At 39.5% G+C, this 121,896-nt stretch overlaps 1 protein-coding gene across 1 annotated transcript; it reads right to left on the bottom strand.

Annotated features, from left to right (window-relative positions):
• Positions 1 to 16,159: 16,159 nt before the first annotated feature.
• Positions 16,160 to 118,338, bottom strand: MRPS28 (mitochondrial ribosomal protein S28). The gene is made up of 3 exons (XM_027561251.1): positions 118,087 to 118,338; positions 102,550 to 102,731; positions 16,160 to 16,580 (listed from the first exon to the last, which is right to left on the bottom strand). The coding sequence occupies exons 1-3, from the start codon at positions 118,300 to 118,302 to the stop codon at positions 16,409 to 16,411; spliced, it is 570 nt and encodes a 189-aa protein (XP_027417052.1). The 5' UTR covers positions 118,303 to 118,338; the 3' UTR covers positions 16,160 to 16,408.
• Between the last annotated feature and the right edge of the window lie 3,558 nt (positions 118,339 to 121,896).

Consider the following 121,896-nt stretch of genomic DNA (forward strand, 5'->3'; position numbering starts at 1 on the left):
TGGCAGCTAGCTTGTCCCAGTATGAAAGTTCCAGGACAGCAAGGCAGAAGCTATGATGTCTTCTATGACCTAGCCAGGCAGCTAGCTTGTCCTAGTATGAAAGTTCCAGGACAGCAAGGCAGAAGCTATGATGTCTTCTATGACCTAGCCAGTAGAATCTGTGCTGTTGGCCACACCGACCAATCCTGATACAGCATGGGGAAGGACTGTGCAAGAGTGGGAATACCAGAAGGTGGAGATAATCAAGGGTCATCCCTTAGGCTGGTTACCACATGTGATTATGTGCTGAGGGGCACTGGCAGCACAAGATATACCAAAACCTACACAGAACTATCTACCCCAACCGTGGCTGAAAAACAACATGAGACCATGAAGATAAAAGTCGCGGTGTCCAGACACCTTTTGGAACCTTCCATCACTCAGATCGGATCATTTCTTGGGCTCCTCCAGTTCAGCCCAGAAGGGTGTTCAAATTAAACAAAGATTTCAGAAAATAATGATGGGCAGAGCTAAGCTATAGAGTTCTAAAATACAAATGCAACAGATGATCTGGAAATGGCATGCATCTTGGATTGATTAAACCACCTCAGAAAGTTTATTTCTTGGTTTTCATTCACTCCGAACCTACAGCAAACAGACTACAGAAGCCCACGCGAGACTGTCTGCTTATAGCAGGGAGCAAAGCTGATCTGATGCTTGAGTTTTAGGAACAGGGCAAAACACAACCCTAAGGGGAAGCAAATTTGTGTTAAAACACTAATGTTAATTGAATGGTTCATCAAAGAAGATTCATTTTGGTTGAAGTCCAGTCAATGCTGCAACAGACTCTTTCAGATTGTTAGGAGTCATCAAAATACATGTGACAAATTTTTCATGGGTGTAGAAAAAAGCATTTTCACCTGCAGAGTAGGCTTAAAAACTACAAGTTGCAAATACAACTAATTGTCCGTCCAACACCCATCTTTCCCCTTTTCCTAATTACAGAACCTAAACCTGACTTTCATACTTAGCTTTAGAAAGTGTCCCATCTTCTCTGGCAAAGTGGAGTGGTCACATGCCACTGTTCTGACCAATAAAATTTATGTGAAGTCTGCTGATGAACTCTGAAGTTTTGTTTTCCTGATACACAAGTCACTGTTACTGCCTGGAAAATTGAGATAGTGACTCGAGCTGGAGCGTAAGCAGCTACCTTGTAGCCATGAGGAAAAGACCAAGAATCACAGATACCTTGAACCACCAAACAACCAGTCACTGAGAACAAGAAACCTCTCTATAGCTTTAGCCACTATCGTTGGCTTTTCTCTTACATATGGTTGAACCTAATCCTTGATAAATATAGCTCACACAAATATTTTTGGATCACCCCTAACCAAGTGGGCTTCCCTGGTGGCTCAGTAGTAAAGAATACACCTGCCAATGCAGAAGACATCCCCTGAAGAAAGAAATTGCAATCTACTCTAGTATTCTTGCCTGGGAAATCCCATGGACAGAGGAGCCTGGTGGGCTATAGTCCATGGGGTTGCAAAAGAGTCAGACACAACTTAGCAACTAAACAACTTCAACAACCAAGTCATAATTTTACTGCATTAGTTAAAATTTCACATTTTTATTCATCTTCAAAGAAACAGTTTCAAAATTGTCAGTTTTGTAAAACCATCATTATTGGTTTTCTCCTGGAAAAATACTCTGCCCATGATAATCCTGACACTTCTGCCCATTGATGTTTCTTCAGTCTTTGCATCTGGCCAAGCTCTTCCACAATTCCAGGTCTTCATACTTGTGCCTGCCCCCAGCTTCCCCCATATTTCCTTGCTGAGGTTCTTCAATCTAAACCAAGTCATCAGTTCAGTCGCTCAGTTGTGTCCGACTCTTTGCGACCCCATAAATCGCAGCACACCAGGCCTCCCTGTCCATCACCAACTCCCCGAGTTCACTCAGACTCACGTCCATCGAGTCAGTGATGCCATCCAGCCATCTCATCCTCTGTCGTCCCCTTCTCCTCCTGCCCCCAATCCCTCCCAGCATCACAGTCTTTTCCAATGAGTCAACTCTTTGCATGAGGTGGCCAAAGTCCTGGAGTTTCAGCTTTAGCATCATTCCTTCCAAAGAAATCCCAGGGCTGATCTCCTTCAGAATGGACTGGTTGGATCTCCTTGCAGTCCAAGGGACTCTCAAGAGTCTTCTCCAACACCACAGTTCAAAAGCATCAATTCTTTGGTGCTCAGCCTTCCTCACAGTTCAACTCTCACATCCATACATGACCACAGGAAAAACCATAGCCTTAACTAGACGGACCTTCATAGTTTCATGTAAACAACTTTTTGTTTATGGAACTTATCAAATTTCTGCTCATGTATTTATTTTTGAGAGTATGTGTACCCTGTCGGTTTCCTCACTGAAATGAAGCTCAGGGAGGCCAGGGCTGTACCAGCTTGGCTCACCCTTGTAGCCCAGTCTCCACAGTAGTGCCAGGGGGACTATGATGGCCACACTATCTTTCAGGGAAGCCCTGGAAAGTTCAAGTGTCGTGCTCTTGTTCTGAGGATGTAGAAAACTCAGACACTGTCAGAGGTGTTCCTCATACTGGATTCTGCTCATTGAGATGTTTAAGCTTTTCCACTTGTTTCTCTTTGTTGAGTATTCCTCACTGAAACCCTCTAGAGAGCAGGAGTACTCCCAGGAATAGGGACCTTCACCACACAGTCCAGGTGGGTTTCCATGAAGTCCAGACAACTGATCAAGCTTCCAGGGGGACAGGCCAGGTTCTTACCCCTCAGTCTCCCTAAACAGGGGGAAAAATACTACTAATTGTCCAAAGTTAAAGATGAGAATCTCTTAAGGCTTTTTTAAGTGTGTGTGCCCATGAGTGTGTTTTAAAGGGCTGCATTTTGAAGAGGTAAATACAGACTGGAAAATATCTGTTTACACTCTGGTGGCAGAGCAAGCATCTGGAGAGCATTTAACTATGGTGATACTTTGCTCCCAAGTAAAGGTTCTGTTTGTTACAATATGACAGAGTTATTTGGCTTTTCAGAAAGACGCCATTCTCCTTCTGGGTTCTCTACAAAATCAAAGACAAGATAAGCTATTTTGAGAATATTAAAACATGTGCAAACCAAAGTGAAAAGACCAGGAAAAACTGGAAAGGAATCCAACAAGCCATGAGAAAATTTGAAAATATATTACCTACTTGGAAAATATGTTATCGTTTTCTGCTGCTTCTGTTTCTTTTAAGCACCTACTATCACAGAAATGCCCTAGGTGAGTCTTGCCTACCCAGAAGGCTAATTAAGCCAGACCATCTGAAGCTTGAATGATGAGGAGGCAGGAAGTGATATAAGAGACGTGAGGAGGAAGAGGTTGGTTGGATGCTGCATCTCCAGGCAGAGATTATACAATGTGAGGCTGAGAGGTCTTAGTTACAGTGGGTCAGCTTGGAGACAAGTGTTCTGAGATATTTGGGTGCTTGTATATTCAGATCAAGGAGATCAAACTAGTCAATCCCAAAGGAAATCAACCCTGAATACTCACTGGAAGGACTGATGCTGAAGCTGAAGCTTCAACACTTTGGCCATCTGTTGCAAAGAGCCACCTCATTGGAAAAAAACCTGATGCTGGGAAAGATTGAGGGCAGAAGGAGAAGGGGAAAACAGAGGATGAGATGGATAGATGGTATCATCAATTCAATGGACATGAGTTTGAGTAAACTCCGGGAGAGAGTGAAGGACAGGGAAGCCTGGTGTGCTGCAGTCTTGAGGTCACAAAGAGTAGGATATGACTGAGCAACTGAACAACAAAAACAAATATCCAGATAACTCAGGTCCCAAAGGAGCCAAGGAGAAGAATTTCTATTGAATAAATTAAATCTTAGCAGTGACCGAATTCAAGGTAGTAATTTTTATAAATTGCTCATTTTCTCCTGGAATTTTAGGATATAAATCCTAAAAAATTAACATTTAAATGACTAAAAGTGAACATAAAAGTAGGCTATATGAGGAGGGACACAAATCAACTTACGAATCCTTTTGTATTTGAGAGATAACTACTTGAAGAGGGAATATATACTATTATTGAGGTTTTTAGTGTAACCTCGATACACTAAAAATACAGTGACAAAATAACAATTTTTAACTGATAATACTTTTCAATGCCTTTTAGCCAAGAACTTATCGAAGGTTACTGGTAAGTTATCTACCACAGAGGTGACATATCATAAAGAATTGACCAGAAAATATCAGAAATATGGAGATAATAAATCTAAGATAGAGAATTGTATACTTTTGTACTTTCTATATCTCTATAACAAGGGTAATAGGTTTAAATTCAAAGAGGAGGTGTTGTCTTTGCCAGAGACAGAAATATTAAGTTTGGATGTTTTTCCACTGGAGAAAATGTTTTAATTTTTTAAAAAAAATTTAATATACTTTTAAAGGTTACTCTCCATTTACAGTTATTACAAAACATTGGCCATATCCCCCACATTATCTAATACATCCTTGAGTCTATTTATACCCAGTAGAGTCTGCCTCCCACTCCCCCACCTTTGTATTGCCCCTGCCTGCTCCTCACTGGTAACCACTAGTTCTCTGTATCTTTGAGTCTGCTCCTTTCTTCTTATATCCACTAGTTTGCTGTATTTTTTAGATTCTGCATATAAGAGATATCATATAACCTTTGTCTTTTCTGACTTCTTTCACTTAATGTCCTCCATGTCCATCATGTTGCTGCAAATGGCAAAATTCCATTCTTGTAATGGCTGAGTAGTATTCCATTGTAGACATATATAACCACATTTTTATCCATTCATCTGTTGTTGGACAATTAGGTGGCTTCCATATCTTGACTATTGTAAATAATGCTGCTATAAACTTTGAGGTGCATGGATCTTCTTGAATTAATTTTTTTTTTTTTTTTTTGGATGTCTACACCAGAGTGGGATTGCTGGGTCATATGGTAGTTCTATTTCTAGCTTTTTGAGAAACCTCCAAACTGTTTTCCACAGTGGCTGCACCAATGTACATCTCCACCACCAGCGTATGAGGGCTCCCTTTTCTCCACATCCTCGCTAACACTTGCTATACGTGTGCTTTTTGATGATCGCCATTCTGACAGGTGTAAGGTGATACCTCACTGTGGTTATGATCTGCATTTCCCTGATGATTGCTGAGGTTGAGCATCTTTTCACATGCCTGTTGGCTACCTGAATTTCCTCTTCAGAAAAATGTCTATTGAGGTCTTCTGCCCATGTTTTAGTTTCCTTGTGAGTATCTAACATATGTATATATATATGTAAATAACTCATACAATTCATTATCAAAGCAATTTTTTTAAGCCAAATGGGCCAGAATATCCATCTAGAAGTTCTGTACTTATAATTAAAGTCACTTTCAAGTCCACAAAAACAGGGTGCCCTCTCTTTATCTAATCCCCGGGGGATCAGATACATAGAGCTGAACTTTCAGCATATAAATTATATTACTGCCAAAAAAGTTTAGATAATGGCTTTAAAAAAGTTTTTTTAATTGTTGTTGCTGTTTTAACTACAACTTGGGATGAACACAGAAAAAGGACAGTTCTACATATCTGTTCTGAAGTTCTAATAGATAAATAAATGAATAAATTCCTAGACCTTGCCCATGAGGGTATATGTAAGAAGCCTGTCTGATGTCATAAGTGAGTCTAGCCGGGCCTCTTTCATAGCTCCCACTGCTTACATTTTTAGGTAAATAGTAGAAATATTTCACCTACTATGTCACAGCTTAATCCATGGGACTTGGGCTAGAAGAAACACAGATGGAACGGATGGAAGTTTTACTGTATAGACCATGCAGTTACTCACTATGTCTGAGTGACATTGTTTTGTGTATAGACATGGAGAAAAGTTTAACAAGCCATTGTTAATTATGTGAACGGTGGCATAGGAGCGGTTCTCAAACCAAAGAGCAGAGATTATCTCTTCGTGAGGACAAACTTGATTAAGAGGCATTTTTGTTCACTTTGGGGGCCATTGAACAGGGAGTCAAAAGATTAGCTTCAATGGAACCATCTTTCCAGCATCCTTGAGGAAAAAGCTGCTTGTCAACACTTGGGTAAACAACATCTCTGAGTGATGGAGGGAAAAGTACCGAGAGGCAGAAAAGCAGTGGGCAGTGAAGCACCAGACCTGCGGCAGTTCATGAACATACCAGAAAGTTCCCCCCCAAAAAATGGAATTCAGGCCTTGCTCTCTTCTGTCTCCTCAAACTTCCCACATCCTTAGGCTCAAGAACTTCTTCCCTGGTCGCAATGAATATAGTGACTACTCTAATGTTTGTGCCAACAGAGAAGTAAAAGAGCCCAGTTAACATAAAACAATGAGACGTCCTTTCAAGTAACACACACAGTTACTGCCTCTGTCCCTGCTCTGCAGGCCAGCAAAATGCTGAAGTAGGAGACAGGGGCCCAGCAACCAGTTTTTGCTAGAAAATTATTAGGACACATGAATGAGAGTCAGATGGATACATAAAATCTGTTCATGTAGCATCACCTCTCAGAGCTTCTGTTCAAAGTCTCTAAAACAAGTGGTGGCTCAGAAAGCATGGGGTGGCAGTGAGAGGAGGGCTGGGAGTGGGGAAGAGCAACGTGGAAGGGAAGCCAGGAGATTACTGGTACCAATCTCATTGCTAACTGTCTGCTTCCTACCATGGGGGGCAGAGTTTAGAGACCATCTAAACTTTCTCTGTTGATAGAGGTTTTTCTACAGTGACCATTGAGACCATTGGTGGTGACAAAATAAGACCATTTTGTCACAGTTTTTTCTATAGTGACAAAATGAGATCATCCAGTGTACACTGCATCAACTAGATTACATTAAACAGATACAGAGGGATATTTCCTCTGTGTCTGACACTGTTGAACACAGAAGACACGAAAATGTGTAAAACATAATCCCCATCTTAGAGATATTTACAATTTATTGAGAAAGTGTAAATACCTCTCTAAAAGATAAATCTACAAAGTACAGTACTAATAGGCTTCAAAGCAGAAATAATTAATCAAACCATTCATCCATCACTTATTTACTTAGATGCTTCCGGCCTGGAAAATTGTATCAGGATACTCTTAAAATTGATCTAAAATCTTATCAGTTGTTTTCCTGTTTTCTCTTTTTTCTAAAACCTTTCATTTCAGTGATAGACTGATAGCAATTTTTGACATCTAAAACAGAGAGGTGGTCCTGAAAATAATGAGTTAAAAGGCTTCAAATAAAAAAATAGGTATCACAAAAAGTGTGCACATTTCTACAATTCTACAAAATTTCTCTCAACCTTCTTCCAAACTAGTGTAAAACAAGCATTTAAATTAGACACAGAAAAGAACACTGACATCAATAAAAGTGACAGCTGACAGAAGAGGAAAGAAGGCGCAAAATGTTTGAATCAAACAGAAGAGCTGAAGGAGAGTCACTGAGACTCAGTGTACAGCCACAGTCCCCCGAAGTTAGATTAAGGGCAGCACGGGGATTACGAGAAGAAACAGGTACACCAGCATAAGTAAAAAGCATCAGGCAATAGCAAGAGAGGTGACAGGTAACGAGTTTAAAAATTTCAAATATTGCAACGGTCCTGGACCACTCAGTAGGAACTGGCAACTCCACTCACCTTCATAATCCCTGGGAAATCACATCATTATGAAACTGTTTTCCATAATGGTGGCCCTGAGTCATCAAGGGAAACTTTAAATCCTGTTCAGTATTCTCTATTTTGAAAAGCAGGAAATGTCTGGGGGTGGGGGTGGGGCAGAAGACTGAGTAATCCATTTTAGAGGTTTTTAGGCAAGATTTCGGAGAAGGCAATGGCACCCGACTCCAGTACTCTTGCCTGGAAAATCCCATGGATGGAGGAGCCTGGTAGGCTGCAGTCCATGGGGTCGCTAAGAGTCGGACACGACTGAGCTACTTCACTTTCACTTTTCACTTTCATGCATTGGAGAAGGAAATGGCAACCCACTCCAGCGTTCTTGCATGGAGAATCCCAGGGATGGGGGAGCCTGGTGGGCTGCTGTCTATGGGGTGGCACAGAGTCGGATATGACTGAAGCGACTTAGCAGCAGCAGCAGGCAAGATTTGGTTGTGTAGACATCTACATTTTTCCGAGCAACTGACATCTCTCTGATTAAACAGGAATTTACCATATTTTGGATCATAAAAATTTAAAAGAATTTTCTTTAATAAATACCAAACATGTTAACATATAATTAGAAATGGCTAGTCAGAAAAATAATAGATTGTTTTCCATATATCTCTAAAATTATTTTTAGGTATAAATGTGGCAAATGGCAACCCACTCCAGTGTTCTTGCCTGGAGAATCCCAGGGACGGGGGAGCCTGGTGGGCTGCCGTCTATGGGGTCACAGAGAGTCGGACACGACTGAAGTGACTTAGCAGTAGCAGCATACTGGGGAAAGCATTTTATGTTGAATGTATATTGATGAGAGATGACAGGGAGAACACGGAAAGCAGTAAAGCAACTTGAAGAATAGCTGTTGTTTTGGCACCGTTGCTAGAGCTAGTATGAACTCACTGTGCTGCCAGGTCTGTACTGCTCAGCGCATGACAGTCCAATAAGTCAAGAGGTGTTGGGGCAAGAAAGAGTGACTTTATTTAGAAAGCCAGCAGATTGAGATGATGGCGGACGAATGTCCCAAAGAACCATCTTGCCCTGCTTTGCATGCTAGTTTCTTTCATGGAACAAAGAAAGGGTGGTAAGGAGGTAAAGCAAAAAAGGCAGTAAATTGTTGCGAATATTTTCTGGTTCCAGCCAAGACTCTGGAAGGGATGTGTTAATTTCTTGCAGCCATTTACAGGTTGGCCAGGTCAGGATGTTTCCTGTGAGCTAAAAAGAGGTATTTTAACACTCAGGCATGGGAGGCAGAACTCCCAGAGATGGACCATTATGTGTACTTCAAGCTATATATAGGCAACATCCCTGTGGTGATTAACTTGTTTTGTGTGTTAGTCCTCAGTCGTGTCTGACTCTTTGCGACCCCATGAACTGTAGCCTGCCAGGCTCCTCTGTCCATGGGATTCTCCAGGCAAGAATACTGGAGTGGCTTGCCATTTCCTTCTCCAGGGAATCTTCCCAACCCAGGGATTGAACCCAGGTCTCTGGCATTGCAGGCAGATTCTTTACCAGCTGAAGCACCAGGGAAGCCCTTGTAGCAAAAGCAGTAGATACAAAGATTAAAGTAAAATAAAGGGATGCAGTACGGAGTCAGATTTGGTCTTCCCCATCACCACTGCACAGAGACTGTGGTGGAAAGTGGAGGCAGGTCACCACAGGCGAGGCCCTGAGGTTTGGAGAACATGCTTCTATATATCTCGCTGCACCAGATGTGAAGACCACAGTGTTTCACCCCAATATGCAAATCCTGTCCAGGCCCTGCGGAAGCGGGGGTATACTTCTGGGAATGGGAAATTAACCTGACAAGCAGTCCTTACACAGGGGAGAGAAGACACCTAACTTTCTCAGACCCTCATTTTTCTGGGCTTTGACTTGGAGCTGTCTAGATATGCTTGAGGTGCTGTGTGAAGGAACACCTGGATGAAAGCAGAAGCTGCTGTCTTGAGACAGGAAGGTAGGAACAGAAGCCAAAACATACCCTCGGGTCTTATAAGGATAAGCAAGTCTCGTCTAATGAGCTCAAGTTCTTTGTTACAGGTGGGTTCTGAGTCTGTTTGCCTGAATAACTGTGGAAACTTTGTAGAGTCTTCCCTAAACATTACAGCCTCTTCTCAAGTGGTCATCCAATCCACGCCGTAAATAACCATGATGGATGACTTCCTAGGCTTAGAGAAGTATTTAGAAGGTAGTCACTGTGAAGTTAATTCACCTCACATGAGTAAGACCTTAATTTGTGGTTTACCAGAGGATCTCACTTTATAATCACTCTTCTTGCTCTTTATGGAATCATGCCTTTTCTGTTTTTTCTAGTTCTGTTCCATACCAATCAAGGAACATTTAAGTTAGAATATGTGGAGGCTGATTATAATATCCACTTGGTAGATTTTCCAGGACATTTTCTCATCCATTAGTCATTTCAAATTTTAACACCTGCACCAGAGGCTGAGTGGGAAGGGAAAGGTGTTAACAAAGATAGAAATGACTAATGGACCAGAATTTTTAAGAAAACAAAATTATAGGCATGAGATTACCTTAAATTATCACCTATCTTATGTGTTTTTATGGAAATTTACTAGTGTATGGGTCATCACTAAATATATCTAAAAGATAGTTATGCTGGAACATAACTCAGATGTACTACTATTTCCCACCAAGGGGCTTGCAGAGTTTTCCCACAATCCTTGTCTCAGCCGCCTGCCTTAATGGAATTCCCACTCCTTTGGTCTGGTTTTGGGAGTTAGGACATCATTTTTATCTACTGGCTTCTGTGGTATTTACTGCATCTAAAAATGAAAGATGCTGTATTTAAATGTTGCCTGGAAAAAAAACACAGTATCTTGCTTTCTTTTATTCATTTGAAGTAATTATTGCTATCACAGTCTCATGTGCATTTTTCCCAAACCATAATGATTTGAGACTTATATGGTAAAAAAAAAAAGAGTTGGACTGTTTTTTCAAGCAGGCAATTTTGTAAAGCAAATGGTAGTAATCTGAGCCACTTTTTTGGTTTCTAAAGATTTCATCTGTCCACAGGATGATTTCAGGGTCCCATACAATTTCTTACCTGGAGGCTAAGACCCTGTGTTCAAAATCCTGTTTTCCATTTCCTACACATAGAATGCAGGTGTGAGAACATAAAAGCACCCACATTCATCATAAGGGTTTCCTATATCCTTTCGCTTAGAGCATTTCTGAGTTCTTTGTAATTCATTTAAAAGAAACATGGGGGGAAAGTTACAGTCATTTCAAATAAACTACAAGTTTCCCTTAGGAATTTATACTAAAATGAGTATTTATTTTTAAAAACCAAATGATATAAATATAAGACATGCAATACTGGGTCAACCCAATGGTCTAACCAGCCTGTGGTTTCAAAGTCTCGTAGTATTGCATTAATGTTGGCCTCTGAAGTTTTGGGATTCATTTCAAACTCCCTGGTTTCCCTTATTATTCAAATCTGGATTTACCATTCATAGATTCATATAAATGTTTCCTGAACTTACTCATATCTTTAGGTTATATCAATTATGGAAACAATGAGTTCCCCAACAGCAAGGATTCTACACCCCATACATCATGAGACTATAAGCAGGGGTTCTACTACAGAGGAAGGAAGAAATGGGGTGAAAAAATTCAACCTATTTTGGTTGTCCTCTTGGATACAACTGTTCACATCTCGCTCACATGAAAAACGTATTCACTCCCATCCAATGACCACCCTCTCCCCTAAGCCTCACCTAATTATGGTATTTGTCAAAAGTTCAGGATCCTATGATTTGCATCAGTCCAGACTCCGCTACTCTCAACCCAGAGACCTATACACTGAATAGAAAATTATGTCTTCCACATACCTAAGGCAGGAAGCCTCTAGGATGACCCCAACGGCCCCCACCTCTTGGCATTCATGGCCTTGAGCTATCCTCTTCCTTTTAGTAACCTGCTTCTAACCAACAGAATATGGCAATGGTAAGAGGATGCCACATTTGTGACGAGGTCACATAAAATAGTGACTTTCATCTTGCCAGCAGTGTCTTTCTCTTTTTATCTTGATGACTTCGTTGAAGCAAAGTGCCACGTGGAAGATGCCCTGAGGGTGACCTCTACTCAACAGCCACCAGGGAGTTGAAGTCTTCAGTATAGAAACTCCCAGGGAACTGAATCCTGCCAACTCTGTAAGTGAGTTTGGGAGAGGGTCCTTCTCTAGTCACACCCCGAACTCTAGCTGACAACTTGAATGAAGGCTTGTGACAGCTCAGAATCAGAGGACCCAGTTAAGTTGTGCCTGGAGACCTGATCCACAGAAACTGTGAGATAATACACGTGTGTCATTTTAAACTGCTAAATTTGGGGATAATCTGTTACTTAGCAATAGATAATTACTTAACACCTATTGTGCAATGCTGGAACATGATGACAATAATAAATACTACAATTTAAAAAGGTAAAAAAATAGAGGGCACACAGCACTGAACCACAGCAATTCTACAATCCCACTAGGTGTTACAGACTCCCTGTTGTTAACCAGTCAAGGCCCTTTATCTCAAGTCAAGAGGTGTTCCTTGATTAGACCCCTATTCTGCCTCACAGGAGTAGCTCTCAAGTCCATTTTTCTCCGTTGTTTCTGGCTTCTCTGAAGTCCTTTCTGTTCCATCATGCTCCTTGCTATCTTGTGACAAGAACACAAGCGCATAAAAACATACCAGCTAAGCCATTTTTTAAAGACCCCTCTCTTGCTGCAGGAGTCCAGGTCCATGGTCTTTTTATATCTTGAACAGTCGCAGTCTAGACTGGAAGCACTTTTGTCAAAATGCGTCTTCCCAGAACTTTATGGGCTTTCTACTTATTTGATTCCAATAACATCATATGCCAAAAAGCACGTCCACTTTTTTTTTTAGCTAAGCCTTTATGTCTCTAAGCTTAATTACCTCACTTTGGGCACAGTCAGGCTTCTATGACATTTTGTCCTTAAGATTTCTGAGTTCTTCTGTTCATCTGAAAGAACCTACTGGACATATTTTAGTCCTTTCGAAAAGTCCTTTCAAAATGTTTTAGTTACATTCAAGATTTGGTCTTTACCCTGGGATCATGTCAACACTGTGGATTTCACTTTTGTTTGAGCTGTTTTAATGCCTACACCTTTGATAAAATTGTCCCTGAATTCATTATAGTACCTGATTAAGTGCAGCTTATGCTTTCAACATTCTGCTTCATACTTTTTTTTTTTTTTGCCCAAATGTCTCTGTTAATTAGGTAATTTTCCTATCTTCTAAGTTACCTTAGGTGACAGTTTTAACAAATGTTTTGCTACTATTTAACACAGGCTGCTATTTTTTCAGTCCCTTATTAACTTTTTTTTGCTGCCCACCACTCAATCCCAGGACGTGTCACTTTCAGGTACTAATTTCTGTATCAGTTAACAAAAAGCCACCAAAATGTCAATGGTTTATAAGCTTTCACTTCACTTACTGGTCTACAAGTCTGGGATGGTTCTGTTTCAGGAGTGGCCCTAATGTGGGTCCATTAGGCTTGGCTCTACTCTGAGGGTCTGTGCCCCAGAGCAAGGCCAAACATGAAGGCATGCTTCAGCCTCTGCTCACTGCCATTAAGATACCACTGGCCTAACAGAGTCATACGCCCAAGTCCAAAGTCAAGGGGCAGGAAAGTATACTTCACCGTCATGAGACCATGTTGAGAGTATGCATGTACAATATTACTACATTGAAGGGAAGAAACGAGATCAATAATCCAACCTTTCACACCAAATAAAATTTTATTTGAATAAGGGTTTCTATGCTGATGGATGTTTTAAATTCCTAGTCTAAATTTCTAAGTCTTTCCTAGTTGTTTGAAACACCATGGTAATAGAAAGAACATTTGTGTGGAAAAGGGCAAATCAGAAAATACAGGAGTCCAGTACTTTTTGTCAAAACATGGAGGGTGGTTATAGATTTCATCAAACACCTGAAGGGGTGCAAGAAAGGAGTTTGTGAAGATGCTGCACAATGAACCAGCTTATCTTGAATCAGCCCACTATTTATTATGGGATAGCATATTTCTCTTGCATGCCCCAAGTTGTTCAGGTCACGGACTCATTCAATTGCAGGTTGGAAACTATATACTTATATACAGACCATTCAGGTATGGTCAAATCCCTTAGGATTATACAGTGGAAGTGACAAATAGATTGAAGGGACTAGATCTGATAGACAAAGAGCCTGAAGAACTATGGATGGAGGTTCATGACACTGTACAGGAGGCAGGGATCATGACCATCCCCAAGAGAAAGAAATGGAAAAAGACAAAATGGTTGTCTGAGGAGACCTTACAAATAGCTGAGAAAAGAAGTGAAGGGCAAAGGAGAAAAGGAAAAATATACCCATTTGAATGCAGAGTGCCAAAGAAAGCAAGGAGAGATAAGAAAGCCTTCCTCAGTGATGAATACAAAGAAATAGAGGAAAACAATAGAATGGGAAAGACTAGAGATCTCTTCAAGAAAATTAGAGTTACCAAGGGAACATTTCATGCAAAGATGGGCACAATAAAGGACAGAAATGTATAGATCTAACAGAAGCAGAAGATATTAAGAAGAGGTGGCAAGAATACACAGAAGAACTATACAAAAAAGATCTTCACGACCCAGATAATCACGATGGTGTGATCACTGACCTAGAGCCAGACTTCCTGGAATGTGAAGTCAAGAGGGCCTTAGGAAACATCATTATGAACAAAGCTAGTGGAGATGATAGAATTCCAGGGGAGCTATTTCAAATCCTGAAAGATGATGCTGTGAAAGTGCTGCACTCAATATGCCAGCAAATTTGGAAAACTCAGCAGTGGCCACAGGAGTGGAAAAGGTCAGTTTTCATTCCAATCCCAAAGAAAGGCAATGCCAAAGAATGCTCAAACTACCGCACAATTGCACTCCTCTCACACGCTAGTAAAGTAATGCTCAAAATTTTCCAAGCCAGGCTTCAACAATATGTGAACCGTGAACTTCCAGATGTTCAAGCTGGTTTTAGAAAAGGCAGAGGAACCAGAGATCAAATTGCCAACATCTGCTGGATCATGGAAAAAGCAAGAGAGTTCCAGAAAAACATCTATTTCTGCTTTATTGACTATGCCAAAGCTTTTGACTGTGTGGATCACAGTAAACTGTGGAAAATTCTGAAAGAGATGGGAATACCAGACCACCTGACCTGCCTCTTGAGAAACCTATATGCAGGTCAGGAAGCAACAGTTAGAACTGGACATGGAACAACATTTCCTGGAGTTTGCTCAAATTTGTGTCCATTGAGTTGTTGACACTAAACAGCAACTTTCAAATATATGATACAATATTGGTAATTATAGTCACCATGCTGTACATTACATCCCCATGGCTAATGTATCTTATACCCGAATGTTTGTAGTTTTTAACCGCTTTCACTCATTTTGCCCACTGTTACCACCATCAACTCCTGCTCTCAACTACCAATACATTCTTTATATCCATGAGCTCTTCTTCTTAGATTTCATATATAAGTGAGATCATACAGTTTCATCATTCCCTGTCTGACATTTCACATTACACAGTGCCTTCAAGGTCAATCCATGTTGTCAAAAATGGCGAGATTTCCTTATTTTTTAATGTTTGAATAATATTCCATTATATATATGATGCATGTGTGTGCATGTATATCACAGTTTCTTTATCCATTCATGTATTGATGGACACTTGAAAGTGTTAGTTGCTCAGTCGTGTCCGACTCTTTGCGACCCTGTGCACTGTAGCCTGGCAGGCTCCGCTGTCCATGGAATTCTCTGGGTAAGAATACCAGAGTAGGTAGCCATTTCTTTCTTCACAGGATCTTTCTGAACCAGGGGTCAAACCTGGGTCTCCTGCAGAGATAGAGGAGTTTCTTTATCCATTCTTCCATTGGTGAACACTTAAGTTGCTTCCGTACCTTCAGCTATTGTAAATGATGCTGCAATGAACACAGAGGTGCATGTCTTTTTGAGTTAATGTTTTCATTTTCTTTGGAAATACCCATAAAAGTGGAATTGTTGTATCATGTGATAATTCTATTTTTCATTTTTTGAGGAACCTCCATAATGTTTTCCATTGTGGCTGCACCAATTGACATTCCAGTAACTAGTGCACCAGGGTTCCCTTTTAAAATTCTACATTCTCGCCAACCCTTGTTACTTCTTGCCTTCTGATGACAGCCATTCTAACAGGTGTGAGGTGGGATCTCGTGGTTTGACTCATTTCCCTGATGCTGAGCACCTTCTCATGTAACTCTTGGCCATCTGTATGTCTTTTTCGGAAAAACGTCTATTCAGATCCTCTGCCCCTTCTGCTGTATTTTTGTCCTTAGCACTCATCACCATCTAACATGCTATTTATTTTACTTACTTGTCAATTTCCCCAGCCAAAGGTAAGCCCTAACAGGCAAGCAATTTCATCTGATTTGTTTACCACTGTTTCTTTTGTATTTAGAACAGTGGCATACACATAGTGAACACTCAAAACATATTTATTGAATGACAGAATTTCTCAGTACAGTTTATGCTTTCCCAATAAAAGGAAAGAACGGGCATAAAAACAGGGGGAGGGGAGATACAGCTAAAGAAAATTCTAGCAAATAAGAGCTATAATTATAGCTTTCATTTACCATGTCTTTTTCTAATCATTTATTCATAATTGTCTAATTGTGTTCTTGAATATCTGCATTCAACATAAAAGGAGTGAATGCACTCAGCAAAGTTCATTTATTTTCCCGACGTTCCTCTTTTGATTTTGAGTCTTTACTCTCCTGGAGTCCTAACAGAACTGCTTCAGCCTCTAGGATGGTTGTATCTGTTGTCGCTCCCAGGAACCTGGATGTAAGTTCAAGATCTAATAGTCGCAGCCGGACTCTGGTTCCTTTCTGGTATTTCCTAAATAGTAAGAAAAAAATGCCATTAATTCTTCATATCATAAAATGAACAACTAAAATCAAACTCAAGTTCTAATTCTAATTTGTGTTGGCTCCAGATAAGGAAATTAACAGTAGTATCAGGGAAATAGTTGTTTCTGACAGAAAAGTTATTTAGTTGTATCAGAATTTTTATGTTAAAGTCACCTTTAAAGATTTTATAACTGAAATGAAAATGTATTCCAGACTGAAATTCAAACAAGTTGGTCCTTGAAACTGACATTTATTTTAATGTCATTCATTTTTAAAGTCAAAGAGTATCAAGGGGAAAAAATGTTTTCAGAAACATTTTGTCTTCTAAAATTAGTATCTTCTTTGAAAAACAAAATGGAAAAAAGTCTCACTGCAAAATACTTACTATAGGGGATTGACTGCACTGTAATTAAAATATAACGCTGGCCCCACAATGTATGATGGCTCCATTTGGTAAAAACAAAAATATTCAAGTATTTCACAATCCCAAGTGAAAACCGATGCTCATTTAGCTTTCTTCCTTGATCAATCATTTTAAGAGCTTAATATCAACATTACGAAAAGGTACAGAGAGTGAAAATATTGCTACTGAATGAAAATCACAACTCTTTCTTAAAAACATCTACATATACACCTCAAGTGCTCTAAGGTAATTTTAAAATTAAAATAATTTTATATAAACAGAAAATGAAGAAACAGAGTTCTCCCAAAAAAAGAAAATGATTTTGGTAGACCATACAGTGAATAGCCTCCACATAATGTTTGATTAGGTATTCTGGAGGAATTTATAGGTGATTCATCAAGTAAACCTGTAGGTTATTTGGCTTTTTTCTAAGTCATTTTTCTTTCTGATTACAGAACAAAATGTCCTTCTGTAAAATTTGAAAAATCACAACGTCAGTCACACTTCCTAGTCTTTCTATATGTATATTTATATATATGTACGTGGGTGTGTGCATGTGATGGCACAGATCATACTTCTTTGTTTAAAAAAACTGAAGAGATATCCTAGAATAGCAAGGCCTAGCTTTATACTCTTAGAAAACAGAAATTCCCATCCTACTTCTCTTTGCCTTTTGCACTGCCGCACTGCTTGGACCTTCCTTATGAAAAAATCCTGTTGGTTCCCAGGTATCCAGGTAGAATGTATCAAACGCAGGCCTTGAGAGTTTCCACATTCTCCTTATCAGAATGTCGATTCTGTGACTGGAATTCCCAAGAAAGACAGCGTAGCCAAGTAAGCACAAATGTTAGTGCCCTTCACTCACCTCTATTGGTTATCTGTGTAAATCTCTGGTTTCTCATTAGATCAAATGCTCCCTAAGATTTGTCACTGTGTTTACATCTGCATCCTTCCAGGGCCAAAGCAGCAGGAACGCAAATGTATGTCAACAAATTAACAAGACACTTGCTGACAAAAGCCACCACCTCATCGACAGTCTAGATGCTCCATTCTCTTGGCTTTAGCTGCTGTGTGGCCTGGCTCATTTACTCAACCTCCCTGAAGTCTGCCTGGCACAGAGCCTGGTGCACTGTGGTTATTAAATGTTAGTTTTCTTCTTCCATTGTTCAGAGTTAGATAATAAACTGACCATGATAAAGGGGAACAGTGATTGTTTTTCTTTTAATGAAAAGAGTTGAACACGCACAAACACTTGGGACACGCTATCTGGGCATAGTCACACGGAAGGGGCAGCTCTCAGTGGAGACAGTCCTGTGTCTTGTAAATGTTAGCAATCTCCTGTTACAAAAATAAAATCAGAAATACCACGAGTGTCCAGTACGCTTGGTAGTTTATGGAAAGCAAAACTGTCCCTATGTTTAGGTGGGGGAGCCTTTAATAATATGAAAGTTTTGCATTCATCTCTAAAAAGTATGGAAATTCAAGAAGCTACCCAGTGAGTTGGTACCAGAAATGAAAAGTGAGCTGCAGGCCTTTACGTGTGCTGAATGAATCAAGAATCACCCACACTGTGCACTGAACAACAACAACAAAAACACCTCTAGAAGATTCTCTGACTTCAGTTGTCTGGAAGTAGCTGTTTCTACTTTTATGGTACTTACTTTTCCCTGTGCATTATTTCTATGTGTCATCTTCCCTAGCAGACCATAGCTCATTAAGGGCAGGGCTTTTATCTCATCCATCCCTCTCATAGTACCCAGAGGAGACCTATACATTTCACACACCAGAAGCAACCGCAGTGCTCCTTAAAAATGCACATGAGGAAGCAACCCCAGAGAGTGAGTTGGCAGATCTGGGGTGGGACTCAGGAATTTGCTTTTTTTGTTGTTAAGAGTTATGTTTCATTCGGTGGGAATTTTTAGGACTTCACGCCTGGGAGACAGCATTTCAGGTAACCCTGAGAGAACTGCTCTGAGGAGGCGGGGGCATGGAGGGGCAAGGAGAGGGGAGGAGTCAGGTTATACAGAAGTTTGCAACAAAGGGCGGGTAGTCTGAACATCAAAAGTATTTTTATGAATTAAGAAAACCAGATTATCTCAAAAGTTAAGGAATTTAGTGCTTTCTACTTTTCTACGTATGGGAAGATTCAAGTGTTGGGGCTCATTGAAATCATTCCTTCCACAGGCATCTTAGTGATCTGGGGCCAGTATGCTGAGATTTTTCACATCCTGAATTCTTCAGTGCTCACCTAGGGAGGGGCTGCAGGGGAATTTGCCTTTTTAAAGCTCCCCAGGTAAGCACATGTAGTCTTCTCTGATCAGCATTTGAGAAAAATCTGGCCTAGAACCACCTGTATTATATACAACGCACGGCATCCAACATACATACAAAGGGCCAGTAAAACGAGGACCTCTGACGGACTTTGCAGCCACCGTGAACAGCCTTTCAGAGTAACAGATGTTTTCCACAAGTGATGACAAAACCAACAAACTTCAGGATGAGTAATTTAGACTAACCAAATAAAATAAAGCCAGGCAATGACAACATATAAAGGAGAAATGCACCTTAAAAGAGTCCCTTGAACAAAGCCTGGTGACCACTGGGGCGGGACTGACTCTCGCACACACAGACGGTTCCCTCTGAGAAACCCAGGATGCAGAAAGGTTGGTAGTCCTCACTCACAGGAACAGCAGCCATACCATTAATGTGGAGTTTATCCTTGCTTTAAGTTTGAAATACTTCATTAGAGGGAAGTAAAGAAATGACTGATATATTTCAGAGAACTCCATTTCCGCCAATGTAATTTGAGGTGACCCTCCAGTACTGCAGTCTTTGATAATCACTTATACCACTTAGTCTTCCCATTTGGGTTTCCATTGTTTCACATAACAAGATTTAAAATAAATATGCCAGTACACTCCTTCCCCAAGACTGCATTGCTCATACAGTTTCCAAATGCTCCTTTTAGTCAAAGATTTTGGCCTAAGTATAAATATCCAGAAAATGCAATGAGGTGGTGAAGACTGTAGACTCTGGAGCCAGATGATTAGAAACATGCCCAGCTCCACCCCTAAACATGCAGCTCTGAGCTAGTTACTTCATCTCTATTTCAGTTTCCTCATTTGTAAAATTGAAATAATAATTATGGGTTTCCCTAGTGTCTCAGATGACACCAGACGAACTTCCAGGTGAACTTCCAGATGTTCAACCTGGTTTTAAAAAAGGCAGAGAAACCAGAGATCAAATTGCCAATATCTGCTGGATCATCGAAAAAGCAAGAGAGTTCAAGAAAAACATCTACTTCTGCTTTACTGACTATGCCAAAGCCTTTGACTGTGTGGATCACAATAAACTATGGAAAATTCTGAAAGAGATGAGAATACCAGACCACCTGACCTGCCTCTTGAGAAACCTATATGCAGGTCAGGAAGCAACAGTTAGAAATGGACATGGAACAACAGACTGGTTCAAAATAGGAATAGGCGTACGTCAAGGCTGTATATTGTCACCATGCTTATTTAACTTCTATGCAGAGTGCATCATGAGAAACACTGGGCTGGAAGAAGCACACGCTAGAATCAAGATTGCCAGGAGAAACATCAATAACCTCAGATATGCAGATGATACCACCCTTATGGCAGAAAGTGAAGAACTAAAGAGCCTCTTGTTGAAAATGAAAGAGGAGAGTTAAAAAGTTGGCTTAAAGCTCAACATTCAGAAAACAAAGATCATGGCATCTGATCCCATCACTTCATGGCAAATAGATGGGGAAACAGTGGAAACAGTGGCTGACTTTATTTTGGGGGGCTCCAAAATCACTGCAGATGGTGATCACAGCCATAAAATTAAAAGACGCTTACTCCTTGGAAGGCAAGCTGTAACCAACCTAGACAGCATATTAAAAAGCAGAGACATTACTTTGTCAACAAAGGTCCATCTACTCAAGGCTATGGTTTTTCCAGTAGTCATATATGGATGTGAGAGTTGGACTGTAAAGAAAGCTGAGCACCGAAGAATTGATGCTTTTGAACCGTGGTGTTGGAGAAGACTCTTTAGAGCCCCTTGGACTGCAAGGAGATCCAACCAGTCCATTCCAAAGGAGATTAGTCCTAGGTGTTCACTGGAAGGACTGATGTTGAACCTGAAACTCCAATACTTTGGCCACCTGATGCGAAGGGCTGACTCATTTGAAAAGACCCTGATTCTGGGAAAGATTGAGGGCAGGAGGAGAAGGGGTCAACAGAGGATGAGATGGTTGGATGGCATCACCGACTCAATGGATATGAGTCTGGGTAAACTCCATGAGTTGGTGATGGACAGGGAGGCCTGGAGTGCTGCAGTTCATGGAGTTGCAAAGAGTCAGACGCGACTGAGCGACTGAACTGAACTGAACTGGTGTCTCAGACAGTAGAGTCGGCCTGCAGTGCGGGAGACCCATGTTTGATCCCTGGGTCAGGAAGATCCTCTGGAGAAGGAAACAGCAACCCACTCCATTATTCTTGCCCAGAAAATCCCATGGATGGAGGAGCCTGGCAGGCTACAGCCCATGGAGTCACAAAGAGTCGGACAGGACTGAGTGACTTCACTTTCAGGTTACTATGAGCATAAAATGAGTTAACACACCTGCCAAGTCCTTATACATGCTCAATAAATGTTGGCTGCCATCATCAATCACCACCACTACCACCACCATCACCATCAAAACAAACCCAGTGACAGTAGATGTTCCAGCTTTGGCATGATGGAGGGTACAAGAACACTCTCAAGGGATATAGGTAGATGTAAGGCTGATTCACTTTGCTATACATCAGAAACGTCAGCAGTGTAAAGCAACTATACTCCAATTAAAAAATTATGACTACAAGAAAAAAAATAAGAACACTCCCAGATATAATTTCAAGTTATAATTAAATCAGTTAAAGGATTTCTACAGACAGTAAGCTTTGGGGATGAGTTTTCTTTCAATAATTTGCTTTGATTCAAATCTTACTTATTTTAATAGTATAAACATTCCTCTCTTAAAATATATTATAAATGTCCTACCAAAAAGAAAAAATTTATTTAAAAATGAATGTTGAATTTCTTTTGAGGATGTGAGGCAAACTAGCACTGAACAAAAGCAAGTAAAACTCACAGAACTACACACCACATTCACGCCACATTTAATGGTCCACACCTCCCTGCCTTAGCTACATTAACATTTAATGGTCCACACTTCCCCGCCTTAGCTATATTATACCTGAAAACAATAAAGTAGAAATATATGGTGAGTCACAGAAGGGTCACAGTGACTCATCCACTCTAGTGTTCTTTTTGACAGGGGCTCAATGAACACTGAGGGGCAGGCAGAGCTGTCTAATTTTACCTTCTCCTATCACTCCTTAATTCTTGATGGAGTTCAGTGAATCTATTTTTAGCACACAACTATTTCTTGGAAGGGGAAGATGATCCTTTCAATAGGCTCATAATTTTTCTTCTTCTTTTAAAATTGACTATTTCAATAGCAGACTTAACTTCGAACCTGTCAAATATCCCTTTCTTTATAGAACTGACTCGACTTCCTCTGTCTTCTATGTGTCTTAGTCACTTGGTCATGTCTGACTCTTTGTGACCCCATGAACTGTAGCCCGCCAGACTCCTCTGTCCCTGGAATTCTCCAGGCAAGAATGCTGGAGTAGGTTGCCATTCCCTTCTCCAGGGGATCTTCCTGACTCAGGGATTGAACCTGGGTCTCTTGCATTGTAGGAGGATTCTTTACCATCTGAGCCACCAGGGAAGCCCTTCTCTATAATGAGGTTTTATTCTTCTTTTGGACTTCCAAGGAGGCACAGTTGGTAAAGAATCTACCTGCCAATGCAAGAGATGCAAGAAACACAGGTTTGATCCTTGGCTTGGGAAGATCCCCTGAAGGAGGAAATGGCAAACCATTCCCATATTCTTGCCTGGAAAATTCCATGGACAGAGGAGCCTTGGCATGTCCATGGGGTGCATGGGGTCACAAAGAGTCAAACACTACTAAGCATGCACGCACAAAAAATTATTCTTTTAATTAGTTTTCCCTCATTTCTTTTATTTTATCAGTGGACTCTTCCTTCTAAAAGTCACACAAATGCCCATAAATATAACTGGGGTACAATTTCAAGAGGTTCACAGATTACCTGAAGGTCATCTACGGACCTCTAAGATTAAGAAGTTCTGTTCTAGATTTTAAGTCTGTTTATATTTCTGGATATAATATAATTATATAATATAATTGGGAAAGGAGTACGACAAAGCTGTATATTGTCACCCTGCTTATTTAACTTATATGCAGAGTACATCATGTGAAATGCCAGGCTAGGTGAATCACAAACTGGAATTAAGATTGTTGGGAGAAACAGATATGCAGATGATACCACTCTAATGGCAGAAAATGAAGAGGAACTAAAGAGCCTCTCAAAGAGGGCGAAAGAGGAGAGTGAAAAAGCTGGCTTAAAACTCAACAGTAAAAAAAATACCCTAAGATCATGGCATCCAGTCCCATCACTTCATGGAAAATAGAAGGGGAAAAAGTGGAAACAGTGACAGATTTTATTTTCTTGGGCTTCAAAATCACTGTGGACAGTGACTGCAGCCAGGAAATTAAAAGATGCTTGCTCCTTGGAAGAAAAGCTATAACAAACCTAGAGAGTGTATTCAAACATTGTTTTGCCAACAAAGGTCTGGAGAGTCAAAGCTATGGTTTTTCCAGTAGTCGTGTACAAATGTGGAATTGGACCACAAAGAAGGCTGAGTGCCGAAGAGTTGATGCTTTCGAACTGTGGTGCTGGGAGAAGACTCCAAAACCCCCTTGGACAGCAAGATCAAACCAGTCAGACCGAAAGGAAATTAACCCTGGATGTTCACTGCAAGGACTGATGCTGAAGCTGAAGCTCCAATCTCTAGTCACCTTAGGAAAAGAGTCAATTCATGGTAAAGACTCTGATGCTGGGAAAGATTGCTGGCAGGAGGAGAAGGGGGGAACAGAGGATGAGATGGTTGGATGGCATCATCGACTCAATGGACATGAGTTTCAGCAAACTGCAGAGATGGTGAAGGACCGGGAAGCCTGGCGTGCTGCAGTCCATGGGGTTGCAAAGAGCTGGACACGGCTTAGGTATGTTGTGTCCAACAACAATCAATGAACAACAACAATAAATAGTTTTTGAGGTAAAAGGAATGGGTTCTCATTCTATCTACACGACAACATGGCCTTATAATTATTTCTGTTGTTTTATTTCCAGTGTGTTTCTTAAGGAGACTTAGGACTTCAGGCAACAAGCTCACCGGGCCACTGCTTGCAGCCACACAGCTGTAAGTGGGACAGCCAACCTCTACCACAGCCTCATTTTCTAGTGTAAATAAGACAAAAGTTCACAGCATATGTAAGGAAAGATGGAATTTTTCTTTTATTACCCCTGGTCACTTCCATAAGTCTAACCCTATTATGAATGAATAAGGACAAGTCTTAAAGAGAATTAGGTGCACAGCAGCACAATATTTTCAATTAAAAAAATATGGAACAGGGTAGGGAGGAGGTATAAATTAAGAGTTTGGGATTAGTAGATACAAACTGCTGCTGCTGCTGCTAAGTCACTTCAGTCATGTCCGACTCTGTGTGATCCCATAGACGGCAGCCCACCAGGCTCCCCCATCCCTGGGATTCTCCAGGCAAGAACACTGGAGTGGGTTGCCATTTCCTTCTCCAATGCATGAAAGTGAAAAATGAAAGTGAAGTCGCTCAGTCATGTCTGACTCTTTGCAACCCAATGGACTGCAGCCTACCAGGCTCCTCCCTCCATGGGATTTTCCAGGCAAGAACACTGGATGTAAAATAAATAAACAACATGGTCCTACTGTATAGAGAACTATATTCAATATCTTACAATAAACTATAATGAAAAAGAATAAGAAAAAATATATAACTGAATCACTTTGCTGTATACCAGAAACTAATACAATATTGTTAATTATCAGTTCAGTTCAGTTGCTCAGTTGCATCCGACTCTTTGCAACCCCATGGACTGCAGCATGCCAGGCCTCCCTGTCCATCACCAACTCCTGGAGTTTACCCAAAGTCATGTCCTCTAAGTTGGTGATGTCATCCAACCATCTCAGCCTCTGTTGTCCCCTTCTCCTCCTGCCTTCAATCTTTCCCAGCATCAGGGTCTTTTCACATGAGTCAGTTCTTTGCATCAGGTGGCCAAAGTACTGGAGTTTCAACTTCAACATCAGTCCTTCCAAAGAATATTCAGGACTGATTTCCTTTAGGATGGACTGGTTGGATCTCCTTGCAGTCCAAGGGACTCTCAAGAGTCTTCTCCAACACTACAGTTCAAAAGCACAAATTCTTTGGAGCTCAGCTTTCTTTATAGTTCAACTCTCACATCCATACATGACTAGTGGAAAAACCATAGCCTTGAGTAGATGGAACTTCGTTGGCAAAGTAATGTCTCTGCTTTTTAATATGCTGTTAGATTGGTCATAACTTTCCTTCCAAGGAGTAAGCGTCTTTTAATTTCATGGCTGCAATCACAATTTGCAGTGATTTTGGAGCCCCTCAAAATAAAGTAAGCCACTGTTTCCCCATCTATTTGCCATGAAGTGATGGGACCACATGCCATGATCTTAGTTTTCTGAATGTTGAGCTTTGAGCCAACTTTTTCATTCTCTTCTTTCACGTTCATCAAGAGGTTCCTCACTTTAATTAAAAAATAAAAAACATGGGAAAAATTAAATTAAAAAATGTATGCAACAAAAGAATAGGCTTAAGATGACAATCTTAAGAAGTTGAAGGAGGCTACCATCTTGAATATTTATACCAAATATTTATATCAAGATGTATTGGAAATGTTCAGAGGTGCTGTTTGGTTGTCACAAAGATCAGGCTGACATCTAGCAGGCGTGGATGGGATGGAGACATTGTGTAATGCAAGGAACTCTTCCATGCAAGAGCTGTCCTACTAGCCATTGACAGCGGTGAAAAATCTGCTTGCAGTGATCTAAGCCTGGAACTCTGTCTGCTAAATATTTTTTATAGGTTGTTTTTTTTAAAAATAAGAGTTTAAGTGAACACTATATTTTCAAGAATGAGATTACAATGTAAATTAAGGGAAGACTGATTTTGTCCAGAATGTTACCAAGAGTTGTTCACAATTTCAGAAAAATCACACTGTCATAAGCAACACCGTCATTTCATTTTTGTGTCTTGCTACATGGGTTAAGGGCTTCCCCGGTGGCTCTAGTGGTAAAGAACCCACATGCCAATTTCAACCTGTAAGAGATGCAGGTTTGACCCCTGGGTCAGGAAGATATCATGCAGAAAGGCATGACAACCCACTCCAGTATTCTTGCCTGGAGAATCCCATGGACAGAGGAGCCTAGGGGGTTATAGTCCATGGGGTTGCAAAAAGTCGGACACAACTGCAGTGACTTGGCATGCAGACACACACACATGGGTTAAATGTATCTTCTTTACGGCTTCAACTTTTGCTTATTCTTTGTACTGGGAGGAGATCAGTCTCTTCTATATCTGATATCTAAAAATATACAATTTATCTTCTTGGCTTTCAATGGAATACGTTGATAAAACTCGGCTTCCCTCCTAGCTAAGCTGGTAAAGAATCTGCCTGCAATGCAGGAAACCCAGGTTCGATCCCTGGGTCAGGAAGACCCCCGGAGAAGGAAATGGCAACCCACTCTAGGATTCTTGCCTGGAGAATACCCATGGACAGAGGTGCCTGGTGGGCTTCAGTCCATGGGGTTGCCCAGAGTTGGACATGACTGAGTGACTAAGAACACTGGCATACATACCTACTACCCAAAAATATACAATTTATCTTCTTGACTTTCAATGGAATACATTGATAAAACTTAATTAAAATATCAACAATTCCAAAACATAACTTTCTATAATGACAGAAACATTCTATATAATGTGGTCATGGAACACTTGAAATATACCCAATGTGGAGAGGAACCAATTTTCTAATTTTATGTAATTTGAATTAAATTTAAACAGTGCAGCTGTAGACAACTTCAAATTGACAATAAAAATAGCAAAATACTTGTCTTACAACAGTGCAGCTGTAGACAACTTCAAATTGACAATAAAAATAGTAAAATACTTGTCTTACAAATATATAAGCATAATCACTGACAGAAACGCTGGTTTTACCAGAAAAATAGCACTTTGAAGTAATTTGTTATAATAAATAGCTATTCCTAATTAGATTCCAGCAAGACTAAACCATCAAATCCATGCTTGCCATTTCTAACTTCTCATGTGTTTCTTTCCATTCTGTTACCTTTTATATTTTCCCTCATATCTGTGTGACACTGTACTAGACACATAGCAATTGAACTGTCTTTTAGATATTTAGAGGTTAAAACAAAATTCCCTGTAAAGATAGCTTACTCCACGTTATAGGTAGAAAATTAAGATACATGAAGTCATTTGCCAATACCACAAAGTTGTTTAAGACGATTTACAGATTTTTTTTCCTCTTCCTTTTCTTCAGTTCTCAATTACCTTGACTTCTTCCAAGAACTGTAAACCTAATCCCTTTGGGAGTGATAAGAAGTTACTACTTCATGTAGTCTCATAATGTCATCCCTTTGAAATAAAATGTAAACCATGTTGCTGTCACCCAAGTAATTGTTTTAATTAGAAAAATGGTTACTTTCAGTGGTAACAAATAATAAATTATATATATATAAAAAAAACCTGAATGACTTCATGCAAGGTTGTCTATTTTTTATACCTTTTTTTAATTAGGAGGAAAAAAAAACCTTAGATATTAGTTTTTCAGAAATGCTGTATTTCATATTAGAACCGTTGAATACTGCTGTCTTGAAAGCGAATAGGACGTCTCCAATGAGTACGTTCAAAATGAAAATAGCCCATGTTTTCACTGGTCAATGTGTTTCTTTAACTTTGAACGCTTGCCTCTGCTGGATCTTTGTGAATTCCAGCCTAAACGGATTCAATCTCAGGCTCCACCACAACCGCTCTCTTCCATGTGCACTTTCGCAGACCATATGCTGCAGTAAGTGAGTCTGCATGTCTGAGCTGTTTAGGAAAAGGGCAATTAAATCTGGTTTTGCATTTCTGTATTAAGGACATGGTTTAAAAACTTTCCTTTGGAGGGGGTTTTGACATTCTTTCCACAGACATTCTTTAACATCTGTCAGTGCAGGCTGCTGACGGTTCTCATAGACTTAAAATAGAGACAGTGTCTTGACTAGTTCTTTGATATACATAAATTAAATAATACAAAGCCGACAAATACAAGTCTTGGATTGAATCTCAGTATCCAAAGAGAATTTCGTAAGGAATTCTGCCTTTGGAAGTCAATTTAGCTGCCTTACTATAATCAAAGTTCACAGAGATTTCAAGAACAGTTGTTTTCAAATCATTAACCATTTATGTTTTCATCCCAACAAGTTAAAATATTTTAGAACTTTTCCTGATTTTCTTGTGATTTGTTATTTTAAAGTTTTAATACTTTGGGAGTAAAATTTTCTTTTCTTTTTTGGAGAGAAACAGCTAAGATATCTTTAATGGTTTAATTACTCCCTATTTGTTTTTTCTAATTCGTACAAACATTCACAGTAACGCTGGCCTCTCTGTGAAGCCACACTTTGCATGTGTGTGCCCGCGCACGCATCTGTAAGGGAGAGTGCCTGCACAGGAGCGTGAAGGGATGTGTGTATTGTGTTCTCCTTTATTGAACTCTCTGGGCATCAACTTCCCCATCTTTGAAAAGCATAATCTTAGAATAGACCTAAGGTCTTCTGCAGTTCAATGATTTTATTCTACTTTTATACAACTTAGAGTGTTTGAAAACTCATACAGTGCCGAGAGCTACTGAGTGCAAAACTGATTCAATATACGTACAAAATGCAAAATGTTAAGGCTTTTTATTAGCTACACATGATATTATTATAGTCTTAAATAAAATAAGTAAAATTTTATATGCAGGCTCTTTGGTATATTTCAGATGTGTCTCCCTTTTTCAAATGCCATCCACTGGGTTTCTTTGACTGTGTTTCTAGTCTGCTGCTTCTTTCTGCTCAGTTTGTAGGATGCCTATGAGATTGACTCACCACCATACTAACTATTCTGTCTTATCAAGCACAACAGCCACAGTTAAAAAATAAAGGTAGAAAGTGCTAGCTTTCTATAATTCCAATAATTATAACTCCAATAATTCAACTGATTAAAATTTAAATTATTGTTCATAATGCTAAAATGTACTTCCTCAAATTGCAATCATCCTGGAATTTAATCTTTTTCTGCAACTCTACGATAAATGTATGATTTTGTTTTTCCCTTAAACCAAATGCTTTTTAACCTTGCCTTGCTAGTTAGTACCACAAACAAGCTTTTATCTCTTGTTCAAACATTGATTTATTTTATGAAATGAAACATTTTTAAACTTCCAATAAAATATTTCACTTTTTAATAATGTGGAACATGCATACAATGTAATATATTACATATAGCATAAATAATGATAGTTATAAACTTTTCTTAGAGTTAGCAAAATAAGATGTGTCAAGAAATCAGGGAAAGAAATATCCTAAAACCTAATGACTATATAGAGTCTATTTTTATTTTTTGAAAAAAAAAAAAAAAATATGTGTTGCTGGTCAGAATATACATATGCAATAAAAAAAGAATATATATATTTGGAAGGACAAAAAAATCCAAAGGAAACAGAAGGAATAAATGCCTTCAGGTACCTGAGATATGCTGATAACTAACATTAGATCAAAGCTGGAACTAGAATTAGAGCATCTAAGCAAAAAAAGGATATACCTTGTGGTATACAAGTTTTGTTTTATGAGAGAAGAAAATGTATACTTTTATTGTCAGAGATAAGTTTAGTCAGGGTACAGCAGAGGAAGGAATATGAGTTTTAAAATGTCATAGAAAGGTCTAGATTTGACCATGACTGAGTATGAGACACTTAGCTCGTATGGACTGCTTGCCTGAGTGCTCAGTGCTCAGTTGCTCAGTCATGTCCGACTCTGAGATCCCATGGACTATAGCCTGCCAGGCTCCTCTGTCTATGGAATTTTTCAGGCAAGAATACTGAGTGTTGTTACTTCCTATTCCAGAGGATCTTCCCAACCTGGGGATTGAATCCCCGCCTCCTGCATCTCCTGCGTTGGCAGGTGTATTCTTTACCACGGAGCCACCTTGAAAATCTTGGACTGCTTACTTAGCTGTAAAGTGAGTATATAACACTTGGTAAAGCTGCTGAGATGCTTAACACATTATGGCACATAGTACATACTCAATAAATAATAGGTATTATGAAATTCATTACATTGATTCTTATATATAATATAAAGTGTAACAGATAACTAAAAGGATAATAATTTCAAATATAAACTAGAACATTGCTCAAATGGACAAGTCTGACAGCAGCCTTCAATATATACAAAAGAAACAAAAGGAAGACAAAACTGACTGAAGACATTCTTTGAGTCTGAGTTTGGGGCTGAGGGAAGAGGATAATAAAATCCAGAAGTTACTTTATAATTTACAGGGATAGACTTGATAACTCTGCAGGGAGTCAGAGCTGAGAGGCAAAACACAATCAATTGGCTGTGGAAGCTTTTTACAGTTTTTTTCTTTCCTTTTTTTATAAAAATACTGATGCCTGGGGTCTAACCCAGACCTACACCATCCAAATCAGTAGGGTGGAGCTGGAGATTCATGCACATTTAGGAAAAACTTCTCAAATGAGTCTGGTTTGAAAAGCATTGGCTACAGTATTCGTAAGTTCTCTGAGTATTTATGAGTATTCATGAGTTCTCAGACATTCTCTGAGTCTCTGTCTCAGTCAAACTCCAGATAAATGGTTCATGGCAGTCAAGGGACCGAGCTGAATCTTGGTCAGTTCAAGCTTTAGTTGCCCTAACAAGTGCATGCAGTGCAGACATTACATAGAAAGTTACATTACATAGACATTACATAGACATTACATAGAAAGTTAGACCTGCACATTTTACATATCAAATATGAGATAAGCAAAGTTGCTTTCCTATTATGAAACTGAAGAGATTAATAATATGTATTTCTCTCTAAACAAGGGGCTTCCCTGAGGGCTCAGATGGTAAAGAACCTATCTGCAATGCAGGAGACCTGGGTTCAATACCTGTGTCAGCAAGATCCTCTGGAGAATGGAATAGCTTTTTACTCACTCCACTATTCTTGTCTGGAGAATTTCATGGACAGAGGAGCCTGAAGGGCTACAGCCCACAGGGTTGCAAAAGAGCTGGACATGACTTAGCGACTAAACAACAGCAAAGCACAGGTTCCACATTATATTTCCCACATAAAAAGTCCAGTCTCCTTTCACTTTTCTGACCACATCTAGGGAATTGTCATCTGTTTGGAAAGAAGACAGTCAAAGAATCTTGTAGTATGTAAATGAAAAATTAAGGGAAGGAGCAGTTTGAACAAAAGTAGAAAAGGATCTTATACCTGTCTAAAGAATTTGGAAGTCTTTAATACTAAAGAGGTCACAATATTTATTTTGTGCATCTATTTTGTATGCCTCCAAGAAAGCAGAAATAAGAAAAATAGTTAGAAGTTATAGGGGATGGCAGATTTATGGAAGATTCAGCTTTAATATGAGGAAGAACTTCTAACAGGGTTGGCTGGAAGGGGAACTGGTTATTTTGTGCATTACTAGAGGAAATCACAGGGCATTTTCATGACAGATGAGCACTATGGTCAGATGAGCATGGTCATCTCACGATGGAGTTTGAATTAGTAAGGGCTGAATTAGATGACTTCCAAAATTCCTTTCATTTATAAAATTTTATGAGTCTATGACTCAAAATACTTATTAGGTCTCCCACCATCAGGAAGCACAAAAGCTGGGAAGCAAGTTAAAGAAAGAGCAGCCAAACAGAAGGTAGGCCGGGTATGCAGTAAAAAATTTTAAATCAATTTTTAGTGTACCTTTCAGTACTTAACTCTTTCAGAGCATGAAGTACAGTTACTCTCATTAATGACTTACCACCTCCTTTGGTGCCTGGACTTAGTTCTGGATAGCAAGATCTGTTAGGCACAATTAACTTACTCCTCTGGTTTGAATTTAAAACTAAATCATGCTTCTTGACAGCTTGCCAGATGGCCAGCTAAATTTTGTTTCAGATACAATACACACTTAATTGAGAACAAAAAACAAAGATATTTTACCCTTTCTACTTGTCACTTCCCTCTGCTTGGATGGGCTTCCCTTGTGGCTCAGCTGGTAAAGAATCTCCCTGCAATGTGGGAGACCTGGGTTTGATCCCTGGGTTGGGAAGATCCCCTGGAGAAGGGAAAGGCTATCCACTCCAGTATTCTGACCTGAAGAATTCCATGGACTGTATAATCCATGGGGTCACAGTCAGACATGACTTGAGTGGCTTTCACTTTCACTTCACTTCTGCTTGGATACAAGTGAGAAAAGTGACAAATAAGCCAAACATAGCTACCATTTCCTGTTACCTATGGTCCTCTCTAATAAATTTGTTAATGTGATACTTTTAAACCTCTACTTTGTAACACCATGATACACTATACGTAACAGGCATTTGATCACATCTGTGGAAGACTATAATCAATACACTGGAGAAGGAAATGGCAACCCACTCCAGTACTCTTGCCTGGGAAATCTCACAGACAGAGGAGCCTAGCGACCTACAGTCTGTGGAGTCACAAAGAGTCGGACACGACTAAGTGATTGAGCACGCGCACGCGCGCGCGCACCCACCCACACACACACACACACACACACACGAGTGAATATGTAGTCTCAAGTGCTGCACAAAACTTCTACAACTGGTTCTGCAAACTGGGAGTCTACATTTGACCCCAGTGCATTCCACCACCAGTCATATGTGTCTTAACTGAGCTCCAGTCTCAATGCCACACAGATTTATTCAAAGTCCTGAGAGCAGCCTGCATGTTGTCGGTGGGTTATAGGATGCTGCACATGCTTCCTGATCGCTGGGTCCTTCCTGGCAGAACAGGAATGTGACTGCACAGTGACCAGAGGCTTCTGCTCAGCCAGTTGAAGATTTTTTTTTTTTTTGCTTCCAATTTAAGAAAAGTAATTGTTTCCTTTTAACAGCTAAAGAAAGCCACTGTTTATTGGTTTATTGTTCAGTGATAATTAGGACCATGATAACACACTGACAGTGTCTAAAAACAATTCTGTTACCCAATTTACTCATCTTATGCAAACAATTCTATGATCATTATGTAATGCTGGGCAAGTTTATCTTTATTGTAAAAAGGTAATCACCACAGTATCTACCTCCTAGGACTGCTGAGAAGATGTCCAAGAGAATGCAAATAAAGGACAGAGGAAGCGTTCAGTGTGAGTCTAGTTTGGACAGGCCTTGCTTTAACAAAGTGATAGTTCAGGCATATAACTTGTTCCGTCACAAGTAACGCAGGCCTGGCTGTAAGGCTCACTGGGGCCAGTAAGCTGATTTGGCACGTGGGTTGATCTAGGGATAGACATCAGTAGACAAAAACAGTTTTCAAAGACCTCCGGCTCAAAGAGATTAGGTTTAACTTTTGATGGATGTTGATTGCTTATCTACTGGATAAGCAGCTGGACTCTTGATGAAGAAGTGTGTTCCTAGGCCCTAAATGGCCTTTCTGTGGATAGCAAGACTCCTATGACTAAGGATATAAGAACAGTATATGAACCCTGAGAAAGGTGGCCCACATGAGTGCTTGCCAGGGACCTGGGGCTCCAACCTGTCAGTTTGTTCATTGCTTCATTCATTTGACAAATATTTCTTAAAGGCCCATCTGTGGCAGGCACTCTTCCACATGCTGGAGTAACCAACAAGAAAGACAAGGTTGCAGTGTTCTTTGGCTCATGGAGCTTATGTTGTGGTAGGAAGGAAAAGACAAATAAACAAATCAGACAGGAGTAAGAGCTATGCAGAAAATTAAAATAAAGTGGTATTATAGAGAGGAGACATATAATGGGGTGGTGAAGGAAGGAATCTCTGAAGAGTGACATTTCAGTGGAGCCCAGAATGGTAAATCAGGGGCCAGCTGTGTAAAGATGGGGGCAGAGCCTTTCAGGCAGAGGCACAGTGAATTCAAAGGCTCAAAGGCAAGGACAAGTTGGCATGTCTAGAGAAGGCCACTGTGGCTGGAGAGCACCCAGTGACAGGGACACTGGGAGGAGTCATATGGTGGACAGGAAGGCAGGGAGCAGGCCACCCATAGTGCCTCAGACGCCAATGGAAAGGGTGTGGGGAAATGCGCCACCAAATTTGTTTTTAAGATCATTCTGGCTACTCTTCGGAAAGTGAATTGCAGGAGATGAGGATGGAAAGACGCTGGGTGTGGAGGACTGAAGTGCTAAGTAGGAATTTATCCGTGGGCAAGGGTGTTGCACAGATACACCTGTGTTGGCACACCACAATCCAGGCTCAAAGATCTAATCCTACTGATAACGCTGCGTGTCTTGGTTACACTTCATCCAGGATCACAGTAGAACCTGGCTGAACCTTTTAATACACCGCTTGTATTCTTGTTTTAACAAACAATTTATGCCAGTGCAGAGTCATCTACTTCCTGTTATAATTGGCAGAGCCTGGCTGCAAGGTCCTCTGGGCTGGCAAACTGCCTTGGAAATGGAGTCAGATTCTTATGAAGATAGACAGCGGTTGACAAAAGTTTTCAGAGATGTGTGGTGGGATCTGGGGAGGCATGGCTTCTGAGATTTTCTAAAACAATGTCTGCTCCTACATTTGTTTACGGAAGTGCATACTAGTGTGTTTGGGCTGCTGCAACAAAACTAGGTGTTCAAACATCAGGAATTCATTTTCTCACAGTTCTGGAGGCCTGAAGTTCAAGGTCAAGGTTCTGGCTGATCTGGCCTCTGGAAGACTCTCTCTCAGCTTGCAGACTGCTGTGCTCTTGCACACAGCAAGAGAGGACTCACGCGTCTCCCCCTCCTTTTGTTGCAGGAAGGGGGACCCCTTCCAGGGCCCTAAATGGAGCTTTTGCCTAACACTTGGAAATGAGCTGTCTGAGGAGAAACACATACTGACAAAGCAAGAGACTTTACTGGGAAGGGGCGCCCAGGTGGAGAACAGGTAGGCAAGGGCACCCCGGACGACTGCTCTGCCACGTGGCTCACAGTCTCGGGTTTTATGGCGATGGGATTAGTTTTGGGGTCTGACCTATCACTCTGATTCAGGATCCTTCCTGGTGGCACATGCATTGCTCAGCGAAGAGAGATGCCAGTGAGAAAGATTCTGGGACGTAGTAAGATATGTGGGGTTTCCTTTTGACCTTTCCTCTACTCTTCTGGTTGGTGGTGGCTTGTTTGTTCCACGTTCCTTACTAGACCCTCCTGCCGTCAAATAACTCATGCAAATATTAATAGTTACTATGGCCCCTGGACTGGGTGGGCAGTTTCAGTCAGTGTGTTTCCCCTAACACTTTTATAAGGACACCAATCCCACTGGATACTAACCCCACCTAACCCTTAATGCCTTAACCTCATCCTGATCTCACTTAACCTTTATTACCTCCTCATAGGCCCTATATAGTCATAATGGGAACCAGGGCTTCAAAATATGAATTTGGGGAAGACAGTTCAGTACATAACAATGTGTTATTATGAATTCTCATTTGTGTGAGTATATGCAAATGTTAAACTTATTTGAAACATATTTATTGCCATTATATGCCAAGGAGGTATTCAGGGTATGAAGAATAAATCTGTGATCTCAAGAAGTTTTGCTGTTTATTTGCTCGGTTGTGTCCGACTCTTTTGCGACCCCACAGACTGCAGTCCACCAGGCTCCTCTGTTCATGGGATTTTCCAGACAATAATACCAGAGTGGGTTGCCATTCCCTTCTGCAGGGGATCTTCCTGACCCAGGGATGGGACCCATGTTTCCTGCCTTACAGGATTCTTTACTGCTGAGCCACTTTACATTAGTTCAAAGTGAATCATTATGCTTTGGGTAATTGATCTCCCATGAGGAGTTCCTTTTTCCTGCTTCCTTTCCCTAAAATATTCCCTCCTCCCCATCTGCCCATACCTCATCCTTGGCCCAACAGTGAAATGTGGAACACTATACTAGAGGTTAGAGGCCATTTATACTAGAGGCCATTTCCTTCTCCAGAGGATCTTCCCAACCCAGGGATCGAACCCAGGTCTCGAACCCAGGTCTTCCGCATTGTAGGCAGACACTTTACCATCTTAGCCACCAGGGAAGTCCATACAAGAGGTAAATTAATGCAGAGAATTCTCTTAGGGGGAAAAATGTCAGGAAACCCATAAGGAGAAGAACTGAAAGTTATGTTAAATTTTAGAGAATGAGTGGGAATTCACCAGTGAGGCAGACAAGAAAATCCAGACCTACCTCAAAACTCAACTTCTATGAAAAAGATTTTCCTTGACAGCCTAAAGACATATATTCTTTTACTGAGTTTCAAGGATAATTATTGTTTGCACAGTTCCTTTGGCCTTTAAAGTACTGCTTTGAGATACAGCTTCTAGTATTATCTTAAATTATTAAGTCTTTCATTATCAATAAGTTTTAATGAGTGTATGCTTATGTTTCTTGAAGGTAAAAAACATATCTGATGAATCGTTCAAGAGTAGTAAATGAACATTCTTTGATTTGACGAGACTGAAAGATGTACAAGAGAGGACTAAGACAGGAGAATTAAGAGCATTACAATCAGGTTCTGACACCTCATTAACAAAGAGAATATTCCTGGTTAATTTCTCTGGGTCTCCAAAAGAGAGTTGATGTTTTTTGCCAAAAGAAAGAGTTGACTAGGTAGGTATCTATGGTTCTGACAAAGTCTATGAATATACAAGTTGAATCTCCATGAACCTTCATGTACACACTAGTTCAATCTCTCATTCAACAACCCTATTTAGTTAGGGGTTTCTTAAAGATACTAGTCTTTACTACTTTAAAAAAAATTTCCTTTGCATTCTCATTCAGATTTTATACAAGCAATTAAAAGTTCATAAAAACTCACCCAATATGATATTTAACATAAACAGGGGGAAGGAAGGAACAACAACAAAAAATTCAATATCAATCCTTCAAGATTAAATGTTAACCTTAAAATACAGTTAACATCTAAGGTAATCGTTCTATTTCAGGCAAACCATATGGAAAATCAGGACAGAAAACACTGGCAAGCAAATTATATACTCACTTTTGCTTTCTAATGATTAGATTTAAAACACATGGTCCAAGCATTTCACAATGTAGTATTTATGTTTAAACAAAAACACACTCCAGCTATACACAAAGAGATTGCTAAAATGTAAAACATGTAAGCCATGCACCTTCTATTTTGTAACAAAAGCTCATCCCAAATGATCCAGTGGGTTGAGAAGAAGCAACTCAATTAAAAAGATATTTTCTACAACAATTCAGAAACAGACTAGTTCAGTAATTATCCAAAAACGGAAGAGTTCCATTTGAAAAGCTGGTTACAGTTCTAACTTTACATTCACAAACTCTTTTGTGGGATGATGTGAAACAAATTGGTTGTTAAAAACTAGTGCTTGCAAAAGGAATTCTGATGCCCAAGAAAGGAACAGGCTCCATGACCACAAACCTACGCCAGCTCTTCTACCTTTTCAACAGAGTTTGCCAAGATGAGCGTGTTATTAGCCAGGCTTGGCTGGAACAATCCACTGCCCACAAAGTTACTTTAATGTGCTGTCTCTATTGAAAATCACAGTAATCCAACAATACATCACGATACTTTCCCATCACTGCCGCAATTCCCACCACAGGCAACACTTTGTCTCCAACAAAGAAGCCTCACATTCTACGTCTGCACAAACCCTGATCCTGCCTAGTCCTGTGTGGCTGCCAAGTGGAACATCTGTGTGCTCGACAGTACACAAAACTGGCTCTTTTCTTTTTTCTTTTTCTTACTTTCTGTTTTCTTCTTTTTTATTTCCTAGACAATAAACTGTGTGATTGCTGGTAAGGAAATGGTCTTTCATTCCCTTCCTCTTCCCTTTTATTTATTAGTTTGTTTGTTTAAAGTGACAAACAACTACATCTGCCATTTACCCTTACTTTAATTCTAAATCCCAAAAGCACATTATTTTAAGTCCAAACCCTGATTCTCTACGCGTTTAGACTTGTGATCATCTGAAGAGTATTGACTTTAAAGATAAAGATCCTTAAAGGTATATTAACAGAAAGAACATATTCAATTCTAAGAATATTCTAGAACTTCATTTATATTTACAGAGTGAAAAAAACCCACTAAAAACGGTAGTATACTCATGAGAATAAAAAACTCATAAACTAATGTTCCTTGTAGAAAGTTTACAACAAAAGCTATTATTTCCATAAAATATTACATTTTGATGTTTCATGCCAAAGAAAGACTTTTCTATTATGTTTTTCCTACTATATTTCACCTCAAATCAATATTTGGGCTTAAAAAAGTAAAAGAAATTAAGGCACACCAAGAGACAACTGCACAAAGAATATGACTAGAATTAACTAGAGAAAAATTACATATTATAAACCAACAACTTCTATCTGCTCCCCAAATAAAAAAGAAAAAAAATGCTCAATTTCACTAGTCATCAAACAGACACAAATTAAATCTGGATACTTTTGCTATCAATATGACTAATATTTAAAAACAGAGTACACAGATTTGCCAAGGACTGGAACAGTAGCAATTTTAAATTAGTACTACCTTTCCAGAGAGCAATTTGGCATTATGAGTGTTTATATCAACTGGCCCAGCAACTTCACTTTTTGGATTTTATCTAAAACTAGTGAGAAGACAGGCATCCAGATGTCTACTGTAGCTTTATTTAAAATAGAAACAATTTAGAAACAGATAAATATCCAATTATAGAGGCTCTGTTAAATAAATTATGATACATCTGTCTGAGAAGTACTATACAACCAAGAACAATAAAGTTTAAGGGAATATATAATTCATGGCATAGTTGAAAAAATTTATTTCATAGTTAAGTGAAAATAGCAGGTTATAAAATATGATACGTAATGGCAATCCATTTTTTAAAAAATGTATGCCTGCTTAGGAAAAATAAAAAATGTTAATAGTATTTTCTCATGATGATGTAAAAATAAATTTCTCTATTTTATAATAAACTTGCCTTTAGTTTTAAACCAGAAAAAAGTCCCTGAATTATTTCTTCTTAGAATTGATGGCAAATTTTAATTTATTATCATTAAAATAATAAAGGGTAATTCATTTCTCCTCAAAGATACATTAATATTTTCCCAGGTTTTCAAAACCTGTTCCATTGAAAATCATGTAAAATTTCACATGAAAACAGTATCAAGAAACAGAGGGAATCTGTACAATAATTTCAGATTGAGAATGGAAAAATCTCTTAGATTTATCACTTTAAGTAGAAGTTGGCAATCATACAATTGTAACTCAAAAAGTTTAATGAAGATAGATAAGAGCTGACACTGATTTCAGAGCCTGAAAGACCAGTCCATGTGAAATGTATCTCTAATTTCAGTAGATTAAAACAACATCAACAAACAACTATAATTTATGTGTGTCTGCTTATTGACAGAAATGGAATAAATAGAAAATAATGAAGTTTTTTAGTCTTTAATTCAAAGACAATATGGAGAGCGTTTTTTTCCTACCTGTCTTGTCTTATACTACAAAACTAGATTAATAAGGAAGTGACTTTCCAGTTTTATTCTAAAAGATAAAAGGAATTTTCTGCTACTTTATATTTAATATGTTTACTCTCCTCTGACATCTTGCACAGGAGCCAGAAAGCTACAAAGAGAAGATCTGTGAGTTCTGAAAGCAAAGTGTGAGCTTTATCCTTTGAGTTGTATCATTCTTTCACTATGACAAACTCTATAAACTAGTTTTATGCTACAATCACCTGTGTATTTCTTTTGAAAAAAAATAAAGTTAACTGCTAAAATGGCCATACACACAAAAAAAGTGTTTGCAAAGCAGCTGTTAAAGAAATGAGACAGACAGAGCTGTACTCTATTAATTGACACCAGTTTACTACGTAGTATTTAAAAGCCATCACTGGAAAAGCAATAAAAAGTGTCCTGCTTTGTGATCTGGATTTCCTCTCACTGGACACAGAGTTCATGTGGTGTTTTTAAAGTATTATTATTCTATATGCTAACTTGTCCATCCATTCTTTATGTTCGATATGACCAAATATGTTCATAAGTAAAATTAAAGTTCATAAGTAAACTTATGTTCACTAATATATGCTCAAATACATTCAGAAGTAAAATTAACCCCATGCATTGGAAGTATGGCGTCTTACTCCTGGCTGCCAGGGAAGTCCCAGTCAGTGCTCTTTTTACCAAGTTATCGAGTCAAGAGAAGTAGACTGATACAATGCTGAAATTGTAGGACCCCTTATGGTTGTAGTTTCAGCAGTAACAGCATCAGATCAAAGATACCTTACTTGTTACCAGTGTTTTCCCTCTCCTCAAGACACCTGCAAAGTCCATTTGTTATAGTACAAGTTAGATCCAAACCACATGTTTGATATGAGAATTTATAGATAACTGGACAATGATTTTCTTTTTTTCTTTTTGCAAATCTGTCAAAAAGGCACAGCAGACTGTCAAGTTCTAACCTGACATCCAAAGAAGCTGAACTAACAGATATAAATGGGTTTTCTGTTCAGGGAATTTTTGATTTGACCACATAAACAAATGAAAAAGAAACAAAATTAATCTTTACATACATTTGAGACTATTAAGTGAAACCAAACATTTAACACAAAATCCATGAGTGGGCATTCTCTGCCTGTGGGAAAGGGGAGGAGGGTGGCTAGATGTCTGTAGTGACTATTACTTCTACTTCTAGTTTCTATTGATAGGCACTAGCAATCATAGTTTTTGACGTTTATTGAAAGATTAGGGCAGAGTTTCTCTATGAATTTCTTAAGACTGGATTCAGCCACCTGGTTTCATGAATGCTTTTCATCCTTCTCTTCAGGATGATTTTGCTTACACTGGAATAAAATACCTTTTGTGGTCACACCACATTCTTACACATTTCAAAGTGGGTCAAAACTCCTTTGACAAAGTCATTGCTCGCTGAGGGGCTTATTGATTCCTAAAGTCCCATCACGATACAGTCAAGCAATCAAATATCATCCAAGTCATCAATCAGCCATTTATCATTCTGTTAATCTTTTAACACTTTGCCTGCATGATAATTTATTTATTAAATTTTTATTGGAGGTTAGTTCATTTACAATGTTGTGTTAGTGCCAGGTCTATAGCAAAGTGAATCAGTTATACATGCACATGGACCCACACTCTCTCTTTTTCTTTTTATTTCGATTCTTTTCCCATATAGGTCATTATTGAGTATTGAGTGATTTTGAGTACATGGTGATTTTGAAGGAGTATGTATACCTAGTCAGAGTTGCCTAAAATATACATAATTCCTTGCCTTTTTTAGGTCACTTAGAACTGCATCTAAAATTTTACTGTACAAGCAATGTTATAATAAGAGGTAAAACTTAAAGAAAAAAAAGCCCAGCATGGTCTCAGTCATCATTAAGATGACTTGGTACTTGCCTCAATTTCCCATTTAGTTTTTATAAGTAAACCACTTCTGATCTCCTCTTAGCTGAGAAACCAAAAAAAAATCTTACTAAGACAGGTTAATGAAGGTTGGTGAAGTTCTTTACAAGCGTTGGAATTATACAAACATTCATTTGGAGTAAGCACTTGAAGTAGCTGAGGGATGTGTTAAAGGCTGATTTCTGGGCCTCATCCCCAGATGTTCTGCTTCTTTACATTTGGGATAAAATTAAGGGATTACATATTGAGCAGAAAATATCTAATAAGAAGATACTAGGTTTTAACACAGAAGTTCTGTGGCCACTGTTTTCAGAATTCCACATTATTTTCAGGTTCTCTACTTTGTTCTGAAGAGCTATCATTATCGGAGTCTTATTCTAAATAAGTGATTTTTAAAGCTTTTCTTATAAATTTTGCTTTTGAAATCAGTCTTATAGGATGGGGTGCATACTATAAATTTGAAAAGAACAACAGGCAAATGATTAAGAAGCCCTGACTTTATTTCACAGCCCAAGAAACTACAGAGCAGAACTATATCCTTCTACTTTTCTGTATATTTATTCTATTAATTTTTAAATAAATTTATTTTTTAATTGAAGGATAATTGCTTTCCAGAATTTTGTTGTTTTCTGTCAAACGTCAACATGAATCAGCCACAGGTATACATATGTCCCCTCACTGTGTTATTTTTGAAAGTTTGATACTGAAATTCCAACTACAAATCTTAATTTATCTACTTACAAAATAATTGTGATATATAGTGGAACTATACCTAACTTTGTTCTGTATTTTCCAAGTCTCCTGTAAATGTGTTATCATACTTTCACAATTTAAAAAAATAAAAAAAAAACAAAGAGAAAAAAGAAAAAAGAAACTATACAGCAGAATCTTTCTTTTTTCACCATCTCTAAAGGTGGCGTGTAGCTTTCCCACAGTATCGGGTTGCTAGTCTAGGTACAAGCACAACCTAGGTGATAATTCACTCAGATTTAAACTACTTTTTTCAAGGCCAACTTTCCCCAACAATGCATCATCTACATTTTAAATGGTAGGTGAAATTCTACCACCACTCTCAAAGAAAGGGACAAGGAGGTGTATTGTACTGGACAAAAGAAATGGAAGAACCTATTGACAGTACAAACAATCTATAGCACCCCTGGGTAGAAAGATTTGTTCAAAGTTTTCTCACACGAGAAAAATGCAATGAAGCATGTAACATTGATTATATTTCATGATTTTTTGGACCTCCGTGTTGAAATACCTGAAAAGAAACCATCATTTGTGAATATGCATAATCCCTTTTCCCCTACTGATAGAGAAATCAGTGATACAATCCTATGCTTAAATATAAAATTAAAATGTTAGATTAGCAGGACATTAGAAAAATAAGTGTCTTTAAAAAAAGTAAGACATATAATCAATCACTGGTTGCTGCTTTATAAATTTAATCATTTGGAGAAATGTATGAAAAGCTCAACTATTCCAGCCCTTCCTCAATTCCAAATGTGGGAATGTAACATCTTGATCTATTTGCTCCCTCTGAAAGATGCTTTAAATGGCACAAAGATACAACTATTATTTTCCACATCCTTGCATTTGTATAATTTTTTAAAAAAATTTTAATTGAAGTATAGTTGATTTACAATATATTAGTTTCAGGTGTACAGCAAAGTGATTCAGTTTTATTTATACATGTATTCAGCTATATATATATATATTTAGTTAATATATACATTTAGTTATATATGTATATATATGTTCTTTTTTAGATTCTTTTCCATTATAAGTTATTACAATATATTGAATTGAGTTCCCTGTGCTATACAGTAGGCCCTTGTTGTTGTGTTTGTACAATCTCAAACCCAGAGATGTTCAATACTCACACTAAGCTCACACTAAGTTCCCCACACTAAGCCATTACTGATTAAGAAAGGCATCTGCAGAACAGAACAAACTAAATATAGTATAAAATTTACCTTCTTGAGGCTCTGAGAAGTCACCAAGTCAAACCTCCTGCCCTTGGTCTTCCTAAATCAAAAGGATGTATACAGCCATTCTAAATCAACAGGAGCCTGAAATACAGCTCCTCCAAGATTTTAGGTTCTATTTTTTTCTTTAAAGTCAAAATTAGCTGGCATTAACTAATGAGCTGAAAATGAATTTGAGAAGTTTGGTTTTAAATGTTGAAAAGTTAAGTTCAGTGTTACTTGCAAAAGAAGGAGAAAACTGTCAACAATTTATTCAGATCTAAAGAGAAGATAGATATATCTTCCATTATACTATCCACCACAAGAATTTATAATGAGTATTGGACAGCAGGGCAAAAGGGATTAAGGTGAAAAATGTATTTCACGTTCATGCTCATGCTAATTACTTTGACCACTGCTATGGAAAAAGGAAAAGTGTAGTATGTGCATTTAACTTGGATTAATGTGGTCAGATGGCAAGAAAATTTGTTAAAGAGGTTAGTAAGTAAGCTACATCAGATAAAGCACCTGGAGGTCTGAGACTCAACCTAAGACTCTCTAGTGCACACAGAATTTCTTACTGAGGGGACAAGATGTCTGAGAATGGTGACCTTAAAACCTGGGGGTAACACATGCCGGGTACAACTAAGTCTGCACACCCAGAGAAGCCTGAGATGATCCTGCGTGCTGTAACTAAGACCTGCTGCTGCTGCTGCTGCTGAGTCGCTTCAGTCGTGTCCCACTCTGTGCGACCCCACAGACGGCAGCCCACCAGGCTCTGCCGTCCCTGGGATTCTCCAGGCAAGAACACTGGAGTGGGTTGCCATTTCCTTCTCCAATGCATGAAAGTGAAAAGTGAAAGTGAAGTCGCTCAGTCATGTCCGACTCTTAGCGACCCATGGACTGCAGCCTACCTGGCAAGAGTACTGGAGTGGGTTGCCATTGCCTTCTCCAACTAAGACCTGAGACACAGTCAAATAAATAAACAAGTATTTAAAAAATTTTTATCTGGGTAAAAATGAGAACATTTGATTTTCTAATCCCATAGAGAAGTGGGTAAGGAGATGATGACAGAAATTACACTGACTCCCCTGGCCAGGCCAGGCTGCACCTAAGGAAGCAATACACTTGGAAGATGGGTAAAGGTAAGGTCACAATTTCAAGAGAGCCATACATTTTCAACAGCATAAACTGTGCTTTGCAGCTACCTCAGGATGGCTTGGGTTCAAGAACTGATTCTACTCAAAGTGAAGGCGTGACATTTCTGGGATTTTGAAGATGAGTCTCAAAATGCCAGAATTATCCCCAAATTTCTGGCTAAATGACCAATTCCAGGCAATGTTTGTATCCATCTGGTCCTGTGACACTAGTTTCTTTCATAAAATTTCTGTGAACAAAGCCGAGAGGACCAGTACTTCTAGGCCTGGAGTCAGAGTTGTTATGGGTCAATGTGAATTTATCCAACCGTTCTCAAGAATACCAGCGTATTCGCTGACTTCATCAAAACTCATCTCTGTGCAATTCCAGACCACTATTTGTATGCTTTTATCATCTAAAGTTAATTAAGCTGGTCTTAAAATTGTTTTTAAAATACTTAAAAATTAGTATTTTTAAAGTTTCTAACAAGTCATTATAACTATGGCTAACCTAAGATAAAACCTCATTTTTTTGAGGTCTATAGATAAAAGGAATTTTTAATATGTGGACCTACTTTTGAATAAAACAGTTGTATATGTCCCTGTCCTAAATAACTCAGGAAGGGTAGATTGTGAGGGAAATAAAAGGCTAGCAAGAAACTCAATTAAAACTACTTCACTCTCTTTCCATTAATTGTCTATATTTTTACAGGAATCAATAGCCCTATTCCATTTGAATTGGCCAAGATCTAAGATTAAAAGACTCAACCCAGCCCCTGCCAATTGTCTTTTTCATACTTCTGTTAAATTTTGTTGTTAATACCAAGTGCTATTTCCCCAGCTGTGAAGTCAGGCTAGCAGCTGCCATAGCAAACCATGCCAACCAACACTACAACAATATATAAAGACAGCTGCCTTGCCTGTCTTTACAGATGAAAGAAGAGCGCTAAAGGCCTAGAAAAATCTCTGGTACTGGCAATGGCGGCGCAGGCAGCTGCCTGCCCATCATACTGCTGTAGAGTGTGCTATGTGACAATAGCTACAAGAGACCAAGAGAGGATGAATACTACTAATTTCTACCAATGACACGTCCTATTTCCAAATTGTTTTCTCTGTGGGATATTACACGGTTTTTGATATTTAAAATTTTAGATTCTTCACCATTCTATGCACAGAGGCAAAACCTCACTACTACATAAACAGTACTGATTTCTATTTTAATTTTAATAAATTAAGCAATAAAAAATCTTACAGATTTGTATACAAAAATTTAAGAGTTACAAACAATAATAGATTTTTCTAACATTAACACTGTTATAAAGCTTCAAAATAATCTGATAATCATCCCAGGGTACAACTGACTTTGTGATTGACAATAATTTGATGGGAACTAACATTTATAAGAGTGTTTCTATTTCATTAAAATGGTCCACTTTGTATACATTTCATATGGATTAAAGTCTACATAGAGTTTACAAACAGATCTGATATTTAGATTTCTTTTTTAGAAGACATGTTTACTTTAATAAAAATATTGCATACCATACTTGATCAGGATGTCTGCAATTTACTTTGAAATATTTAAAATTATACTTACATACGTTTCAGAGGATGGTCAACTGTAGTCATTAAGAAAAACCCAAAAAACCCATATTCTAAAGTTAGCCCCTATAAGTGCCTCTAACATCTTTATTTCAGAGGACAACTGACCTTTTGCTAATCACCATACTGTCAGAAGAGGTTTTGCTGGTGAATATAGAGGCCTATTGGAGAAGGAAATGGCAACCTACTCCAGTAGTCTCGCCTGGAGAATTCCATGAACAGAGGAGCCTGGCAGGCTACAGTCCATGGGGTTGCAAAGAGTCAGGCATAACTGAGCAACTATCAGTCACATAGAGGCCTATAATCAGCATGATGAATATTAAAAATGGGGTACCATTTGGGAAATAAGAAGCATTTAAGAAATATGGGCTGAATAAATAGTATTTTATCAACTTGTGCCATTCTTTCATGAGAAGAGCCTAGGGATCAAGTGGGCATAGATGCTTTCCTTGATGGACCATGCCCTCCTTTAAATCCAACATTCCTTCTTCAGTCTGAATTGTGGAAGACTCTGCTTGCCTGTTGCTCATATGAAGGAGGCAGAATTTCCTTTGCAGTATCCCCTTTTCTGTCAGAGCCGCTGTGAGGTCTCAGAAGAGGGATCTCCTCCTATTCCAAGTACAGTTTTCCTCCTATTTCGAGCACTCCTTTGTGCCTTGTTAATACTTAAGCAACACATTTCTATGTGTGTCTTTAGGTGCAGCAGAATCAGGTCTGAGATTTGCTTTCATTATAACTTGACAATGATGTTGTAAGAAGTATCTTAGTCTTCACCTACTTCAAATTTCTTTGGAGGTTATCATTATCTACAAAAGGAGCCCAAGAGTAGGGCATAACCACACTTACTTAGGTCAATATAGAAGAGCAGTAAGATATGTATACTTTAAATTAATCCTATTTAAAGCTATAATTTTGTCAAACACAAAACTGCAAATCAACTAATACTATCAAGGGGTGTTTATTAATAATACAGATTGATCAGCATACGAACATGTGACTTCATACAAAACATATAACAAGTTTCAACAAAACTAGTATATAATTTTTGAAAGTCCTGGCACCCTGGTCACATGGAAAGCCATTCAGAGACCTTTTATCATATTAGAGAAAAATATACATATATAACCATGCAAAGAGAACAACTAGAGGGATGTTGCAAAGAAGCTTAACCAAAAGGCAGTGCGTTTATAAATTTACTTTTCTAAAATCCCTCAGCAAGAGAACTGAGAATAAATAATGCTGAAACAAACCTAAGTAGGGAACTTAGTATATAATGGAGAAAGCATTTTAATCTTGTAGGAAAAAGGAAGAATCATTCAATAAATTGTATTGTACAAAAATGGGAAACATCTTTTTGACCTCAAGGTAGGAAAGATACACAGAATACAATTATGACAGCTGGATAAAAAATTATCCTAAAACAGTGGCTTCAAGTAACAACAATCATTTACTATGCTCAAGAATCTAAAGTGTGGCAAGGACTCAGCAAGGAAAGATCATCTCTGCTCCACATGTCTGCTGGGGTGGCTGGGCTGGGACTGGAGGATCCATCTCCAAAAAGGCTCACTCGCAAAGCTGGGAGGTGAGAACTGGCTGCTAGTTGCTGTCCACATGAAACATCCTACCCGGCTTGGGCTTCCTCACAGGATGGGGGTTTTACTTCAAAAATATCCCATGAAATAGGAATTACATGTTACCGGTTTCTTAAACCCTGGGCCCCCCAAACTGCCACAATGTCACCTCTGTTCAGTCTATTGTTCAAAGAACCATATGGCTCAGATTCAAGAGGAGGTACAGATCCATCCTTGATGGGAAGAATGTGAATAGAATTTGAAGGCTGTGTTTTAAGACTTAACAATAGCCATTCCTGAAGGAAAAGTTGGGCAGAGTTGACTACACCAGAATTTAAAATCTTTGCATGATAAGTCACTGTGGAAAAGGTACAAGGTAAAACATAAAGACAGTTTGAAAAGAAGTAATTTGTAACATTTACAAGAAAGAATATCTAGAAAATATTATATATACATATATACACACACACACACATGCATCAGTTGGAAAAAGAAAAAAACAGCAAAGAAAGAAATAGATGAAGAATATGAACAGTCAGTTCATAGGAGGGAAAACCTAACTGGATACTATATGAAAAAGAGGCTCAAAATCATTTTATAGTGATAAGGAAAAACCAAATCAAAACACATCACCTATTAGACTGCCAAAGTCTTTAAGACTTAAAATACCCAAAGTTTGATAAATATGAGGGAAAATGGCAACCAGCCATAAACTTTGAGTTTTAAATGGAAAAATGATGTTAGCAATTTGGAAGTATTTAATAAAACAGAAAAAAATATATATATATAGTTTTTAACCAAACAAGCTTTCAAGATGATATAAGGAAACAAAGGCATTTGTCTCTGGAGACATAAAGAAGAATGCTAATGCTCATAATATTCATAATAGTTAAAAACTAGAAACCAAACCAAGTTATATCAATAAGGAAAAGTATAAACTGCTGCTGGGAGGGCAAGGATTATATTTCCCAGCACCTTTTTGTTGAGGTGGAGTCATGTGACCAATAGAATATTAGCAGAAAAGAGGTTGGTCACACAAAGACCAAAGAATTTAATTTTAAGCAGTGGGAATGCCTTTCACAGTCTCCCTTTTCCATCAGTTTGATCCATACGAGCACTGTGACCTTGGAAATGTGCTGAAAATGGTGGAGCCGTAACGTGGAAGGAGTCTGGGTCTTTACATCACCAGCCATCACCCAGGAACAGTGAGTGACATGGCAGTGTTACATGAGTGAGAAACAGTTGTAAGCCATTAGAATTTTGCAGCTTGCTTTAGCTAGCTTTACCTGAATAAATTTAATATATTGAATGACTTCAAATTTTTCAAAACTATATAGAAACTCTACAGTCTAAAAAGTGGGAGAGAACAAAAGAAAAAGTCCACACAAGCAATTCTTTCCTAATCAGAAGAAAAACAGCTAACATTTCCTGAGCACTGAGCATGTGCTTTGGGGCTTCCCTAGTGGCTCAGCTGGTAAACAATCTGCCTGCAATGTGGCAGACCTGGGTTCGACCTCTGGGTTGGGAAGATCCCCTGGAGAAGGGAACGGCTACCCACTCCAGTATTCTGGCCTGGAGAATTCCATGGACTATATAGTCCATGGGGTTGCAAAGAGTCGGACATGACAAAGCAACTTTCACAGTATGTTTTAGGCTCACACTGGATAGCTGTCATTGATAATAGCTAACATTTCCTGAGCACTTAATATGTGCTAAGTATAATATTCTTAATGTTAACTCAGTATGTCCTTCAAACAATACTGTAAGGTACACTATAAAGCCCTAATTTAAAATGAGAGTGATACCATACACGTATCATGTGTGAGGCGGGTCGCCAGTCCGGGTTCAATGCACGGTACTGGAGGCTTGGGGCTGGTGCACTGGGACGACCCAGGGAGTGGGGGGGAGGGAGGAGGGTGGAGGGTTCGGGATGGGGAACGCGGGTGTGCCTGTGGCGGATTCGTTTCGATGTTTGGCAAGGCTAGTGCAATATTGTAAAATTTAAAAATAAAATAAAATAAAAAAAAATAAATTAAAAAAAAAAAAATGAGAGTGAAAGAGATTAGTGAGAAATCTTCCTAACACTACTAAATCTGTGTTAGGAACCCATCCAAAAAGGTCTAACACAATTTCAAGAGCAAATTTTGCTTATCCAAGGTTCTTAAAATAGAAATCTAAAAAATCTTTTTCACATCAATGCTCAATTTTAAATATCAATTCCATGGCTTAATACTGTCTAAATAGTTCATGAACCCATTCTTGCCTTACATATCCAATCAGTTGAGTTCAGTTCACTCAGTCATGTCTGACTCTTTGCGACCCCATGGACTGCAGCACGCCAGGCTTCCTTGTCCATCACCAACTCCCGGAGTTTACCCAAACTCATGTCCACTGGGTTGGTGATGCCATCCAACCATCTCATCCTCTGTCGCCCCCTTCTCCTCCCGCCTTCAATCTTTCCCAGCATCAGGGTCTTTTTCAATGAGTCAGTTCTTTGCATTATGGCCAAAGTATTGGAGTTTCAGCTTCAACATCAGTCCTTCCAGTGAACACTCAGGACTCATCTCCTTTGGGATGGACTGGTTGGATCTCCTTGCAGTCCAAGGGACTCTCAAGAGTCTTCAACACCACAGTTCAAAAGCATTAATTCTTCGGTGCTCAGCTTTCTTTACAGTCCAACTCTCACATCCATACATGACTACTGGAAAAACCATAGCCTTGATTAGACAGACCTTTGTTGGCAAAGTAATGTCTCTACTTTTTAATATGCTGTCTAGCTTAGTCATAGTTTTTCTTCCAAGAAGCAAGCAACTTTTAATTTCATGGCTGCAGTCACCATCTGCAGTGATCTTGGAGCCCAAAAAAATAAAGTCTGACACTGTTTCCACTGTTTCCCCATCTATTTCCCATGAAGTGATGGGACCAGATGCCATGATCTTCGTTTTCTGAATGTTGAGCTTTAAGCCAACATTTTCACTCTCCTCTTTCACTTTCATCAAGAGGCTTTTTAGTTCTTCTTCACTTTCTGCCATAAAGGTACTGTCATCTGCATATCTGAGGTTACTGATATTTCTCCTGGCAATCTTGATTCCAGCTTGTGCTTCATCCAGCCCAGCGTTTCTCATGATGTACTCTGCATATAAGTTAAATAAGCAGGGTGACAATATACAGCCTTGACATACTCCTTTTCCTATTTGGAACCAGTCTGCTGTTCTGTGTCCAGTTCTAACTGTTGCTTCCTAACCTGCACATACCATTGCCCAAAGTTAAATCATTAAGTCAAAGTTAAATCACACCTTAACTATGGCAGTCATCTGGTACCTCTCTTCTGGGCTCATCTCACCCTTTCCTCCACCTAGAAAAAACTTAGAAAATTCTATGACAACAGTCATGTTTTGATACACTACACTGTGGCATTCTTGGATTGCTCTCTTAATATGTGTTTGCTTGAAGGGAAGAAGGAATAGATGTTGGAACATAAGTTCTTTCCTACTACTGAAAATACAAACAATTCTCCTAGCCAAAAGAGTTTACCTTTTTTTTTTTAACTGAAATCAAATTTAATATTCACTTGGAGGTTCAAAATCTTATAGGAAGAGAACCAATTTGCCAAAATTATAGCTAGCTTTTAAAAATATCATTCAGTCCTCCTCTGTTCAAGATATCCTACTTGGGAAACAAATTCTCAGACTGCAACACACTGTTATATTTCCAAGGGTCATTTGCCAGTGGTATGACTCATTTTCTTCTTTCTTTGTTTTTACATAATTTCTAAAATTTCCAGTTACTTTTAAAGAAAAAAATATATCAGCAAGTTTGATCCTAGTTGTAGGTTCTTCACGCGTGCGTGTTAAGTCGTTTCAGTCGTGTCCGACCCTTTGGATCTATGGACTGCAGCCCGCCAGACTCCTCTGTCCACGGGACTCACCAGGCAAGAATGCTGGAATGGGTTGCCATGCCCTCCTGCAGGGGATATCCCCAACCCAGGGATCAAACCTGCATCTCTGGCGACTCCTGCATTGTAGGTGGATTCTTTACCGCTGAGCCACCGGGGAAGCCCTGTCGGTTTTTCACAGATGTCTGTATTAAGTTGAAGAAATTCCCTTCTATATCTAGCTTGCTGAATGTTTACTACTGAATGTGTGTTGAATTTTGTCAAATGCTCTATGGCTGATTATATTATTCTAATAACATGATAAATTACACTGTGCAAAGCTTACATTCCCGGAGGAAAAAACTACGCTTGGGTCAAGATTCCTTTAAAAAGTTATTTTTGGATTGCTAGCATTTTAAGGATTTTTACATCCAAATTCATGAGATATTGTCTGCAGTTCTCTTTTCTTGGGACATTTGGGTCTAGTTTTGGTAGTCTTTGTGCACGCATGCTCAGTCTCTCACTCTTGTCCAACTCTTTGTGACCCCCATGGACTGTAACTTGCCAAGATCCTTTGTCTGTGGACTTTTTCAGGCAAGAATACTGGAGTGGGTTGCATTTCCTACTTCAGGGGATCTCTCTGACCCAGGGATCGAACCTATACCTCCTGTCCTGGCCAAGCGGATTCTTTAACACTAGTGCCACTTGGGAAGCCCTTCTATTCTGATCATTATGAGTTGGTGGAGAGTGGGCCACCCCAAGGAGATCTCTTGGCTAGTTTCATGAGTGTGTGACCAGTGCAGTCACTCGGGGCCTCATGCACAGAGAGGCCTGTGTTTGGGGTCATGCTTTATGGTCCTTGACTTGAAATTTTTAATAAATTAACCTTTACATTTGTATTTTTAAGTGAAATATGATGAAACAATGGTGTATGCACTCAAGGCTTCAAGCCTTGACTTGCGTGTAGTCTTGACTTCCTAGGGCAAGGTCTCAGCTCCCCTCCTCCATGCCATGATCAGTGAGGAAAAGCCCACACTCCACTGTCACCCTCCACCCACAGTGGGGGGCCTGCACACAAGTCCAGGAGCCCCTCACTCATCTGCAATCCAGGTTCCCCTGGGCACCCTGGCATACAGGTAGCAATCCTTTGGGGTTGTCCCCCACAGTGAATTAGGGTTGTGGGACCACAGGAAGGGAAGATTAATTTCCTTGCTCCTGATTTGGGCATCACACTTTCAGTCCGTACTGAATCTCGCAAATTTTGCAGCCAGCCCGAGCAGATCCTGACAAGTCTGAATCAGTCATGGTGGTCTCTTCCACCAATTCTGCTTCGTATCTTGGCATATGTTGAAATTCCAGCCAATAAAGAAGGAGGAATATTTGCAGGGGAACTTTTGGGAAGGTTTTCTTACTCTTAAAAGAGACATAAGAGACTCCCTTTTTGCATGTGTGATCTGTCAATTCTGGACGTGATACTTGTACTGTCACCACTATTTATGATCATAAAGAGACCAGCCTGAGTACAAACCTATATGGAGGGGAGAGCTAGTTAGACTACAGAATGACAAAGGGGAGGACCCGGGGCACTTACCACAACTAAATCACAACTGTCCTACCTCTGGATTCCTTGTGATGTTAGTTAATATATTTCCTTATTGTTTAAGACAGAGTAGCACTTTCTGTTAATTGCAGCTGAAGCATTCTAAGCGCTGAAGACATTTTGATATATAAGATACTACAGCTTTGATAGCAATACAGACCTCTTAGAACCCATTTTATCAACTGTGAAAAATAACTGCCTATTCCTCCGAGTGAATTCTATATATTACACTGCTCATATTTTAAACGAAACCATTCAAAAACATGCCCTTTCCAAACTTGCTAGAATATTCTCAGTGGTTTCTAGATCACAGTTAACTAGATAGAAAAAAATTTATTCCTATAGATTCAGGTGAATCATCATGATAGATTTAACATGGTATATTAGAAAGAAGCCAACTTTCTATTAGATCTATTTTCTTTCTCTTCCTATCTTGGCCTTCTAAAATCAAGCTCATCATCAGTGAAAAGTGAAAGTGTCAGTCACTCAGTCATGTCTGACTCTTTGTGACCCCATGCACTATAGCCCTCCACGTTCCTCTGTCCATGGAATTCTCCAGGCAAGAATACTGGAGTGGGTTGCCATCCCCTTCTCCAGGGGATCTTCCTGACCCAGGGATCGAACCCAGGTCCCCTGCATTGTAGACAGGTTCTTTACTGTCTGAACCACCAGGGAAGTCCAAGCTGGGTACCACATAAACAGAGAATAGGAACATATTTCCACTGAAACTAGATATGTCACTGTATTATATCCGGTAAGAGAATGACACGAGCTTCTGGGCAGAGGTAGAAATGTTCTTCCTATGGAGCATTCCGGTATCAAGATCCAAATGGTCTGGAATCTCATCTCCACATAGCAAATCCATCATCAAGGAAAGCACCCCAGCAGAGGCATCCCTGTTCTCCTACTCCACACATCTGGGTCCTCCACACAAGGAAGGGTCCCACACCCTCAACAGAGGTCCTTTTTTTCCCAGGAGCAGTTTCTCTGTTACAGGGAGCCAGCTGTTCGATACAATAGATGGTCAGGCGTCTTCTGAGAGCTGCCTGAGTCTGCACAGCAAATGGTCTATTCATGGACAATCATAAAAAGAAGACAGCATGCTGACATTCACAATTGGAGAAATGATAAATCTGTGTTAGGTAAAGCATCTGAGCTTTAGGGACAAAAATCTCATCAGATTTGGGGGAAAAAAATCATAACTGACTGCAAAAACCCCAAACCAGTTAAAGCACATGATCACAGCTTTCTTAGAGATAACTTTTGGTGGTGAGAAAACTAATTAAACATTCCTTGGAAGCCATGGGGCTGAAGTCAGTGCGCTGACTAAGGGAGCAGCTGTCAGTGCAGAGTGGGTTTCTGTCCTAGTCCTGTTCTGACCTCAGACTTGAGCCTGAGAACCTGTCAGAAAGGTGCTCTCACAGTGCAAGACATCGAGTAGCAGCTGCCTGCACTCTGCGAGCTGCAGCCGCTGTCTCTCGATTAAAAAAACACAACACACCACCACTCTGCTTGCATACTGCATGACACACGGGGTGTGCGTAAGTTCTCCTGCTACCACAGAGGAGAGTGAGGTTTCGACTCCATTACTATGAATACACTCCTGTCCCGCAACAAAAATGACTCTACTACTGTCACACACAGGAACACAGTCATCTCAACAGGCTAGCAAAAGAAGCCAGACACAAAAACCACCTACTCCACCGGATCCATTTAAACAAAGGCAAAAACCAGCCAAATTCATCTCTGGTATTAGATGTCAGGAGAAGCCTGACCTTTGCACAGGGAGAGGAGAGGAGAGGGGGAGAGGACTGGTGGGGCGGGGGAGGGGGAAAATGTGAGGCACTTGAGGTACTAGTATTAATAGTTTCCTTAAACTGGGCTTCCCTGGTGGCTCAGACAGTAAAGAATCTGCCTGCAATACAGCAGACCTGGGTTCAATCCCTGGGGGGAAGATCCCCTGGAGAAGGGCATGGCAACCCTCTCCAGTATTCTTGCCTGGCGAATTCCATGGACAGAGGAGCCTGGCAGGTTGCAGTCACGGGGTTGCAAAGAGTCGGACACGATTGATTGACTAAGCATGGCATAGCAAATTCCTTAAACTGGGTAGTGGTTACATATGTATGTTCACTTTGGGATAAGTTATTGAGCTGTACACTTAGAATTGGTATACTTTTCTTTATGAATGGTATTCTTCAATTAAAATATTGAAAAAAGAAAAAAAAAAGATTAATTGCCAAACACAACGAAACTCATAACCACTCTGACCAAGCAACCTATCAACCCCGAATTAGGCAGCAGTTCTCAGCCAAGGTTTCCCACATGGTTTCCAGGCATGGAGTGTGACATCAGATATGGCTGGGACCTCAGCTGGGGCTGTCACCCAGGATACCTACCTCTAGCCTCTCCATGTGATCTGGGGTCCCTCACAGCATAGTGGCTAAATTCCAAAGCAGAAAGTGAGGTAGGATCACCTTATGACCTAGCCTCAGAAGTCAGGTCACTTCCTCAGTCACTTCCACGGCCTCCTATTTGTGAGAAGTGAATACTGTAAGGCAAGCCTGTATTCAAAAGGAATGGAACTGGATTCTACCTCAGGTGGGAGGAGCATCAGAGAGTCTGTGGATATGTTTTAAAAATCACCACAGCCCAGTGATGACCACAGATTATTTCCATTTCATGCCCAACATCTCCACAAGTCTCATTTATAAAAATAGCACCAGGCTGAGGCTCAAAGTCCAAGGTTTTGTCATCTAGGTCAAGCCCAGGTGCAGATGAGATGCCGCTATCAGGGCTTCATGGGAGCAGAGTCTTTATAATAGGTCTTCTTGACATGAAGCCCTGTAAACAAACAAAGTGCACACCCTATACACAAACACCCAGCAAACAGTGGTGGGACAAGCATAAGGTAACTGCTCTAAACCCCCTGTTCTAAAAAGAGGGGAAATAGGAAGCACATAGCAGATTGTAACAACTCTGAAATCCAGTCAATGTTGCCAGTTGCTTGATTAGGGCTTAGTCTCACTACCTGGGAATATCTCTCCAGGGCTCTTCTCTGCCCTCTGCATTCTTGGTTCCTCTGAATTATTTTTCCTTTTTCAAAAAATCCAGCCTGCATTTGCAGAAGAATGGTAGTTTTCTCAGCCTGGCACCTCCCCTTAGAAATCCGAGTCCAAATACCTCTTCATTTTAGCCAGTCTACGTTCCTTTTAGTCAAAGCCAGCAGAGACTCCTCCAATACAATTCTCTTAAAAATTCTGGGAGTTTTCTGTGAGTCATTCTAGAAGGCACTCCATTAGATCAAAGCAAAGACACACCATAAATGTTGAGATAGACCTTCTTTTACTTTAAAACTGCTATAATGTCCTTAAGAATATTAGAAGCTCTATCTAATCTATTTAATGAAAGAAGATAAGTGAGGCACAGCCATAAGATTTGAAGAGAACCTTTTGTCTGTTTAAAAGGGTCTATAAGATACCGCCTTATTAAATCATTCTGAGGTCTTGATAAAGGGTTTTATAGTGATGTGCTGACTTCATCTTTACACCATGTTTCCCTGAAAACACCCTTGGATTTCACCTTTGCCCATAAACCAATTCTTAATTTGAGAATCATCTACTATCTGGAGAGGCTAAGAATGAAAAAATTAATTTATTTTTTGAACCCAGCAAGTCCTGGCTGATTTATAGTTTGCATCTTGTATTTTAGTTTATTTCTCCTCTCTCATCATTTTATTATAAAGGGGAAAAGAAGCCAAAGGGTTACCTTTAACCTCTGTCTGGAAAGTTCTTTAGCTAGATCATCTAGTTCCTTAGGTACATTTTCAATTTTCCATATTATTGTGATTATGTTGCTAAATTTCCTCCACTTTACATTAAAGATCCTTTCCTTCAACTTCTGCTAACATCTAAGCCCTCACTGATGGCTTCCGTAAAGTCCTTTAGGCTCCTACTAACATGTCAAGGTTCATACAGCTTCAATCCACTGCCTAGTCCCAAAGCCAAAGCCACATTTTTAGGTTATTGTTATATCATTATTCTACTTTCAGGTACTAGAATCTATGCCAGTTATCCTTTTCTTGGCAAGATAACACTCCAAAACTCAGTGGCTTAAAACAAAAACAGTTATATACTTTATAAAACTATGACTTATCAAATTTCGAAACAAAGGTTTTGGTCAAAACATTTGTTCTGTGAGTAAAGTTCCCTGGTAGCTTAGCTGGTAAAGAATCTGCCTGCAATGCAGGAGAACTTGGTTGAATTCCTGGGTCAGGAAGATCCCCTGGAGAAGGGATGGGCTACCCACTCCAGTATTCTTGGGATTTCCTGGTGGCTCAGCTGTGAAGAATTAGCTTGCAATGCGGGAGATCTGGGTTTGATCGCTGGGTTGGAAAGATCCAACCCAGGTGGAGGGCATGGCAGCTCACTCCAGTATTCTTGCCTGGAGAATCCCCATGGGCAGAGGAGACTGGTGGGTTACAGTCCATAGGGTCATGACTCAGCAGCTAAGCACATGAGTAAAGGTGACTTTCCATAGGTGAAGATGACAATTTTTCAGAATTTCTTAGCTATTACTGGACAGTATTAGAAATGTTTCTGAAAATAAGAATAGCTACCTTTTAGAACACCCAAAAAAGATGTCCTTTTCATTATAGGGGACTGGAATGCAAAAGTAGGAAGTCAAGAAACACCTGGGGTAACAGGAAAATTTGGCCTTGGAATATGGAATGAAGCAGGGCAAAGGCTAATAGAGTTTTGCCAAGAGAATGCACTGGTCATAGCAAACACACTCTTCCAACAACACAAGAGAAGACTCTACACATGGACATCACCAGATGGTCAACACTGAAATCAGACTGATTATATTCTTTGCAGCCAAAGATGGAGAAGCTCTATACAGTCAGCAAAAACAAGACCAGGAGCTGACTGTGGCTCAGATCATGAACTCCTTATTGCCAAATTCAGACTTAAATTGAAGAAAGTAGGGGAAACCACTAGACCATTCAGGTATGACCTAAATCAAATCCCTTATGATTACACAGTGGAAGTAAGAAATAGATTTAAGGGCCTAGATCTGATAGATAGAGTGCCTGATGAACTATGGACGGAGGTTCGTGACATTGTACAGGAGACAGGGATCATGACCATCCCCATGGAAAAGAAATACAAAAAAGCAAAATGGCTGTCTGGGGAGGCCTTACAAATAGCTGTGAAAAGAAGAGAAGTGAAAAGCAAAGGAGAAAAGGAAAGATATAAGCATCTGAATGCAGAGTTTCAAAGAATAGCAAGGAGAGATAAGAAAGCCTTCCTCAGCGATCAATGCAAAGAAATAGAGGAAAACAACAGAATGGGAAAGACTAGAGATCTCTTCAAGAAAATTAGAGATACCAAGGGAACATTTCATGCAAAGATGGGCTCGATAAAGAACAGATATGGTATGGACCTAACAGGAGCAGAAGATATTAAGAAGAGATGGCAAGAATACACAGAAGAACTGTACAAAAAAGATCTTCACGACCAAGATAATCACGATGGTGTGATCACTTACCTAGAGCCAGACAACCTGGAATGTGAAGTCAAGTGGGCCTTAGAAAGCATCACTATGAACAAAGCTAGTGGAGGTGATGGAATTCCAGTGAAGCGATTTCAAATCCTGGAAGATGATACTGTGAAAGTGCTGCACTCAATATGCCAGCAAATTTGGAAAACTCAGCAGTGGCCACAGGACTGGAAAAGGTCAGTTTTCATTCCAATCCCAAAGAAAGGCAATGCCAAAGAATGCTCAAACTACCGCACAATTGCACTCATCTCACACACTAGTAAAGTAATGCTCAAAATTCTCCAAGCCAAGCTTCAGCAATATGTGAACCATGAACTTCCAGATGTTCAAGCTGGTTTTAGAAAAGGCAGAGGAACCAGAGATCAAACTGCCAACATCTGCTGGATCATCGAAAAAGCAAGAGAGTTCCAGAAAAACATCTATTTCTGCTTTATTGACTATGCCAAAGCCTTTGACTGTGTAGGTCACAATAAACTGTAGAAAATTCTGAAAGAGATGGGAATACCAGACCACCTGACTTGCCTCTTGAGAAACCTATATGCAGGTCAGGAAGCAACAGTTAGAACTGGACATGGAACAACAGACTGGTTCCAAATAGGAAAAGGAGTACGTCAAGGCTGTATATTGTCACCCTGCTTATTTAACTTATATGCAGAGTACATTATGAGAAACGCTGGACTGGAAGAAGCACAAGCTGGAATCCAGATTGCCGGGAGAAATATCAATCACCTCAGATATGCAGATGACACCACCCTTATGGCAGAAAGTGAAGAGGAACTAAAAAGCCTCTTGATGAAAGTGAAAGAGGAAAGTGAAAAAGTTGGCTTAAAGCTCAACATTCAGAAAACGAAGATCATGGCATCTGGTCTCATCATTTCATGGGAAATAGATGGGGAAACAGTGGAAACAGTGTCAGACTTTTTTTTTTTTGGCTCCAAAATCACTGCAGATGGTGACTGTAGACATGAAATTAAAAGACGCTTACTCCTTGGAAGGAAAGTTATGACCAATCTAGATAGCATATTCATAAGCAGAGACATTCCTTTTCCAACAAAGGTCCGTCTAGTCAAGGCTATGGTTTTTCCGGTGGTCATGTATGGATGTGAGAGTTGGACTGTGAAGAAAGCTGAGCGCCAAAGAATTGATGCTTTTAAACTGTGGTGTTGGAGGACTCTTGAGAGTCCCTTGGGCTGCAAGGAGATCCAACCAGTCCATTCTGAAGGAGATCAGTCCTGGGTGTTCTTTGGAAAGAATGATGCTAAAGCTGAAACTCCAGTACTTTGGCCATCTCATGTGAAGAGTTGACTCATTGGAAAAGACTCTGATGCTGGGAGGGATTGGGGGCAGGAGGAGAAGGGGACGACAGAGGATGAGATAGCTGGATGGCATCACTGACTTGATGAACATGAGTTTGAGTGAACTCCAGGAGTTGGTGAGGGACAGGGAGGCCTGGCGTGCTGCGATTCATGGGGTCGCAAAGAGTCAGACACGACTGAGCGACTGAACTGAATGCCACAAAACCTTTCAGCTTCTCATTTTCCAAAAGCAAGTGATAAAGGATGAAAGCTGTTGGAATGAGACTCAAAGAGTTCTAGGTGTCAATCTTGATTTGAACAAAGTTCTCTGGTCCTTGGTCTAAAGAATGAAAGGCCAAACTGAATACTTCCTTTCTGCACCTGAGTGATTATACATTTCTTAAGAAATGAACAGTTCTTAGAGCTCTTCTTTTGAGAAATTAGAGAAGCCTATCAGGCCCTTGGTACTAGGATCCTGCCTGCCTTTCTGGTACTGCTGGTCTTGGGTGGCAGCTCCTGCCATATGGACTCTTACCTAAAATGAAACCTGGGCCACTTGCAGTTCTTGAAGTGTCTGGGCTTGTTTTGTTTTCCCCTCATCCCAAGGCCTTGTCATGAGCCATTCACTCCTTCTGCCTAGAAACCTTCATCTTCCTGGTCCATTGTCTTTTTCCTCCAATTAGACCAAACTCTTGTTCTCAAAGAAACTTCCCTCATGCACTGAAGCAGATACAGCATCCCCAAAACCCACTCTAGGACGTCAAGTATGACACTGACACATGTCAGCTGTGCTTATGCTTTTGTCTGTTCACTCTCCTAATGGTGAGACTCTGGAGGGCAGAAACTGTACTTTTGGACATGCCTATCTTTTTAACATGTAGACTATACCTGGAATATAGTAGAAATTCAACAAATATTTGCTGAATGAATTGTATTTTAACTCTGCTGATAACATGGTTCAAGAAGCCACAAAGTCTAACAGTCAACTTTCAAGACTGTATTAACTTCTGTATTGTGGGTATTATTACAAGATATTAAAATCAAGCTAGGATAATGATTTAGTTCACATACAACTTTTATTTACTATGCTAAAGTAGCATAATTTGGGAGAGATTATCTATTAAGCAAAGAATATTAATTTTTACCTACAATATTTTCTATAACTACAGTTTTAAAAAAACAGCTCTATTGAGTGAATTCATATATAAAATTTACCCATTTAAAATATACAATTCAGTGATTTTTAGTATTTTCACAGAGTTGACCCACTATGGCCACCAATCTAATCTTAGAACATTTTTATCACTCTAAAGAGAAACCCTGCACTTATTAGCAGCCACTCCCCACTTACCTCTCTCCTGGCCCCTGGCAGTGACAAATCTTCCTGTTTCTATGGATTTGCCTATTCTGGACATTTCATAAAAACAAAATGATACAATAATGTGGTCTTCTGTGACTGGTTTCTGTCATATAGCATAATGTTTTTGGGGTTCAACCATGTTGTATTATTACAACATCTTTATCTTTTGCAATGTTTGGAAAATCAAGAGCTAGAAGAGAAACATGTTATCATCATTTTTGCAAATCTCTCCCAGAGAGCATAATATAAAAAGAGATCACTGAGTGAAGGAGAAAAGGTTGAGATTCAGAGGAGCTCAAAGCCTATTTAAAAAATAATTTTTATCGTTAATTTTGATTGGTACAACAATTAAAGACATTTACACAGACACATACAAAGAATAGTCACTAAGTTGATTTTGTTGGGTTTCTCCTTAATGCAAATGGAAGTTCAGAGACTTTGTTAATGGGTGTGTATCAACACAAATTGACACAGAGAACGGCAGCTGCCCTGCTCTTCCACTCTGTCCACACAGCTAAAACGCTCAAAAACGTGACACATGCTCAAAACTATAGACACTGGATTCTGCTGGTACAAAGAATCAGGGTAAATTTTTCTTAGATCTTGTAAGAAATGTTTCAAATTTAACCCCCAAGTATACCAATACTAATTGGGATCTGCTCAACTCACAAATCAAGCAAATTACACAACTGCAGTTAATAAGGGCTCATTGTAAGCCTTTGTACAACACTGCCTTAAAGAAAAATATGGGGTTACAATCTAATCTGGAGAGTTAAATAAATAATACAAGCCCATCTATGGCTAAGTACCAAAATAAATGTGTGATATAGACAATGGCAATAGCCTTTTTATAGCTGGAGTTACACAAGAGATTTTAAAATGAAATTCTTTTCTGTTTTCACCTGTCAGTTTATAAACATTAGAGTATATACGATTATGTTATTGTAACTGCAGCAAAGATTATTGAATTAATGACAGTCTATTGTTAATCTGACTTTATTTGTAAGACCAAATCAATTCCAAAATACTAATTTTATTATGATGGTGAAATAGCACTATATAAATAATGCTTCAAGAGTAGGTCACAGGCTGAGATCTTTGTTACACAAGAGTATAAAACTGAGAGCTGGAGGTCTTTGTCATACAAAACAGTATAAAACAAAAAACAGAATTGTCACTCCCAGGGAGGCATTGTATCTATTTGTAATAATCATAGGAAAAGTGACTTTTCTAAGTAAAAAGACGTAAGAGCTTTTTCTAAGACCGTCAAGATTTTAAAGTTACATGTTTGTTGGAGTCACAGTTTTTTAAAGCTGGATTTCATCCTGAAAGATTAAGCAGTATGACACTAAATAAATGGGACAGAAGGAGGTTTCTAATGTGAAGTGGTTTCCCCTAACTGAAAATTTCACCCAGAAATTTTTTCTGGCAGAAAGAAATACGTTTACTGTACAGATTTTTGGTACAAAAGCAAGTTTACCATAGAAGCTTTAATCTTAAACACTTGAGTTATGCATCATCAAACAGCAAATCAATTTATTTTAGCCAGAAAGAGAAGTAAAAGTATTTAATTAAAATCCTTGGTCTTTTAGTTTTGGACACTTCACAAAACCAGTGTATATGTTTTAAAACTCACACTGATAATATCTTATTTCAAAGGCTCATAACCTTGTGATAGATAATTGATTTTATCATTAATAATGACAACAGAAGTCATACTTTCTTTTCTTGAAAAAGCACTGAGGCTAAATAAACATTGATGGATTGAAACTTCTCAACCCTTCCAAAGCTCCCCAGGGACCATTCCCAAACCTCAAAATCCTGACAAAATCCTGAGCCACAGGGAAGACCTCTTTCCATAGGGTGCAGCCTCAGAGAGAAAACTGCAGCCTCAGAGAGAAGACGGACTTTCCTCAGGAGTTTAAATCAGCCCCTCCCTGCAAGGCATGAAATGAACCACTACTGTCTGATCACAGGTACCCCTGCTCCCTTTGAAAGAGACAAATTACAACAGGAACACTGGATGGGAAAACGCCCGGTGCTTTGTCCCTTGTCTGGACAGCCTCACTTTCCCACAACAGGTAGGCAGAAGCACAGACTGTTGCTGAATACTCCAGACCTTGCCAAGATGCTGAGATCCACTGGTTTCCGCGGCTATCCCATTTTCTACTGATCCTGGCTCTTCGCCAGAGCTTAATTAAGCCACTGAAAATGCTAGATGGTTAATCCTCTCTGTATTGCACCCACCTACAATTATTTGCAAAGCACTTCGATATGTTTTCCCTCTTCCCAAAGATAAAGATAAGCACCAGACTATTAACAGTGTACCTCAGGGTGTGTGGATTGTGCGTGCAGGCACCCAGGGTACTGGTAATTGCTACCAGTACTTACTGTAAAGGAGAAACTCAACTGCTAAGGCCAGGGTTCAGAAAGCCATTCCAAAATACATGTGGAGTTTGGTTTTATTTGTTAGGGTCTGGAATAAAATGCAGAAGACTTCTACAGTTTAATCATGTTTAACCTTAGGGAACTAATTTTCCATTAAGAGAAAGAAAACAAGTATTTGGATCACCCTCTATGCTGTGAGTCCTTTTTATCATACGAACAAAACATTATAGTGCCTTTGAAATTCCCAGAGTCGCTGCTGTTCATTAAAAGGAGAAAGCACCCTTTTAAGACTGAGGTGCTTTATCTTTTACAAAATGAAAAGATCAAACATAAAACCTTATTTGTAAGCAGGGCAATGGTGTCTCTGGGTCTCTCGCTAAGATCAACAGCGATGAGGATGAATGAGGGGAAGCAGTGACAATGGTCAAAATGGGTGAAAGGAAGCTCTCTGTTGAGGCCAGCCTTCCCTGATTGCAATCTTTAGACCCAAGCCCATAACTCTGTTTAACTACTATATCCTGACTAAAAAGTTAATTCTGCTCTAATGAGAAGCAAGTGAAGTCACATGAGGAGAGGAAGACTGAGTAACCTAATTGAGCCCCTACAATCTGATATCAGAGAAGATCTGTATTTGAAGATAATTTAAGGATATCTGAATTGGATTCAGGAGAAATGCAGGAAATTGATTGGTCAGGCTAATTATTCTCTCTTTTTGACAACAGGGTATCCCACTACACACACCAAATAATTAAGTGATCTTCTCTCATTCTGTATTCTCTAGCAACAGACTTGATAGATGCTCAGCTTCCATCTTCCTGATAACAATGAGGAAATCTTTAAGGGACCAAAGTGACAGGAGTCACTTGTCAGCTATCCAGTGCCAAATTCATATTTTCACTTTATCCCCCAAATTTCCCCCATTCTTCTTGTGCTTCAAATATCTGTACTTAAAATTTCCATTACTTTGTAGGAGAATAACACCAGAAGTTAACTGCTTTCCCTATTAACTATCATGGATACACAGGAATATTCCTATTTGCTAAAGACAGAAAATTTCACACCTATACACACCACAATATGGTCAAAACAAAAGAGTGGCTTAATTAATTGCTGGCTGAGAGCCACATTCTTTCCAAATCGAGGCTTCTGCAAGATGGCATATGGTTTATTTCTTACAAATATGTAAAGCCTTTTGAAGTGATTATACTTGTATCTGTCAAAATAATTCTATACATGAAACTGTACAAAAATTTTTAAATATTATTTGCAAAAAAAAATGTCATTATAAGAATTTGGAAATAGTTTTCATTTCTAAGAGTTAAGACAGTGACCAGTATGCATTTTAGCAAATATTTTAATTTCACATAGTGGTTGTTCCATGTAGAATATACCAACATTTCTTAGGAACATTAACAGGAAATATAACTTTTAAATTTTTATTTATTAAAAAAAATTTTTTTTGGCCATGCCATGCAGAATGTGGGATCTTAGCTCCCAGATCAGGGATCAAACCTGCGTGGGGAGCCTTCACCACTGAATCGCCAGGTAAGTCCCAACAGGAAATATAATTTTTAAAGTGAAAAGATTATTTCTTCTTTTTTGGACAATGTTTTCAAAGGCAGAATATATTCAACACTTGATTTTTTATTATTTATTCTATTAAATTTAATCATTATGCCATTTTTCCCCCAAAATCGTGCTTATATTGAGGATAGTTTAAAAAAAAAAAGGCATTTAATCTGAGTTCCCTGATGGTAAGAGTTTTATATTATTCATCATTATAGCTCCAGCACCTAGGATACAGGAGGTTGTGATGATCTGTCATCCCTGAATAAAAACAGTCTCCCTGAATAACCTCACAGTCTCAAAGAAGGCAGCGCACCCAGCCCTAGCACCCTCGGAGCAGTGCGCAGCAAGAGGGCACGGGCTAAGCCGGGTCCACAGAACTCTGGCTCAAAAGGCAGCACCATCCAAGCGCTCGGGCATCCAGGGTGTTCTCTCCTCAAGGCTCCAGTGGGATGATAACTATCCACTTAGACACATACAACATACAGCTAAACATTTAGGAGATGGCAAGTGTCAAAATATTAGAAAAACCTCGAAGCTGCAAGGTCTTAAAACTGTTTTACTCTGTCTCCTGCCTCAGTTCTATCCTGGTAGACTTCATAATGCTTGCTACTAGTGATCATGTGAATCAGAAAAACTAAGATGGCAGATTTTTATTTTTAAATGGTAACCCAATACCTACTCCAGAGCCGATCACCTACTGGGCTTTAAATAAACATTGTTCAATAATGAATTATGGAGGTGAATGAAACACAGGTACGGCGTGCTCTCGTGGTAAATGGATTTTCATGGTTGGTGGGAACACATTTCTAAATGTTTTTTCTTCTGCTAATATAAACGTATTTTGTTTCCAAAGGACATCGAGGATGTAAGGTATCAGGGCTGACTTATTCATAACTTTGGCTCCTTAGAATACTGAAAGAAACTAGAAAGGACAGAATTTATTAACATAATTAATAGCCATAAAGGCTCAATTCACTCCAGCGTACTTATGACTGGGGAACATGGACCTCTTGCATATATGAGCTGACACTGGGGGATCAGGGCAATAAAACACAATGGATAAAACCAGTAGGCAAGCAAGCGAGACAAAGCTATGAGAGACAGATCTTTCAAAGTGACTTAATATGATGGGCTTGTATGGGGTGGAAACATAAAAATTATCTTTACCTCACACACCTGAGAAACTAAAACTGAGCCAGGCTTACTCCATCTTGAGTCCTGGGAATGCACTGTGTCATCAAAGGGAAGTGTATATGCAAACAGCTGTGGCAGAGGCTATTTTAAAGTACCCACCTTGTGGCTCTTTTAGTCCCCCTAATCCATTATCTATTTTCAGTTAAAAATCATTAATGCCCAGCATATAAGAACTGAGAGACAGACAAAAAACACACATTTTTCCTTTTCCTATGGGGGTGGTAACCAGATGTCAATAGCTGCAGCTGTGACTATATAATTACCTGTTTGCATTAACGGAGACCACAGTTTAGATTTAATAGGTCAGATGACAATGCAGCCAAACGCATTTAGCCTATGATTACCCCTTTTCAAACATTCTCTCACTCGCAACTTCGACCCTGGGAACATAGCAGGCACAGACTTAGGTCAATAAGAAACACTGGCCGGCACAATAGGCCTTGCCTCAAACAGCGCTGTTGACAGACACCAGCACAAAGGAAATGAATAGAGTCCCCCTCAGTTCTCACACAGAGCGAAGAATGACTCAGTGTACTGCTGCTTTGGTGCTCTGTTTGTACAGTGTATACAGCTTTTGTCCTCAGCCACTGTTCACAGCTCAATGGGGGCTAAAGAGCCGAGGAAGTGAAGGCGGAAGAATGGTCCACACTCTTCCCGGTGGCCAGCAGTTGTCTCCACAGGCACAGAACAGGTCAAGTGAGAACTGGAAAGTCACTCGATAAAACTCCTCCTACTCCAGCTTACAGGACTAAAGTGATTTCTGAGTTAAAATACAAAGAGGGCATTATTTAGAGTGCCTAGAAAAGCCTAGAAAAGTCACTGTTAGTTTGATACTAATATATTTATTGATTGAATTACTGGCCTTTTGGCATTTCGTTCTCTGTCACATTTCTTGTACTTCTTTTTTAAAAGCTTATGTTAGGTGCAAAGAGAAATTGGGGCTGGCTCGCAGTAGGGAACTAAAGTAATGCAAGCCAGGACTCACTAGAGACCACAGGAAAAGGGGTGGAGAGCAGGTGAGGAGTCAAAATCCAGGTAGTGGGTCCAAGGCATCAGTAAGGCCGGCAGAGGCATTTCTTCACTTTGGTATAAACAGCATACTGTCCCAGGTATACACACATCTCTCTTTATGCCTACTTCCCAAAGTAACAGGAGTTTAACAGTAAATAACCCAACACAGGGATAAAGTAGACTTCTAAGACAATTCAGTGGAGACTGTGAACAGATAGCACCATAGGCTTAAGACTAGTTTGCTTGATACTGGCCAAGAAACCTAGATAAAGTGAGGGACAGGTTCCAGCGATGAATGAAATGTCATTGGCTTGAGCCGAAACCATCTTGGCAGAAATGCATTTGCATTTATGTACATGTTTTGAAACTGGACTGTGTTCAAACTCAATCATACTAGCTGTGTGATGTTGCATAACCCCTCCAATTCATAATTCCTGCATCTGTAAAATGGAACGTCCCTCCATTTCTTTATCCCAAAAAACAATTATGGAGATAATAATAGTACCTACTTGTACCATTGATGCAATGGACATGAACCTGGGCAAACTCCAGGAGATAGTAAGGGACAGGGAGGCCTGGTGTGCTGCAGTCCTTGGGGTTGCAAAGAGTTGGACACAACTGGGTGACTGAACAACAACAACTTCATTGGTTGCTGTGAAGATAAGATACACGTAAAGCACATAGAAGAGGACCTGCTATCATGTAAATACTCAGTAAACACTGCCTATACTCAGTGCTAGTCCCTATTGCTCTCAGAATCACTACTCTAATTCTCTAGCACTAACACCACAAACTCCATCATCGCTCCTGCAGAGAGAACTGCCTTTGCAGGACTCTACAGAAGTCTTGCCAGATAATTTAATTAAGATCACCAACCCCTAAGGCCAGGAGGTATTTCATGTACTCAGAGGCTGTTTTTAGTGGTCCCCAGTAAAGAAATTCAAGCTTTATTAACTAACACTATGCTGTTGTGTCCGACTTTCTGACCCCATGGACTATAGTTCACCAGGCTCCTTTGTCCATGGGCGGAGAAGGCAATGGCACCCCACTCCAGTACTCTTGCCTGGAAAATCCCATGGATGGAGGAGCCTGGTAGGCTGTGGTCCATGGGGTCGCTAAGAGTCGGACATGACTGAGCGACTTCACTTTCACTTTTCACTTTCATGCATTGGAGAAGGAAATGGCAACCCACTCCAGTGTTCTTGCCTGGAGAATCCCAGGGACGGGGGAGCCTGGTGGGCTGCCGTCTATGGGGTCGCACAGAGTCGGACACGACTGAAGTGACTTACCCTACTTTGTCCATGGGATTCTCCAAGCAAGAATATTCGAGTGGGTTGCCATTTCCTTCTCCATGTGAATGGTATACATGTGACATAAGTTATAAATAAGATACATAACCCTATTAATATTTGAACTTTTTCAAAAAATGTGTATGATTTGAATTTTTCTCAAATCTACATCAACTGTAAAGCCTAATAATTATTCCTAAGGGGGAAAACAATAGCAATTTTATGGCAGCACTAGTTACTCTATTGTCTAAATACTCTTCTAAGAGACTTATCCAAGGTATAATATTTTTACAGTGAAAAAATTAAAGGGCAAAGCATTAAGTAACTTGCTTAAGATTATACTGTATTTAACAGTATAATCTTAAGCAAGTTACTTAATGCATATTTAAGTATGAATTTATATTACATATTTAATGTAAATCCAGGCAGTAACATTCCATCTTGTGCTCATCAACACTACATTGTACTATTTCATTAATATTCCTATGAAAGCATCTGTAACAACTTGCTAAGTAGTAACTATTCTTACTCTTACACTTAACAAACGAAAGCAGTCCTTTCCATGGAAGATTCTGGCACAGAATCAAACCATATACCCACAGCAATCTCGTAAATGATAATATACTATGAACTAAAATGTTTAATGTATATCCTTTTACCCTTTTTGAGGAACAGGTAGTTGCTGACTACTAGTCCAGTAGGAGTCAAAAAGTAAAATGCTTTGTTTAATTGCTTTCATCACCACACAACCGTAATTAGTTTTGTGCTTATGAATTTAATCTTACATGTTAATTATATCTGCAATGATTCTGAGACTGCAACGAAGTTAATTAATGAAAAGTAACTGCCTTGAGGATAGATGCTTTAAGCATATAAATGATTACAAAAAGAAAAAAATGTACCCAATTTCAATAACTTTCAGAATGCCTCCCCACATCTAAATCTCTCATGGTATTGGTCAATTGAAACATCAATACCAAGCAAGAACATGTCAGAAGTTTTAGTAAAATTCTGCCCTTATTTAAAAATTCATTCTATATGGCTCTGATTTAACTTATTCTTCAAAATCTAGACTTATATAAACATAGACAAATATTCATGAATGACCTTTATCACAATGAAATTAAAAACAAAGATACCAGACTTCCATACCCAGCAGTATGTTAGGATAAGTAAAATGACCAAAGCTCCTGCTAAAAAGAAATAAACACAGTGGTTAAAATACCCCACAAAACAGTTTTCTTTAATTGTATCAGAGTCAGCAGTTTACAATTGATTATAGAAAGGTAGAAAAAGAAAAGAGAGCCAGAACTCAAAGAATAAACAGAGCACAGAAGCTGGGTTTTGAAAACTTGAGCTTCTTTTAACATTTTTATAGACACAAAGAGTCACTACATAATGGGAAAAAAGGGGATAGTTACCTAGAGGATAGGAAATTCTAAATTTGTAGAAAAGAGGTAAAAAGTCTCAAGTTAAATACAGCAAAAATTTAAAGGATTCCTGACAGAAAAGACAAATCCACCATCAAAATTCTTTTAAAAATGGAACAGTTAAAAAAACTGATTCAAACAATTGACTTTTAAAAAGGAAATTTTAACAAATATAAAAAATTTGGTAATATTTTCTCTGGCCACAATACAATTATGCTAGAAATTAATAATAAAAAAATTCTCATTTGGAAATTTGAAATATACTTCTGTACAATTCATAAGTTAAGAAATAATGGAACTTTGAAAATAACATGAAAATATATAAATTAGCCAAGTTGTTCAAATGTACTATATAACAATAAAGCAGTTTAATTCTTATAAACTATTTTATTGAACAGCCTGCAGTTTGTTTGGCTTTAGTTTTTTATAATTTATAAAAAGAATACTTGATTATCACAGTATAATCATGTATGCTAAGTATAACATATGATCAATATTTTTTCATTAAAATAAACTATGTTCTGTTTGTGTGTGTGCTCAGTTGTGTCCGACTCTTTGCGACCCCATGGACTATAGCCCTCCAGGCTCCTCTGTCCATGGGATTCTCCAGGCAAGAATACTGGAGTGGGTAGCCATTTCCTCCTCCAGTGGATCTTCCTGACCCAGGGATTGAACCTGCATCTCCTGTGTCTCCTGCATTGGCAGGTGGATTCTTTACCCACTGAGCCACCTGGAAGCCCCATGTTCTATTTTACTCTATATTTATCAAGAAGCTCTCTTGATTAGGTTATCCCAAAGTATTATCTGTTTGAAAGAGTTTGGCATCTTAAAATTTTTCATCTTGAAGGTATATATTTATGATTCTTTGAGTTTAATGTAAATATCCTTTTTAAAAACTTTTGAGCATTTGCATACATGTATGTAAGGCACCCTTGATCCCTGAACACCATAGAAATAATGTTATGTCCCCCTAAAATTCATATGTTAAATCCTAATGCCCAAGGTGATGGAGTTGGGGGCTTTGGGAGGTGATTGGTCACAAGGGTAGAGCCCTTATGGGTAGAGCGGTTAGTGACCCTCTAAAAGAGACCCCAAAGACCCCCTGCAACTTCCACCAACTGAGAACACAGTGTGAAGATAGCTGCTATGAATCAGGAAGTAGATCCTCAACAAATACCAAATCTGCTACTGCCTAGATGATAGGACTTCCCAGTCTTTGGGGCCATGAGAAGGAAACACTTGCTGTTTAAGCCACCTCATGTATGGTATTTTTTTTTACAGCAGCCCAAAGAGACTAAGATACTGAATAAGTTCCATTTTTCTCTATATTAAAAAACTGGCTATAAAACTTGGCAAGAATCATTTGAAAAAAGTTAGGAAAAGAACAGTAAAAACCAGAACCCTGAATTAAGTGTTCAGAGATATACTGGATATGTACTTGGATTTAAAAACTTGTGTTGGAACCCATACCACTGTGTTTCCCACTTAAAATGGCTAATTTTGGCAATGTTCAATTCAAATGCCTAAGCTGGACTGAAAATATGAAGGCCTGACCTGTATTTTGAATCACTGAATCCAAGGATGTGGTCTGAAGGCCAAATACTTTTCAAAAATGGCAGCCTAGTGTGCTTGACAGCACATCCCAGTAGCATATCTTTTAAAAACCAAGAAAGAGACGAGAACAAGAAGGGTTTGATGTATAGATACTGACTCTCAGCTCTCCAAAACAGAAATTAACCTAAACTAGCTTAAGTGTTGGAGAAGGTGATGGCACCCCACTCCAGTACTCTTGCCTGAAAAATCCCATGGATGGAGGAGCCTGGTAGGCTGCAGTCCATGGGGTCGCTGAGAGTCGGACACAACTGAGCGACTTCACTATGACTTTTCACTTTCATTCATTGGAGAAGGAAACGGCAACCCACTCCAGTGTTCTTGCCTGGAGAATCCCAGGGACGGGGGAGCCTGGTGGGCTGCCGTCTATGGGGTCACACAGAGTCGGACACGACTGAAGTGACTTAGCAGCAGCAGCAGCAGCTTAAGTGTACTTCCCTGGTGGCTCAGATGGTAAAGAATCTGGCTGCAATGCAAAAGACCTGGGTTTGATCCCTAAGTTGGGAAGATCCCTCAGAGAAGGGAACGGCTAACTACTCCAGTATTCTTGCCCAGAGAATTCCATGGACAGAGGAGCCTGGTGGGCTATAGTACATGGGGTTGAAAAGAGTCAAACACAACTAAGCAACTAACACTTTCACTTTACTTTCAGCTTAAGAAGAGAGAGAAAAAGTGAATTCATTATAAGGCTATATGGTGCCTTCAGAAACCCTTGGAGCAGACTTCTCTTGTGTCTCTTGCATTGGCAGTTAGGTTCTTTACCACTGTATCACCAGGGAAGCACCTCAAGAAGGGCAGGGTCCAGAAACTATGAGGAGCTATGCGAGACTCGGGCAGTGAACTTTCTCTAATGCATCTCACCTCTCTTCTTGCCACATGACTATGTAATTCCTTCTTCTCTGAACCAGCTCTGTTCTTCAGTCTGCATGGCATACAATATGGTTACTCAAAACCTTTCAATTTATGTTAAAGGCCGAGATATATGAAGAGACTAATCACCTTTTCCTTGTTCACAATTCCAAAATCCAGGGGATGGAATTTTGGTTTGATTCCAGCTTGGGGTCGGTGCCTACTCTGGTCTAATCAGGTGAAAGAGCCCACGTGGCTTCAGCATGGCTGCCCATAGCCCACTGTTTGGGTGGTCAGGTGTCACTAATGGTACTGTTGGAAAACAGTGTTGAAAACTGCAAAAGACACTCAGCATAAGCAAGAAACAAGGGTTGTGCATGAGCAATATGCTTTCTGATGGAATTTCAAATTGCCCTATACACGTGGGGCTAGAGGTAAAGAACCCACCTGCCAATGAAGGAGATGTAAGAAATGTGGGTTCAATCTCTGGGTTGGGAAGATCCCCTGGACAAGGAAATGGCAACCCATTCCAGTATTCTTGCCTGGAGAATCCCATGGATAGAGGAGCCTGGCGGGCTACAGTCCACGGGGTCACAAAGAGTCGGATATGACTCAACTGACTCAACTACCTACCCAGTAGATAGGTGTCATGTTGGATAACCAAGGTTGAGGGCGTTGCCTGAGGCCTTGGGTAGGGGGATGGGAAACCAACTGGGCTCCAAGCAAAGAGGTGGAGGGTAGATTTCCTCAAGTAGCAAAAGAGGATACAGCAGAGAGAAGTGTGGCCAGCACTGCCCCAAAGAGCTGATAGGACGTGTTGAACATACATTCAACATGCAGAGAAACATATAAGTTTCTCTATATTTGATTAGTGACTTCTGACAGAACTGCTAAGTTCCTTTTCCCTGGAGCCTTTACTATTAATAAATATTTTGAGATTTTGATGCCTATACTAAACATTCTGCTTGGTCTCAATTCACATAATTCGACACATACTCTTTATATTATCTACTCATTCTTTAGGAATCAATTCAAATATGACCGACCTCCTCTGTGAAGCCTTCCTTGACTGCCTCTGGCATTTATCCACTCCTGATTATAGAGTTTAAGAGGCAATCTAGAGGTGGTTAAGAGTATAGGCTTTGTAATCAGACTTCAAATGTTTGAATTCAAGCTCTGTGAGTGGGTGACACTTGGCCTTGGACAAGTTATTCAACTTCTCTGTGCTCTCAGTTGCCAACACTATAAAATAGGAATGACATTGTGTGCCAATTATAATGTTGTAAGGGTTAATGAGTTGATACATGTAAAGCATTTGCCTGAATCATAGCGATTGGTCATTAAATATTAGCTTCTTGTTTAAAAGTTACTCCTATAGCTGAGATTATGAACTAGACTTTTATATTAAGTCAATCAATTTAAGAATTCCCTTTCTTAGGTGTGGTATAAAACAACAACAAAACAAAGAGGGTAATTTATATATGAACTTCAATGTAATTTCATTTACTTCTCAAAAAGTGACTGAGGATAATGTACTAAACCTATTTAAGAAAAAAAGGCATTTATATGGAAAGGCTTTTCTTTTGAAGTCATTCACCAGGGAAGTAGAAAAAAACTTCAAAATCTTAGATATCTATTTGAATTTCAGAGAAGAAAGCAAATATTGAGCCCAGCTTTGGGCTATTGTTTTTTAAATGTATAGAAAAAGAACTTAGAAATCTGGACTGAAATCTCACAGAGCAAAATTTCCATCATTTATCAAACCAAAAATTTAGCCAAAACTATATTTCATGAAATCCTGCAGGTTTTCAAAATAAGTAGAAACAGTACAAAATCTTTTTATGAGACCTGCCTTTTCTCTAATTACTAAAGTAATGTCTGAAATGGAAAAGACTGAGTGATGGAAAAATCTGGTCATCTGCAACAAAAGAAAAACAAATGATGGCTATGCAAGGTGAGAAGTAAATGGTCCTCAAACGCCTCCTCTGTAATGTTATTAGATGCATTCTCATTTTGTCTTATTTTGCTTCTGAACTATCAGCTATTAAGAAAGGGTAGACGGTAAAGAATCTGCCTGCAATGTGGGAGACCAGGGTTTGATACCTGGGTCGGAAAGATTCCTGGAGAAGGGAATGGCTACCCCCTTCAGTACTCTTGCCTGGAGCATTCCATGGACAGAGGAGCCTGGGGGGGCTACAGTTTATAGGGTCACAAAGAATTGGACACAACTGAGCAACTAACACTTTCTTCACTTTCAGAAAAAAGATACACAGAAATCTGGAAATAAGAGTCACTTCTTCTTCCACAGAATACATTTCTCCTTGGATCAATTTCATTCATTCAATAAATATTCACAGAGCACCTACTATGACACATGTCTGGCCATAGCAGTAAATCGAAGAGCCAAGCATGTGTGTTGCTATTTCAACAAATCCAGCCACCTTATATGCTGCCATGAGGAATATATGGCTCTACCTCCAAATTATCACCATTAGTGACTCCAAAAAATAAAATTACCTTGCTCCCAGATTTCCAGACCATGGATTTTTAACCTAAGTTCATGGGTCTCTAAAGGTTAATGAATGTGTTGGGGGAATTGTGAACCCTGTGCTATTACATGCAAAATGTGTGTAGTATATACAAGTGTAAACTTTCCTAGACACACAATGTGCTTTCACTATATTTTCAAGTGGGCCTATGACCCCCAAAGTATAAACCATCACTGCTCTAGGCACAGGAAAATTCCAATAATTCTATCCTACTGAAAAGACTGCTGCCATATACCAACGTGGACAGCAGCTGGTAGATTCTCATCTGACATTTTATAGCACAATATTCTACGATTTTATTGACAAGTTACATTTTACGCATCTAAGTTCTGACTTCTAACGTTCTGAGTACCAGCAATCTAGTCAAGTCTGTTAGACAAAGACTTCTTCCAAAAAAACTGTTTACAGAACTTGGGCTCCAGCAACTCTTGCAATATAATTCTTGTGTATAACTGAACCACAGAAAAATAACTCCTTAATTTGTGGTTAGAATAACCACTGCAGAAAAACCTACGGTGGGTGGCATGAAACTATCACAATTATAAAGTAACCAAGCAAATAATATACTACGTCTATAACAGATAGAATGTTATAAATCCAAAACATACAGTGCTATAAATAAAGTCTGAGGTTATTTGCTGGGATCCTCTGACTAACACGGCAGTGACAAGGACCTCTCTGAGCTTGTTTTATAAAGGACTAACTAGAGCCATTTGACGGTAGACTCTGTGGCACCACATGTATTGTTTGGGCTAAGAAATGAGGTGAACTGCACTGTATAGCAACTTTGGGAAAATGCTGCCTTTAATATAAACAAACAATGGACTTTCCTTTAGAAGCCATGATAAGGGAGAGGAGGGCAGCAGGATTAGTCCTATGAAATCAGCATGCCTGCAATTTTGGAAACCATGAATAAGAGCAGTCAGTGTGTCTAAATGCCTATTTGTTGACAGATGTAATCAGATCATTTCCCCCCAAATTAAAATCATAGATTTTAGAGTTGGTAAGTCACAAAAAAGATCAACAAGCTGATGGGACTGAGGACCAAAGACCATGCATGACTTGCTCAAGTTCACAAAACGAAACACAAAGGAAACCGGGCATCCCTGATGCTGCCATTTCTTTTTCAGGAAAGACTATCGCTCTCTGTTTGCATCTGCCTAGGATTCAAAATGTCTTGACTTGGGGAGAGAGGAGACACACCTAGTTTTATGGCAGGTGACACAATGCTTTTGAGTCCTTTTCTTGGCAGGGAGAGTTGATCAAGTGAGTGAGTAGCATGGACAGCATAAAAATCTAACTTTTGGCACAACCTTACTCCTTTCAAAAACTATCCAATAGAGTAAAGCAAAGGGAAGCAGGAAGTTAGAAATGCAAATTCTAATGTGTAGCTCCAGAACCACGCCTTGACAACCAGCTGGGTAACAGAATGTTCTGTTGGCCAGGTACTCACTGAAATTTATCAGGAATTCCAGAAGACACTGAGTATGGATGGTTTTCTTAAGACAGTACAGTGCTTTGACCTGGGCTCCCAGAGACACTTTCAGAGTACTTACGGGATGAAAAGTTGTCATAATGCCTCGAAGATATTACTTGGCCTTTTCCATCATTCTCAAGTAAACACTGGATTTTCTAACTACAAAACTGAATGAAAAGAAAACAGAAGCCTATGAAAACATTCCCCGCCCCCCTTAAAGAGATCTGTGACAGTTTCAAATATAATCATGAATTATAACAAGATAACCATATGAAAAAAGTTACAATATAATTCACATAGCATATAATTCACCCATTTAGAATAAGGACTTCAATGGCTTTATGTATACTGTACTCACTAAAAAAAGAGTTGTGCATTCACTATCACAATCAATTCTTAAATATTATCATCACTCCAAAAAAAACGCTATAGCCCCTAGCCATCAACCCCTTAAGCCCTTCCCCTCCTCTTCACATCCCTAGGCAACCACTAATCTACTTTCCACCTCTAAATATATTTGCCTACTCTCGACATTTCATGTACATGTAATTGTACAATATGCAGTCCTTTGTGACTGGCTTCTTTCACCTAGCACAATGTTCTCAAAGTTCAGCCAGGTTGTATCTTCATCACTGTTTATGACTGATTCACACACACACATATAAATATCACATTTTGCAGTAGGTGGGCATTTGAGTTCTTTCCATCTTTTAGCTATTACGAGTAATACTGCTATGATCACTTGTTTATAAGTTTTTGAGTAGACATATGTTTTCATTTCTTCCAGTTATAAACCTGGGGATGGAATTGCTGGGTCATGTGGTAACTCTGTTTAAGTATTTCAGGAACTACCAACCTAATTTCAAAATGGCTACAGCATTTTATGTGTCCATTCATCAGAAAGTTCTTGCTTTTAAAAATCATAACAATGAAACAGATTGTGAATACAAACTCCTTATTTTCTCCTAACAGGTAACTGAAGAAAAAAATACAAGTATTGATAAATATGATTTTTAAAAATACATACTATTAGCATATGAAATTCAAATGCAGAGATCAAAAACACAGAAAGATAGCTTTAAATTGCTATTTTTAAAAAGGAGAGCCATGTACTAAATACTTCCTGTATTACTTAAACCAAATGGAAATATTACACATGGACTATACATATTGGGGCTTCCCTTGTAGTTCAGTCGGTAAAGAATCTGCCTGCAATGAAGGAGACTCAGGTTCGATTCCTAGGTCGGGAAGATCCCCTGAAGGAAAAGGCAACCCACTCCAGTATTCTTGCCTGGAGAATCCCATGGATGGAGGAGCCTGGCAGGCTACATTCCATGGGGTCACAAGAGTTGGACACGACTATACATCACTCTAAAATAGTGGGGAATCTTAAATATAATTCAAAAGGACAAATTAAATTTCTCAGAAACTAAACTAGAATTTATCTACTCAAGGATAGCTCATACTTTCAGTCATTAGAAAGAAGAAAAACTATCTTTAATATGGAAAACTAATGCATATTCATAGGGCAAAGTAAAGGCAGTATGCTGATCTGGAGAAGAAAATGAACGCTAGCTTCTACAACCATATAGTAAAGATGAAAAAGAGGTATTATCCAACAGGTTTGCGGCACACAATTTGGGAACAGCAACTTCCTAAACTATGCAGTAAACTGCATATTCTGGACAGTGAGGGGCTTTACTTCTATAAATTGGGTGTGCTTCCTATACAGGAAGACAAGGCAAGTTAGTATTTATAACTAAATGTGTAGCAGAGATTAAAAGAAAATTTGGCCAAGCACCACTAACTTCCACTGGTGCTTCTGCCAGGAGGGAGTTTATAACATTGGAAACAGCAGCAGGCTGACAAGTGACCAGGGGGAAAGTGTGATTAGCAGCAGAAGACAGAGGGAAGCTATTCAGATCAGAAGATCCGGTGCACACAAATCAGAGTTTTTATCACATTCCAGCACCAGCCACTTTGCCTTTTCTGGTCAGCAGTGGTTTTAGTCTTCCACAATTGCCTTTAACCTCACCTTTACAATCTCTGGACAATGATGGCTGACAAAGTAAGAAACACGGTTCACATCATAACCTAGCACCCAAGAGGCTCCTTCTGGGATTCCCTGGTGGCTTAGTGGTAAAGAAACCACCTGCCAATGCAGGAGACACAAGTTCGATCCCTGGTCTAGGAAGATCCCACATCCCACGGAGCAACTAAGCCCACAGGGCCACAGCGATTGAGCCCGTGCTCTAATGAGCCCATGTGCTGCAACTACTGAAGCCCACGCACCCCAAAGCCCACGTTCTACAACAAGAGAAGCCACCACAATGAGAACCCTGAGCATTGCAACTAGAGAGTAGCCCCCCTTGACACAACCACACAGGAGCCAGCACAGGAATGAAGACCCAGCACAGCCAAAAATAAATAAATAAATATTTGTTAAAAAAGAGAGAAATCTTCTGTACACACATTAACACACAACTGAAATAAGTTTCCAAAAAGCTATAATTAGTCTTGCTATGTGCAGTGCATTCTAATATATCCTATTCTATTTTACCAATGAAAAAATGCTGAGAATGACACAATACATTGTGGTTTACAGTCTTACATAGCTCAAAAATAAGTTAATAATATAAATAGTCAAAACTAGGGACTTGCCTGGTGGTCCAGCGGCTAAGACTCCATGCTCCCAATGCAGGGGCTGGGGTTCGATCCCTCATCAGGGAACTAGATCTCACATGTTACAGCTAAGACCCGGCACAATCAAATAAATAAAAAAAAATTAATATTATTAAAAAAAATTAGTCAAAACTAATTTTGCATATGAGCAGACAATGACAACTAAGTCACAAGTGTCACTTGGACAATAGAGATTTTAAGGAAGTAAGAGAGGTTAAAATTCAAATGAATCAGTCTTAAGAATAATAAAAGAAAGTCATATGAGCTCAATGCGAATCAGTAATTCTTATTATGGGGTGGGGTGGGGGGGGAGTAGCAGTTCTGACTTATTCCAAGATAAATTTTAAGTATTTTAAAATAAAGGCTGAAATATAAAACTATAAAATACTAGAAGGAAACATATGCCAATATTTCCACGGAGACAATGGTTTTTCTGAGCATGACAACCAAAGTAGAAAGTATAAAAGAAAAAGCATGTAAAAATCAATAATAATAGGAAAATGTTATATGACAAATGTAACCAACAGTAAACTGGTAGTAAATAGTTTTAACAGTTTGGCAAAGGGTATAAATTAAAAAGTGACAAATCCAAAGACTAATGAGCAATTGGAATAGGCAAATAAAACTGGAATACAACATTCATTCCAGAATTTAATAAATGGCAAGATGTTAACCACTGCTAGTCATCAAAAATGCGAACTAAAACAATGCCACTATTTTTGTCTATTAGACTACATGAAAGATAAAATGATATAACAACCAGTGTTAGGGACAAATAAGTCTCTTTGTGGCAAATGGAAAGTATGTGTAAATTTTTAGGAAATATACATCCTTTCCAGTCTTCCCATTCCAAAGAATTTACTTCAAGGAAATAGTCAGATAATCATACCAAGATTCATGCAGAGAATTATCTCTGAAGTGTTTATAAAAGTACTGAAAACTGGAAATGTCAATAATATCAATAGTTTAGTAATGGAATGCTACATGAAAAGTGAAAGTTAGTCGCTCAGTCGTGTCCGACTCTTTGTGACCCATGGACTGTAGCCCACCAGGCTCCTCTGTCTATGGGACTCTCCAGGTAAGAATATTGGAATGAATAGTATTCTACAGGGGATCTTCCTGACCCAGGGATCAAACCCAGGTCTCCTGCATTGCAGTAGTTTCTTTACTGTCTGAGCCACCAGGAATGCCCACTATGTGTGTGTGTATATATATATATATATATATATATATATATATATACATACACACACACACTATATGGTCTTTAACAATTTTCTTGATGACATACCTAGATATCTAACTATTTGGAGGGAAAACCTAGTTATAAAATTGTTGTTGTTTTAGAGGCTAAGTTATGTTCGACTCTTTTGCGACCCCACAGATTGTAGTGTGACAGGCTCCTCTGTCCATGGGATTTCCCAGGCAAGAATACTGGAGTGGATTGCCATTCCCTTCTCTAGGGGATCTTCCCAACCCAAGGAACCCATGTCTCCTGCACTGGCAGGCATATTCCTGACCATGGACCTACCCGGGAAGCAGTTATAAAATAGTACTCAAAAATAAGATTTTTTGTTAAGAGCTTTTTTTACATTATTTTTTTACTAGATGATCTCTGTTTATTTCTGCTAATTTACTTGAATTTATTGTATTTTGCAATAAGCTTGAATTATTTCTGTAATAAAATGATAAAAAAGATGAACATTAATTATATCTAACACTCATCATATACATAGGTCAGGAAGACACTACAATCTCAAAAAGATAAATTAGCTCAGCAAAGAAACTGACAATTTACCAAAAAAAAGAAATACTATTAATAAATAAACCTATGAAATGTTCAATCGGTTTGCATAAGCCTGAAAAATATTAATAAGCTTTGTGTGTGTGTTAGTCACTCAGTCATGTCCAATGCTTGTGACCCCACGGACTGTAGCCCACCAGTCTCCTCTGTCCATCGGATTTTCCAGACAGGAACACTAGAATGGGTTGCCATTCCCTTCTCCAGGGGATCTTCCCAACCCAGGGCTTGAACCCGGGTCTCGTGCACTGCAAGCAGATTCTTTACAGTCTGAACTACCAAGAAAGGTCAACTTATTTCCATTAATCTTTCTTCAGGAAATAGTCCTAGAAGTCTTACCCTCAAAGATGTTCACAGTTGGGCCACTTACAAGAGTTAAAACAGCAGAAACAACCTACATGTCTAATAAACAGGACTACTTAAAGAAACTGTGCTATATTAGGTGATATATAAAGCATTCTTCATAATGAAAAAGGCTGTACTACAAAATTAAGTGAGAAACTTGTGATTCAAAATTATACCAGGAGATTAAAACCATATACAAATAAGATGAAAACCTGTATCTAATGAGAAGACTGAAAGGAAATTCACCAAAATGACTGGCGGACCTATGAAGTGTTTTTTGTTGTTGTTGTTGTTGTGCCTGTCAGTTTAGCAGTTTTTTGGTTGTTTTTTTTTTGAGGTATAACTGACCATATAACATATTATATATATATATTTTCATATATTATATATTTTTTGAGGTATAACTGACAATATAACATTGTATTCGGGCTTCCCTGGTGGCTCAGAGGGTAAAGCATCTGGCTACAATGTGGGAAGCCTGGGTTTGATCCCTGGGTCGGGAAGATCCCCTGGAGAAGGAAATGGCAACCCACTCTGGTCCTCTTGCCTGGAAAATCCCACGGATGGAGAAACCTGGCAAGCTACAGTCCATGGGGTCACAGTCGGACACAACTAAGCAACTTCACTTATACTTTTCATAACATATTAGTTTCAGCTTGAACAACATTATGTTTCAATATTTGTATATATTGTGAACTGATCAGCACTGTTAAGTCTAGTTAACACTCATCACCATACATAGTTAAAGAATTGAACCTAAGAATTTTTCAAATTTTCCTACTTGGGAATTTCCCATAGCTTTTTTATGAGACTGCATTACTTTTGTAAATTGAAACAAAAAGAAAAAATTAACAATAGAAATTCCAATGTAAGTGCAATTTTAGTAGTTTGGCATGATCAATGGAGATAATTAGCTTTGACACTGCAGTGATCAATATATAGAATAAATAAATGAATTAAAGCTTTAATCTAAAATGAAGGAACCAACAGATTCAACTGAATTTGGTTTGGTCAGTAGCATATTTTTAAACAAGAGTATACAGAAGTATACTTAAAGAGTATACTTAAACAAGAGTATACAGAAAAATGGGAAAGACCAATAAGCTATCAATTTTCAGTGTAGAAGGACACAGTATTGGATATTTACAATGATAGATGTACACTTTTTTCTACTTTCCTTTTTTAATAATAAAAATACTGTTTAATTGCCCAATTACAGAAATCAAAAGGATAAACTATGGTTTATACTTAATAATGTTTCTTTATTATTTCACAAAAGCTTACTGCTACAAAAATGTTCAAATGTAAAAAGTGATACCTAGAGGCATTTTCTTCCTGGAAGAGGGCATGGCAACGCACTCCAGTATTCTCGTCTGGAGAATCCAGCGGACAGAGGAGCCTGGCAGGCTACAGTCCATAAGGTCACAAAGAGTCAGATGTGACTGAAGCGACTTAGCATATATGCATGCAGAGGTATTTTTTATTTGATAAACATGTTATTAAATATTTTAAAAGAAATGGAATGATCTGTTCTAAGTGAACAGACTGCTAAGGATTCTATCCTCCCAACACATCGTGCAACAGGTTGGGCTCCAACCCAAACCCTACTGTGTACTAGTTCACTGATTGCACAAGTCGCCTTACTTCTCTAGGCTTAGTCTCCTTGCCTACAAAATGTGAATAATGCTGCCTGGCTCAAAATACTACTGCACCTTATCCTTTTATCTCTACAAAATTCAATGCAACTTATCTCAAATATTAAAAAGACAAAATAAGAGAGTAAGCTATGGTTATGTATTTGAGGGCTGAATCAAGAATTAGGATTATGACCTTCATTTCACCCATTATTCATCCCACCCCCATCTCTGAAAAAACAAAACAAATAAATAAATATGCAGTTTCCAAGAATTGTGACATAATTTCATTCCAGAAAATGAAATCAGTGGATAACCACCCCTTAGGAAATGAGCACAGAACAAACTTATTTACCATGAGTTAAAACATAATAATTAGAACGGAAAGAGGCAAAACCTTATTACGTTAATGATGTATTGAATATTATGGGTGTTTTTTTACTACAGAAAGTTGAAAAATGTTATCAGAAATTCCCTGAAATAAACATAACTTGGTAATCATATCTAATAGAAAAGCACTCAATCATTAATTTTTGGTTTATGTTTTATTTGAAAATAGGGAGGGACAAATAATTCATACCTTCAAAATTCAGCCAGCCTAAAAAGGTAAGTAATTTTTATTCTGAAAAACACAAAATTTCGAGAAGAAAAACTGTGCCTGTATACAGATGTTGGAAAATGGTTCTTCAAATTGTTTGTGAGGATGTCTTAATTCTTAGAGGCAGAACTGGAGAAATAAGCTTTGGAGCAAGACACAGCTGGATTAGGTGCTTCCCTGGTGGCTCAGTGGTAAAGAATCCCCCTGCAGGAGCTGTAGGAGCTGCAGGTTTTTTTCCTGGGTTGGGAAGATCCCCTGGAGGAGGGCATGGCAATCCATTCCAGTATTCTTGACTGGAGAATCCCATGAACAGAGGAGCCTGGTGGTCTACAGTCAATGAGTTGGCAGAGAGTCAGATGCGACTGAGCACATACACACATACACCTGGTTTAGAATCCCAGCTCTGCCACTGAACAGCTGTTGGACCTTCAGGAAGATCCTCTGGAGGAGGGCATGGCAACCCACTCCAGTATTCTTCCCTGGGAAATCCCATGCACAGAGAAGCCTGGTGGGCCACAGTCCATGGGGTCGCAAAGAGTTGGACATGACTGAAGTGACTTAGCATGCACAGGCAAAGGTGCCTGGCCCTCTGGCTAGATAAGAGTAATTCCCCTCCCCTATTCCCTTGCAGCACATCACAGTGAAAAGATTAAACGCTGGTTTTCAGAGTTTTCTCTGCAGTTAGGGAGGAGCCATGAGGTTTGATCAAGGAAAAGTGAAGTCGCTCAGTCGTGTCCGACTCTTTGCGACCCCATGGACTGTAACCTACCAGGCTCCTCAACCCACAGAATTTTCCAGGCAAGAATACTGGAGTGGGTTGCCATTTCTTTCTCCAGAGGATCTTCCTGACCCAGGGATCGAACCTGGGTCTCCCACATTACAGGCAGATGCTTTAGCATCTGAGCCACCAGGGAAAGGTAGGCTGAAATCTAGAAGAGACTGCTAAGAAAGATTTTGTTTTCCTGATAAAAGAGGCAGAGAAACTGACTCTACCCTCCCCGACTCTCTTCCTCTCTTGAACACAAGACATGTAGCCCAGGGGAATCAGCAGCCTTTCTGTACCTGTGATGCAAGAAGAAGGCGACGCTAATGTCAAACAGCTGAAGCCACCCCAGAAACCACCAGCATCCAGGATTCTTATGCAAGAAAAGTAAGTCTCTTATTTGTTTAATCCACAAGTTTGTAAGGTTTCTGCTAAGTATAACTGATAAATCTAAATGATTTGGAAAGTCACTTAATTCTGTGAGGCTCACTTTCTTCCTCTGTAAATATGAGAGTTAAGATATGTATGTAAAGTATCGTTATCTGTTTGACCTGTAGAAAAGGTAATGTCAGCTGTTCATGAGGATGATGACAACCTTATTTAATTCTCACCCAAACCAACTGGACTAATCATCTCATTCATCCATTTTAAAGGCAACAAAACTGAGGGTCCATGAAGTTAATCACCTTGACCAAGATTACACAATTAGTAAGTTGAAGAGCCAGGATTCAAGTTCAGGAATTCTTATTTCAGCGCCACTGGACCTAAACCACTACGATGCTAAGTAAAGTGACTCTATGCAGTAAGAGCTAAAGCTAGTAACTGCTGGCTATAATGATTATGATAATGTTAGACAACTATGAAGACAAGAACAGATACACCCTAATTTTCATTCTGGAAAATAATAAATTCTCATTAATTCAACATTAATTTCATTTTTCTGCTTAAAATTAGGATGATCTCACTTCTTTATTGAAACAGGAATACATAGCACTCATCACTGAAGGCAATTTTGTTCCTTTATAATACAAAAAGGGAACTAATAATAGTGTATCGTGTGTACATGTGTTGTAAGTCATGTCTGACTCTTTGCAACCCCATGGACTGTAGCCCATCAGGTTCCTCTGTCCATGTGATTTTCTAGGCAAGAATACTGGAGTGGGTTGCCATTTCCTCCTCCAGGGGATCTTCCCAACCCAGGAAACAATCGAACCTGCATCTCCTGTGGCTCCAGCATTGGTAGGCATATTCTTTGCCACTGTGCCACTTAGGAAGCCCAATAACAGTATATACCAACCCAAACTTGCAATACCTAATGTGAGCTAAATGCTTTTGTGACTCTTGTCTAACAAAAAGGTAAGCAATGACTGTTTATGGTGAACATCTACAAGGTACTATACCAGATATTCTTCAATTATTTTTGCCAAAAGAGAGATTTCATAAGCCAGTGCTAAAGTTAGGAAGTGGCTGCTGCTGTTAGCAATCATCAATGTCATCATCACCATCAGTTACATACCTAGAATTTATATCAAACTAGCATATACTCAGCTTTAGGTACCACTTTGGGAACATTTTCCTTCAAACTCCAGAAAGTTTTCTTTGGTGAAATAAATGATACCAACTTCAAAAAAAATTCATGCTGAAGGTATAGTATTTGGAAAACAAGCAAAATTCAAAATTAAAGTTTCTAAATAAATTACATTCAAGAAATAGGCAAGCTAAAATATTTCCAGTTGCAATTAGGAAAAGATATTTAGTTTCTGGAACAGATTGAGACTTTAAGAGTTTATGTTTAGCTGTTAACATTCAAAAATAGTTTGGCATATGTCTTTCCAGTAAATAAAAAATAAAGGTGAAGGCTGAAACTAAATGATGGTGAGTAAAATAGAAGTTTTGAGGTGATGTTAACTCAAGTAAAAATGTTAAGTCTCAAAATACATACCTTCACAGCAACGTATTTTGGAAGCCAGATAACTTTCAATCATATATTCCACTTTGGAAGACGGACAGCTCTCTCCACTACTTATCATAACAAATACTCGATAACCACATTTTCAAAGAAGGACTGTATATTTTAAATGCCTTCAAGGAAAATACATCAAGGAAAGAATCATTTGCTTAATAAATTAAAAAATGACACAGGCAACAGCATAAAATCCACATGAAAATTATAATATGCTCAATCAGTACTAATTAAGGGTCTAATTATACCTATTTCATAGCTAATTTGCATTTTTAAAAGGAACACAAAGTATTCTATTTTAGGTCCAAAATTAAGGTTCTGAAATAAAATTTTAGAGGAAATCTAACTGTAGTATACTTATGGAAAAAAATCTGTTCTTAAAAATTAAAACAAGTGAAAAGCAAAGCATCATATTTTCAAGTACAGGACTATGGTGAACCTGAATTTACCAAATGAAAGAAGAAGTAATACATACAAACTGATATATTTATAGTGTCATTTATAGGCTTTTAAGAGGGCTTCCCAGGAGCTCAGTGGTAAAGAATCCACCTGCCCATGCAAGAGATGCAGAAGACATGGGTTCAACCCCTGAGTCAGGAAGATTCCCTGGAGGAGGAAATGACAACCCACTCTGGTATTCTTGCCTGAAAAATCCCATGGACAAAAGAGTCTGGTGGGGCTACAGTACTTGCAATCGCAAAGAGTGGAACACAATGAGCACTATAGTCTTTTAAAGTATTTTTCAATTATTATAATGCTGGGATTTTTTAAAATAGGAGAGCTCCAATTCACTGCTTTTTGAACAATTCTCTTGGTTAAAGTAGAGCTTCCCAGGTGTCAGAGTGGGAAAGAATCTATCTGCCAATTTAGGAGCCACAGGTTCCATCCCTGGGTTGGGAAGAACCTCTGGAGGAGGAAATGGCAACCCCTCCAGTGTTCTTTCCTGGAAAACCCCATGGACAGAGGAGCCTGGTGGGCTACAGTCCATGGGGTGACAAAAGTCAGACACGACTGAGAGAGTGAGCATGCCTGGCTAAATTAACCTAGGCTTAAATTCTGGGGTTCAGTTCAGTTCAATCACTCAGTCATGTCAGACTCTTCTCGATCCCATGGACTTCAGCATGCCAGGCTTCCCTGTCTATCACCAACTCCGAGAGCTTGCTCAAACCCATGTCCGTTGAGTGGGTGATGCGATCCAACCATCTCATCCTCTGTCGTCCCCTTCTCCTCGTGCCCTTAATCTTTCTCAGCATCAGGGTTTTTTCGAGTAAATAAGTTCTTCGCATGAGGTGGCCAAAGTATTGGAGCTTCAGCTTTAGCATCAGTCCTTCCAATCAGTCCTAAATATTCAGCCTGATTTCCTTTAGGATGGACTGGTTGGATTTCCTTGCAGTACAAGGGACACACAAGAGCCTTACCAACAGTTCGAAAGCATCAGTTCTTCGGCGCTCAGCTTTCTTTATTGTCTAACTCTCACATCCATACATGACTACTGGAAAAATCAGAGCTTTGACTAGATGGACCTTTGTTGGCAAAGTAACGTCTTTGCTGTTTAATATGCTGTCTAGGTGGGTCATAGCTTTCCTTCCAAGGAGCAAGCATCTTTTAATTTCAAGGCTGCAGTCACCATCAGCAGTGATTTTGGAACCCAAAAAATAAAGTCTCTCACTGTTTCCATTGTTTCCCTATCTATTTGCCATGAAGCAATGGGACTGGATACCATCATCTCAGTTTTCTGAATGCTGAGTTTAAGCCAACTTTTTAACTCTCCTCTTTCACTTTCATCAAGAGGCTCTTTAGTTGTTCTTCACTTTCTGCCACATAGACATCACCAGATGGTCAATAACCAACTGAAATCAGATTGATTATATTCTTTGCAGCCAAAGATAGAGAAGCTGTATACAATAAGCAAAAACAAGACCAGGAGCTGACTGTGGCTCAGATCATAAACTCCTTATTGCAAAATACAGACTTAAACTGAAGAAAGAAGGGAAAACCACTAGACCATGCAGGTATGACCTAAATCAAATCCCTTATGATTATACAGTGGAAGTGAGAAATAGATTTAAGGGATTAGATCTGATAGACACAGTGCCTGAAGAACAATGGATGGAGGTTCGTGACGTTGTACAGGAGGCAGGGATCAAGACCATTCCCAAGAAAAAGAAATACAAAAAGGCAAAATGGTTGTCTGAGGAGCCCTTACAAGTAGCTGAGAAAAGAAGAAAAGTGAAAAGCAAAGGAGAAAAGGAAAGATATACCCATTTGAATGCAGAGTTCGAAAAAATAGCATGGAGAGATAAGAAAGCCTTCCTCAGCGATCAATGCAAAGAAATAGAGGAAAACAACAAAATGGAAAAGACTAGAGATCTCTTCAAGAAAATCAGAGATACCAAGAGAACATTTCATGCAAAGATGAGTACAATAAAGGACAGAAATGCTATGGACCTAACAGGAGCAGAAAATATTAAGAAGAGATGGCAAGAATACACAGAAGAACTGTACAAAAAAGATCTTCATGACTCAGATAACTACAATGGTGTGATCACTCACCTAGAGCCAGACATCCTGGAATGCAAAGTCAAGTGGGCCTTAGGAAGCATCATTATGAACAAAGCTAGTGGAGGTGATGGGAATTCCAGTTGAGCTATTTCAAATCCTAAAAGATGATGCTGTGAAAGTGCTGCACTCAATATGCCAGCAAATTTGAAAAACTCAGCAGTGGCCACAGGACTGGAAAAGGTCAGTTTTCATTCCAATCCCAAAGAAAGGCAACGCCAAAAAATGTTCAAACTATTGCACAATTGCACTCATCTCAGAAGCTAGCAAAATAATGCTCAAAATTCTCCAAGCCAAGTTTCAACAGTACGTGAGCAGTGAACTTCCAGATGTTCAAGCTGGATTTAGAAAAGGCAGAGAAACCAGAGATCAAATTGCCAACATCCGTTGGATCACTGAAAAAGCAAGAGCGTTCCAGAAAAACATCTACTTCTGCTTTATTGACTATGCCAAAGCCTTTGACTGTGTGGATCACAACAAACCATGGAAAATTCTTCAAGAGACGGGAATACCAGACTACCTCACCTGCCCCCTGAGAAATCTGTATGCAGGACAAGAAGCAACAGTTAGAACTGGACATGGAAGAACAGACTGGTTCCAAATCGGAAAGGAGTATTGTCACCCTGCTTATTTAACTACTATGCAGAGTACATCATGCGAAATGCTAGACTAGATGAAGCACAAGCTGGAATCAAGATTGCCAGGAGAAAGATCAATAACCTCAGATATGCAGAGGACACAACTCCACCCTTATGGCAGACAGTAAAGAAGAACTAAAGAGCCTCTTGATAAAAGTGAAAGAGGAGAATGAAAAAGTTGGCTTAAAACTCTGGGGTAAAAGAGCTTTTACTGTACATACTGATTGTCAGAGGATTAGAACAAAGGCCTTTTGCCCTCCACACTCATGTTCTTCCTGACGCTTGCCCTGCTATCAACTTCCCTACACATTCCAAAAATCAGAGTATCTCCTTCCTATCATTTTTATTCTCTAAAATTTTAGAAAGCAGTTTTAGAGGAATGTAAAAAAAAAAAAGAAAGAACAAGGAAAGGAGGAGAACCAAGAAAAAGGAGGTATATGACAATTTCAGGAATGAAAATGGTCCACAGACAGTACTGAACACTACGGAGAGCTTCAGCAAAGATAACTGGGCAGAGGGCCAGAAGGCCACTGATGCATTTAAGAGGGAGCTTTTAGTTAGCACTTGGTGAGGGCAGAGTCAGGTAGGCTGGGCTGGGGAAGAAATAAAATGTAGAAAATAAGGGCAATCTGGGAAACAGGGAGGAAGAGAATAGTTTGAAGGGTAAAATGTTTCAAATTTTATCAAATTTTCTAGAAAAGATAATATCAGAGAAAATTTAGAGACTAGGAAAGCCAGGGAGGACTAAGTTAAATTAATATGATATTTCAGATATTCAACTTTTTTTTTTACTCTAAAAAGTAGCAATTTCATATAGATTAAACTAATGTGTGAACTTAATTTCACTAACGAAGGAGCTAAAGAGATCTGCTAAGGAGGTGGAAGAGAGGAACAAGAGGACTAAGAGTAAAAAAGGTAAAGTAACAAGGACTCTACCAGAAATAAATGAACGCGTTTTCGGAACTCTGCTTAAAGTCCTACAATACGATCCTATGCTGAATACACCTGGCAAGGTTGTTATCCTCTGAAAGGATCCCACCTGCTAGTTGTACCTTTGCATTTATTTCACTTTTAGAAACAAAGCTACTGAGCTCTAACGAGATGCCTGAACCTGAACACTGCAAGATTTCTTTTGGGGGGAAAAAAATCACTCTCGCTTAATGTGGCACAAACACAAAGCTGCACTGATGCTGTTGCCTTTGTTTTTTGTTTTTTTGCTGATATAGAAGATATAGAAACTTAGAGCCCAATATGAAAAGCAGAGACATTACTTTGCCAACAAAGGTCCATATAGTCAAAGCTATGGTATTTCCAGTAGTCATGTATGGTGGTGAGAGTTGGATTATAAAGAAAGCTGAACACCAAAGAAATGATGCTTTGGAACTGTGGTGTTGGAGAAGACTCCTGAGAGTCCCTTGGACTGCAAGGAGATCCAATCAGTCCATCCTAAAGGAGATCAGTCCTGAATATTCATTGGAAGGGCTGATGCTAAAGCTGAAACTCTTAACACTTTAGCTGCCTGATGTGAAGAACTGACTCATTGGAAAAGACTCTGATGCTGGGAAAGATTGAAGGCAAAAGGAGAAGTGGATGGCAGAGGATGAGATGGTTAGATAGCATCACCAACCTGATGGACTTGAGTTTGAGCAAGTTCTAGGAGTTGCTGATGGACAGAAAGCCTGGCGTGCTGCAGTCTATGGGGTTGCAAAGAGTCAGACATGACTGACCGACTGAACTGATGAAGTTGCTAATTTCAGGTATACTGTTTTTCTATATCTTAATTTCTCATAAATTCAGCTGCAAATGGCCAAACATCTACAGAATAACCACATGTCTAAAACCAAGCTCCATGCCCTGCCCTATGAAGAGCAACTCTATCCAACTTTCCTTTTGCTGTGACCTCCATCTTTCTAGTCACCTGGGCTGGCACCAGTCAGCAAAACCTATCAGTCAACTGCTTCGAACAGTCTCTCCTAATTTTCCTTTCCCATTTTTTCTTGCTCTAGTCCAACTAGTAGTCAGCCCGTCTGGATATCTATGATAGTCTCAGAACTGGCCTTGCCTATCATCTCCCATATCACTACCAGTGTATCATCCAAAAACACCAGTCCCCAAATTCAGCTCCTTTGTATCTCCACCATCACAAATTTTCATCTTGAAATTCAGTTTTCTGTAAGGATCCTTGCCTGTCTAGTAAAGCAAATATTTCATTGTTGTATTTTAGTCATTAACTTGTGTCCAACTATTTGTGACCCCATGGACTGTTGCCCACCAGGCTCCTCTGTCCATGAGATTTCCCAGGCAAGAATAATGGAATGGGCTGCCATTTCCTTTTCTAGGTGATCTTCCTGATGGAAGGACTGAATCCATGTCTCCTGCTTAATAGGTAGATTCCTTACCACTGAGCCATCTGGTAAGCCCAAATATTTCATTACTCCTTAAAATTTCATCCAAGCCATGGGCTCTTGACCCATGATGATTTTAAAAATGTACACATGCTATGTTCATACCTCCCTCTAAAAGTGGGGACTAACTCCTCAGCCACTGAGTGTGGGCTGGGCTTACTGACTTACTTCTAATGAAGAGAATATGGCAGAAGTGACAATGTCTGACTAGGTCATAAAGGACATCACAACCACTTCCAAGGTCTCTCTTATTCACTCAGGGGACAGCTAACTGTTATGCAGTGAGGACACTCAAGGAGCCCTGGAGAAGTCCATGTGGTAAGGCCTAAGGCTTCCTGCCCACAGCCAGCACTAACTTGCCAGGCATGTGAGGCAGCCACTTTGGAAGCAAAATCTCCAGCCCTAGTTAAGCCTTCAGATGACTGCAGCCTGGCCAATATCTTAAATGAAGCTCATAATAACCTTGAGCCAGGAAGGTCTAGCAAAGATACTCATAAATTCCTGACTCACAGCAATTGCATGAGATAATAAATGTTTATTGTCTTAATCCATTAAGTTTTTGAGTAATGTGTTACACAGATGGAGAAGACAGGCTTATTCTCAATTCTGTGCCATTGCTCACGCCATCTCCTCCACCACTGTCCTGTCATTATCCATCTTCCAATGCCCCTTCCCCTACTCTTCAGATTCAAGCCAAAGTTTCATCTCCGGGAGGAGCCCCCTTCTTTTTTTCATAAAACCATTTCAACTCTTACTTCTCCAGTTCTACTTTGAACACTTCTATGCTTAATCACATCATTCATTTAGGCATTCATTCATATATTCCTGTGTTACTGGGCTATATGCATCTTTCCTCTTAAAGACATCATACAGTTCTTCTAAACTGCATTCAGCACACTGTAATTAAGATATTCAACATCTGCTGAGAAAATTAGCAAGTCACACATACACGCGCATCCTGGAAGTGCATTTGATGAGTACGTATAAAGCAGAGGTTAACAATATGGACTTAGAGCTAACAGTCTCTCCTCTCTGCTTATTTACTAGCTGCTGTCCTTGGGTAAGTTACTTAAAATCTCTGTAAGCCTTTATTTCTTCAGTGCTTTTTAATAAGGATTCTAACAGTATCTATTTTAGTATCTACTTAATAAAAAGATGTTTAAAAAAGCACATGCAAATCTCTGAACAAAGTGCCTGGCACAGAGTGTTCAACAAATGTTAGTTATTATTGCTTGTATTATAAACCACAAATGACAAAGGACATGTTGAAATTCTGGGTTCCTGAAAGTCTCTAGATGTTATCAAGTGGCAATTTAAATTAATATGAAATTCTACAAACTAAAACAGGATTCACAATTTCTATTAAGATAACTTAATTTTTCTAAAATCTACTTTTAAGTCAATAGAACTACAGCCTGAACCAATTGTACAAGTGCAGCCTTGACTTTTTATCCTTGTTGTCCTAATAGGATATTAACTTCAAAGCTTTTGTGGGAACACTTAATTGCTTGCATTCCTTAACAAGTAGCCACCTAAGGAGTTTCCAGATTCACTTTTAACCTTTACAGTCCTAAGAAAGTATATAAGGCAAACTTACGAGACATTTAAATTTACACAGTCTCTGGGTTGATACAGCTGCATGTATGTGAATAAGCCACAAAAAGTAAATGAATTTTGAATATCAATCAAAATAGAATCCAATAGACAAAAAAATCAAAATAAAAGAACTATATGCTATACCATATACCTGAGGGGAGGTGGGTGGGAAACTATAATGTTATTCATTAAAAAAATTTTTTATTGTGGTACAATTGACATTTGCTATTATATTAGTTTCAGGGGTATAACATAATGATTCACTATTTCTGTATATTGTGAAAAGGTCTCCACAAGTCCAGTTAACATCCATCACCATAAACAGTAACAAATGTAACTTTTTGTGATGAGAACCTTTAAGATTACTCTCTAAACAACTTTCAAATATGCAACACAGTATTATTAACTGTAGTAACCATGTGGTACATTTTATCTCCATGACTTATTTATTTTATAACTGGAAATTTGTACCTTTTGACCACCTTCTCCATTACACCCACTCTGCAACCTCTGACAACCACCAATCCATTCTCTGTATCTATGAGCCCTGTCCCCTGTCTTTTTTTTTTTTTGTCTAATGTTATTCAGAGTTGGAATTACATGTGTTTCATGAACTCAGATCATTCCTAAGCTATTTTATAATTTACATATATTCTTAACCATTTCCTAGAAAATAATCAAAGCTGTGTTGAGAAAACCTAATAGAATGATTTTCAATAACCATTCTATTTAAAAACAAGCTTACTTTTTAACTGTGAACCAAGTCCTCTGGAATAAAAAGAGCTACTTAATTTAAATTGTTATTTTCTCTTTCCCCCTACCAATATACCTTGAAAACTTTAGTTTTTGAAACATTCAGTATCCATTCCACTCTTTATGTGACCCTATATATCACACAACCTGAAATAGAAACAAAGACTGGAAAATTAGCTTGTTTATTACACCTCAGTGTCAAACAAAAGTACAAATAATATTCAGTGCATGTGCTAGTTACCTTAGAACTGCCAATCATGCTTGTTTTGAAGCCTTTTGATTTTCAGAGCTGTCAATCTTGTGTGTTGTAAGAGAGAAGTGAGTAGAAATAATGCTTTAAGAGATGCAATCTTCATGAAGCATGAATAAATCAATGGACTTTACTCATAAAATTGAATCTTAGGATTTGACAGAAAGGTATACAATTCTCACAAAAAAATAAAAATATAAATTAATGAAATTAATTTATTTAAAATTAATCAATTTAATTTAAAAAATATAAACTAATGAAATAAAAAAGAGAATAAGGCTCTTTAACCAAAAAGGTAAGCGTGGTTCAGCCATAAGGATTTGATATTTCAGTAAAAAAGAGGAATGTTCTTTAACTGATACTAATCAGAAGTATTATAACCATCGAGTGGGAAAGGGAGAATCAGACTAATCTAAATCTGGACATTAAAAAAATTTTTTTTTAAAGCAGGCAAAAGTATCAATATAAATTCTCCACTTCCCCAATATAACCCAATTTTCTATTTACCTATTCATTCGTGTCTAAAATCAAACACCATCAGAAGCTTTGCCCTCTGACTTGCAAGCCACAATTAGTCACCAACACCTGTTTCTTCTATCTCCTAAATTACTAGTAAAAATCTCCTTTCCTGACCCCTAGACTTAATTCACAGAGAAGGCAATGGCACCCAACTCCAGTACTCTTGCCTGGAAAATCCATGGATGGAGGAGCCTGGTGGGCTGCAGTCCATGGGGTCGCTACGAGTCAGACATGACTGAGCGACTTCACTTTCACTTTTCACTTTCATGCATTGGAGAAGGAAATGGCAACCCACTCCAGTGTTCTTGCCTGGAGAATCCCGGGGACGGGGGAGCCTGGTGGGCTGCCATCTATGGGGTCGCACAGAGTTGGATACGACTGAAGCAACTTAGCAGCAGCAGCAGTAGCAGCAGATTTAATTCACATTCTTGTTATTTCTTTCCAGAAGCTTCCTTACTGGCCTCTCTAACTCTGGTTTCATTCTTCTAATATATACTCCACATCACAGCCAGAATGATCTCACTGAAACACAGTGTGGTACCTGTCAGGATATTTTCATATCTTTACCACTTTCAGAGTAAAGCCTCAATGTTTGAAAATGATACATAAAGTCCTTAAGGATCTGGCTCCTGCCCATGTCCCTGATCTCCCAATTCACTTCTCCTAAACTTAAGTCAACTAAGCCACTTGAGTTCTCTCTCACTGAAAACTTTGGCAAGTACAGCTCCCTCTCATTTTCTGCACTTTGTATCTCCTATCCCCCCTCTACAACTCAGTTCAACTGCTAGTTCCTCTGGGAAACTGTCTTTGACACAAGCTGACTCCATCATTGATCCCCTCTTCTCCATGCCGTTGCTGCTGCTGCTAAGTCGCTTCAGTCGTGTCCAACTCTGTGCGACCCCATAGATGGCAGCCCACCAGGCTTCCCCGTCCCTGGGATTCTCCAGGCAGGAACACTGGAGTGGGTTGCCATTTCCTTCTCCAATGCATGAAAGTGAAAAGTGAAAGTGAAGTTGCTCAGTCGTGTCCGACTCTTAGCGACCCCACGGACTGCAGCCTACCAGGCTCCTCCATGCCGTTAGGGTACAGTAAATAAAACTTGACACGATACTATGTGTATTGGTTTACATCTCTATCCCGAGCTGAATCACAAACTCCCTATCCCCGAGCTGAATCACAAATTCCCTGAACACTGAGACTGTCTTTCATCTGTACATCACTAACATAAAACAAGAAGTGGTGCACAATAGCTGCTCATTAAATATTTGCTGACTCAGTGAAAGATTATACTATGGCCTATTTGTTTAAAAATAAGGTTAATAAACAGAGAAGGCAATGGCACCCCACTCCAGTACTCTTGCCTGGAGAATCCCATGGACAGAGGAGCCTGGTAGGCTGCAGTCCATGAGGTTGCTAAGAGTCGGACATGACTGAGCGACTTCACTTTCACTTTTCACTTTCATGCATTGGAAAAGGAAATGGCAACCCACTCCAGTGTTCTTGCCTGGAGAATCCCAGGGATGGGGGAGCCTAGTGGGCTGCCGTCTATAGGGTCACACAGAGTCGGACACGACTGAAGCGACTTAGCAGCAGCAGCAAGGTTAATAAAATCAGCAACTTAGTTCTTGAGATTAATAAAATGTATTATGGGTACATTCCAAGCCAACCAAACTAATCAATGCCATAAAGCAATACTTTGCACAAGGGCTTCCCTTGTGGCTCAGCTGGTAAAGAATCCGCCTGCAATGCGGGAGACCTGGGTTCGATCCTTGGGTTGGGAAGATCCCCTGGAGAAGGGAAAGGCTACACTCCAGTATTCTGGGCTGGAGAATTCCATGGACTGTACAGTCCGTGGGATCGCAGAGTCAGACCTGACTGAGTGACTTTCACTTCACTCACTGTAAGAACTGGCACCATCTCAAGTAGTATTTGAGATCCAATAATCCCATCCTATTTTTACTACTCTTTCTACTAGAGGTGTTAAAGAGTCAACCACGACAACTGCTCCTGTCCAAGACACTCAGTACCTTGATTGATTCAACAAACACTTTTCTGATATATGACCATCCCTATCAAGGGTTTCAGTGAACAGGTTAGTCAACATAGGGGCCAGACCCCGACCTGGTTACATGTCACTGATCAGGAAGTTAGTTATCTGGTGACATCAAGTCTCCACAGAACTCGGTGAGAATTAAGCAGGGGAGCTTAGAAGTGGTCAAGATACACATCGACATTCGCTTACTAAAGTACATACACTTTACTTACTTAAGAGGCTGCGAGGTCCTTACTCAAACTCTAGTTGTCTTATTTTAAGCACAATTTTGATGACTGATTTCCCAGGCATCAGAATATTAGAAGAAAATTAGGAAAGCTAAAAATGCAGACACAAATACAAATAGAAAAAGAAACATGACACCCAAAGGTGAAACACAAAAACTACAAAACCAGAGGGTTACGTGGCTGAGGAACAATAATTCTATATATTTAAGTTGTGATACAATACAGAAATTAATGATCATAATTATGACCTTAGGTCATCAAAACAAAGACAAACAAGTTAAACAACTTTAGGTCTAATAAGGTTCAAGAAAACAAATGACACATTTTATAAAATGAATCAATTAAAAATTGCATTATACATAGTCAACTTTCTACCCTTTGCAAAATAAACTTTTTTGAAATATGTCATTCCCAAATAACAAGAGGCATGCTGACTCTAAGCTACTTATCATTGTCAGACATTAACTAGTTTCTGTGACTACAAGAGTCACCACAATCATGATTCACAACCATTCCAAAACAAAGCCTGGACCTGCTGGCCATTAGATTATTGGTGGTAATACTACCCAAACACACTGTACCATGGACACCATAACCCAGGATATTAGAACTGACTACCTACCAGTCTTTAACAGACCTCTAAAGAGATTCACTACCATACTGCTTTCAAGGTCCCTGGTATTGAGCTGGTTCGTATGTCAGACTATTTTAAGGAAGTTTCTATAACACTTTAGTACTAATAGCTACATGCTATAGGATTTAGAGAGCAGCACAGCAAAGTGAAAGAACATTCCTGAGTGATGGATACACACAGCCCTAGGCTTTAATCTCTGCCTTGTTAATTACACCTGTGTGACTGCAGCACCTTGTTTATGCCCAGAGACTTACTTTCATTTGGGAAATGGGGATAATATCTTCTACTGCCTATGCTTCTTGTGCAGAACAAATCAGATAATGTACATAAGGTGCCAACATATGTTTTAAAAAGACTGGCTATCAGGATTATCAGATATAGAAATGAAATGATCTTAATCCACACTAGGACAAGTTTTGTGAAATTGTGTGCTGTACTAATAACACACAACTGTTTAAAGGGAAAAGTGCTTTATATTTTTAAGTTACAGTAGAAGTCCCCTGACTCATAGATTGGTTCATGGAAAAGCAGGTCAAAGTGAGGACTCCATAAAACAAGTATACACATAAACTATAGAGATATTAACTTAGCAATTAATGCAAATATTCTGAGAGGGGGCCAGGCCTTCTTACTGAGAAGAGGTCTACTCACTGGAGCTCTGCACTGATCTCCTTAAATAAACAATATCTATACTGCAAAGTCTGGGATTGCCAGAGTCAGTCACTTTAAACTAACACAGGGACAGAAAGAACTGCTGCCCCCATCCCAATCTTTATAGTTTACTTAAATTAATTCAATAGCAATTTTATTTTAAAAAGATTCCCTTATGGTGCCTTTCTAAAACATTAAAATTAGCTTTCATAAGAACAAAGACCCTTTCGAAACTCATTTTTATTAATTTATGTAATAATCAAATAAATTATTTAGCAATAATATAAATGGGTTTGGGAATAAACACAACTAGCTTTTGCTAAATATATATCTCAAATGAAAGAAGCAAAAATGCCCAGTTATGGTACAGAACTATTAGTTTCTAATTGTCTAAGTGCTGATATCATCCTAAAGGAGATCAATCCTGGGTGTTCATTGGAAGGACTGATGTTGAAGCTGAAACCCCAATATACTTTGGCCACATGATGCAAGAAAGCTGACTCATTTGAAAAGACCCTGATGTTGGGAAAGATTGAGGGCAGGAGGAGAAGGGGACGACAGAAGATGAGATGGTTGGATGGCATCACCAACTCAATGGACATGAATTTGGGTGAACTCCGGGAGTTGGTGATGGACAGGGAGGCCTGGCGTGCTGCAATTCATGGGGTTGCAAAGAGTTGGACACAACTGAGCGACTAAACTGAATTGAACTGAAGTGCTGGTATGGGTTAATGGGTTTTACAGAAGAAAATCTTGATTAAATTTAAGAAGTCAGTTAATTCAATAACTGCCAAAAAAGTTAATGCCAGGGTCATTTTGATTTGCTATAATCTGACTTCTGATTCCAAGTCATAAACTGATGTTTAAAAAACAAAATGGAGACACGTGTACCCCAATGTTCATCATAGCACTGTTTATAACAGCCAGGACATGGAAGCAACCTAGATGTCCATCAGCAGATGAACAGATGAGAAAGCTGTGGTACATATACACAATGGAGTATTACTCAGCCATTAAAAAGAATACATTTGAATCAGTTCTAATGAGGTGGATGAAACTGGAGCCTATTATACAGAGTGAAGTAAGCCAGAAAGAAAAACACCAATACAATATACTAACGCACTTACATGGAATTTAGAAAGATGGTAACAATAACCCTGTATGCAAGACAACAAAAGAGACACAGATGTATAGAACAGTCTTTTGGATTCTGTGGGAGAGGGAGAGGGTGGGATTTGGGAGAATGGCATTGAAACATGTATAATATCATATAAGAAACGAATCACCAGTCCAGGTTCAATGCAGGATACAGGATGCTTGGGGCTGGTGCACTGGGATGACCCAGAGGGATGGTACGGGGAGGGAGGTGGGAGGGAGGTTCAGGATGGGGAACATGTGTACATCCATGGTGGATTCATGCTGATGTATGGCAAAAGCAATACAATATTGTAAAGTAATTAGCCTCCAATTAAAATAAATAAATTTATATTTAAAAAATATAAAAATAAAAAACAAAATGATTAAAACTTTTGGGCTGGTACTGTAAGAGTTAGGCCCCAACCACACTGCCAAAATTTCTGAATGTAATTATAATATGCCTACTTTGCAACTCACTCAAAGTAGATCACAACACTGTTACTCATGCCTAAATACTATACTTAATATTCTAAATATTACTATTAATGCAATGCCTTTCCAGACTTTTCTTTTAAAAGTGTTTTTCAAACTTTTTTTGTATGATAGAAATACTCTCCACCACTCCCTTCAACACCTTGAACAAGATGTTACCAGAACTGTAATATATAAAAACAGTGAAAGCAGAGCTGCTCTGAAATAGGACCTAACTGCCCCCTTTTCTCCCAGAACAATCTCTGAAGCCTTTTTGCACAACTCTATCCGATTAAATGGATATGAACCTGGGGAAACTCTGGGAGATGAGGAGGGTCAGGGAAGCCTGGCATGCTGCAGTGCATGGGGTCGCAAAGAGTCGGACATGACTTGGCAGCTGAACGACAACACGCTTCTTGGGACAAAAACGGAAAACTTGTTCTTTTAAACAACAATCAGAAATGAATATTAAAACAAAAAAAGCTACAGAACTTATTAAAAAGCTGTAATTTAGCTAATTAGAATATTCAGTTAGCCAAAACAATTTGGGATCCTTATCAATTGTTTATCACTTTTTTTAAAAAAGAAGCATTCTGGTGGCATTTTAAACATTTAGCAATAGAAGTAAGGGTAAAAGCTCTTCTCTGATTACTGTTATCTTCTACTCACTGAACATCTTGTCATCATATTACCTCTTCTTACTCATTTAATTACCAATTTTTAAAACTGATTTGTGCACTAGTTTATTATCTATTCTCCATTCTCCCAAGAGAGTAAGTTCCCCCAACTTCATGGAAGCAGAGAGCTAATCTGTCTTGTTTATGAGCCCTTATAAACAGTGCCTGCCAAACTGAAGAGATCCTAAACTCTTGGGTACTGTTAGCAAGAGCAAGAGCAGATCATTTTTCATTAATAGAAAATATATCAGTCATTTGCAAATGAAGTACTGCTTTATTTCATGTAAAGAAATTCTTTCTTCTCCTCCCTACAACTGATAAGTTTTACATCATGCCACCATGGATGCCACCCAGTTGAACTGGCCATCCTTATTCTTACAAGTTGACCTAATGTGAAGCCAGACCAGCAGGTATTAGCTTTATAAAAAGATGCATCTTATGTATAAGTCTGCTGAATTATGAATATTTTACCTGCTCAGCCAAATTTATTATAAACTGGCAAATGCCAGTGATATACATGTTTCTTTATATTTGTATATATTAAAAATTTATAGAAAAAATTCATTTCCATCTTGCTGACTATCGTTTTCCAATCTCAGAGTTTTAGGTCTGCATCTCTGTTCCCTCTTTATATTCTATTCCCAGGTCTCCCAACTTAGTGGGTTTCATAAGGCATATTTATATTCACAATTATCTTTACAAAGACTATAAACAGAATGAATTCTGTTCAAATAATAGGAAAAATGGTAATCCAGAGAGCAGATGCAAAACAGGAAGAAAAAAATATGATAAAGAATCAGAATTTGGTACAATAAGAGAAAAGAACATAAAGAAAGAGAAATTAGAGGTTTCTCTTGAAAGGCAGATGGAGACTGTGAAAAAGAAGAGGCACAAAAGTTATACACACAATGGGTTGAACAGCATGTATTATTTACTCCAAAGATGGTTTTAATTTTATGATGTGGAACGGTTTATTATCAGGATGGACATTCAAATCTTCCCCAAAACTGATCTCACTGCTTTGAGAAGACATGAATCTAGCCTAGCCTAACTTGACTAATATAACATGATGTGAACTTGGCCTATGTGGACTAACTAGCATGATGAAGAGAAATAATCCTATTTTTTATCTTTTCAAAAAATCACCACTTAAAGTCCAACAATACTTTTGAGATATCTCAACTTTTATGCACACTCTTAAAGCATCTGGAAATGATTCTACTTACTCTCCATCCACTTCCGGTCTTTTACATACGCAATGAAACTTGCCGCCAAAATCTATATAAAGATCGTTCTCCACGATATGAAAGATTCGCCCAATGACTATTTTATCCTTTGCAGGTCCCATCTGTGTAAGAGGAGAATGTCTCAGCATAGATGCGAAGGATTCCACATTTTTCGGAGAGCCCTAAATATGAAAAGAGACATTGATACGCATGTAATTCAATGCAAAGGTATAATATGGTAAGCACAGTGACAGCTTCTGTGCCCATGCAGCCACCACCTCTTGGCTTCTCTGGTGACTCGGACGGTAAAGAATCTGCCTGCATTGCAGGAGACCAGGGTTCGATCACTGGGTTGGGAAGATCCCCTGGAGAAGGGAATGCCAACCCACTCCAGTATTCTGGGAAATCTCATGGACAGAGGAGCCTGGAGCGGTCGCAAAGATTCAGACATGACTGAGCAACTCACACACATACATATAGAGTAATAGCTTACAGGGGAAGTTTTTAAAAGTCAATTTGCTGTATATTTGTTTTGCAGCAATAATAAAAACACTGAAATAAAATCTTGCTTTAAAAAGTCAGGTACACTCTTCAGCTTCCTCCTCATTCTTTTCCTCCTTGAAGAGCCAGAGAAAAGTAGGCATCTGTGCTTGGGTGGAGATGTGGTGGCCCCGGGTGCAATCTGGAAGGTGAGCAGGTAAGAACCGTCCTTAGACAAAGCCTCAGGCCTGGGGTGAGGAGTGGGTGAGGAGGGGAGTATGCACGAAGGGTATCCAAGAAGGTAACTGGCTTCATTGCTATACTTAGTCACTCAGTCGAGTCTGACTCTTTGTGACCCCACGAACTGTAGCCCTCCAGACTCCTCTGTCCACGGAATTCTCCAGGCAAGAATACTGGAGTGGGTTGCCATGCTCTCCGGCAGGCAATCTTCCCAACCCAGGGATCGAACCCAGGTCTCCCTCACTGCAGGTGTTCTTTACTGTCTGAGCCAGCAGGGAAGTCCTCATTCCTATGTGACTATCTGCAAAAAAAAAAAAAAAAGCCTTTGAATACAGGTTAATGAAAGTGACTATAGTTTTAATACAAATTTAAATAAACATTAAGATAAAAATGGTTATGGGTCATATAATTAGTAGTCTGAATTAGCAGTTCTTGTTACATAATATTTTTAAATGACCTGACTTTAATTTTAACATATTTTAATGCTGTAATTTTCTTTTCCTAAAATAAAATTTTAAAGGAAAGACAGCTTTAACTGTTTTGTGTTACTCATTTCTAGAAGTTGTTTTACATACTGAACTTATTTGAAGTAGGGTTGCATATATAATACAGGGCGATTATTTCTTTTTTTTTTTTTTTAACTTACAAAAATTTTTTTCCAAACACATGCTTTTTCAGAAATCCATGAGTACAGATTTATGTGCCTTCTACTCATCTTTGGCGGAGAAGGCAATGGCAACCCACTCCAGTACTCTTGCCTAGAAAATCCCATGGACGGAGGAGCCTGGTGGGCTGCCATCTATGGGGTCATACAGAGTCAGACACAACTGAAGCAACTTGGCAGCAGCACTCATCTTTGGGCTTCCCTGGGGCTCATTAGTAGAGAATTCGCCTGCCACTGCAGGAGACACAGGTTCAATCCCTGGGTAGGGAAGATCCCCTGGAAAAGGAAATGGCAACCCACTTCTTTCTTTTTCTTCATCTATTTTTTGGGGGTGGAGGTATTACTTAAATTTTTTTAATATATAAAGCATATGTGCATTGATGAGTGGTCATTCAGCCATGCCCAGTTCTTTGTGACCCAAAAGACTGTAGCCCACCAGGCTCCTCTGTCCATAGAATTTTCCAGGCAAGACTACTGCAGTGAGTTGCCATTTTCTTCTCTAGGGGATCTTCTAGACCTAAGGATCGAACACTCATCTCCTGTGTCTCTTGCAATGGCAGGGGGATTCTTTACCACTGAGCCACCTGGGAAGCCTATAAAGAATATGCATAAATTAATATGTATAAAACTATCATGCATATGAAGATATTTAATATACAGCTTGGAATCAGAGGAAGCACGAGATAGCAGTGAGTGCAGGCACCTCCTTTCACACATGAATACCATATCTGCTACTCACCACCACGTGACAGGCTGAAAAGTGATTTTAAATACAAGTTGCTTCAAAAGATGGAAAGTACAAACATGACTAAAAAACTTAAAAGGAAGCAAACAGTACAGCAGAATAATAAATATTCAGGAAATCGGGTTCTATGAGTAACTCAGCCACTAAATAGCTAAACATCTTGACTGTCACTTAACCTCTCTGGATCTGTCTTCTCACTTGTTAATGAAAAGGTTGGCTACCTCTCAAGTTTAGGAGTAGGAATTCTTAAATATTCTACAATATAAAATGGTTTTATAAAGTAATAAACTGTTGAAAGGGGAAGACAAATCCTACCCAGCTCCCTCTTTTAACACAAACAGTAACAAAAATAATGAAATGGTATTTGTACCTTACTTCATATTAGTTAACAAGAAAAACATTTTTACATGTGTCTTCTCTGACAGGTAAATTAAAAATTACGTCCTTATATTAACTATACTACAACAACTTTAGTTTCTTCAACCCTAACCAATAAATGCTATGCTCATAACAAAGTTCTTTTAGTAAAATTAATGGAGTAGTGGTTCAAGATGGCACAGTGGAACCTTAACATTTTTCTCTCCCTCCCTCTGAAATTCCATTCAGAGATGGTAAAGAAAGAAAGTGAAAGTCGCTCAGCTGTGTCTGACTCTTTGCGACCCCAAGGCTTCTCCAGGCCAGAATACTGGACTGGGCAGCCGTTCTCTTCTCCAGGGGATCTTTCCAACCTAGGGATGAAACCTGGGTCTCCTGCATTGCAGGCACATTCTTTACCTGCTGAGCCCTCAGGGAAGCCCAAGAATAATGGAGTGGGTAGCCTATCCCTTCTCTAGAGGATCTTCTCAACCCAGGAATTGAACCAGGGTCTCCTGCATTGCAGGCAGATTCTTTACCAGCTGAGCTCCTAGGGAAGCCCAATGATGGTAAAAGAATGAACAAAAAAATTACAAACTGCCAATATTAAAGAGAACAGAATGGAGACAAAAAGTATGCAAGAAATTTAAACAACTTTCTAGTGGACCAAAAGCATGCAGAAGGGTGATAACTAGTGAAGGAGAGTGAAGGAAACTGCAGCTAAAAATACACAGAAGGAAGAACCTATGAAAACAAGCCAATCTATTCTGAAGAATCCCATAAAGGCACAGGACTCCATCATGCCAGGAATTATAGAAAGCTGGAATGAGAAGCGAGGCTGAAAACAAGTGGAATAATTAAAAGAATATAGTCAGGGAAGGCAATTTTCTGTCCAGCACAGAACATTTGACAGAAAGGCCACGTGCACCACACCTAGAAATAAGGTGTTTATTGCCCTGGCAAAATAAATACATTTTTTCTCTTCTCTAAAAAAAATAATTAAATAAATAAATGCTCTAGAGAAATAAGTCTGGAGAGCTGATTATGCAGCAACAGGTAACTCAGTCCATCAGGAAAGAAAAGAATCAAAATGACAGCTGTCTGGCAAGGCATGAGCAGTTGGTAAGGCCTGGAGTAGGAGCACAGGCTCCTCAAGGCTCTGAGGTTGGACTGTGTGGCTCAGGTCCTGACGGTCCGCTCACCTGCTCTGCGGTTGGGGCAATATACTTAGACTCTCTGTGCTACTGTTTACTCACATATAAAAGGGGGTTAATAATTATGCCTATTTCACAGGGCTGTTATGAGGATTAAATAAATAGCCACATGTAAAGCTCTCAAAATATGCCTCTGGTAGGACCATCACCCCCTAAAATGTAGCTTAAAAAAAAGCTAATCAATTCATTATAGACCCAGTCATCACTGGGGCTTCCTGGGTGGTTCAGATGTTAAAAGAATCTGCCTGCAATGCAGGAGACCCAGGTTCGATCCCTGGGTTGGAAAGATCCCCTGGAGGAGGGCATGGCAACCCACTCCAGTATTCTTGCCTAGAGAACCCCACGGACAGAGGAACCTGACAGGCTACAGTTTTTTAAAGGGTTGCAAAGAGTCGGACACAACTGAAGCAACTTAGCACTCATGCACAGGCAGAGATTCAGATACAATATATTAGCTTAAGTGGCTGGAAGAGGCTTTTAATAGCTTGCTTGGGGGACTGAATGAAACCTGGACCCAATGACAGACTATACTAGATGAAGTTGAAATACCAGAACTTCCTTAGTATACCATTGAGAAAGGTCTTCAAAGGCTAGAAGAGAATATAACGTTAGGATGGATTTATTATTTATGATCTGTTCACCACCTCTTATTATGGCCCCAGGAGGATCTATAAGATACATACTTTACCAAGACTAAGAGAAACACCTTTGAGAAGGGAGTCCCAGCATTTCTGAGAGCCATGTGGTAGCTGTTCTCCATAGGCCAGGACTAACAGTGAGAACCGCTGCCAACAAGAGCTCCCTGAACTCAATGGGAAAATGAGATTCTTTAGTGGCAGGAGTCAGGTCAGGACTTCTTAGCCAACAACATGATGGGCATGGTTATCATAATGCTGCAGAGCCTAACAACCTGTAGAGTTTTCTGGTACTGGCTGGTTGGTTATGGTGTCCTTAGAAATAAAATAGATGGGAAAACTCTAATTCTAGAGAACAAAAGTCTGATTTGAATCACCACATATGAAACTCACGGCCCCTCAACCAATTCCCTTGAACCAATTCCCTTGAACCAATTCCCAGACATCAAGCTTTTCAAATAAAAAGGAGGTTGTGTCCCCTTGCGGAAGGATGCTATTACCAAACCTGAAATCTGGACCACCAATCTTCCTTCCAGCTTTCCCAAAGGGGTCTGTGGCTATTTACCAGAACTGAGGAAGGAGAAATTAGCAGACTTTTCAGAGATAATCTGAACTGACACTAACTCTTCCAGAACAAATTCAGTGCCAGTCAGAACAAGGGCTTATGGAGATTGCGTGATAAATGGAGTTTTAGCTCAGATCTATCTCATGAACCTGCTCTATGGTTATTCTCCCTAGAATGCACAACTGGAACATGTATAGTCAGCCACTGGCAGGATCTCCACACTGGTTCCTTGATCTGTGGAGTGAAGGCTATTAGAGTAGGAATGGCCAAGTGAGAACTTCCGCTACCTACCAAAGAAGTAAGTCAAAGGCAAAATACCACCTTCCTAGGGCACTGCAGCAGTCAGTACCTCTGTCAAGGACCTGGAAGATGCAGGGTAGTGACTCCTACCACATCCGCATTCAACTTGCCTACGAGGCCCTGAAGAAAACAGACAGGTCTTCCAGAAGGACAATTTATTGTCATAAACTTAATCAAGGGGTAACTCCAATTGCAGCTGTTGTTCCAGATGTGATTTCATGGCTGGAGTAAATTAAAATATCCCTCAGCACCTGGCATGCAATAATTATCTAACAAATGCTTTCTTTTTCTAGACCTGTTAGTAAAGATGATATACCTCCGGGTTACATTAACTCTCTAGCTCTATGCCACAGTCTAGTTTACATAGACTCTGAAGCCCACTCCATTCCACAGGACAGTATGCTACTCCATTACACACGCTGACTTGACCTGGAAGCAGAAAACTGCAACTACTCTCGACACATGGTAAGACACCTCTATCCCAGAGGGTGGGAAATGAATCTCACAAAAATGCTGGGCCTTGGTTGAAATTCCCAGGGGGCCACAGGTCTGGGCTATGTCGAGATATCCTTTCCTACCACAAAGAAGCTCAGTGCTTAATGGGTCTCTTTGATTTTTGGAGGCAACAAATACTTCATATGGACATGTTTCTTCAATTCTTTTAACAAGTAACCCAAAAAGCTGCCAGTGTTGAGTGGGGCCCAGAACAAGCTAAGACTCTGCAAGAGGTGCAAGTCATCAGGCAAGCTCTTCCACTACTTGAGTTTTATAACCTGGCAGACGTGATGCTTGCAGTACAGAGATGGACAATGAGTATTCTGAGAGGTCTCTATGAGTAGCGTATGCAGAACTAGCGTAGCCCTGAACGACAGCAGTAGAGGGCTCTGAGCAGGGCACTTGAAGGATTATCTTTCTGCAAAGACAGATGGCCTAAAGTGAGGACCAAAAATGATTTGTGTCAAGTGACTAATGATTGTGCTGGATGGTCAGAGATTTAGCAGAAACAGGATTGGGAAATATGTGACAAGAAGGTCTGGGAAGAGGGATGGTATGGGGAGGAAGGAGGGAGGAGGGTTCAGGATGGGGAACACATGTATACCTGTAGCGGATTCATTTTGATATTTGGCAAAACTAATACAATTTGTAAAGTTTAAAAATAAAATAAAATAATAAAAAAAAAGAAAACATTGTAAAGTTAAAAAAAAAGAGAGAGAGATAGGAAGACAGATCTCTCTCAAACAGGCACAGAGTGAAAAAATAAATGAGTCACACGTGAATAATTTCTTCAGCAGAGAAGAATCTTAATAATCAAGGGACAAGACAGCTAGTCATGTGGAGTCAGTCAACCTCTCTCCCTGATACTCTTGCCCACCTCCCCAGTGGGTTCAAGAACAAAGTTTCCATGACAGCAGGGATGTGCTTCTGTCTTGGGGGTAGGAAGAGTATCTCAACATGGCCCAGACCACTGGCCAACTAGAAATTTTACCAGCTGCTAGGCCCCTGAATTTCTGTGGTATGGAACTTGTGCATAGATTCGGGAATACTGATTTCCATTCACCCTGTGAGTAGTGATCTGTCTACAGTCACTGCTAAATGACCAATCTACCATGGCAGAAACCAATACTAAGCTTCCAAGACAGTATGATTCCCTAGGAGCATCGGCCAGCCACCTGGTAGCAAATTGGCAACATAGGACTATTTGAAATGGAAAGGGCAGTGATATATTTATCACTGGAATGGACATTTATTCTGAATATGGATTTGCCTTCCCTGCCCACAAAGCTTCTACCAAAACCACCATTCATGAACTTACAGATTCTCATGTTCATTGTCATGGTATTCCAAATAGCATTATTTCTAACTAAAAAAATCATTAATTATGTGGGATAATGGGGTCACGCTTATGGACTTCACTGAGCTGACTAGTGCTGGACCTGGCAGACTACTGAAATGCAACTTCTCTTTAAATTAAATTTTCTATTTTGAGACCATTGTAAATTCACATGCAATTGCAAGAAATAATACATGGAGAGCTCCTACAATGTTTATCAGTTCTCCCAATGGTAATATCTTGTAAATCACAGTATACTACAACCAGGAAAGTGACATTGATGTAATCCATCAGTAGTATTCAGATTTCACCAGTTTCAGGTGTAATCATTTGTGTGTATATTTAGTTCTATATACTTTTATCATATGTGAAGGTTCACATATACACCACCAGAGTCAAGTCACAGGACGTTCCATCACCACGATGATCCCTTGTGCTGTCCTTCCACTCCTTATCTCCCTTCTGCCCTATCCTAACTCTTAGCAACTATATATCTGTTCCCCATCTCAGTAATTACACTATTTCAATAATGTCATATAAACAGAATCACAAAGTATGTAACTCCTTGGGATTGGCTTTTTTCACAAAGCATAACTCACTTGAGAGCAATTCAAGTTGCTGTATGTATCAATCACTGGTTCCTCTTTACTGCTGAGTCATATTCCACAAGATAGATATACCACGTTATGTTTAACCATTGACCAGTTGAAGGACATCTGGGCTGTTTTCAGTTTTTGGCTATAATAAATAAATAAATCTCCTATGGCCACTTCTGTGTAAGTTTTTATATGAACATAAGTTTTCATTTCTCTGGGATACACATCCTCTGCTCCAGTGTGCATTTATCTCCTTTGGGAGGATGTGACCATCTCAACCTGAGTAGCTGGTCAGAGGCCAGAGGACTTGAGTCGCTGACTTCTGGACTGGGCGTCTATCACTCCACGTTTGCCAGCTGACAATAGCAGAGTGCCCCAAGGTTTACAAAGAGAGGGAGAAGACAAATGGGATAATCACCGTTTAATTTTATTCCGAAATCCCTACAAACCAGGCTCCACTCAAATGCTATTGCTTTCTTTATTTCCTGTTATTTAATGCCAACAGATAAAAACAAACTTAAGCATCATAATCACATTAGAAAAATTAATCACAAGAAAAATCTTAACAAAACCTTTAAAAGTAAAAACAAAATAAAGGAAAATCCAAACATATTAGAAGAAAGTGAGATGTCTAAGGAAAGAGACATAATAAGTGAAAGCTAATGCTGACTTGGGAAATCATAGGAGTCTGATTGTATATGATCAGAGCATATTACCACCCAAGAAACAGAATACATACAGAATATATTCATCTTTTCTTTTAGGCAATGGCACCCCACTCCAGCACTCTTGCCTGGAAAATCCCATGGACGGAGGAGCCTAATGGGCCGAAGTCCATGGGGTCGCTAAGAGTCAGACACAACTGAGCTACTTCACTTTCACTTTTCACTTTCATGCATTGGAGAAGGAAATGGCAACCCACTCCAGTGTTCTTGCCTGGAGAATCCCAGGGACGGGGGAGCCTGGTGGGCTGCCGTCTATGGGGTCGCACAGAGTTGGACACGACTGAAGCGACTTAGCAGCAGCAGCAGCAGCAGTACTATTTATATCAATATGTATATTACAGCTGTTGATAAAAACCTACTTTCCTTAGAGATTTATATCTACCTCAATACACTCTTTCATTGTTATTATATTAACTGGTCATTTCCTCTAAACCTGCTTTGAAAATGTTTTACTCTACTATGAAACTAAATATTTCAGAAGGCTTGTATTACTAACTTGGAGATAATTCTCCTAGAATTCTATAATGTAAAAATCAGGGAATACTATGGTTAAAACCAGAAATGTTTTGCTTCATTTCTTTACATATTAGTTTTTAAAACATTGGTGTAATTTTTTAAGTTGTCAATATAAAACCAGTGAGAAAACAAAGGGGTAAATAAAGCTGTATGAGTATTGCCAGTATATGAATTTAGAAGACTTATATTAAAAATAAGACAACTGAAACCAATCCTTCAAATAAGCTATTTTGGGATTTTTCAGTATTCTGAAAAGACAAAATATCTGATTTAAATATTCGGTTGGAATATTCCATCATTTTGAAATAAAAAATACCAATAAGAAATATTCATGAAAAATTTTTAAAATATTTACATAAAATCTATCTAATATATTGCTAAAATGAAACTATAAAGTGTATTATAACATCAGTATTCTACATAAATCAGCTAAAATAGTTACTCATCATCCTAAAACAATAAAATGTTCTGTGCGGCCTTAAAAATTCTTGCAACCCATTTTCTCAACGTGCTGTAAAGTAACATGCCACCCTCTACTGTTAAGAAACAGTAACGTTCATAAAGCAGAAAACCAGTTTTTTGCTCAACTGTTGCCACCTGGTGGCTATAACATGGATTTTTCACTACTCCACAGCTCTCAATCGACTTAACAGGGTCTACAAATCTCTGTTCCCTAGAGGAAATGGCAACCCGCCCCGGCCCCCCGCCCCCTCCCCTCCAGTATCCTTGCCTGGAGAATCCCATGGACACAGGAGCCTGGCAGGCTACAGTGCATGGGGTTGCAAGAGTCGGACACGACTTGGCGACTAAACTACTACTATTACTAAGTGCCATAAGAGGGTTAAAGGTTTTAAAATATTTTTAAAAGGAAAAAGGCAATTGACTTTAAAAATGTAACATTTAGCAAATATTTACCAGGTCCTCTATACTAAGCGTGTGTTACGTTGGTTACAAAAATGAAAAGGACTTGGTCCCCATCCTACCAAAAATAAAACACTTTACAGAGACACATGAATATCTTAAAATAATGAACCAAGGAAAAGAGAAATGAATAAGTGAGCATGGACGAATAAATGGACTTTCAGGTCACTGAAACTTGAGATCACTTGAGATCGCTGAAATAGGCAATTCACATGAATTGTCCTTGATTAAATTCCCGCCTGCAGGGGAAAGTTCCTTTTAAGGATAACTTACTTGGTTCTTACTGAATATTTCGTATTTCTGAGGTGCACATATAGATACATGTGTCTACATTTTAAAGATAAGAATTTAACCATTGGGTACAAGGTTAACTTTCATTCATTCATATATATATATGTGTGTATGTGTTCACTTTCATATATATATATGTGTGTGTGTGTGTGTGTGTGTATGTGTGTGTGTGTGTGTGTGTGTATGCTTTCCTGATGGCTCAGCAAGTAAAGAATCCGGCTGCAATACAGGAGACACAAAAGATGCAGGCTCAATTCCTGGGTTGGGAAGATTCCTGGGGGACGGCATGGTAACCCATTCCAGTATTCTTGCCTGGAGAATCCATGGACAAAGGAGCCTGGAGGGCTACAGTTCAATGGGTCGCAAAGAGTCAGACATGACTAAGTGCGCACACACACACACATTTTAATCAAAGCCCCTGGACTTTCGATATAAGTCTCACCTGGTTGGAGAGATGATAAAGGCCTAAACAAGAGATAATTTTTACTACAGAATTTGTAGGCAGGGAAGCTAATTTTAGGGGGAAGAACAAAGGTAAAGATATCATGCTTTGTTTAGGGAACAGCTGGCTAAAATGTCTGGCTCCAAAAGCTATCTTTAAAGCAGAAACCATGTTACAAATTAAATCTTATATAGAACCCAATATATATAAAAATAAGCATAGTATTTTGGTGGTATAAGTACATTTTATCAGTTCAAATTCATAGAATTTACTTAATATTAAGTAAAAAACTGTGAACATGCAATTATTTTGATAAAAATTACAAACAAGTATCAGAAGTGAGGGATAACAATTTCTGTATTTTGACTGCCCAATACCAAGAAAATCTACTAATAATACCCCACATGTATAAGTGGGTGAGGAAACAGGCACTGTCACACACTGTAAGTGGGAGTGTGGTGCAGTGTGTATCTATCAAAACTCAAACTGCGTGTGTACACTTTTAGTCAGTATATATCCCATATATATGGATAAGGGTGTGCTCAGTTGTGTCTGACTCTTTGCAACCCCATGGACTGTAGCCCACCAGGTTCCTCTGTTCATGGAATTTTCTAGGCAAGAATACTGAAGCAAGTTGCCATTTTCTACTCTAGGGGATCTTACTGACCCAGGGTTTGAACTGGCGTCTCCAGCATCTTCTGCATTGGCAGGTGGATTCCTTACCACTGAGCCACCTGGTGGCTAAGTCATGTCCAGTTCTTTGCAATTCCAAGGACTGTAGCCACATCAGACTCTGACAATGGGATTTCCCAGGCAGGACTAAAGGAGTGGGTTGCCATTTCCTTCTCCAGGGGTTCTTTCCCATCCAGGAATTAAACCCCCATCTCCTGTATTGGCAGGCAGAATGATAGAAGAATCATAATTCAAAGCAAGATCGTCTGAATCAAGAAGTTTCATTCTTAAACATTAAGGATGTAGTTAAAAAACCTGCATGTTTTTAAGTATATCTGTATATATAATTAACTTATATTCATATATGCATACATAAAATCTCTAGTAGTATGCATTTATAAAAATACACATTCCAGCTTTGAGAAAATGAGGGAAAGGAGGCTTTTATATGCACTTAGTAACCTTCAATGCTATTTACTTTCTCCCTTAACAACATCACTTTTATACTTTACAATTTTTTTTCAAAAATCCTGATCACACAATCAGATCAGATCAGATCAGATCAGTTGCTCAATTATGTCCGACTCTTTGCGACCCCATGAATCGCAGCACGCCAGGCCTCCCTGTCCATCACCAACTCCCGGAGTTCACTCAGACTCATGTCCATCGAGTCAGTGATGCCATCCAGCCATCTCATCCTCTGTCGTCCCCTTCTCCTCCTGTCCCCAATCCCTCCCAGCATCAGAGTCTTTTCCAATGAGTCAACTCTTCACATGAGGTGGCCAAAGTACTGGAGTTTCAGCTTTAGCATCATTCCTTCCAAAGAAATCCCAGGGCTGATCGCCTTCAGAATGGACTAGTTGGATTTCCTTGCAAGGGACTCTCAAGAGTCTTCTCCAACACCACAGTTCAAAAGCATCAGTTCTTCGGCGCTCAGCCTTCTTCACAGTCCAACTCTCACATCCATACATGACCACAGGAAAAACCATAGCCTTGACTAGACGAACCTTTGTTGGCAAAGTAATGTCTCTGTTTTTGAATATGCTATCTAAGTTGGTCATAACTTTCCTTCCAAGGAGTAAGCGTCTTTTAATTTCATGTCTACAGTCACCATCTGTAGTGATTTTGGAACCCAGAAAAATAACTGTTTCCACTGTTTCCCCATCTATTTCCCATGAAGTGATGGGACCGGATGCCATGATCTTCGTTTTCTGAATGTTGAGCTTTAAGCCAACTTTTTCACTCTCCTCTTTCACTTTCCTCAAGAGGCTTTTGAGTTCCTCTTCACTTTCTGCCATAAGGGTGGTGTCATCTGCATATCTGAGGTTATTGATATTTCTCCCGGCAATCTTGATTCCAGCTTGTGTTTCTTCCAGTCCAGCGTTTCTCATGATGTACTCTGCATAGAAGTTAAATAAACAGGGTGACAATATACAGCCTTGACGAACTCCTTTTCCTATTTGGAACCAGTCTGTTGTTCCATGTCCAGTTCTAACTGTTGCTTCCTGACCTGCATACAGGTTTCTCAAGAGGCAGATCAGGTGGTCTGGTATTCCCATCTCTTGAAGAATTTTCCACAGTTTATTGTGATCCACACAGTCAAAGGCTTTGGCATAGTCAATAAAGCAGAAATAGATGTTTTTCTGGAACGCTCTTGCTTTTTCCATGATCCAGCAGATGTTGGCAATTTGATCTCTGGTTCCTCTGCCTTTTCTAAAACCAGCTGGAACATCAGGAAGTTCACGGTTCACATATTGCTGAAGCCTGGCTTGGAGAATTTTGAGCATTACTTTACTAGTGTGTGAGATGACTGCAATTGTGCAGTAGTTTGAGCATTCTTTGGCATTGCCTTTCTTTGGGATTGGAATGGAAACGGACCTTTTCCAGTCCTGTGGCCACTGCTGAGTTTTCCAAATTTGCTGGAATATTGAGTGCAGCACTTTCACAGCATCATCTTTCAGGATTTGAAATAGCTCCCCTGGAATTCCATCACCTCCACTAGCTTTGTTCGTAGTGATGCTTTCTAAGGCCCACTTGACTTCACATTCCAGGATGTCTGGCTCTAGGTCAGTGATCACACCATCGTGATTATCTGGGTCGTGAAGATCTTTTTTGTACAGTTCTTCTGTGTATTCTTGCCATCTCTTCTTAATATCTTCTGCTTCTGTTAGGTCCATACCATTTCTGTCCTTTATCGAGCTCATCTTTGCATGAAATGTTCCTTTGGTATCTCTGATTTTCTTGAAGAGATCCCTAGTCTTTCCCATTCTGTTGTTTTCCTCTATTTCTTTGCATTGATCGCTGAAGAAGGCTTTCTTATCTCTTCTTGCTGTTCTTTGGAACTCTGCATTCAGATGTTTATATCTTTCCTTTGCTCCTTTGCTTTTCGCTTCTCTTCTTTTCATAGCTATTTGTAAGGCCTCCCAAGACAGCCATTTTGCTTTTTTGCATTTCTTTTCCATGGGGATGGTCTGGATCCCTGTCTCCTGTACAATGTCACGAACCTCATTCCGTAGCTCATCAGGCACTCTATCTATTGGATCTAGGCCCTTAAATCTATTTCTCACTTCCACTGTATTATCATAAGGGATTTGATTTAGGTCATACCTGAATGGCCTAGTGGTTTTCCCTACTTTCTTCAACTTAAGTCTGAATTTGGCAATAAGGAGTTCATGATCTGAGCCACAGTCAGCTCCTGGTCTTGTTTTTGCTGACTGTATAGAGCTTCTCCATCTTTGGCTGCAAAGAATATAATCAATCTGTTTTCGGTGTTGACCATCTGGTGATGTCCACATACAGAGTCTTCTCTTGTGTTGTTGGAAGAGGGTGTTTGTTATGACCAGTGCATTTTCTTGGCAAAACTCTATTAGTCTTTCCCCTGCTTCATTCCGTATTCCAAGGCCAAATTTGCCTGTTACACCAGGTGTTTCTTGACTTCCTACTTTTGCATTCCAGTCCCCTATAATGAAAAGGACATCTTTTTTGGGTGTTAGTTCTAAAAGGTCTTGTAGGTCTTCATAGAACCGTTCAACTTCACACAATAAAGACAAACTTTATTCATCTTGTAATGTCAGGATACTCTGCAATTAAATGGTTCCAGAAATTTCTAAGAGCGAAATGATTTTTCACAAAATTGAATCTTTACACCAATACCTATCAATTACTCATAGTCTTCATCATAAATATATCAGAAAAATACTGAATACCTCCAATAGCAGCAGTTGCTGCTGCTGCTAAGTCGCTTCAGTCCTGTCCGACACTAAAATAAAACTAACCTGTTATGTTCGGTTTTCTTATTACTCTGACGATTGTTCTTGCTCTGTTTTATTCTGGACTAGCACGTTTTATTAACATGCTCAAGCCTGTGCTATCCTCACTTGTCCAACTGTTTGTGAGCAGTCACACAGAAATCTCAATTCAAAGACTGCCCAGGCTGTCTTGAAGTTCAAATGTGCACTGTGCGTTCTATTCCTTCATTCACGCATCTGGCAAACACGGAGTGCCCACTAAGAGTCAAGCACTGTGCAGTTTTCTGTAACCCAGGACACTACCTGTCTGTGAACTGTTTGGGACTGGTTCCCAGGGGGCTAAGTACAGAAATTGGGAGTTTATTTTTATACAGTTTAATACTGCCAACTTCATGTCTGCTAGCTCAAAAAAATCTAATTTGTTTTTCTGCCTATTTCTTCCATTTCACCTATCTAATAATTTTATCGTATTTTACAGAATTATTGCCTGGGGCAGATGGATTTTTTTTTTAAGGTCATTTACAGAAAAAGTGAAGTACTGATAGGTTAAATTACTTGCTTAACTTCATAATGACACTTATTCTGTCATTTACCTATCCACTGAATTAAGAAATATTTCTTTAGAGCCTGGGACACCAGACACTAAGTTCCACGCTGCAGCTACTGTGCACAAGAGAAGCCGAGAGCCCAGCCTCTTTCAGCTGAGTCCCACTCGGAGTCCCAGGAGTCGCCCTAGACGCGCCGCCGGCAGCTCTCGCTGCTGGTTTCCCTTATAGCATTCAATTCAGAAGACGCGTGCAAAGGAGTGTGGACAATGCAGGCCCAACATGTAGATACCATACTGAAGTACAACAAACCGAGGAAGAACACGACCACACGCTGTTCCAAGCGACCAGCCCAAACTTTACTTCCTACGCTGGGCCCCGCCCCCGGCTCCGCCTCTCGGTCTCACCCAACTTCGCCGGGCCCAACAACGAAGTCAAGCTCCGCCCTGCCCCCGGCTCCATCGTGACTCCGTCTCCCACCCCGCCTGCGGGCTCCGCCCCCAACTCCGGCCCCGCCCGCCAACGAGTGCCAGGCTTAGCTCTCGCGACTCACCCTCGTCCGGGCGAGCTCCGCCTTCCGCTGCAGCTCCGAGTGCCGCTCCAAAGCGCTTGCGAAGCCGCCTGGGCGCGGCCTAGGCTCCGTAGAATTAGAACTCTCGCTTCCGGAGCCACTCTCAGTGCCTGCTCCTCGACAGGATCGAGAAAAGAGAAACACTCGCAGAAAATGACTCTCGGCAGTCACGGCACGGGTCCGACACAGCGCCGCCATGACGGATCCACGACCTCTGACCTTTGGCTTCTCCGCAAGCGCGCAGGTCGCGGGGCGGAGCAACGAGGGGCCGCCTATTGCAGAGCCCTGTGGGCGGTGGGCGTGTCCTGGTCGGTGGTGGGGCCAAGTTTGGGTCGAGAGAGCTTCGGGTTGGTGGATAAAATCCTTGATGGCTAGCAGCCATCCCCTGCTAGCAGCGTTCCGCTAAGTTTTGCCTGGAAAGCGATCTGACTCGTAGCAATTTCGCCCTCCCAAGTACCTCTTGGGCCTTGTGCTGCTCTAAATTCTGGTAATGTGACACTTGCTGCCCCCGCCTCCCGCGTCCTTCCCCAGAATGTCCGAAGGTTCTTACCCTCACCGCTCTTCAGGACTTCGCTCAACTGCGAGGTTCTCCTTGGCTATCTGATGTAGAATTGGAACTCCAAATACTGTCGGACCCCCGCCACTTAACACTTATTAATATGCCATGTAGTTTACAGTAATTGTGCTTAGCGTGTTCCCTGAATTTATGAACTCTATGAGGGCAGGAATTGTGCTGTTGAATCCCTGACAGCGAGCACATGGTAGGGCTTAAACATTTGGGTTCCAAGTGTGTCCTTCTTTGCCTATTCTGTGGTCAGCCCATCCATGTTACAAAAATACTAATTTGAGACGTTTTGGGTCTCCTCTGACTGCTATCCCTTCTCTTAGGGAGTAAGTTCATAATGCCTAACTATGCACTACCCAGAGGACCCACGCTCACTTATGATTTTCTGCCTTCCAGCGCCATGTTAATTGCCAGAATTTGCCCACTTTCTTCAAAACTGAGATGAACACCATAGATGTGTTAATGAATTAAGCTGTCCATCCTTCTACCCAGCATTTTTATAATAATACACAATTATTTACTTCAGCAAGCACTGTTCCATCACATTTGCAAGTACTTTGAGGGGAGGAATTTTTATGTATGACCCCAGACCCTATTTTAATAATGCTTTTGACTGTAAGACTTTTGGTTTTGGCCAGGCCAGGCATCTTGTAGGGAGCTTATTTCCCTGACCAGGGACTGAACCCTGAACTGGACAGTGGAAGCTCAGACTCCCAGCCAGTGGACCCATCAGAGAATTCCCAATAATGCTTTTGACTATGGATTTTAAAACTCTGATATTCTCATCAATTGTGTAGACAGTAGAAAGAACACAAGAAGTGGACTAACCTTTGTTGTTCAGTCACTTAGTCGAGGTCTGACTCTATGACCCCATGGACTGCAGCACACCAGGCTGCCCTGTCCATCACCATCTCCAGACCTTACTCAAACTCAAGAAGCTGAAGTTGAATGGTTCTATGAAAATCTATAAGACCTCCTAGAACTAACATCAAAAAAAGATGTCCTCTTCATCATAGGCAATGCCAAAGAATGCTCAAACTACCACACAGTTGCACTCATCTCACATGCTAGTAAATTAATGTTCAAAATTCTCCAAGCCAGGCTTCAGCAATACATGAACCGTGAACTTCCAAATGTTCCAGCTGGTTTTAGAAAAGGCAGAGGAACCAGAGATCAAATTGCCAACATCCGATGGATCATCAAAAAAGCAAGAGTTCCAGAAAAATATCTATTTGTGCTTTTTGACTATGCCAAAGCTTTTGACTGTGTGGATCACAATAAACTGTGGACAATTCTGAAAGAGATGGGAATACCAGACCACCTGACCTGCCTCTTGAGAAATGTGTATGCAGATCAGGAAGCAAGTCAGAACTGGGCATGGAAGAACAGACTTGTTCCAAATAGGAAAAAGAGTATGTCAAGGGTGTATATTGTCACCCTGCTTATTTAACTTATTTGCAGAGTACATCATGAGAAACACTGGGCTGGATGAGGCACAAGCTGGAATCAAGATTGCCAGGAGAAATATCAATAACCTCAGATACGCAGATGACACCACCCTTTTGACGGAAAGTAAAGAACTGAAGAGCCTCTTGATGAAAGAGGAGAGTGAAAAAGTTGGCTTAAAGCTCAACATTCAGAAAACGAAGATCATGGCATCTGGTCCCATCACTTCATGGCAAACAGGTGGGGGAAATGGTGGCTGATTTTATTTTTGGGGCCTCCAAAATCACTGCAAATGGTAACTGCAGCCATGAAATAAAAAGACGCTTACTCCTTGGAAGAAAAGCTATGACCAAAGTTGACAGCATATTAAAAAGCAGAGACATTACTTTGTCAACAAAGGTCCATCTAATCAAGGCTATGGTTCTTCTAGTGGTCATGTATGGATGTGAGAGTTGGACTATAAAGAAAGCTGAGCACTGAAGAATTGATGCTTTTGAACTGTGGTGTTGGAGAAGACTCTTGAGAGTCCTTTGGACTGCAAGGAGGTCCAACCAGTCCATCCTAAAGGAGACGAGTCCTGAGTGTTCACTGGAAGGACTGATGTTGAAACTGAAATTCCAATATTTTGACCACCTGATGTGAAGAACTGACCCTGATGCTGGGAAAGATTGAAGGCAGGAGGAGAAGGGGACAACAGAGGATGAGATAGTTGGATGGTGTCATTGACTCATTGGATGTGAGTTTGGGTAAACTCCTGGAGTTGGTGATGGACAGGGAGGCTTGGTGTGCTGTGGTTCATGGGGTTCCAAAGAGTTGGACATGACTGAGCAACTGAACTTCCATCATAGGGGACTGGAATGCAAAAGTAGGTAGTCAAGAGATACCTGGAGTAATAGGGAGGTTTGGCCTTGGAGCACCAAACAAAGCAGGGCAAAGGCTAACGAGTTTTGCCAAGAGAACGTGCTGATCATAGCAAACACCCTTTTCAACAACACAAGAGATGACTCTACACATGGACATCACCAGATGGTCAACACTGAAATCAGATTGAGTCTGTTCTTTGTAGCTGAAAAAGCAGCTCTAGATAGTCAGCAAAAACAAGACTGGGAGCTGACTGTGGCTCATATCATGAATTCCTTACTGCCAAATTCAGACTTAAATTGAAGAAAGTAGGTAAAAATCACTAGGCTATTCAGGTATGACCTGAATCAAATCTCTTATGATTATACAGTGGAAGTGACAAATAGATTCTAGGGATTTGATCTGATAAGAGTGCCTGAAGAACTATGGATGGAGTTTCGTGACATTGTACAGGAGACGGGGATCAAGATCATCCCCAAGAAAAACAAATGCAAAAAAGGCAAAATGGTTATCTGAGGAGGCCTTACGAATAGCTGAGAAAAGACGAGAAGCAAAAAGCAAAGGAGAAAAGGAAAGATATACTCATCTGAACGCAGAGTTCCAACGAATAGCAAGGAGAGATAAGAAAGCCTTCCTCAGTGACCAATGCAAAGAAATAGAGGAAAACAATTGAATGGGGAAGACTAGAGACCTCCTCAAGAATATTAGAGATAGCAAGGAACTAACCTTAGAAAAGTGCATAATTATATGAATCACACATTACTAGCCACCTGTATGGCAAGCCTTAAATTCAGTAGAGAGCTTAAAGTAAATTCTGCTCTAGATGAGTTCTCTCCTTTGGTACATAAACTGTTTATTTCCCTTGCCTCTTGATGAAGTCTTGCCTAAGACAGTTTTACATTACTTTCTAAGGCTATTGC

This window comes from Bos indicus x Bos taurus, chromosome 14, assembly GCF_003369695.1.
Source record: "Bos indicus x Bos taurus breed Angus x Brahman F1 hybrid chromosome 14, Bos_hybrid_MaternalHap_v2.0, whole genome shotgun sequence".
Taxonomy (NCBI): domain Eukaryota; kingdom Metazoa; phylum Chordata; class Mammalia; order Artiodactyla; family Bovidae; genus Bos; species Bos indicus x Bos taurus.

What these genes read in the sequence shown, in the direction of transcription:
- MRPS28 (XM_027561251.1), bottom strand. Translation starts at nt 118,302, where the DNA reads ATGGCGGCGCTGTGTCGGACCCGTGCCGTGACTGCCGAGAGTCATTTT. An exon ending in CGGAGCTCGCCCGGACGAGG is followed by an intron (nt 102,732 to 118,086) that starts GTGAGTCGCGAG and finishes TTTCATATTTAG; the next exon opens with GGCTCTCCGAAAAATGTGGA. An exon ending in AGACCGGAAGTGGATGGAGA is followed by an intron (nt 16,581 to 102,549) that starts GTAAGTAGAATC and finishes CTTACTATTTAG; the next exon opens with GAAATACCAGAAAGGAACCA.